Source organism: Xyrauchen texanus, chromosome 32, assembly GCF_025860055.1.
Source record: "Xyrauchen texanus isolate HMW12.3.18 chromosome 32, RBS_HiC_50CHRs, whole genome shotgun sequence".
In the NCBI taxonomy this organism is placed as follows: Eukaryota; Metazoa; Chordata; class Actinopteri; order Cypriniformes; family Catostomidae; genus Xyrauchen; species Xyrauchen texanus.
The window spans coordinates 6,509,817-6,633,433 of record NC_068307.1 but is presented as its reverse complement, the minus strand read 5'-3'; the positions used below and the strand labels follow the sequence as shown (position 1 = coordinate 6,633,433).

Here is a 123,617-nt window from a genome sequence, read left to right as displayed (position 1 = left end):
ACTGAAATACATTTTCTCTTATGTATTACCTCGTTATTTCATCTGACTCCATAAATGAAAAAGGTTTTAATGATATCTGAGCATCATTAAAAGTGAGCGAATGTTTGATTATTCCTTTTAACTCCTTTAATTGTATTTTTTATTTATTTATTTATTCAACAATTGGACAGTTTACAGGAACGTTCATCTCCATTATAAAAATAATACATTGTGCAGATTCCAACATTGCGGGTGTTTTAACATAAACAAAACATAAACAAAAGACTCACATCATCACAATTTTGCCAGGGGAAGTACGGATTTACAAAAAGATATCAAATTGTTTACACATTCACAGTTTTTGTTGCCTTTTGATTAAGAGAATACTTAAGCGTGTTGACATATTGCTTAACCTCATTGTTAAAAGCAATAAAAGATGTTTTGGAATGCGCAAACTTACATTTATGAATGTAAAATTTTGCCAAGAGAATAATGAGATTAATAATGAAAGTTTCATTAGGCCTAGTCTTAGTTCTGTTGAGGTCATAAAGACCAAAAAGAACATCCTTCCAAAACAACTTGAAATCTTTCTCAATTTTTTCTGCAATTAAATTACAAATATCAGACCTGAAACTTTGGACAAAAGGGCAGTTCCAAAACAAATGGGTAACTGTTTCAATACTCATAGAGCAGAAAGTGCACATTACATCAATGTCTTTTTTAAATTTTTTAACAATATGATCATTAGACGGGTAAAACTTATGAATTATTTTAAACGATATTTCTCTAATTTTGTTGGTCAGCAAATATCGGTTGGGTACCTTTAATTGTATTTTACCCGTTCAGATTTTCTCTACACCGCGGGTCTCACGATCACAAGCGGCCAGTATTGGATCATCAAACAGAGGTAATTGCTATATACCTGAGATCTTTAAGTTCACACAATCAAAGATACTTCAGTATAGCCCCCATGGAATTGCATACACTTGAATTTAACTTAACGTTTTCTTCAGTAGAGGTCACGGCCACTATTATAGATGTAAGTTGACCAACATAACTTCTCTTATAATAGCTTTGGATTGGCCATGCGTGGTTTCCCATGTACACTTATCTGGAGAAACATCAAATTAAAACAGAGGTAAGACACAGCAGAATTTAGATTGGTCAAGCAGCATTTGCTGTTCTAAACGGAAATTCCCTTTTTCAAGTACACTTGAATTGATGCCAAATATTAGTCGTCACTAATCGGACGCAGACTTGCAGTAACATATGAATCGTTTAATCTGTTTGGGGAAAACAATGTCAGAGTCAGTCAGAATAAAATCAAATGTTGACAATTTATTGATCAGGTAACATAATAAATTCATCAATTCCAATTAGACAGTGATAAGTCAAATTTAGACATTTTATCAAAACCAAAGAAATTCGAATTGCAATCACCTGATATAAATTACACACAGTAAACAGTGTTGGATCGTCTGACTGAAAACAATGTATCGCATCTCCTTAAATACCCAGATCATTCAATATGCTTACCAAATGGTGGTGTCTGTCATTATAATTAGATTTTGGTCCCCTATTGAGGGGGTTCCTGTAGATTTACATACAGGAGGTATGGAGGATCTGGGGGAGGGCACACCTTTAAGGGGCACACCACAGTTCTCATATTTTATTACTACTTTTTGCTTTTTATTATGGCTGGGAGGATGAGACCAGTTTACCAGGCGCACTGAGAGACTTTAAATGATACCAAACATGTTATAGTTACTTTTTTGTTCACACTTCATATTGCATAGGTTTTTAGTGAGCTTTAAGTGAGGAGGAGGAGTGAGATGAAGAGACTTTAGAAGGGAGGTGTTAGCTGCACAGTATGTTGCATCTCGGATGTTGCTGTTACATATGCAAGAGAGAGTTCAGATGTTAATTCTCATGAGAGCCTTTTGTTTTCTCGAGGAGTAGCCCAGACTCATTGGCACCCGCCTTACAACTCCAGTGGTTTAATTCATGTCTTTAGAAGTGATATGAAAGGTGTGGGTGAGAAACAGGTCAATCCTTTTTATTTAAATGTCTATTTTCACTTGCATGTTCTGCTTCTAAGGTCTGGCCACCATTCATTTGCATTGAAAGGACCTACATATCTGAAATATTCTTCTAAAAATCTTGATATCTGTTCTGCAGATGAAAGTCATACACATCTGTTATGGCATGAGGGTGAGTAAATGATGAGAGAATTTACCATTTTTGTTGAACTATCCCTTTAAGCCTTCTGACAAACATTACCCCATACCTACATACACAACAGAAACTATAATCATGATGCCTTTTGATGACTAATTTCTGAGATATGTTAAAAGTGGCATGGCATTTTACTTAACAAATATTTATTACTGTAAATGCTGATTAATTAGATCATTAGTTAATATAAACAAATCAAATAGTTAGAAATGTTTTAGAACACAGAATGCAGATTCATGTATTTTTATCTGTCTTTATATACATATTGTGGGGTCAAAGTCTAGGCCACATTATTTCATAATTATTTTGATTAATTTCACTCAGATTGTGTTCGGGTCACACTATGATTTAGAATTTAATGTTTGTGTTAAATTAGAAAGCATTATAGAAGCTCTTGATCCAAATATATATGATTTCTGTATTCTATTATTGGATAGATACACACACAATTATATAATATATGATCGAACATGGCTACAAAATGATCATAGAAAAGGGATTATTTTTTTGTGAATGTTCTGCCCCTTTAAATCATGCTATGACGTCACAAAGTGGTTTAGCACATTGTCTCGAGCTGTTTTGCTTACAGTGAGTCAGGAGCTGGAAAAGAAGCGAGGTCAACCGTGAATTCAACATATAACAACATATAAAGACCTCCAGTTCCTCTTTACTACATTAAACTCCAGAAATGCCGTCCGACAGACCCTTTAAACAGAGACGGAGCTTTGGTAAGACGAGTTTTATTCGAGCTGTGTCGGCACAAGTGTGTTTGTTTTTGTGGCTAGCAGCCAGATTACACAGTTCTCAAACTTTTCTGTAAAGCTTTGCTTGCTTATAAAATGACTTTCAGTTATACATAGTTGTGTTATAAGGGTTAAAAGCCGGGTTTTAACAAAACAGTCATTCTTTCTCTGCTAATCAGTCAGTTAGCCTGGCCCATAGGCCTCTTGATCTAATACAGCTGCTAATTATCACGGGTTTCTCAGGACGTGTTCACATAGGTGTTTTTGTTTACCACATTTGGACACAATAACAAACCAGACTTTTGGGGGATCAATTTTGAAGACAGTTGGCTAACCTCTATTTGTATGCTATATTAATGTAAATTTGAACTTTTTCAGGTCTTGATTACAGTATTTGAGTGGACGGACAGACAGTAAACGTGTTTGTGAAATGATGCTGTAATATGAGCTCTTTCTCATAGCCCAGACTGGGGACAGGGTAAGGGGAGGGAGGGGCATTCAATCATTGCGTAATCATATAAACATAAGCAAGAAAAGAAAAATAGATGTAATGTTTTAAATAGGTTTGTAAGTGTCCAGGTCAGTCTGTAGTTCTGGATATAGTCACAAATTTGTCTAACCTTTGGCATTATGTAATTGACATAGATGACCCTGACATGTTCTTTGTTAAAGATGACACATTGATATAGTGGTAATCTAGAAGTAGACTTGGAACTCTTTGCTCATACTATTTCGTTATCCTAATAAACTGGCCAGCTTGGATTATGTGTTTTAGCTTTTGGCACAGGCCTACAAGTTTTTATCCTCAATATTAGCTTTTAGAACATTAAAAAAAAAAACATCCATTTGAGTCTTTCAAATACAACCAAACACATCAAACTGTTTGGGAAGAATATCTTTCCAGATCTTTTGAAATGAAATTAAAGGGTTGGGTACATTATAAAGCCAGACAATAACACTAACTGTACACTAGCATACATTTATGGAGGATTATATCTAGACCATATAATGAATAATTTATGCATATATTGTTTGTGATAAACAGGTTTTAGGCCTACATATGATAGTGGGATGACTGCGCTCATCCTCAAAATACAGAGTTCATATTGTCAATTCTATGTGCTGTCAATTATGGAATGACAATTACGAAGTCTTTTTGGTCTGTAACTATATAATATATAAACTGTTGTTGTAAATTATATGTTGGACTGTTTTTACTTAACAAAGTGTAAATACCTTCAAATCAAAGTCCAAAAATACATAAATCTGCCATATGAGGTATCATTTGAAACCTCAGAATCAGAATTTATCACTTCTGCATTTGTTACTTAAAATAACAATAATAAGGTGTCAAATGTTTTTAAAATTACGTGTCATAAATTAGCTCCCCCTAGAGGTAATGGGGTAGAAATATTTATATAAAAATAAGTCTTTTACATAGCACCTCAATGGACAAGTCATATCCCTAATACCAATTCGAAAGATTTGCAAAATAATCACAAAGTGAAATGGTTTCTGTCATTAAAGACAAACGTCTCATTTATGCTCCGATAACTGCTACTGTAAGCCTCAAATAGCAGAACACTTTGTGTCTGTTTTTACCTTTCTTTTTTACCTTTACCATTTTTTACTTTCTTGTGAGCTTGATTGTGTGAATAGTCCAAAGTTATTTCTTGGATGTCCAGAACAAACTATTCCATCCAGCATGTTAAACAAATTATCAGAAAAATATTATGTGTTAATAAAATAAATATTTTTCAACTTGATCAAATATATATATATCTCAAGGAAAAGGGGAAGTTCTCAGCTTTCTAATGATACCTAGATTTAGATTCCAGTCCAATCAGTGGCCGAGATATTCACAAGGGTGGTGCATGAACTAAAAATTAGACTGAAGCACATCTGTGATGGCTAAATTCACCACTTACATTTCAGATCTGTATATTTTTATGGAATGTGATAAAGAAAAATATATATTTTTTAGTGCTTGCTACCATCTGTTGGATTAAAATAAGACCTTTTTAAAGTGAGGTAGAGTGAACAAAACCAGAATTACATGTTTGCAAAAAAAAATCTGATTATCACAAGAATATAAACACATAAAATATTAGTTGTGAATAATATGCCCACTGTCTAAATGAGCTTACAGCCTTCTCTTATATCGTTTTCAGCTGATCGGTGTAAGGAAGTCCAGCTGATACGAGAGCAACATCCCAATAAAATTCCGGTGAGAAACTCTTATTTGTTAATATGCTATAAATTAAAACTGAGTGAAGAAAAATCATATTACTTTTAAGAAATTACGTGCAAGTCTGATTGAGATATGTTTAGAGATGGTGAGACTTGAAATATTGCTCTTACACTAGGTCATGTAGGTGATGTAACATCACAGGTCTGTGTAGCCTAAATGAGTTTGTCTGTTTAATTTTTTGCTAACAGGTTATCATTGAGAGGTATAAGGGGGAAAAGCAGCTTCCTGTTTTGGACAAGACCAAGTTCCTTGTTCCTGACCATGTTAACATGAGTGAGCTGGTAAAAATAATCAGGTAAACCTAAAACTCCTTTAATCCAAACTTTGACTTCACCTCTTGACCAAGATTACATGTCAGTACTATTACATGTAATTATTTATATATATATATATATATAACTCAGCAAAAAATAAATGTTCCTTTTTCAGGACACTGTGTTTTAAGATAATTTTGTAAAAATCCAAATAACTTTAAAGATCTTTATTGTAATGGGTTTAAACAATGTTTTCCATGCTTGTTCAATGCACCATAAACAATTAATGAACATGCACCTGTGGAACGGTTGTTAAGACACTAACAGCTTACAGACGGTAGGCAATTATGGTCACAGTTATTAAAACTTAGGACACTAAAGAGACCTTTCTACTGAAAAACACCAAAAGAAAGGTGCCCAGTGTCCCTGCTCATCTGCGTGAACGTACCTTTGGCATGCTGCATGGAGGCATGAGGACTGCAGATATGGCCAAGGCAATAAATTGCAATGTCCACACTGTGAGACACCTAAGACATTGCTACAGGGAGATGGGAAGGACAGCTGATCATCCTCGCAGTGGCATACCACGTGTAACAACACCAGGATCAATACATCCGAATATCACACCTGGTCCATACCAGACATCACCGGCAACAATGTCGCCTATGGGCACAAACCCACCTTCGCTGGACCAGACAGGACTGGCAAAAAGTGCTCTTCACTGTGAAGTCGCTGTTTTGCCTCACCAGGGGTGATGGTCGGACTCGTGTTTATTGTCAAGGGAATGAGCATTAAACCGAGGCCTGTACTCTGGAGTGGGATCAATTTGGAGGGTTCGTCATGGTCTGGGGCAGTGTGTCACAGCATCATCGGACTGAGCTTGTTGTCATTGCAGGCAATCTCAACTCTGTGCATTACAGGGAACATCCTCCTCCCTCATGTGGTACCCTTCCTGCAGGCTCATGCTGACATGACCCTCCAGCATAACAATGCTACCAGCCATCATACTCGTTCTGTGTGTGATTTCCTGCAAGATGTGAATGTCAGAGTTCTGCCATGGCCAGCAAAGAGCCCGGATCTCAATCCCATTGAGGACGTCTGGGACCTGTTGGATCGGAGGGTAAAGGCTAGGGCCATTCCCCCCAGAAATGTCTGGGAACTTGCAAGTTTCTTGGTGGAAGAATGGGGTAACATCTCGCAGCAAGAATGGGCAAATCTGGTGCAGTCCGTGAGGAGGAGATGCACTGCAGTACTTAATGCAGCTGGTGGCCACAACAGATACTGTCTGTTACTTTTAATTTTGACCCCCCCTTTGTTCAGGGACACATTATTCCATCTATGTTAGTCACTGTGAAACTTGTTCAGATTACGTCTTAGTTGTTGAATCTTTTTATGTTCATACAAATATTTACATGTTAAATTAGCTGGAAAAAGCAGTTGGAAATGAGAGGAGTTTATTTATTTATTTATTTATTTATATATATATATATGTATGTAACGCTTTAATATAAGGTTCCATTTGATAACATTATTTAACTACATTAGTTAATTTGAACTATGTACAATACTTAAACAGCATTTATTAATGTTCATTTCAACATATACTAGCCTAATACATTTTCAAAATCAAAAGTTGTATTTTAACGTTAGTTCACCCAAAATGAATATTCTCTCAATATTTACTCACCCTCATGCCATCTAAGGTGTGTAAGACTTTCTTTCTTCATTGGAACACATTTGAAGAAACATATCTTAAAATGCACGTGGATGGTGATCAGACTTATGAAGCTCCAAAAAGAACAGACAATCAGCATAAATGTCATCCCTAGGACTCGGTTAAATGTATTTCTTCTAAAGCGAAACAACAGCTTTTGATGTGAAAAATATCAATATTGAAGTACTTTTTAACCGTAAACTAGGGCTGTCAATCAATACATTTTTAATCAAATTACATGGTTTCCCTATTAATTAATCACGATTAATCGCAAATACAAATATTTTATGAGAAAGCCCCTCGTATAACAATAACTCGATATATAATGATTGTTCATATTTATATCAATATATAATTATACATAGTTATCTTTAAATATTAAAAAATTATATATATATATATTTATTTTCAGATAATTAAAATGCTTTAAATTCCTGTAGCAGAAGAGTTAATCATTGATAAGACAATACAAAAAGCGGCTTTAGAATACAATGTATTGTTTACTACCATATTATTGAACATAAGTTAATCATTGGCATACAGTTCACAGCAATCCATTTCACAAGTGAATTTGTCAATCAGTTCGAGATTTATTATGAGGGCTTGTTTAAGGACCCGTCAATTTACATCTACGTCAGACATGCTTGTGTAGCGTCTCGGGTGCGTTGTGTCATAAACATAAAATGTTTAGGTCAATGTGTCAAGTTAAATATAGTTTAATACTCAATCTTTAAACACATCTTGAGATCCCTTAGATCGCATTTGCGCTCCAAGTGTTTTGAACGTAACGCATGTTTGTGTTGTGCTTACAATTAGTTTTTTCTTCACTGTATAAACTGCGCGTTGCTTATACAGCTGAAAGTTTACTTACTGCCCTCTGGAGTAAACAGGTGGTACTACAAGCTTGCATTTCTCAAGAATCTTCCTTATTATGGTCCGTGGGCATGCGATTAATTGCGCAATTTTTTTTAACGCTTTATTTTTTTGTAAAATTAATCTGACTCAATTAACGCATTAAATCGGCAGCCTACTATAAACCATCGCTTCCGGTTAGCAGCAATACACTCGTGTGACGATACACTTTCTGTACCCAGAAAAGCAGCGCTCTTTACTACTAAGTAGGTGGAATGCTGTACATAAGCTTAGTTTGTTTTGGTTTGGTTTAGATCTGTATTTGTATGTTTTTTTTACTCGCAATGGGCATTTGTGTGCGCTCATTCTGGATTTTTCAACCAAGAGAAAAATGTGAGATTACATCCATAACATGATGACGCGAATACGTCACACGATACTGCATAAACTCCGCCCTCTTGTTAATGCGCATACCAAATGCATATAGGTAATGATACTGAATACATTAACTAATGTTAATGAATGGAAATGTTACCATATTTGATTATTTAAAAAAATATATATTTTTATATTGTTTTGCCGAGCACAAAGACAAATAGACATTCATCATTGAATCATTTAAAGACATTAAATGAAAGAAGGCATTAAAAATATTACACCAAGATATCTTTTTAAAAATATTCATTTTTTAATTTTTCTCATGTATTGAAAAATCTAATTGATCATTTGGAAGTTATAAATAAGCAGTAGGCTTTGCATCTTCCATCACATTTTTATTTAATAATTATATTTAAAAGATTTAATTAAATAATGACCATTTAAAATGGTCTTCAATCTATGTAATAGTATACAAAATTAAGCAATTCTTATCTGCACTCACTGAGCACGGCACACTTTTTACAACAAAAAAAATTCTAAGGCACACCTTTTCAAGAACTTGTCCATGTTTTCTGTCTGTCTTAGTAGCGTGTTTACTTGTAATGTTTAAAATTCGGCTATGCAAACATTTCTCAAAACTTAGACATTCTCATCATTCGTCATATTGATGGACGGGGTCGTAAAACTTCCATCACAATCTATTACCCGTCATTTTAATTTTCATATTTGAATGATAATAAGACATTTAATAGCTTTTATTTTTGTTCATATTTTCACTTTTAACACAATATTACAAAAAATAGCGAATTACAAAAAATTCTTCAGCGCTGAAAGACTATGAAAGACTCTTAACGTGTATAAATATGTCACTTTTGCACATCAATCATTGCTCTTCACAATCACAAAAGTGACCGATCATGGTTTCAAAACGGCGAATTTCTCCGAAAGGTTAGGAGTTTGGATCCCTGTTTCATGCATTTATTTATTTTGTGGAATTTTATAATTTTCCACGGCACACCTGACAACGTTTCGTGGCACAGTGGTTGGGAAACACTGATCTAATTAGCCAGTCCTGTGGCAGCAGTGTGCATAAAATAATGCAGTTACAGGTCAAGAGTAGGGCTGCATCTAACGATTATTTTTGTTGTTGATTAATCTATCGATTATTTCTTCGATTAGTCGACTAATCTAACGATTAGTTTTCCGATTAATCTAATGCATATTTTTGGGATTAGCCGATTTATCCATTGGCAAACTTTCCAATAAATAATAAGTACAACTTCTACATTAGTATTTCAAACTTTTATTAATTCATTTTCTGAAATTTTTTTGTATCTGTCCCTATTCAAATAAACAATAAATAAATAAATACACTAGATTACAGCATAGGCTACTGTTAATATGTAAATATAACATTATTGTTTGTTTTTAAAGTCTACATTAGAGACATGCACGGACGGATTTCTCCCTTAATAATTCCTAAAAAGCGGACATCTCTGTTATTATCAATGAAACTGACTGCACAATGAATCTTTCATTATATCGATTTGCCAGTATGCAGAATTCAGCACTGAACAAAAAGTCCATTTTGAGCGGTGAGGAGATTCCATCTTAAATGCTTCTGATTGGCCATTACGTTCAAGAAATCAACACATATGTCTGTGATTGGCTACATTGTTAAACGCTGCAACATGTTATACATAGAAACGATTTACAGGCCAGGGTCTATCTATTTCGTTTTAGTTGTTCTTGTTGCTTTTGTGCAACAGATGAATGACAATTTATTTGTTTTGAGATGTTCAATTTATAGATTTCTATTTTGCGGGAGTCCCGCGAATCGTTTTATTCTCCCGCAACCAGCACACACACACACGAGTGCATTACCGCCCAGCGCCCGACTCGGCCATCAGATCCCGTGCCGCACTCTGTTGTGTTGGGTCCCGCGGAGTGCATGTCTCTAGTCTACATGTGCATACACAACTTTTAAAAACGGGCAATTTAAATGCACTGAAGGCTTCGTTGACAGATTTAAGTTGAAGTTATAAATGAAAGTCCATTTTATTGTCGCGAATGGGCCAATAAATTACATCTGCACTGTTAGCAATTAACACTATTAACTAGCACACAAGCTGTAATAGCTGAAAAAGAAGGTATGACCGCAACAACAACTCCAAAAACTCACTGTAATAAAGCCTACTACTTACCCAGCTGGCTCGTCGCTTTGAGTTCGCAGAGTCACAGGATGTTTCCTTTTAAGATGCTCGTTCATAGCAGTTGTGCTGCCATGGTATGACATTTCCGCTTTGCATAGTGAACAAAGCACCTTTCTGTTCGGCTGTAGTTTAAAGTATTCCCATACTTTGGATGATCGTGGTCTGGCTTTATGTGATAAAGCCAGATTGTCATTTTCACCATGAGCTGGAGCAGAAGCCGCCATTACTCGATATTTAAACGTAAATAATGAATGTGACGCGTCGACGCATTTCATTCGTGTCGACGTATTTTCATAGTCGACGTAATCGATGACGTCGACGCGTCGTTGCGGCCCTAGTCAAGAGCTTCAGTTAATGTTCACATCAACCATCAGAATGGGGAAAAAAATATGATCTCAGTGATTTGGACCGTGGCATGATTGTTGGTGCCAGACAGGCTGGTTTGAGTATTTCTGTAACTGCTGATCTCCTGGGATTTTTACTCAGAATGGTGCAAAAAACATCCAGTGAGTGGCAGTTCTGTGGGCGAAAACACCTTGCTGAAGAGAGGGGTCAATGGAGAATGGCCAGACTGTTTTGACCTGACAGAAAGGCTACAGTAACTCAGATAACCACTTTGTACAATTGCAGTGAGCAGAATAGCATCTCAGAATGCACAACAGGTCAAACATTGAGGTAGATGGGCTACAACAGCAGAAATCACTTTGGGCACTTTATTAGAGCCATAGTGTTCCTAATAAATTGCTCCGTGAGTGTATGTTCACATTCCAAACTTTGGTTTCTACCGTTACATTTTATTTCTCCATTTGGTATATTTCCAAAATTCTATCCCGTGTGGGCTCTGGTTCAAGTCGAGTTTTATTGATCTGTTTCAAAGCCCCTATTCTAATAACTCTATAGGTGTATTGTTCTATTATTTAAAAAAATATTTTAAGACTGGGAGCTTACCCCAAATAAGTTTTTTTTGGATGGACTTCTACTGTGCGATTTAAATATTAAATTAATATGTCTAATCACGTCATTCCAGTATAATTTTACAATAGTCAAATGACTTCTAGTACGTTGTTTCTAAATGTGGGCATATAAAAATCTGCTTTCAGGACTTTTAATTTAGGTGCACAGAGAGCTGTTTTGTCAATGCGAAAGTCATTTTGACTAGTGTGGTTCATGAGTTTCAGCCTCAACCAGTGTGTTCACTCATAGAGTTGGTATTTGAGGCTGTGTACCAATTTGGACTGTCATCCATATGGGACTTCTACAAGTCATCATTGCACAACACCACAGTGTTTTCTCACAGATGGGACATTTGTAGCTCAGTGTTGCCTTCCAGGTATTTTAACACAGACTGAGTCAGGTGATCTGACTAGAAGAGCAGAACACCAATGCAAAGATTGTTTTGATCAGTAAGTTTTGACTTACTGTAAAATCATAATTATTCTGTTAATGTATAAAGGTAGGGAATGTAATTGTGTGAAATATGCTCGCTGTCTAAATTAGCTCACCAAGTCCTTCTATTATTCTTATGTGGTATTCTGATTTGACTATACAAGCAGAACATTTTGTCTCGACCAATGCTGCCTACTTTCTAATCCTTTGCTTCATCGTGACTGTTTTATTATTTACAATCAAGTCTTTATTTACCTCTGCACTGCAATAAAGGTTTCTTGCAATGGTAGATGTCTTGGCTGTTTTTAAAAATATTTTGACTTCCTTGACATACAACTTAAAAACAATATATTTTAGTTAGAGATAGTTCTCCCAAAAATGAAGATTCTGCCATAATTTACTCAAAACCCTTATGACTGTAGCCTTATTTGGATGGGATTAGTTTCATATGGGGACGTGGGGTAATATAATAATTACCAAAGCTTCTCCGTGATTTTATATCTGTAATTTTTTTCAGCGTATTCTTGCAGGTAAAGATTTCAGCATCTTTTAGCTTCTATAAAAATACCCCCAGGTGGAAGGTTATACTAAAAAAGCAAGTAAAATTTTTTTAAAAACCAAGTAAATTTTATGCTGTCGAGTTTTTATTTACCCATAAAAAGAGAAAGAAATGAGCATGTTTTCTTTTTTGTTTGGAAAATGTGATTTGAGCAGAGTGATGCACAATGATGACTCCTAGACATTACAGTTTTATCTTCTGCTAATGTCTGATCTTCTGTAAACCTGCTTTGAAACGATGTGCGTTGTGAAAGGCACTATACAATTAAAAATGAGTTGGCTTGAATGTGGGAAATTGAGTGGAGGTTTCTATGTGTTGTTCAGACACTGCAGACCCACGTTTTGATTCGTAATTTCGGGAACATTAAATAAAAGTACAAAATGTGAAAGGATTGTCCATATTTTACTTCAAAAGTGTAAAATATCATTATGGATTTACTAATGTCACCAGATCGGTTGATTTTGCCAGATATTCCAATCAATTTCTTGGTAACGCTTTACAATAAGGTTCCATTTGTTAACATTAGTTAATGCAATTGATATCATGAACTAACAGTGAACAATATTTTTTTATAGCATTTATTAATCTTTGTTAATTTTAGTTAAAGGGGTCATATAATGCCATTTTTGTACAAGTTAATATGAATCTTTAGGGTCTAAATGAAAACTTTGTAATATACTTTTATTAAAAATTCTCATTAGTATTTTAAGAAAACACTAATTTTACATGCTCAAAAACAGCTCTGTTTTCAGCACGCCGTTTCAGTGCATATGGCTTTAAATGATAATGAGCTTTGGTCACCCCGCCCCCTTCTTAGCAAAACCAGCTTTATACTGACCCTCGTTTATAAAGCAGTCTGGTGAAAAATGATTCGCGCAAACATGAACGCATTGACGTTGCTCGTGGGGAATATTCCCATCGTAAACAAAACTCAGCCACTGCGTCTTCAGCGGTTCAGATTTAGGAACATCAAAATGACTGCTGTGTTCGTTATTACACCGAAGAACAGGACACCACAATCGCTTAGGCACCATTCTGCTCCAGTGTATCAACAATGATGACGGACTATGATTGACAGCTCGCTCACGGCGAGGGCGGTCTGTGTTGAAACACTGCTGTCAATCAACAATCCTGGGAGGCGTCCGACCGTGTGACGTCACACGGTCGAACGGCTCGATTTGAGGCAGTGGAAAATATATAAGGAGATTAAAACAAAAACACTGGATGGATTTTTATCATAATAGGATGGTTGTGTACAGGCACAGCCAACACACATTTCAGTACAATCAACTTGAAAAAGTGCATGTACCATTATATGACCCCTTTAATAAAAATACAATTGTACATTGTTAGTTTATAACGCATGTTAACATATACAACTTTTTGACTTTAAACATGTATTACTATATGTTGAAATTAACTTTAACCAAGATTAATAAATGCTGTAAAAGTATTGTTCATTGTTAGTTCGTGTTAAATAACGTTGAAGCCTTATTGTCAAGTTTTAGTCTTTTGAAGAAAAAGTTATTTAATGGGATAGTTCCCCCAAAAATGAAAATTCTCTCATAATTTACTCACCATCAAGCCATCCTAGATGTGTATGGCTTTCTTTCTTCTGCAGAAGATTTTTAGAAGAATATTTCAGCTCTGTAGATCCATAGAGTGCAAGTGAATGGTGTCCAGAACTTTGAAGGAACTTTTAAAGCATATAAAGGCAGCATCCATAAGTCTGCAGTTAAATCCATATCTTCAGAAGCTATATGATAGGTGTGGGTGGAAAAAAAGGTAAATATTTAAGTCCATTATTTTTTGTTTTTGGCAATTCACATTCTTTGTGCATATCGCCACCTACTGGGCAGGGAGGAGAATTTTGAGTAAAAAGGCTTAAATATTCATCTGTTTCTTTATCACACCTATAATATTGCTTCAGAATACATGGATTTAACCACTGGAGTCATATGGATTACCTTTATGCTGCCTTTATGTCCTTTTTGGAGCTTCAAAGTACTGGCCACCATTCACTTGCATTGTGTGGACCTACAGAGCTGAAATATTCTTCTAAACATCTTTGTTTGTGTTCAGCAGAAGAAAGAAAGTCATACACATCTGGGATGGCATGAGGATGAGTAAATTATTAATTTTAATTTTTAGGTGAACTATATCTTTAAAGTTAGTCAATAGTTTGTCATGTCATATTCATTAGTTTTAGTCAACAAAAGTAACATATTTTAGTAGATGCTAATGTGCATAAACATGTCAAACTGTAACAATCCAGACTTTAAATATTCAAACATTTAAAAAAAATTCATGAACATTTATTATTAAAACCTGTATTAAGCATATAAAAAAATACAACTTTCCTTGTTCTAAAAACCTTAGCTCTGGAAATAATGGCATATGATATATTAGCTACCTGTCTGTGAAACACATCATTCTATTTATTTTTTCATTCATTATAATTAATCTCTTCAAAATGACTCCCTTCTGTAGGCGCAGACTGCAGCTCAACCCCACCCAGGCCTTTTTCCTCCTCGTCAATCAGCACAGCATGGTCAGTGTGTCCACTCCCATTTCTGAGATCTACGAGCAAGAACAAGATGAAGATGGCTTCCTTTACATGGTGTACGCCTCCCAGGAGACCTTTGGTTGCTAAGCAGGCCGCTCGACCTTTTAGGGAGGACGGCAGATAGGGAGAGAGAAAGAGAAATGGCAAGATGAAGCAGGCTTAACCTAAATGTAACCACTCTCTTCTCTCTCCATTATCCCTGCGCCTCCCTTAGTGGTATGAAATTAAATAATACCGTTGATTTTTCTCCATGTGATAAAAGTGCAAACCACAGCACTACTGTAAACATTATTCTGACCCCTTGAACAGTTTTAAAATCATAGGCTCATTTGTTCTACTTCATAAGAGAAGCATAGGTGTTACATTGTGTCTCAGTTGTTTTACTTACATTTTATTACTTTAATTAGGGTTTTTATGTAAAATAATTAGTGACACATGTTGCTGTATATAGGTGAGTTTTTTTTCTGTGTTTTAGGAGATTCATTCGCTGTAACCTTTTTTTTTCTGTCAAAATCTGTTAACCGATTTTCAAATCTTCAGAATTGTGTACCAAGTAAGCTCACTTTCATGAGCTGTAGTTTTCATTTGTGGGCTTCTGTGCATTATTAACTCATTAACTCATCGTAGAATAAGAATAGATACAGTCTGATGGTAACTGTACTCAAAAGCCACATTGATCTGTACTTTACATACGTGAGCCAAAAGAACATTTGAGATCTTACAGGTGAGGAGTTAGATGGATCTTTTGGCATAAAGTATTCCGCCATAAGTGTCACGTTAATTGATCTTTGTTAGATGCGAATACAAATGCTTTTTTTTGCACAAAACATTTGAGGACAAACTCTATTTCAAGTGAAATGATTATAGCACATCATTCTATTCTCCTTTATTTTTTTTCTTCTCTGTGTCACCATACGAGAAGTATGCCTTCTGTCAAATCTTAGATGAAGGGATTGTGATGCACTACATTGCACGTTTTTTCCCCCTCAACTTTTTATATTGATTTATGCTATAGATTTGTTATTTCAGCTTTTATTTAAAGCAGAATAACTGAAAGACTTTTTAGATGTTTTGAAACCAAAAAGAAAAAAAATACAAAAAAAACTGAAATGTGTATGTTTGAAATGTTAAAAAAACAAAAGTGTGTGTGTATAAATCATTGTATGAAATTACTCAGATGCATTGTGTTTTAATGGGTGTATTTAGAAAAATACTGGATAATTTGAAAGTGTATTTCTTTCGGAATAACAGTAAAATAAGAAACATGTATGGCAAACTTAGAGGTTTTCATATTGTAGTGTAACAAAAATAACTTTTGCAACTCATTTGTCAGTAAGATTGGAGAGAGGCACAAATACTAATATACAGAGAAATAAGTTGTACTTATACAGTTTAGTTTTCATGTTTCATGCAAATCACGAGTATTATTTAAGAGCAACACGTATGCATAGAAGTGCTAAAAAAAAACTAAAAAGAGTTTTGATTAAAACAAAAGTTGCAACAAGTGTTCCAGTATTGTTAAACAAATGGTGCATAAATTCAGTTCTTCACAGCTAGGCAGACTGTATTTAAGATATTTACATAACTGAGATGAGAAAGCTTTATGTTGACAAGTTACTCAATATTGTAACAAAAGATAATGCACCCAAAATATTTTTTTCTCTCTTTTGAACGTGTCAAATTGTGTATTTAACAAGGTTTATCTAGTCTGTGACCTGATTGTTCGTAGGTCAGGCAAGAAATGAGTACACCACTGTTTATATGCACATATTCTAAAATAATAATGACACCCAATTTACGACATTTTACAAATATCTTACAAAGACAATTTTTAGGACAATCTAGCTTAGACTAGAAGACACAAAATGCTTCAAAATAAAAGAGCTTAATATGAACACATGACAACAAACGTAGCCTCTCGTGGCTAATTATGGTCCAATATTCCAAGAGCCATCAGAAGAGAGTCTATAGCTTCCTGTACCATCAAGTGGCACTACTGCCTAGCAGGAGATGAGCAGTGAGTTGGTGAGCGACTGCTGACTCTGTGCCCTCTCGACAGTCTCACCACTTGACAGGATCTCACACGCAGCCAGTTCATGACAAAGAGCATGGAGCACCTCCAAAATATGCGCTTTCCCTGCAAATCAAGCATAAGACGTATACATCTAATCCTTGTGCCACACTTTAATTGCATGCCAGGCCAGGTGAAAAGTGAGAGATTACAAGTCTCATGTAAACACGGTTTTCTTGCATTATCAGCCAGTTGAATGAGCCTATTTTTGGTAGTTATAAGCTTATTGGTGTGCATGTAAACATGTCCAGTGATTTCTGGGTTTTATAAGATCACTGCTGGCAAGTTGAAAGTGTCGTGGGTTTTGTTTTTACCATGTTGAGGATCACTGCAAGACTCCAATGTGCTCAGCAAAATCTTCCCCAAAGATCTTCTTGAGACATTCTAAAACAAATGGAAACTTTAAGGATTTAAATAAATGTGATAAAAAGACAAATACTTGATTCCATGTGACAATAATAATAATAATAATGAAAATTAATCAACCAGTTTAAAATCAAAAGCACTGAATATACCCCAAAGGTCCAATGCAATGGCATAAAACATACTTTGCAACAACAATGTAATGTCAAATGATCTTGTTGTTCAAATAAACTTTTACTGTATATTACGCAAAGCAGATCTACTCAAAAGTATATTGAGGGCTCAATACAGCATTTGTGGCATAATGTTGATTTCCACAAAAATTATTTCAACTCATCCCTCCTTTCTTTAAAAGAAAAAGCAAAAATCAAGGTTACAGTGAGGCACTTACAATGGAAGTGCATGGGGCAAATCTTTTGAGGGTTTAAAGACAGAAATGTGAAGCTTATTTTATAAAAGCTCTTACAGTACATTATAGTGTAGCACTAATAATAAACAAGTTTTAAAAGAAGAATTAACGTTTTTTTAAATAGGATTTTTGTAGGGTCATTTTAAGGTTTACAGCGTTACGTCATCATTGGATATAACTTTAAAACAGGAAGGGTTAGCAAGCAACTGTACTGCGTTAAAATCATGTTAACATGCATATTGTTTGTGTCTTGTTGCTATACTTTTGAAAAGGTGAGTATTGTAATGGCACCTCCAATGTAAGTGCCCCACTGTAACTTATATTTTTGGGGGGGCTTATTTTGCTTTTATTTACAGGACAGTGGAGAATGGCAGGTCAGGATTGGGGGTCAGGAAAGGACTGAGTCACCTCCGTGTAACATGTTAGAGCATTTGCACTAGCCACCAGGCCACATCGCCTACTTTTGAGATGGGCTTAATTGAGACATGATGAGTGTGACATCCCCACGGATTCACTGACCAGTTCTCGCAACTGCTGCAAAAGCTGTAGCACATCCATCAGTTTCTCCTCTACAAGAGAGAGACGCACCCGTTCTGTTTCCAGCATCTGCAGCTCCATGTGGAGCAGCTCCGTCTCCTCTGCCTTTTGTTGTAGCTCCTGGACCAGGGCATCCCTCATCTGCAGACACACAATGGTTACCATAGACCTTGTGCATATTTAAACACTAAACTCAAGAGTCTTTTTTCAACACACAATGAAGTTCAGGTTAGGAGAATTCTTCCCAGATGTCCCAATAGCCCATAATTCAGCTGAGACACATAATTCCTCAGACAGAAATAGTTCAGATATTCTTGTTTCTGGCCTGTCTGACCATATGTCAAAACTCCACATCTGCCGCCTGCAGTCGAGACTGAGACTGGTCCCGAACTGGATATGCCCAGATTTTTCAAGCCTTTTTCTTTTAAATACACTGTGCACTAACAGTCCCCTATAGCTGCACACATCTACATACACTGGTGGCCAAAAGTTTGGAATAATATACAGATTTTGCTCTTATGGAAAGAAATTGGTACTTTTATTCAAAGTGGCATTCAACTGATCTCAATAACGTAAAAAACTTCTTAAACTACTTCAAATAGTTCTCATCAAAAAAAAAATCCTCCACGTGCAGCAATGACAGCTTTGCAGATCCTTGACATTCTAGCTGTCAGTTTGTCCAGATACTCATGTGACATTTCACCCCACACTTCCTGTAGCACTTGCCATAGATGTGGCTGTCTTGTCGGGCACTTCTCAAACATCTTACAGTCTAGCTGATCCCACAAAAGCTCAATGGGTTTAAGATCCATAACACTCTTTTCCAATTATCTGTTGTCCAATATCTGTGTTTCTGTGCTCACTCTGACCTTTTCTTTTAGTTTTTCTGTTTCAAAAGTGGCTTTTTCTTTGCAGTTCTTCCCATAAGGTCTGCACCCCTGAGTCTTCTCTTTACTGTTGTACATGAAACTGGTGTTTAGCGGGTAGAATTCAATGAAGCTGTCAGCTGAGGACATGTGAGGCATCTATTTCTCAAACTACAGACTCTGATGCACTTATCCTCTTGTTTAGTGGTACATCTGGTCTTCCACATCTCTTTCTGTCCTTGTTAGAGCCAGTTTCCTTTGGCTTTGAAGACGGTACAGAAGTGTACACCTTTGTATGAAATCTTCAATTTCAATTTCAAGCATTGTATAGCCTTCATTCCTCAAAACAATGATTGACTGGTGAGCTTCTAGAGAAAGCTGTTTCTCTTCTGCCATTTTTTTTTACCTAGTATTGAGCTTAAGACATGCCAGTCTATTGCATACTGTGGCAACTCAAAAACAAACACAAAGACAATGTTAAGCTTCATTTAATGAACCAAATAGCTTTCATCAGTGTTTGATATAATGGCAAGTGTTTTTCTAGTGTCAAATGCTCAATTTAGCATGATTACTCAAGAATAAGGTGTTTGAGTGATGGCTGCTGGAAATGGGGCCTGTATAGATTTGATCAAAAATGACAAATAGTGATGGTGTTGTTTTTTACACCAGTAATGTCCTGACTATACTTTGTGATCAGTTGAATGCCACTTTGGTGAATTAAAGTACCAATTTCCTACAAAACAGCAAAATCTGTACATTATTCCAAACTTTTGGCCACAAGTGTAGTTAATGTCTGGTGCGTTGCAGCTGAGTTGTTTCTAACACAGGGGTTCTCAACCGTTTTTGGTGTGCAACCCATAATGAAACTGATAGTTCATCCAAAAACTAAAATCATGTCATCAATTACTCACCTTCATGTTGTTCCGAACCCATGAGTACTGATACTTTTCTTTTTGGTATTTGCCAATACCAAGTCTGATACTTGTTTTTTTTTTTTTTTTAACACTTTTTCAACAGTTTATTACAATTTTATCATCAAAATGGTGTTTATATAAATGAATTAATAAAAATGTTATCAAATGAAATTATAACAATTTATTTTCAACATGATATTGTATTATTTGTATTAAATGAAGTGCTGTTATACAGAAACTCGCACAATCTCAAATACACTGGAGATTTTTTTCAAATAAAGTGCTGCATAACAGCACAGATGTGAGATATTGCTTGAATATAATACAATAATTATTGATTTATGTTTATGTTTAGAAATAGTAGTAATAGTAGTATTACGGTGAATATTGCATAACTATACAGTACTGATATTTTCTGTAGTTATTTTTTGCCTTTAAATCAACCTTTTATTTTTGACGGTGCTTTTATTATGAAGTGTTTCTGTGTTGTTTTGACCATGGAGCTCTGACGTAATGACGGCAGCTTCCCATTCAGGAAAAGCGGTCACTACGTGACTCAAAGTGATTATTAAACATAAATTCAATTAATATATAGTCTGTATATGACTCATGCTAAAAAGTGAATTAGCGCTCTGCCTGCTGTCATCTGTTACAAATAGGGTGCACGATGCTCATGATGGTGCTTTTCATGTATGAGCCAACAAGCTCTAACAGGTATGAGCATTTTGTATCTATATGTCAACACAACACCGGCTCCACACATTCACAAGCACTCACATTAAATCACAGTTTGCCATTTAATAATCTCACTGTGACATGAAGTTATTTTAATATGTACGCTGAATGTTTAGATAATTATATTAGTTCGTCAGATGGTTTTGGGTTTTTGGTGTCGGAGCATTTTTACGAGTACAAGTACATGAGTGCGGTATCGGACCCGATTCTGATTCCAGTATCGGTATCGGGACATACCTAGACTTACTTTTTGCCATGGAACACAAAATTTAAGAACAATGACAGCCTCTAAAGACCCCAGTACACTTACTGAGAAGTTCTTATTCGTTCAGAAGTAAAACAAAGTTTGAAATAGCTGAGCAATGGTATACTGTTTGCGAACATTCAGAGACCCGCCACACGGCTGTGGGAAGCGTTTATAGGAGCATTTATGCTAAGCATATTAGCATACGCTAATGCTAAGATTACATGTAAAACATCATCTAATATGATATTAAATGTGTTCTCAATAACTTTATGCCTCATTCTATGAGTAGAATTCACATGAGATCAGAAAAAGTTGTTTTAACCACTCGATGGTGATTAAAATTAATAAGTATGCTAAGGTGAGCAGATTTCTGAAATGGAAAAACGGGGACATTTCTAGTTCAGTGGTAAATATGTCATTGAAATTTCACATGTTACTTATCTATGAATTAAAAAAGGGGGACAATTCGGATGTTATGTATTTTGACCATGGTGAATGTAGTGAACTATGGTATATCATTCTCTGTTGAATATGTCTCAATGAAATTCGGATACAGAGGTAAAGTTGATCGTTTTTTTTAATTGTCTTCTATTACAAATGAGTTCATTCTTTTCTACACTGTATATAGTAGATGGCATTGTTATATAAAAGTGAACTAAACAAACATATTTAAACAATGATTGAATATAGAAACTATTGCAGCTGACTCCACAGCACAGGGACATGAAACACACTCTTTGCATCCAAGGGCTGTTTGCCCTCTTGGATGCGTCATATTGTTCGGAATTTTTTCCACTTAGTAGTCATGACATAAAGATATTCAATTTTGTATAATAATTAGGGCTGTTGATTTAACGCGTTAATTCAGTGCGATTAATTTGATACATTTACGCAATTAATCGCAATGCCTCCGGACTGTAATAAGGAAGATTTCTGAGAAATTCAAGCTTGTAGTACCACCTGTTTACTCAAGAGGGCAGTAAGTGAAACTTCAGCTGTGTGGGCAACACACAGTTTATACAGTGAAGAAAACAACCCTTCAGCAGACACAACATAGACATGAGGTACGTTCTTGCATTCAAAACACTTGATGGAGAGCAAATTCAAACTAAGGGATCTCATTATATGTTCTAAGTATTAAACTATATTTAACTTGACACAGTGAAGTTAAATTTTAATTCCGCAACGCACCCGAGACACTACACAAGCATGTCTGACACAGGTGTACATTGACGTGTCCTTAAACAAGCCCTCATAATAAATCTCAAACTGATTGACAAATTCACTTGTGAAATGCCAATGATTGGCTTATGTTCATGTTAGTAAACAATACATTGTATTCTAAAGCCGCTTTTTGTATTGTCTTATCAATGATTAACTTCTGCCACAAGAATGTAATGCTTTTTAATTATCTGAATATTTTATATATATATATACACTCACCTAAAGGATTATTAGGAACAATATACTAATACTGTGTTTGACCCCCTTTCGCCTTCAGAACTGCCTTAATTCTACGTGGCATTGATTCAACAAGGTGCTGAAAGCATTCTTTAGAAATGTTGGCCCATATTGATAGGATAGCATCTTGCAGTTGATGGAGATTTGTGGGATGCACATCCAGGGCACGAAGCTCCCGTTCCACCACATCCCAAAGATGCTCTATTGGGTTGAGATCTGGTGACTGTGGGGGCCATTTTAGTACAGTGAACTCATTGTCATGTTCAAGAAACCAATTTATAATGATTCGAGCTTTGTGACATGGTGCATTGTCCTGGTGGAAGTAGCCATCAGAGGATGGGTACATGGTGGCCATAAAGGGATGGACATGGTCAGAAACAATGCTCAGGTAGGCCGTGGCATTTAAACGATGCCCAATTGGCACTAAGGGGCCTAAAGTGTGCCAAGAAAACATCCCCCACACCATTACACCACCACCACCAGCCTGCACAGTGGTAACAAGGCATGATGGATCCATGTTCTCATTCTGTTTACGCCAAATTCTGACTCTACCATCTGAATGTCTCAACAGAAATCGAGACTCATCAGACCAGGCAACATTTTTCCAGTCTTCAACTGTCCAATTTTGGTGAGCTCTTGCAAATTGTAGCCTCTTTTTCCTATTTGTATTGGAGATGAGTGGTACCCGGTGGGGTCTTCTGCTGTTGTAGCCCATCCGCCTCAAGGTTGTGCGTGTTGTGGCTTCACAAATGCTTTGCTGCATACCTCGGTTGTAACGAGTGGTTATTTCAGGCAAAGTTGCTCTTCTATCAGCTTGAATCAGTCGGCCCATTCTCCTCTGACCTCTAGCATCAACGAGGCATTTTCGCCCACAGGACTGCCGCATACTGGATGTTTTTGCCTTTTCACACCATTCTTTGTAAACCCTAGAAATGGTTGTGCGTGAAAATCCCAGTAACTGAGCAGATTGTGAAATACCCTGACAGGCCCGTCTGGCACCAACAACCATGCCACGCTCAAAATTGCTTAAATCACCTTTCTTTCCCATTCTGACATTCAGTTTGGAGTTCAGGAGATTGTCTTGACCAGGACCACACCCCTAAATGCATTGAAGCAACTGCCATGTGATTGGATGATTAGATAATTGCATTAATGAGAAATTGAACAGGTGTTCCTAATAATCCTTTAGGTGAGTGTATAATTTTTTTTTACATTAAAGATAAATATGTATAATTATTGTTATATGAGGGGCTTTCTCAGCAAATATTTGTATATGCGATTAATCACGATTAATTAATCGGGACACCATCTAATTAATTCAATTAAAACTTTTAATTGATTGACAATTATTATTATTTCTACACTATTTTACCTTACTGTTTCTATCAGTTATGGACCTGTTTTTCTTAATTATATATTTTATTATGATCAACATTTATGCATTATGATGCTTCTTTTCAGTCACTTATTTCCCAGCAAGGTGCAATGTAATCTATGATGTAATGTGATGACTTATATTTATTGTTGTTCTTTGCAGATACTTTATTATATATTTAATCTATTTTCCCATGTTATTAATGTCATATTTTTATTTTAAATGCATTCATTTGATATAATACATAACAATATAACTTCTTTATAACATTGCTAGTATGTGCCTCACCTCGAAGCTGATAATGATGTTTCTTTTCAATTGCACTTGCTCTATGGTCCAGTATAATGGCAAAACTAGTGCAAACAAGTAATCGGTAAAGGAAGACAAATTACTTAAAGCTACTATAGCGAGCAGCTCCCTCTGTTGGTCAAAATAAACAGTACACGAATAACCTTGTTGCCATGTATTTTCACTTTGCAAACTGTTTTAAACACGCATTAAAAACGAGGACATTTACGGGGACAGCTCCAGTCGGGGACAGACCATCAAAAACCAGGACTGTCCCGGAAAACGGGGACATCTGGTCAACCTAATATATGCACTAGAATTATTTTCTTTGTCTTGTTCACATTCTGAATTCATTGAGCTAATGCGCTAACATGATGTATGTGGCCATAATATGTGCCGATTACCTACAGTGTTATTGTAATTTATGTTGGCACTGATACTACTGCAAAGATGGGCGTATATAAGAGTGTTAATGGGAATAATACAGACAAAAGAATGATGCGAGGCATACCTTGATATGGGCAGATGTGTGAATGACTTTTGCTGTAGACAGCACAGAATGAAGCAGCATATAAAACCAAAAAATTAAATGGGTTCTTTCAATGAGTATTTGAGCAAATTCGATTCCTTTTGTAAACTAAAAAAAGACTGCATGAAATGTTCTTGGAAAATGTGTCTACACAAACAATTGCACAGAATGTAAATCTGCACCAGCTGGCTAATAGCTCTACACGCTGCTGTGTTCATGTGACTGATCTTAACTGACTGAACGGGAAACTCTAATGAAAACTTTGTATCAGCTGCTAAAAACCTTCTTACTGACATTGGTCTTACTGTCATTGGAAGGTGTGACCTGGAGCTCCAACTACTTTGAGTGTGACAGCTAATTCCAGTTCCAGTTCACTTTGATAGCATTTGTTTTTCTTTTGTTTCTTCTTTTTATCCCCTTTTCTCCCAATTTGGATTGCCCAATTCCCACTACTTAGTAGGTCCTCGTGGTGGCACGGTTACCTCAATCTGGGATGACAAGTCTCAGTTGCCTCCGCTTCTGAAACAGTCAATCTGCGCATCTTATCACGTGGCTCGTTGTAAATGACACTGCGTAGACTCACAGCATGTTTGCTCATGCTACTCTCCGCAATCCATGCACAACTTACCATGCACCCCACTGAGAGCGAGAACCACTAATCACGACCACATGGAGGTTACCCCATGTGAGCCTACCCTCCCTAGCAACCAGGACAATTTGGTTGCTTAGGAGACCTGGCTGAATTCACTCAGCACACCCTGTATTCAAACTCGTGACTCCGGGGGTGGTAGTCAGCGTCAATACTCTCTGAGCTACCCAGGCCCACCCAGGAGATGGGAGTTAACTCCAAATTTCTGTCTGGCAGTGGAACACGACGACAATTAATTTTCAGACCATACATGAAACAACGAGTTTTAAGTTTACGTTTCATGTGGCTGAGCAACTTTTTGAAAACAGCATTGGGGACAGACGTTTTCAAATGTATCTGGATTAATGTGGACGTAACCTTTAAAATCCATTCACTCTGATGTTTGATATGCTGCTTCACTCATATGCCATCTGCAGCTGAAAGCCATTCACACATCTGCCCAAAGTAAGATATGCCATGATATATCATAATTCTGTTGTCTGTATTCTGCCCATTAACACACTTTTATACACCAATCTTTGCAGCAGTGGAACTGGTACATGTGGCTTATGGCTCCATATAGCATGTTAGCATTTTAGCTTTTTCTGAAAGGTATTAAAGTGAAAGAAAATACACTGTTGGCATATGGCTCCACCGTACCAAACAGGGTTAAATAAGGTTCAGTTTATAAACATTTTCCACAAACCCATTTGAATCTCTGGCGACCCCAAAGTTGAGAGCCTCTGGTCTAACAGTTGCATTATCGATATAACACCTGGAGGTTTATTTCTGTGGTCATCGAAGGAAAACACAGCTGATTGGCTGTTCACATAGACACAGACACAAATACGCATGTGGGTGTGCCTACTGCTGTTAGTAGCTGATTGCTTGGGTGGGAGAGTGAGAGCTATTTAACTCGCTGTGGCTTCTCTTTGAAGCCCTTCGTTCTCATAACAGCCATTCAGTGGGCAAGTGACTTGTAATCTAATTTTACCCTCCTGCCCGAAAGCAACCATGAACGTAAAAGTGAAACAGAACAGAGAGTCCTGAAGTCCAATTGGTGTGCTGGTGAAGAAGGATGAAAGTGAAAGAAACAGGGCCCATGTACGTTGCATTCATTAGTTTTTTGTTTTTGAAATAGCTGAAATTTGTTCAAAAAACTTTATAAAATAAACAAATAAAATAAAACTAAAATCAGGTCATTGAAACTATTCAATCTGCAGAGCTGAATTATATAGAACTCTTATTCTGATGGAAATTATTGAGACATGTCAGATGACAGCGAATGTTGACCAATAACCATTCAGTTTCAGATCCAATGAAGTATTTTCAATTTATACACATGAGCATAAACATAAGAAATTGAGCTGATTTTATTTAAGCCCTTTTTACTATAAAGCTCCACTTTCACTTTCATTTCCACATTCTTCTTCTTTTGTTTTTGTTGATTTGCATTCTTCATGCATATCACCACCTACTGGGCAGGGAGGTGAATTTATAGTAAAACAGGACTTAAATATAAACTAGAATTTCTCACCCACACCTATCATATAGATTCTGAAGGTATAAATTTAACCACTGGAGTCGTATGAATTACCTTTATGCTGCCTTTGTGTGCTTTTTGGACCTTCAAAGTTCTGGCCACCATTCACTTGCATTTTGAGGACCTACAGAGCTAAAATATTCTTCTAAAAATCTTCATATGTGTTTAAGAGAAGAATGAAAGTCATACACATCTGGGATGGCTGAGGTGTCATACCTGGTCTGTGTTCATCTCTGCTCTTCTGGCATGACTCTCCTTCAGCTCTAACTGTTTGTTAAGTCGCGTGACCTTCTCGAGCAGCTCAAGCACAGCCGTTTGACTTTCTTCTGTGTGAGAGTCGCCGAAATGAGACAACAGCTTCTTCACTGCTTTCTCATCACACCTGAGAGCACAGAAACCACAAACATATGGCAAAGTGGGTCTTTGAATTATCTAAACAAGTAGAATGGATAATGCTGTCAGTCAGTCATCTTATAGTATCAGTAACAGCAAAGAGTCTAATAAAGCTTCTATTTGCATTGGATCTGCATCTGATAACCTTTTGGACAGTAGGCTTTCAATCAATGTATTTTTGTCCTGCCTGGACAGAACACATTTACTTCAGCTGTACTAATCAGATTTTTCGCCTATTTTGATGCAAAGACAGGTTTGAGCAGTATATGATGCTGTGAGTGACACAATGACCTGCACTGTTTTTCGTAAACATGAATAAAAATAAAAAAACAACTGCTAAATTTTCCCATTGCCGTTAGTACACAAACATATTTTTTTATGGCCGGTTAATTCTCTCAATTCACCTAGTGTGGTAAGAAGTTACATTTGGACTCTGACTCTAAATATGAACAGCATGAAATATGGAGTAATATGGACAGTATGCTGGTTGATTGTACCTGTCTCCACAGCAGGACAGTCTGGTGAGGGTTCTCTTCACCTCGTCTACTTGTCTCTGCTGTTCTCCGGTCCATCTCTCTTCCTCTTCATCAGATGCAGCTTGACCCTCCACTGAACGAAAAAGCTGGTCCTCCACTACAAGTGTGGTGTAATGCCATTATGTGTGATTCATAGTTTTAGACACAAATCAGCAATACTGAACTTTTTAATATTGCCTAATTATTATCAAGAAAAAGTGCGTCAAAGTTTTTTAAGGAAATGCAAATGTCAACTCTTTACATACTGCATGTAATTATCTCAAAAAAGGTTGAGTAATGTAAATATTTGACTTACTAGTGTCAGGAACAGTTTCTGCACGGCCTGTTGGTGAGCGACGATCTTGTTCTGTGTCTAGGCAACAGTGTGACCCAGTCCGGCTGGCAATATTATACTGCCTGTCCTGTTTGTTAACGAAGGAAACAGATTTTTTCGACACCTCAGATCTGCAAAGAAGAAAGTGAAATTAAAGGTCAAAGTAGATCAGATCTCAGTGAGTAGATTTGATTTCATCTTGTTCAGTACAACGTAGTAACTTAAAGGAATATTCCAGGTTCAATACAAGTTAAGCTACAGTGGCGAGATAATGTATGTGAGACCTTTGGAATTACCTTAATTTATATATAAATTTATCTTAAAATCTGATTGGATCTTCATCTAAGTTAATGTCAACAAAAGCTAATTATAGTCAAGAGTTGGCAAATCTGGCATCCAATTAATAAAATGAGATTGGAGGTGTGGGTTGGGGTTACTTTGAAATTTTGAGTTTGCTATTTACAAATTGACGTGGACCATCCCTTGCAAAAAAGAGATCTCAGAAGACCTACTATCAAGAATTGTTGCTTTGCATAAAGCTGGAAAGAGTTACAAAGTTATCTTGAAGAGCTTATATATTCATCTGTCCACAGTTAGACAAATTGTCTATAAATGGAGACGATTTAGTACTGTGGCTACTCTCCCTAGAAGTGGCTGTCCAGCCACGATGACTCAAAGGACACACCACAGAATGCTCAGTGAGGTAAAAAAAAAAGAAGCCTAGTCACAGCTAAAGACTTGGAGGAATCATTGGAACTAGTTAACCTCTCTGTTTATGAATCTACTATATGGAAAACATTAAACAATCATGGTGTCAATGGGTGGACACCATGAAGGAAGCCATGATTTACAAAAAAAAAAAAAATTGCTGCGTGCCTGAAGTTTGCCAAAGACCACCCATACAGTCCACAAAGCTACTGAGAAAATGTTTTGTAGACTGATGAAACTAAGGGTGGACTGTTTGGGAAAAAACATGCAGCACTATGTATGCCGTAAAAGGGGCACTGCATACCAACATGAAATCATCATCCTAATGCTGAATTACGGTGAAGGGAATATCAAGATTTGGGGGTGCTATGCTGCTTCAGGGCCTGGACCACTTGCCATCATCGAGGGAAAAATGAATTCCCAAGTTTATGAAGATATCCTACAGGATAATGTCAGGGTGTAATGCAGGGTGTAGCTGAAGCATTTCTGTAAGGGAGAATGGTCCAAAACTCCTTCTGAACCTCCAATCCACAGATACAGGAAACGCTTGTTTGAGGTTATTGTTGCCAAAGGATGATCGATAAGTTATTAAATCCAAGGGTTCACATACTTTTTCCATATAACTATGAATGTGTTCAGTAAAGACATGAAAGATTATAATTGTTTGCAGCATGAAGCATTTACATGTTTACATTGATCATGGTATAAATAATGTGTGTGTGTGGGGGGGGATGTACTTGTTTTGGGGTTGCATCCCCATCACCCCCCACCACCACCCAAGAAGTACACAAAACCCTCCAAAAATTGGTCACATTCACTTCCATTGTAAGTGCATTAATATAACCTCTATTTTTGCTTTTTCTTAAGAAAAGGAGGAATGAGTTTATTTTTTTCTTGTGGTCTAAATTTTGCCACAAATGCTGTTTTTTGCCACAAATGCTGTTTGAACTTGCATTGAACCCCGAATATTAACACCAAAGAAGTAATATGATCTTTATAAATCATCCTCAAGCATATGAATACTTTCATCGGTTATTGTGATGAAGTTGTGAGAGAAGTTGGTCGTGGGTAACTGCAGCCAGGCATGTCAGATATAGGCCAAAAATTAAGTACATCATTTTATTTTAAAATTAACACATTTTGAACATCTACAGTTTTTTCAGGCAGCTATAACTGCAATAGCAATCAATTGTGTTGCTGTCATTTCAATGCAACCATTTCTGAGCTTTGCGACAGAAAAAATGTGATAAGGGGCCTTCATGAATCAAAGTATAAATGTTTCCAGATGACAATGTCTTGCCTGCAGAAAAAAGTCAAAGGCTTCAGAAATCCATTTGCACCAGCATGAATCCTAGAGTGTTGAAAAAAGAATTTCGAGCCGGGTGCATTCATGCATATATCCTGCTGACATTAGGAACCCTTTAGTACAGAGCGGTCATAAATATAGACCACAAAATCATCCCTCGGTACACTATGCTTTCAGTTTTGAGCAGTATGAAGTGTGTAAGGTCAATATTTGGAATCCACATTGTGGGATGAAGGGGTGTAGGGTGTTTGAAGAGAGGTGTATGGGTTAAAGGTGGGTTTCGGAGGACTATGATGACATACAACTGCCAAGGGTGAGTAGCAAGGAGACCCTAAATAGGCCGGCCAGGGTAGCTATGGGAACACATTGACATTTTGATGACGTGATTCCAGATGTACAGTGTGACTAATTGGAGTTTCACTGAGAATGCCGATTTCCTTATGCCATTTAAGAGATTAAGAGAAAGCAGTTTAGCACACCAAGGGTTCTGTTGAGGCTGATCGGTGTATGTGCTCGTACATTGGGGAATCCCGGAGATTTATGTAAGAGGAAACCCCACTATTGAAGTGCATTTCCACTGCAGGTCGTGATAGAAAGTTAAGAAAATAAACACATCAAAAACTTGCGAAGCAACGGAGAATAAAATAGCGAAGTCTTCCTCGGATACCATGTTGGTTATTTACATAAGCGTATTACATTTAAATTACATTGCTGTGGAGAAAGCTGCTTACTGACTAGGATGCATTTATATGGCAGTAAAGAGTTTGCTGCTTATTCAGTGCATGCAAACGGGAATGCCACTTTCTCGCAATAAGCTACTTTCTGGTGTCCATATAAATGTAGTCATTGTTGCACTGAAATGATGTGTCCTGTACAAAAGAAAAAAGGCTTTGTGCCTCTCAAAAGGCAGGCCACTAAACTTGTTGCAACTTTTGATCACTGTCACGGTTCGTCTTGTAGATGTGATTCGCATTTTATATATGACAAATACGGCTGACAGGATCTGTTGCTGTCGCGAAATCTTTAGACTTTATGAATGAGATTAAATTTGTTTGATGAGCTGCTGAAAAGACCCGCTGTCTGTAGAACTGGGCGAGTGAGCAGACACAGAGTAGTTAACAAAGCTCTCGTGAAACCTGAACTTGGAAACTCCAGACATTTGGAAAGAGTCTCACTATAAGGTCCAGGCGACATGCACTTGGCTCCTTTAAATACTGACTGTGAAACAGGTCTGGCCAGAGTAGAATGGAAATGTTGCATAAGGGTTATGAAAATGCCATCAATCTAAGACATAAGCCTAAATGTCAGAATTGATCTGATTTTAGGTTTACTCTTAACTAGCGATGCACCAATGTATCGGCCAATCGTTGATATTGGCAGATAAAAGCAATGATCTGACCTATCAGACATCGGCCAAATGTTTAAAAACATTTGATAATCAGGGCCGATTATTTCCTGTCATAACATGGCACAAAACCTCATGTGACAATTAGCCTACAACTTGTGGTGTGTGTGACAGAAAATGTGTGGAATAACTTTGAATTGGGTGACAAAGGCAGCTGCTAAAATTTCACGAGGTGGAACTACAGTTAAAACTTTCAACACAACTAATCTGATTACTCACCTTTAACCTGTTAACCTTTGCCAGAGCGCCAGCGCACGGAAGAGTTTTTTTCCCCCACAAGTTTAATGTTTATGAATAGATTTAACGTGAAAGAACATCATTAATCTTGGCAAACTATATATCATTTTAAAGGTGTAAGCCTCAAGCATCGATGATAGAGCTCTGTTTTTCGATGAAAAGCTTATAACGAATGTATTTCTTGCATTTATGTAAGCAGTACAGATCAAAACACACGTAATCAAAAGCGGAGTACATACCAGTAGTGTCGTAATAACGAGCCACACACGCATCCACTGCTAAAAGTTCCAGATTGAATGGAAAGGTGAGGGTCCACTGAATAACATCCCATAGAGCATTTTTAGTCCAAAGAAACAATAACGTTGTAACATCGATGGTTATTCCTTTGTTTACATCGAGTTTCTTCAGGGTGAAGTATCATACTTGTCGGTTATGCAATAAAATTATGCATAGAAACAGACTCCCGGTAGCCGAACGTTATATGGGTGTGTTGCTTAGAGTGTAATGAACAAATTAAGACCGCACACACACACACAAATACAAAGATAGGCAATATATAGGTCAAAATATCCAAACACTGCGGTCAGTTTTTTGACGTCATGATATGCTGATCCTATTATTTTGTCTTTACAACGAAAGCCAATGAAAGAATTGAAATTATATGACTGATAGAAAATGTAGCCAAGCAGTGCACGATTCCAACGATACCGGAAGTCTAAATTCCTCGCGAACAAGATGTTTTTTATTTATTTGAATCAGCCACTCTCTATTGAGGAGCTAACCTGCGACGTAGGCTGTGACCACACCCCCGTCATTTGACAACAAACAAGCCATAGTAAAAAGACGGTTCCCCAGTCAACATCTGTTTTCGCGTCTTACTTACTGGACGGATTATCTCATCAAATGGATCGTCAAAAGAAGTTTTTTCTGCTGAAGATGTTTTATTTGCGATCACTTTCGAAGCAGCGATGACGAAATTGAGGAGAGTGAAGACAGCGTCGAGGGTGATATGCTTGAGGACGGAAAAGATGGTCCAATTTTACATCGGTGAGTTGCTATGTAACATGCACACATTATACGTGTCTAAGCGACTGCCCATCAGTTTGATTGTATGGACGACCTTTAGTATGAATGCTGTCTAAGCGACTGCCCATCAGTTTGATTGTTGATTTATGAATGCTGTCTAAACGACTGCCCATCAGTTTGATTGTTGATTGAATGGCCAGCCACATAAAAACTATACAGAATTATTTACTTGACATGCGGTGCTAATTATCTTTCCATTCTTTCCCATGCAACAGCTGTGTGGATTATTTTATAATTGAAAAAGCATGGAACAGTGTATATGATGACTAAAATAGCTTGCAGTACCCTTCATAACATTTGGTCATTAGGTTGCTTTTTGAGGTATCCAAGGAGGCTTCTTGATACCTGGACATAGTCTTGGAAAAAATATTGCAGAAATCTCATTTTTCATAATATCTTCCTCAAATGTGAAATATAAACTGATGAGACTTGTGGCTTTCAATCAATTACCTAACTGGATTCCTCCAGGTTTGTTTTCATTTATTTTTTCATAAAATAATGCAATGTTACTTGCAGTACAAATTATCTTCAAGACACTTTAAATTCTATAAATGTTTGTCTGTGTAAGTTTTTTCAACTTTTACATTTGGGTAATAAACTCCAAAGTGTCTTCTTTTTAAATATGTCTAAATTGTGCATGTAGAGCAAATTGTTCAGTAACTACAATTATTTTAGTTTGGGGATGTCATTTCTGGGGATGTGCCTCACGCAGGGGAAGGGAGAAAGGGAACTGACATAGTCTTGGAAAAAAGCTTGCAGGAACCCCATTTTTCATTATATCTTCCTCAAATTTGAAATATAAACTGATGAGACTTGTGGCTTTCAATCCTGTACCTAATTGGATTCCTCCAGGTCTATTTTTATATATTTGTACATGAAATAATAAAACATTTTTTGAAGTTCACATTATTTATGAGGCACTTCAACTTTTATAACTTTTTATTTGTTTGAGCATTATCAACTCTGATTTATTGTTAGTAGAGTGCCAAGTGTCTTCTTTCCAAAGAGACCTTAATTGTGCCTGTGGTACACTGTTCTCAGGAGCTATATTTATTTTAATTCAGGTATGTCATTTTCAGCTGTGAGCCCCTGAGTGGGGGTGCAGGTTAACAGGTTAAGCTCGACACAGCACAGAATATGACAAGTTTATTACAGATAATGTGGAGGCTGCTTCAGCCTAAAAAGGAACAAGCTTCATCATTCAGAATTCTGTTAATGTGAGAACATAAAAAAAAAGAAATCTTACCAATTTAATGTGAGACTAACGAGAGGCAGTTCAGAATTCAGTTAAAGGGACAGTTCACCCAAAAATGAAAATTCTCTCATCATTTACTCACCCTCATGTCATCCCAGATGTGTATGACTTTCTTCTGCTGAACACATGCGAAGATTTTTCTATGAATATCTAAGATCTGTAGGCCCATACCATGTCAGTGAATGTTGGCCAGAACTTGGAAGGTCCAAAAAGCACATAAAGGCAGCATAAAAATAATCCATACAACTCCAGTGGTTAAATCCATATCTTCAGGAGCTATATGATAGATGTGTGTGAGAGACAGATAAATATTTAAGTCCTTTGTTACTATAAATCACCACTTTCACTTCCGCATTCATGCTTTGTTTTTGCCGATTCATGTTTTTGGTGAATATTTCCACCTACTGGGCAGGGAGACGAATTTATAGTAAAAGAAGGACTTAAATATTGATCTGTAAATATTGACCCACACCTATCATATTAGTTCTAAAGATATGGATTTTTAAGTTGCCTTTATGTGCTTTTTGGACCTTCAAAGTTCTGGCCACCATTCACTTGCATTGTATTGACCTACAGAGCTGAAATATTCTTCAAAAAATCTACGTTTGTGTTCAGCAGAAGAAAGAAAGTCATACACATCTGGGATAGCATGAGGGTGCGTAAATGGTGAGAGAATAAAAATGTTTTGGATGAACTATCCCTTTGACTTAATAATTACATTTCTGTTTCATCGTTTTGTGTATAACAGAGACCAGTTACTCTGTAACATGGAAAACATGTAGAGACACAGACAATAAAGTTATTATTTACATTTCTTTCAATGTGTGTAATTCATTATCAGTGATTTGAATCAAGGTAGCATTAAACACCAAACTATCTATATCACCAGATGTTGTTGTAAATAATCAGATATTGGTATAGGCAAACACATTTTATATCTGTGCATCCCTACTCTTAACCTTAAGATAGAGAACTGTATCTTCTTCTTAAAAGAACCAGTGCAGTTGACATTTTTTTTTTTTATTTCTTTTGTGGTTATCATGTTTTTGGGCATGTACCATAGTAAAAACATGGTATTCTTTGAAATGTCGGTAAATACCATAATATATGAACATGGTAAACTTTCTATTCCATATCAAATTACCATGGTATTAATATAAAATACATAGTACCTCGTTGTGTACCATGGTACCGCCACAGTGCTTTTTTTTAAATGGATCCATGGATCATGGACAGGCCAGCTGGATTCAAACTCACCTAGCCCACATTAGTGGCACAGCTCAACTAGTATGTGCACTGACCTCTAGACGAATCTCTCATTAATATGCAATATCCCACATACAGTACACATGCTGAAATGCCAGCAATACTTTTAAAGATATGCAGGAAACATACTGAAATGGGCTGTTTTGGAAACATGCTGGTTTTATTTCATAGGCAGTCTATGGAGAAAGAGAGAACAGAGGATATGTCTGCATAACAACAAACACAAAACCCAAATTTGACAGAACAGACATCTGGCATACTTTAGCCCCCCATCACTGTTATTTCCGTTCTTTTTGATTCAATCTCCGTTGTCTTCCAAACAGCCACCTTAAAACAAGCAAGCTTATAATTTATTACAAACTGACAGAAGACACGGGAATGATGCGGTATTTGTGAGAGGATGAATTGATGAATGAAAATGATGTCTTTTTGTGATGCAGAATTACTTGAATTTCAACTTAAAAGCAAAAGGTTCTATGCTCAACATTTATTGGAAACTAAAGAGAGGCTTCGAAGATTTGGCCATGGAGCCTGACAGACATCCATTGTCTTCATTTTCTTTCAGTGGAAAAGTGGAGCCACTGAACTGTCTGTGCTGAAACACTGACATGAGCTGCCTGAATCACTCATAAGTGAACCTCATAGTGTCAGGTTCTGTAATTGCAGCTAAAAGCAAGCATGCTTAATTGGGAAACTTTTAAGCAAAGATAATCTGGGGGTGCTATGGACATGAATTAAACCTCAAATTAAGCGGCTTGTTTTTTTTTTTATTATCCCCTTTTCCCCCCCAATTTGGAATGCGCAATTCCCACTACTTACTAGGTCCTCGTGGTGGCACAGTTACTCACCTCAACCCGGGTGGTGGAGGACAAGTCTCAGTTGCCTCCGCTTCTGAGACAGTCAATCTTTGCATCTTATCACGTGGATCGTTGTACATGACACTGCAGAGACTCACAGCATGTGGAGACTCATGCTATTCTCCGCGATCCACTCACAACTTACCATGCACCCCACTGAGAGCGAGAACCACTAATCGCGACCACGAGGAGGTTACCCCATGTGACCCTGCCCTCCTTAGCAACCGGGCCAATTTGGTTGCTTAGGAGACCTGGCTGGAGTCACTCAGCACACCCTGGATTCAAACTCGTGACTCCAGGGGTGGTAGTCAGCGTCAATACCATCATGCAGCTTGTTGAGGTAAGGTGTTGTCTTTTCCAAGTAATCAGAATTAGGATTTGCACATTATGGATGATAAAACACAAGAAAAAAAATCTCATAGACTTATTTTGAAGTAGGGATCTAAGACATATCGAGGGACCAGAAAATCATAGAGCCTTAAAAATGGGCTCTTTGGACATGGGCCAATAAGCAACCAGCTAGCAAACCCCCAGGTCACCTTGGCAACCACCTTGGCAGCTCACTAAATACCACTCAGAACACCATAGAGCGGAACCGTTTGGCTCCAGAAATAAAAATACCATAAATGTTTTCCATAGGGGAATTCAATTTTTAAAGATAACTTAAAAACCTTTAAAGGCAGACCTACCATGAGCTCTGGGGTTGTTGCTTCTTTTGAGGACCTCAGTCTACGTTATTTCAACTTTGTTTTCAAATTCATGCTTAATAGTGGAATACCTGGTTAAGAACTACACTCAAAAAATAGCAAAATAGATTAAATTGTGGACAGTGGTTGCACGTGTTTAAAATTTGTTTTATTTACTTATAATTACTATTTAATCTCAGCAAAAACACTTTGTGTAGAAAGAACCTAGTTGAATTGGGTAGACCCAACAAAATTTGATATGTCAGTGTAACTCAAATAAATATATTTTACGTTTATTTTAGAGCTGTCAGAATGAACACGTTAAGCATGCGATTTAATTGAAAAAGTTTAACGTTAATTTTTCTTAACCGTGATTTACGCATTTACCATTAATACAACATAAACCATCATAAACACTTGATGAAAGGGCGGTACCTTCCGGAGTCATTACACTGACACACAAAACACACACCAGAGCCCTTATACAAAGAAAGGAGAGCCTACAAGCTTAGCATAAATTAGCATAACACGGTACTGTTGTAACACTCTAGTTGACCGTTAACCTCTCTGCTATGATAGAGCCTCAGAGGTTATCTAAGTAAATAAAAGAATCTCTTCACACAAACAAAACAGCACTTCCGTGATAAAACGATGGAGAAAGGACGTCTTAATGCTATGTACAAAACAGGCCCAGATGGAACTTGTGATAGAAATCAAGTCATTTTTCCGCCTCTGTAAGGGACATTTTAATTACCACAGACGCACAGCAAGTCTTAACTATCACCAAAATGCAGAATGCACTTACAACATCTGTGATTAATCATGATTAACTACAAAAAATTATGCGATTAAACATGAATAATAAAAACAAAATATCAACTGACAGCACTAGTTCATATATGTACAAACTAGTGAATGTAAGTTTAGTAACTATGTTATGGCTAGCACAGCATTTGCTAAAAAAAAAAGAACAATTAATTTAATGTACAACATCTACCTGTCCACATCGTCAGCTCAAGCTCCTCTCTTCACCATAATGGTGACCCCCAAATCTCCAACTTAACAGAATCTCTTCTAAATCTCAACATAACAAAACATGAAACTATAACAAGTATCCCTATTTATATTCATCATGCACAAAAGCACATACAATAACACGTAATATTAACAATTACTCTCCCTATCGAGTCCCAAGCAATGCATGCTGGGCAAAGGAAATCCCATGCCGAGTTTCAGCAAAGCTACATTAACACCACAAAAAATATTAATGTAGTCCCAACTCAAATGGATTAAGTAAACTTTCATTTGTAAATTTAAATGGATAGAACGCAATGAAATAAAGTTGTGACAAAATGTCTTTTTAATTAAGTAAATTGAACAAATAATGATGCACTATACACTACTTATACTTTATACAGTATTTGAATATATCTGAGTTAGTATTTTGGATAGGCAAGCACCATTTACATCTTCTTCAGAATAATCAGTTATTTGAGACACATAAGTAAATTATTCTACCTGTATTTGTGATTAAAGTGGAAAAAGTAAAGCAATGAGCTACAGCAAGCTTTCTTCCTCTTTTAGTAGATAAACAGATGCAAGACTTTGGCAAAGCTCATTTCGGCTGCCCATCTTGCCTTGCACAGCTCTCAGGACTCCAGTCGTACTCTATTTTGGTGGTCAAGCTGCTAACAATAGGTTTCTGTATCTTGTGACTCTATTTATACTGGACCGGAGTGATGTACTAACATGGGGCGAGCCCAGCTGTTTGTGGTTAAGACTTGCACTTCCTGTGTTTATAACTGCAGGACCTGAACTTTCAGACCCCTCTCGCACCCAGTATACTGCAGAAGGAATGACTCAATGTAAAACAACCACTATATGATAAACACATAAATATCTTGAACTAAATAAGATTAGGTCTGCCAAGACGCTTCAAGGTCCTTATAAATGCTGATATAGAAATCGTTTTATCTCAAATCTACAAAACAGATGTCCACAATTAAGAGTAGGCACATGGTAACATGATACCTGGTAAAGTAAAACTAGAGAGGCTGACATGGAACACGTGTGCACGGGTGGATGCACAGACTTCATTGATTCTTCCAAATTACCTAAACCGCTGGGGGTGCCGCTGGGTGTCTGGAACCTTGAGATTCCAAATCAAACCAGACGGTAATTAATCAGAGTCCGGAATCTTTGTTATTACGAGGGGAGCCTCAGTAAACAGAGCTTTGAAGGAGGCATGTGAAGTGTTTACACATCTTTACAAGTCATAAACATGAAATGGATTAACGCTGGAGAAGAATCCAAATGGGTTTATGCAGATTTAACCTCTGACTTTCTCGCACAATTCCATTTCTTAAAAGTCAAAGTGCTTACAAGGAGTTGTCCTTCTTAGAGAAAGAAGTCGTACAAAAAAGCATGAGGTTTCGAAGAATATTTCCTATTCCACAAGTTAGCAAGGTGTGCAGTTTATTAGTGCTGAGGTCTGCAGAGCTGGAGCATCAGCTGGCCAAGAATGGGAGGAGAATGGGAAGTGTTCCAAACTGAAAATGGACCGTCGGGAAGCAGTGTTTGAAGCCTTTACAAGACTAACAGAGAGCTGGAAAAGCATTCAAGGTCTTGGGAGTTTTCAGAAAGTTCTCAGAGCAAAGTGACAACAATTCTTTAAAGGAATAGTTCACCAGAAATACTAATTCTGTCATCATTTGCTCACCCTTATGTTGTTCTAAACCCAAATGACTTTTTTCTGTGGACATGCTCATAATTGTGGTCCATTTGACCATCTCTGCTATATTCATATGGTGAAATAAACACCAGAGATGCTGCAAAAACGGTGACCTTTATTCACTTTTTCAGTTTTAAATCACGAGTAAAACTTCAGATTATCAGTTCATAAACACTTACTTTTCGCCCTGTTCCTCACACAATGCTTAATCTTATGGCATGAAAAACTGTAACTGTAACTATAATTATAGCGCATGACTTCTAAGGTCACACTATTGCATTTGCATTACATAACTACATTTACAAGCCTGTTCAAGCACAATCAAGTTGCACGGTAGCTCAACTTCGGTTAGGGTCAGTGTTGGGTGTAATGCATTACTAAGTAACTAATTACAGTAATTAAATAACCTTTTCATTGAAAAAAAGTAAAGTAAGGGATTACTCTTAATTTTTCAGTAATTTAATTACAGTTACTTCTGATGTAATTGCAGTAAATGTAAGTGCAGCGTAGTTCTAGCGGGCAGAGTAGCAGCTCTACATCATCGCACCATTAACTAGGTAACCCCTAGCCAATCACATGTAAGACATCGCTTTATAAGTCTAATCACAATCTATCACATAGCGGTTTCAGTGTGCTAACACAGCAACCTCCACCACCCCACCACCACTAGTTGAGTCCTGTCCTGCACGGGGGTAGGCTCCTCGCCCCTGCCTCCAATCTCCGGCAGGATATGACAGTTCAGAGTACAACTTCTTCGGACCGCCAGACAGGGCTTACGCCAAAGAGAGACATTACTTTTCTGTTTTATATTCATCAAATAAATGTCATCTTAAATTTTACTCAAGTCTGTGAGTCTTCCTGACTGAAATAATGTAGAGACTCTAGAACAATTCTATATAAAACAATAGTGAATTTAAAATATAAATTTAACATCTAATGTTAAAATGTATGTTTTCTAATTTAATGCAGCCCCCTTAAATTCTTTGGCCAGTTCATGAATTCATGAATTTATTTGATTTGATATGATTTATTTGAAAGGATTAAAAGAACATTTTCATGTCTATCATATCTTGTATTTTTCATCTGGTTGAGGTTGGTCAGGGTTTTAGAAAGTAATTAGTAATAAGTAATGCAATTACTTTTCCGACAGAGCAATTATTACAGCAATCTCATAATACTGTAGACGATGTAATTAAATCAGGGTGGCTATATATCCAAGTCTTCTGAAGCCATGGGATAGCTTTCAAGGTGTTATCCTTTAATACTTTTTTTAGTCCCCATTCATTGGGACTTCAGAGTATCTCCTTTTGTGTCTGACAGCAAAAAAAAAAAAAAGGTTTGAAATGGCATGAGGGTGAGTAAATGATGAAACAACTTTCATTGCTATCATTTCTTACATAGAAAACACTGGTGCCCACAAATACTGCCCTATAAAGACAACGTCTTACTGAGGTCTCGCCTAGTTGTCATTTGTTTACCTTCTTCAGACATAATACAGGGGTTTTTAAAAGGACTGTTCATTACAGCTATCCAACACTGTTATTGTGTGTTGAGGTACTACAGGTTACCCGGACACTTTTCACGTAGGTCGGCCACACTGCAGCTGAAATAATAGTTCTTTGAATAATAACTGATTATTTTTAAGTGGTTAGACAACCTAACATTTAACATGTCAGTCTCTGTGATGCCAGCAGTGTTGAAAAATAAAAATATAGCACAGAACTGATGATAAATGCAATGTTTTTCATCTGGTGTGAAAAGACGGACATAAAGTATGTCTTTGCTGTGTGATAAATAGAGTAAGATGGTGGAAATTCATCTCTCCGCTGAACAAACATCTGAGTGTTTGCTTGTTCCTCCAGATGGCGGCCCCTCCCCCTTTGTTCCTCTCCCACCGTCTGTCTCTTTTGTCCTAAGGGCTGCGTAGCATGGTCCTCTTGGGGTCTACTAGGAGGGCTTCGGTCCATCTTGGATTGTGAGGGAGAGAAAAACGCCTATAGGCATGATACACACGGATGGTGTATTTTTCATGGAAATGAACTGAACAGATCAGGTCTGTTACCACCACCTCCCCCAGGAGACCTGGCCCCCATCTAAACCTCCCTCAGCTTCCTTTTTTTTATTAGGGGCCAAGAGACCTTTAGGAAACCTCAGATCAAAACTCTCTCGTTCTGGGTGTCTGCAAAGTGTCAGATACACTCTAGAACTCGTCCCTACTTTTCTTTAATAAATCCTGGTTACAGTGAGGCTCCTATACTGGAAGTGAATGTGGCCAATTTTTGGAGGGTATAAAAGCAAAATGTGAAGCTTGTAATTTTATAAAAGCACTTACATTAGGCCTTCTGTTAAAACTTTTGAATTAAATGAGCTGTAAAGACTTTAAAAAAAACTTTAAATCGTCATTTTCTTTGGTGGTTTCAGGGTTTACGGCGTTACATTGTCATGGAAACTTTACACAGAATAGGTACGCGATTTTAACACACTAAAATCATGTTAACACGCATATTGTTTACATCTTGTGGCTATACTCTTGAAACAGTGAGTTTTTTAACATTAACGGATTGGCCACATTTACTTCTATTGTAGGTGGCTCAATGTGACCCAGAGTTTTGCTTTTTTTAAAGAAAAGGAGGGGACAAGTCGAAATACATTTCTGTGGTAATCAACATTATACCAAAAAGGCTGTGGACTGAGCATTTCTTCTATTAAACCTGGAATATTCCTTTAATAGCATGAAGAGTCTAATATTATTGATCATTTTCAGACCAGATGGGAAGGTTAAAGCGGCAGGTGGGGAGCTGAAGTGAGCAATTAAAATGTGCAAAAAGAACTGTATTAAGATCTGAACAAAGAGGCGATGAGAAATTGCCAGCGGACACACCTCTCTCTTCAGATAAAAGGCATCGCTCAGAGTGAATGGGTCACTTTATGACCTATGGAGCATGACCGGTATCCTCTTCACCCAGTGGCAGCTGAATCAAAGGCCATCCTACACCATTTTTGTTTTCAGACAGCTGTGTGCCCATTGGATGCACTCTAGGGACTTTTCAACACTTGCCCTTGGGCATTCTGGTCTCAAAGAAAAACCTCTGCTCTGATTTGCCACAAACCAGCCAGAGTGCACTGCAAGTGGCTACCACAACATGTGCATTTATATGTCCATGCAAAAAAAAAGAGCTGCTAAAACACAAGCCTGACTACTGGCACAATGACTTTCATGGGGTCAGTTTATTCAAAACTTAAGTTCAATAGTAATATTCAAGGTGCAATCTGTGAAGCTTTGTCTATAGCACGATCCAGATTGTCTTTTGTCATGCTAAGCACATTTTGGCAACTATCTTTAAAACATTTAGATAAAACACACGTTTCGTTTGTAATATTCTTGTGATATTTGGTTATTTGACCTTAAAAGTACTATTTTAAGAGCGTTCGTGTTAAGCGCAACACTATGCCATAAGTCATTTGCTTAAAGTCAGTGGGCATGGCCACAAAGGTTTGGTATTTTCCGGCAAGCATGCACTAATCTAGGCACAAGTGCCTTTGGCAAAATTGCAAGTGCAAAATGCTAATGGACTGGGTTAAGTGCAATTTAATTCTGAGGTTCTTCTTCAACACATCTGCATCCTATTATATAGTCCATTCCCTGTCAATCACCAGCGATATAAACAAAGACAGAACAGCACGTTCATAAGACGTTATAGTGTAAATGGACAATGCAATGAATTAGAAGAATAGAAATATGGACTTACGTTCTTTTGTGCCTTAACCGCATCCTTGAATGTCAGGCATATTTATATGACAGTGACACAATCCTATTATACACATGGAAAAATGTGGTTCCTGTCAGGATTTGGATTACGCTTTAAATTATAGAGAATGTAAGTATTATTCATCATTTTTATCAACTGACACACTGATCATGGTTAGTATTAACAGCGATTGTATCGGAGCGCACTTCACTTCTACCAGACGACTTTGAAAAATGTTATTCAGTTATTGAAACATGAAAAAATGCATCCAATATATCTAAATTCAAATTACACTTCAAACAAAATGAAAATGTTATCAAAATAACAAAGTGGTCAAAGCAATCATACTAAATCTAAAAATTGTACTCTCTCCAACTTCTTCCACCGGCCCCTTTTGGGACATATTAAAAATCATTCAATGACAACAGGTGGAAAAATGCCAATACAAATTAGATCATAAATACAATTGGAAATATAAACATAATAATAATATTAATTTTAAAATAAATACTGACCTAAAGATATTTTAACAAATCTCACATATTTGTTTTATAAAATGGTGATCGTCATGGATATAATTTTATGTTTCACTGTATCAAACTGCAAATGCAGGAACTGAGTATAAACATTGCGCTGAGATAAAATGTCCTTTTGAAACGTCTTAGCACAATTACCTATTTCCAGCAAAGTGCTTTGCGGCACTTTGTTGACATACAATACACCCACAGTTTGTGTGTATACACCCACAGATAGCCCAAACACCCCTACCAACGCCCACCTGCACTTTGCGCTGGCTTAATTTTAAGCAGTTTTAGTCCTGTGGTGCGATATGCAATTATTTTTAAAAACAAAATTGTATTTCTATCAATCTTTTTTTTTTTTTTACCATATTATCATTGAATAAAATATTTCAAATATTTGTGGTTTTAAAAAATCATGTCACATTGTAGGACCACTTATAATGAAACTAGTAAGGGCAAAATAGTGATTAAAATGACCAGTTACAGAACATAAGATAAACACTTTTCCTTATCTATACACTAAAGTAAAATCTTACTATAATAAATTCGATTTTTAGAAGAATATCTCAACTCTGTAGGTCCATACAATGCAAGTGCAAAAATCACAAAGGCAGCATGAAAGTAATCCATACAACTCCAGTGGTTAAATCCATGTCTTTAGAAGTGATATGATAGGTGTGAGTGAGTAACAGATCAATATTTTAATCCTTTTTTTTTAAGAAATTTCAGAAATCTTCACATTCAAAATGTGAAAGAATGTGAAAGTGGAGATTTATAGTTAAAAAAAAAAGTACTTAAATATTGATCTGTTTCTCACCCACACCTATCATATCGCTTCTGGAGTCATATGGATTACTTTTATGCTGTTTTTATGTGCTTTTTGGAGCTTGAAAAGTCAGGTCACCATTTACTTGCATTGTATAGACCTACAGAGCTGAAATAATCTTCAAAGAAATCTTTGTGTTCTGCAGAAAAAGAAAGTCAATACACATCTGGGATGGCATGAAAGTGAATAAATGATGAGAGAAATTTCATTTTTAGGTGAACTATCCATTTGATGCTCTCTCAAGTGAAACTAACAAAAAAAGTAAATGTTACATGGAAAATGCAACTGATGAATCGATCACATTATTTTGTCGCGCTTCTATTACACCTTCAGTTCACGTTTTGACTTTTGCTCAGTGTGACATACCCCGGACTTTGCATTGCAAGTGCAATTTATAATTGTTAAAATGATTCGCCTTACAAGTCTTGCACTATAATAAGTGTTTAGATGTAATAAGATAGCATTGTGTGAGGGACAGGGAGAAAATTAAGCACTTATGAACTGATAATCTGCCGCTATTCTTGTAATTTGTGTGAATACAAATCATTGTTGCAGCTCCTCAAGTGTTTAACTCACCAGGAAACTGCAGCAATAAGTGCAATGTGCCACATAAAAATCCTTTTGCAAAAATGTGAGTAACGTTATGTGATTCTATGAGACCAGGTTGGAAATGTTTGAAAGTCTGGTGCAGCATTTATTGTAAAACTGTATGTAGAATTAAAACTGCTTAGTATATTTGTTTTAAGACTCTAACCTTTTGTTTTTGACTTCTTTTGCGGGGGCTGAAGCCTTAAATAAAAGGGGGTCACCGCCCAACCAACTCCCCCATAATTTGCACTTTGAGCCTGATCCCAGTTCATAAATGTTTAATAAGGCTGATCTGCAATCACCCCAAAATCCCAATATTAAGAGTATAATTCTATTATCAGAGAGCTGCAGATGGGGAAAAACAATCATATTAGCCTCCCCTAATTTGATTAAGCCAGACAACATAATTTTCCAAATCCAGTCAGAAGGTACCAAATATGGGAAGAAATGTTGAATGTAACATCGTTTGTAGAGAAATCTGCTTGATTCTGGTCAATGTTATACCAAATTCTATGTAGTGTAAGGGCAGAGTGAGTCTGATGTCTACTTCTGAGGTCCGTTACTGGTTATGTTAAAATATTAAAACAGAGCTACAGCATAGGGAGTTTATTTATATTCAAACTAATAAGGTCTACAAGCAAAGTAGTCCTTCTCAATACAACACTCTTCTGAAACATTGCAAAGATTTGATATGGTAGTTTAACTTAAAAACAAACAGGAACTGATTGTGAAACTTTCTTATGTGGCATTCAGGGAAACTCTAAACTTGGTGAGGTTGGTAGGAGTTGTTGCTAGGTTACAGACAGGGAGTGTTCATCCATTATTCTGTAGAGCGGGGAAACTGTTTGAAGATATAAGGGAACTTTCAATCGGCTTAGGTCAGGCCTTCCCGGTCTGAATGGAACTGTCTCCAAATGTGTCAGCTCTATTGTGATCTGGAATGAATTATTTGGCATAAGAGCATCAATGGAGACGCCATGGAAAGGCTTCCTGGTAAAGTCCAACACAGACTTCACATAGATTAGTGCAGCCTGGAGCTATAAAAGTAAATGTTTTTAAAAAGTGTCAACATGCTTCTGTCAGTAAGAGCCCTCCTCTTATCATGGAATGAATGCTGGGACACTGCTATGTGCATTAATATAATATTTGCCTTCAAGTTTTGTCTGTATGACTTAAAATGTAAATGAAACCAGTCTCAAATTCCCTTCCACCCTTTAACCAACAACATGCTTTGTCTTTCCTAAAAAAAACTGTTGCAAACACTTCAGCTTTGTAATGAATGTAATAAAAGTTATAGCTCTTACGCTAATGAGGAAAACATGTTCTTCAAACTTGTGTGTTAGACTTAATACCAAATTTACAATTCAATATAAATTACACAAAGAGTTGATCTGCATTATTAATTTTAGTGATGGGCATTCATCAATAATTTGGTATTCGAATATTTAAGCTCATAAAAAAACGAATATTCGAATATTCTATTATTTAAATGAAGGTAATTAATGAGAAAGAGATGTTGTAAAATTATCATTTTTAGTCATAATGGTTGTGTCACCATTAAAAAAAACAAGCTTCTAATTATATTCAAAACAAGCTTCTATAATGTCCTGTTTTTAAAAAATATATATATTTAAACAAGCAATGCGTGAAAACAACAAAAGAACAAAATGAAAGCATTTAAGCTCACGCAAAGCGAAGAAAAAGAAACCGCTAATGAAGTAGACTGATGCAGTTAACATACAGGACGAGTATAAACACTCGGCATATAATAGTTATCATGTTTATATTGTATCTCATGTCATGTTTTTGTTGAGAAAAACAAGCAGATCCACGTGTTCAGTAAACTATACTCATTTATACACACCAGTTTAAATGATGGAATGTCCCTTACCTCAGCTAGCAAAGTCTTTCTCGGATGCCATGTTTGTTGTTTACAGAAGCGTCAGGGGTATAACGTTGCTACAGGGATGCTGCTTTCTGACGAGCTGCACATATATGAGATTAAAGTGTACACCGCTTATCCAGTACATTTAAAGTCCCTGTAAAGGCAATTCTAAAAAAAAATTCTAAACACATTATAAATGTTAGAAATGTATTGCTAAAACATATTACAAAGACTGTGAACTGTGAAGGACTGAATTGTGGAGTTAGACCGTTAAACAGTTTTTCAACATTGCTATTTTCCGGATTTTTTGGGCGGGGCTAAAACGGGGGCTCGATGACGCACTGGAGCCCCTGAGCTCCTGGACACATCCCTACTTGATGACGCACTGGAGCCCCTGAGGCTGGCCTCTCCCTAACAATATAAATAGAGCACATTCGCATCAGTTTGGCGCTCAATCGCGAGTTACTGTCAGTACTATTATTAGTTACTACAGCCTACAGTTTGCTAGTTAGCTATGCCTTCGGCACAGAAATGCGTACTACCTGGATGCGATCATGTACTGAAACAGATCGGTGTCCTTATTTAAATTTCCTAAAAACGATCACATACAAGGGAGAGCAAAATCTTACCATTCTGTTGCAGAACGAGGGGGACGATGTTGACTTTCTTGGTCAATGTCCTCTGAATCAGATTCAGGCTCTGGAGGCTCAAACATATATGGCTTGGTAAAACCTAATAAACTGCTAGGAGCATCCATTCCGGCTGTAGCGGTGACAGTTGAGTGTGTGTGGCGACGGCAGCTTTCCCGCGAGTGGGCGTGGTTTCAGCGCAGCCAGCGGACACGCCCCCAGCGTTTGAGAGCAGAGACCATTGCTCATTTTTTCAAGATTTTGATAGCTTATTTTATGTACTTGCCGACTTTTTTTATCATTCAAATTTGGCTGGGTGGCTAATAACACATTTTTCTGTGATATGACAAACTCAGAACACATACTTAATTTTGACTTTACAGGGACTTTAAACAGGAACCCAGCTTTCTCAAAGTAAGCCACATTCTCGCAGTGACCTGCTTTTCTTGTGTCCATCTGAACATACTGACAGAATCATTTGCTCAACAAATGTGATCAACTTGTGTCCACACTCAACAGCACCACACAGTGCATTCTGTTATAACTGCCAGTTTTAGTTTGTGTGTGTTCAGGATTTAACAAGTATCATTGTATATATATATATATATATATATATATATATGGTCAGCAAAGCAAAACTTTGCAAAATTCGAATAGTCATTTTACTGTTCAAATAATTATTGCAGAACGAATGTGTCGGAGCATTTGTTTTGTGGGCTGTTATTCCACTAATCGTGCACATCCCTTTCTTTTTAAGGAAAATTTTTTTTGAACGCAACACCTATCAGGATTTCCAGGAATGCTGCCTCAAAATTACAATTCAAGAAATATGTAAACACTGATGACGTTAAGTTAAACAGCTTCTAAATGTAAATTAAACGGCGGTGTGCTAGGAAAGTTCAATGACAGCTTAGGTATAAAACCCAAACTACCCCAAAATGAGCAGCTTCCAGTAGTAGCTGTGCATAATTTCAGCTAAGCAAAGTGGGAGCCCATTTGCCACACACGTTGACAACTAAATGAACCCAAACAAAACAAGGTCTGCCCTCAAAAAGCAGAACCACATCAAGCCAACCTAAATAGCACGTATGTTGGCACACTTATGGGGCAGAATATGGGCCAGCGAGTTCTGTGGAAGCCAATTCAACCCAGAGGAATTTCAATTCACTATGAGTCATATTATTTAAAGCTACATTATGTAATGAGAGACACTGTTTACTGTCTGCATTCAGTCTGGCTTAGATGAAAATAATGCTCTAGCTTCAGCAATAACTTTCACCAAGATACTGTATATGTTGCAGAGATTGTGCAATTATCTCATTAGGGCTACTGTATAGAATTCAAAATCCTGTAAACCATAACAATATACAAACTGTCATCCATACATAACAGATGGAAATACACTTTTGATCCCAGGAGTGAAATCACAATTGATCCCAGGAGTGAAATCTATTGTAAAAACAGCAGCAGCATTAACTGTATATAGCAGGGCCATGACCAGCATATACACTGAGGGGGTCATGTCATATTAGTGTCATGTAAGATGTCAGTATATAACTAAACATGCAATATTTGCCCACTATTTTATGATTGAAATGTTGTACAGACCAACGGTAATTTCCAATGGTGCAAACTATTCACCATTTGGTGATATCTGCCATTTTTAATAAAAAATATGTCACAAACAATGCGTAATTCATATGTCATTTATCATTTTAAATGTGAAAACATTAACAGAGCCATTTTCAGCATGTCAGGCTGAAATTATGGTTATGAAAAATGGTTATCTGGTAAGTTTCTGAAGTAGCATTTTAGAAAATTCAATTGATATTGTCTTAGATAATGATCTATAACACAAAGTAGAGCGTTTTCACCCTCAGATCAGGGCTGGACTGGTAAGAGAAATCGGCATGGGATTTTACATAGAAACTGGCCCAAATGTTGAACGGGTGTTCGCTGTCCTTTTCTGCATATCTCAGTGCCGTTTTGTGGTCCGTTCTGCATAACGCGGCTGCTCATTTTAACTTATCGCTGCCCATTCGGCCCGTTTCGCGGCTGACCCACCGGCCCGCACGGTTCTCCCGATGGCCAGTCTGCCCCTGATCGGCCCCAATGTGCATCGGCCTACCAGGAAAATGCCGGTATGCCAGATTACCAGTCCAGCCCTGCCTTAGATTAAAACTAGAACATGGTAAGACCTGTGACTTGTGGCTTCAATTGAGTTTTTAGGTTGTGGCAAGGACAGTGTCATATCTTTTTAATGCAAATATTATTAGGTAATAATTATTAGCGAGCTGAGTGACTCCAGCCAGGTCACCTAAGCAACCACATTGGCCCGGTTGCTAGGGAGGGTAGAGATACATGGGAAAACCTACTCCAGGTCGACATAATGTGTGGTTCTCGCTCTCGGTGGGGCGCGTGGTGAGTCGTGCGTGGATGCCGCGTATGTCTCCACGGTAACGCGCTCATCAAGCCACGTGATAAGATGTGTGGATTGACGTCTTCGATGCGGAGGCAGCTGAGATCCGTCCACCACCACCCGGATTGGCGAGTCACTACGCCACCACGAGGACTTAAAGTGCATTTGGAACTGGGCATGCCAAATTGGGGGGAGAATTTTTTTAAAAAGATTTTCTAAATAATTTCTTTATGTCTTTAATTAATTCTGAATTTTGTACAGCATCTCCTAACAGTCTTGTTTTAAAAGAGACCATTTTTTTTATGAGGACGAGCCACCAGTTTAAGTAGTTCACCTAAAAATTTTAAATGTACTTTTACTCACTCATTTACTCACCCTTATGTTGTTCAAAACCCACACGCTGTTACTTTTTCTTGGAACATAAAATAGATATTTGAAGCAGCTCTATTCCATAAAATAACAGTTTATAGTGAGCAGGAGCGGTCGAGCTTAAAAAGGACAAATACTATAAAGCGTTATTAAAGGTTTAGCATAAAGACATCATAACAGTAGTCCATATGACTCATGCATTATATTCCAAGATTTCTGGGACCATTCTGTTGTATGGACTACTTTTATGATATATTCATAATTTCTTTTTTGACATTAGTTCTCAATATGAACTGTTTTTGCATGGAAAAGAGCAGCGTTTGCATTCTTAAAGAAAATATTGTGTTAAGATTCAACTGGGGAAAAAAACACAATGAGGGACAATTTATTGGCAGTAAATAATTTTGTGTATTTCCTTTTTGCTAGCCAGCTGACAGTCATGTCATTTTACCGATATAATATCGATCTTTTAAAACCAAAAAAGTATACAATTTTGGCCCTTTATCGCATTTAAAGCCTTTATTCAGAAAATTGTTGAATTCAGAGCATTTACTATTTTAAAGGAGCAAAGAGGGTCATTATATTTGTGACCTCATCACCTGCGACCCCTCCCATATTGAAGACATAGTTACAGCCTTGATATATTGTACTCCTAAATGCCTCTGGATAAGTTTTGCAATTTCTGTTATACCTTTTCAGCTGCTGAACAGCTAAAGTAAACATACTCACTTGCTACGATAGTTACTGAATCTTTATGTTGAGACTGAACTTGTGTATTTACATCAGCGAATCCCACAGGAACAGAAGCCAAAGTCTTTTTTATGCATCATGATTGCTGAAGTAAGCTTATCCCAACATGAAAACAGATTATCTCACCATGACAAACGTCTGCGGGTATACAGAATCCCTAGGTAGGCACACTCCACAAGTACCTTGCTAAAACAGCATGAAACAGCAATTCAATGAAATAACGTGCAAGTATGTTGCACAGAGGGATGTTTTTGTTCTTTGCAGTATTTTAAATCCCAATGAAATAATTCTGTAATTATTATTATTTTGGCTTTTTGTGGCTTTAAAGGAATAGTTCACCTGAATCTCCTTTTTTCTGCGGAACGCAAAAGAAGACATAGAAGACAAAAGAAGACAAGATAATACTGTTGCAGAGCCTGAAATTTGGCACTTGGAAATTTTGACATTTGACAATTTGATTGCAGGAAATTCCCACACACTGTTATTCACTTTACAGTGCAGCTGTGAATTAGTAAACCAATAGATACAATTATAAAAATCAAATCAACAAACTTGTTTTTGTATCAAACTGTAATTCCAGAAGCTGCGCCAGTAAATCGGCTCTGTCACTTTCTCTCATCTGCAGCTGTCAGCAGTGTCAGAAGTGTGAGCGCGCGCAGTGAGGAAGCGCTTTGTCGCATAGTTACTGTGCTTAAGACGTTACAGAGGTGTAAACTTTCTAAACCTGTTAATTCGACATGCAAATGCTTTATACCATGTCTCCGTATGCGAGCGAAGCAAAAAAATAATAATATATTGTTCTTGTTTATAATCAACAAAGATATTCACATTGCAAGTGCATGCATCATTCATATCTTGGTGCTCCCTCATTACTCATAATGCAGTACATTTGCAAGAAAGGCAGAAAAAGCAAAAATCAATTGCCTCCGCATCTGAGGCCATCAATCCACGCATCTTATCATGTGGCTTGTTGGAGGCTTCACGCTATTCTCCACGGCATCTGCACACAACTCACCACACGCTCCACCGAGAGCGAGAACCACATTATATTGACCTGGAGAAGGTTAACACTTCCCACCCTAGCAATAGGGCCAATTTAGATGCTTAGGAGACCTGGCTGGAGTCACTCAGCATGCTCTGGATTCAAACTTGCAACTCCAGGTGTGGTAGTCAGCGTCTTTATTGCTGAGCTACCCAAGCCCCAGTTAATACTAATATTAACAAAAATTATATCTGGATGTGTTAAATAGCCTTGGTGTTAAATAAATCATTATTAAAGTTACAATAATAATTTTACAGAACATTAACCATTTTTGGTGTATGATGACTTCATTGTTTTATTAAATTGGCTTGGAGTTGCTAAGTTTTTTTATAAGCTCCTCAATCTGGGGAAATGCTGTCATCTACTCGGAGCATTTGTTTTGTGGGCTGTTAATTTAATAGCCAAAATATTTGGGGATCATGCAATTTTGTCATTATTGAAACATGCCATTTTAAAATTGAATAATTGTTTAAATTTTGTTCTCTTTTGGCCCACGGCACTCAATCGTGTTTTGATATTTGTCTTTCTTTTCTGGGAAAACTGACCAAAAATATTGGACTGATCTAACTGTGAATTCGGCAAAAGTTCTTCAGCTGAAATCGCTCTGTGCTTACCAAAATTCAAACACTGCCCCCAGTGGCCAAAGCTATTTGTAAAGCAAGCTATTTTTAGTTGTAAATTATGTAATACAGTCAACAGGAAGGCATATTTTTTAAACCATAGACCCTAACACAAACCCCAACCCAGTGTTATCTTAGAGGAAAATGTAACCTCCGAATCACCAACTAGCAAGCCGCAAATAACGGTTCATGGCTTTAAAATAACTAAAGCCTATTGGCCATTAAAATAAATGAATTAGCCTTTCAATATCACCCATCAAACCCAAGTTTCATTACACTCCAGTGTCTGACTCACCTGTAGAACAGAAGCTCCATCTCCAGCTGTTGAACATTTCTCTGCAGGACAGGCACATGACTGGCTTTGGTCTCCAGTTCTTTCACTTTCTTGAGGCCACTGAGCACAGCCTGCCTGGCCTCCTCCACCCTCTTCCTCATTTCCACCTGTTCCTTCTTTAGAGTTCTGTTACATTCCTCCAGCATCAGCACAGCCTCGCGTGCAACTCGCAGCTCTTGTTCCAGCTTCTGGTTGAAGAGCATGGCCTCCTCAATCTGCCCATCCCTGGAATTCCGAATGAACTCCATCTCTTTCAGGAAACTCTGGATGTCCTTCAGGGTACCAGAAGTGATAGGCTTCTGTGCAGTTTGCCTTTGGTGGGCAATGAAACAGCCACCTTCTGGTTTGTGTTTGGAGTGGCTTTTCCATAGCCCAACCTGAAATACACAGAAATTATGTATGAGAGGTACAATATTGTCTCTGTCGTTGCCAACATAAGTCAAAATTGCCATGTAAATGCATTTGAAATGATACCCAACCTAACAATCAAATATAATTTATATAGACAATAAAGTTGCTCAATAGTATTACAACAAATCACTTACACCGGGGTCCAAAAGTCAGAGACCACTAACCAAAAATGCTTTAATTTGGCATTTTTCTAAATTAATACTTCTTTTTACCATTACAAATTAGATCATCAGATTAGCATTGTGAGTGAAATGGTGAATTGAAAAATTAACAAGAATTTCAGAATATCTAAGTACTATTATGTGATATGACCTCTTTTTACTGTAATTAATGACAGGAATATTTTCATGGAATATTAACTGTAATTATAATAGAATTAATAATTAACATTTTTGGGGACTGGGTAGCTCAGCGAGTATTGACGCTGACTACCACCCTGGAGTCGCAAGTTCGAATCCAGGGCGTGCTGAGTGAATCCAGCCAGGTCTCCTAAGCAACCAAATTGGCCCGGTTGCTAGGGAGGGTAGAGTTACATACGATAACCTACTTGTGGTCGCAATTAAGTGGTTCTCGCTCTCAATGGAGTGTGTGGTAAGATGTGCGTGGATCGAGTCGAGTAGCCATGAGCCTCCACATGCTATGAGTCTCATGCACAACAAGTCACGTGATAAGATGCGCGGATTGACAGTCTCAGAAGCGGAGGCAACAGGAATTTGTCCTCCACCACCCAGATTGAGGTGAATAACCGCGACACCATGAGGACCTAGTAAGTAGTGGGAATTGGGCATTCCAAAATTGGGGAGAAAAAGGGATACTTTTTTTCAATTTTTTTTAAAGGCTGTATAACAGTAATATGTGCAATTTCCATGTTTTACGGTAACATATGAAATGTCTCAACAATCCTACCCACACAAATATAGACTAGGATATATATATATATATATATAGATAGATAGATAGATAGATAGATAGATAGATAGATAGATATTATTATTATTATTATTTTTTTTTTTTGCAAAGCTATACATTTGTAAAATGACACACTTATGACTATATTAATATATGTAGCTATATTTGTTGTTTTGAGTGTTAAGGTGTTTTGAATAAAGAAGTGGCAGGTTGAAACATATTAAGAAGGTCCAGGAGCTATTAACATTTTTGCTGTGAACTAGGCATCTCAGATTTCTACATAGGGACTTTCCCTAATAGATATAATGTCAAGCACTTTGTATTAAAGCATGGTTCATATAAGACCCATATGCATTCTAGTGATAGTGATGCAAAATCTTTTATAATAAAAAATGATTCAACTAAATTGAAAAAAGGTCAGTAGACACCTAGTCATAGACACCTTCATTGAGAAATACCTAGAGTGGCAGAGCAACAACAACAACAACAACCAACAAAACTTTAAACAATATTGTCATAAAGTAGACGGCCATGCAATCTTTGACCCGCATATGCATTCTAGGTTTAAATCCTAAAAACATTCCTGTATGCTTTGTTAAAGGTTTGAATTAGATTTTAAATCCCAAATTTCCTTTTGGGCCTCACTGCACCCGAACATCACAACGAATGTACCTGTAAAGCCAATGATCGAGCATCACTGCTCTGAAGAGCCGCGCGCATGTCCTCCACCAACTCTCTGAGACTCGCATTTTCCTCCTCAAGTTTGGCTATTCTATCCTCAGCCTCCTCAATGGCCACTATTTCCTCGTAACACTCCCTGGTGCACGATCCCAGCTGCTTACATCCTGACGCGTGTCTATCCACAGTGGGAGATGAAGACGACTCTCCGCTTTCTCGTTTATGACTGGTACCCAAATCGAGCAGTTTCTCTCGCCGCCTCAAAGGGCTCCGGAGTCTGATCTGCGTCTCTATATGCTGACTTTCCCTCCCAACCAACAACCTCCCATTCTCATAGTGGCACCCGGCTTTGGTACTGAAATAACCGCAGAGTTTGGCATGAAACTGCCTAAAGCTGAACTCATTGGGTAGATTATCCAAAATCCCCGCGCACTCCTCCAAATCACACTCTTTATCCAGCCCCAAAATCTCGCAAAGAATGTAAAAATCCTCGGCGGGTATTTTTCCATCTCCCTGACAGTCTATGTGATGAAAAATCTCCTGAAGGTATTGATCCAACCCAGTTGCAAGGACTATAATTTCGTTTTCCACTCCACGGTCTAGTCCGTAATGATACGCGAGAGTGCTCACTATCCATTGTGTCCTGCGCGCGGGTCGGCTGTATGGATCGCATGCGTCCGACTTTTCCATTCTTTTTCGCTTACAAGAATTCCATTTATAGAGGCTAAATGGATAAATGGATTCAACAGATTCTTTGTGCATACAAACAGTTTACCAAGCTCATGTCATCTGAACACCAGACCGCCCCACTCTTGTAGCAGAAACTGAGTGCTCGCTGTGCGCGTGGGGGCGTTGCTGTGGAGTGGACACGCCCCACAAAACCTTAATTGCAGAGGGGGAAAAAACTTTTGAAAAAAATTAACCATTTGCCTGGGAATCAGAAGGCGACTAAACAGTCTCTGCAAAGGGCTGTGGAATTTCAATATTCAGGAAGATATTTTGGCATGATAAATAATAATAACATAGAAACAACAACTTAATAACACTGTCAGATTAATTAATCAATATACTGTGGACCCCCCAAAAGTGTTTGGACATTTAAGTTACACAATGTAGCTAACAGAATATCAAACCAAGTGCAAGCAAATTATAGCTACTATAGCTGAACTAACGTGATACAATAGTAACATACATACAAAGGCTACTTTTTGGGGCAACTATATAGGAAAAGTTCACTCATTCGAAGATGCACCCTTAGGACATAGTTTTACTTTCTCAGAAACGTTTTAGGGCAGAAAGGAAAAGTTTTGCTTTGTATTATATAAACCTTTCAACCCTAACCAAGTAAAAGCGGGAGCACTTTATAAGCTACATTTGTTAACGTTATTACATGCATTAGGCTTCATGAACTAACAATAAACAATGATCTTTTTTCACAGTATTTATTCATCTTTGTTAAAGGGATAGCTCATCCCAAAATGAAAATTCATCACTCACCCTCATGCCATCCCAGATGTGTATGACTTTCTTTCTTCTGCATAGCACAAATTAAGATTTTTAGAAGAATATCTCAGTTATCTAGGTCCTTTTAATGCAAGTGAATAGTGAGCAGATATTTCAAGCTCCAGAAATCACATAAAGGCAACATAAAAGTTATCCATACAACTCCAGTGATTAAATCTATGCCTTCTGAAGCAATGCAATCATTTTGGGTGAGAAACAGATCAATATTTCAGTCCTTTTTACAATAAATCTCCACTTTCTCTTTCACTTTTAAAATGTGAAAGAATAGAAAAGTGAAAGTGGTGCTTCATATAAAAAAAAAATACTTATCATGTTACTTCTTAAGATATGTATAACTTTTATACTTCCTTTTATGTGATATTTGGAGCTTGAAAGGTATGGTCACCATCACTTGCATTGTATGGGCCAACAGAGCTGAAAAAGTCTTCTAAAAATCTTTTTTGGTTTTCTGCAGAAGAAGGAAAGTTACACAAATCTGGAATGGCATGAGGGTGAGTAAATGATGAGAGCATTTTCATTTTAGGGTGAACTATACAATTAATGGAAATTTATAAAAACACAATTAGCCATTGTTAGTTTATGTTAGTTCATAGTGCTTTAACTTATGTCAACATATACATCTTTTGATTTTAAAAATGTGTTGGAAGCGTATATGTTTACATTAACACAAACCAAGATTAATAAATGCTGTAACGCTTTATAATAAGGTTCCATTTGTTTACATTAGTTAGCAACATTAGTTAACATGAACTAACAATGAACAACACTTTTACAGCAATTATTCAACTTAATTTCAACATATACTAATACATATTTAAAATGAAAAGTTGTAACTTAAGATTAATGCACTATGAACTAACATTGACCAATTGTATTATACTAGTAATTATATCAATGTTTTATTTGCACTGTTTTCTGTACTGTTGCACTACGTGTGTTAATTGTCTGTAAAGTACATGTTGATAGTATATGTAAAGTATAGAAGTTAGATAGGTCTATGTGTAATGTTTATATATGTAGCATTGTGGTCCTGTGAGGCACGACATTTCATTCCCTTGTATGTCTCTACATATAGAGGAATGACAATAAAGCTCACTTGACTTGACTTCCATTGCATTAGTTGTCACTCTTTTTAGTCCAGTGAGTTTTTCTCAGGGTTGGTTTATTCTGAAAGTCAATTTCTGCAAAGTCTTAGACTTAAAAAAAAAGTCATTGAAAGTTTTTTTTACCATTATTGCCCAGGAATAGAGATACAGTTAATTGAACACACATTGACATTTAATGACATCTTGCCCCCATAGAGAGGCATGATGTCACAATGTATGGGGTAAATTGGAACCTACAATGGAACAATGATATTAATCCAGTGATTTCAAAGTACTATGGTGAAACCATCACTCTTATGGTTTTAATATATTCTAATCCAGGACCAGCATATGTGGATCTCAGTGGACTCCACAGCATCACCTGACATGGAGAGTGTCAACTGCTGTCTCAGTGATCGGTCTTTAAACTCAGCATTACTCACAGGCAGTGGACATGATACTTACAGTGAAGATCCTTATATGGAGATGTCAGATTCCAGCCCTCTGGCTTAACAACCAAAATAAAATGTACAACTGACTCTAGCTTCTCTTGTACAGTCAACATTGCAATAGCTTTCCTACGGTAGCATTATTGTCAAGAAATTTGCATTGCCATGTTTTAAATGGTCTTATGAAAGGAAAGAGTTAAAGTGTGGATTCTGCGCCAAAAAAATACAAAAAAAATACAAAAAATTAAACCAAGAAGAGGATGAGGAATCTTTTACTTCATCTGAGAAAGAGAAAAAGGGGCCAAAGAAAGAAACATACAGTGAGGTTGAGGAGGCCCCCAGAGCGAGGGCTTTTATTGCATTGAGTGCAGTATGCTACCTGATGACCCTGAGCCTAGTCTTAGCAGCTAAAGTCTACATACAGAATGAGTCTAAGGTAAATGACTGGAATTACTTATCGTGCGTTCAAGACAAGTCATACCAGAATAACTGTAATTACGAAATTGTAATTGTGAATCTAATCAGATATATTTATGTCCTCAGAAAGTATTTATTATTTCTATGCCAAAACTGAAACATGTGGGGCTTTTTGTTGATTACAACATATTTAATCACTTCATTAATTCACCTCTATATGTTCTTGCAAAATGTTTAAAGATACAGTTCACACAAAAATGAAAATTCTATTGTCATTTACTCACGAGCATGCCATCCCAGATATGCTTGACTTTCTTTCTTCTCCAGAAAGCAAACAAAGATTTTCAGAAGAATATTTCAGCTCTGTTGTTCCATACAATGCAAGTGAAATGTGGCCAGAACTTTGAAGCTCCAAAAAGCACATATAGGCAGCATAAAACTAATTAATATGACTCCAGGGGCTCTGTTTTCATGAGCGCACAAAGCACATCGCTACGTCCGTGAGCTACACATTATCCAAAGGTCGTGAGAGCCCTAATAATGTTACTTTATTTTTTTCATGTTTTTAAATATTAATTACACTTTTCAAAATCGACCAGTAGAAGTGAAGTGCGTTCTGATACAATCACTGTTAATACAAGCCATGATTAATAATACTTATGTTCTATAGAGTTAAATGGAGCGTAAATCCAAATCATGACTAGAACCACATTTTCCATGCATATTAAAGGAGCGTGTCACTGTCACATTAATATGCATAAGAATTCAACAAGGATGCTTTCATTGAGTTCCGAGTTACTAGTACTAGTACTTAAGAGTTGCATGAAGACATGAAAATGTTTTACAAGTTGTAATATTATAATATCGGTAATTTCGATATGACGTGAATGGACCATTATATTAGGAGTGCGAGAAACTTGAAGTACTCTCTTCTCACTTGTTTATACATAGGATCACAGTAATTACAATAGCACCTTAGTTTTAACTTGATAGCTAAACAGTTGTTGTCAACTCATCCAATCTACGGTAATTAATTATGTGAGATTTTGCATTACTGCCCCAATGAATGCTGGTTAAGAGTATCACAGTTAGTGGCACCTCAGTATGCAGTATGTCTTTGGACTTACACTGACTCCTAGTGGCTTGGATGCAGCATCATTTAAAATCAATAGTTCTCTGTTTCAGATGCCATTGTAGAAATTTAGTATACACAGTCAGCAATGATTACTTTAATCAACGAGTGAAAGTGTCAAGTAGCAGGACGGTTACTGAGATTAAGTGAGTAGTATTCAGCTGGTCATGTGATTCTAAAATGGCGGCCCCCATGTGCGGACCCTCTCCATGTAGAATAAAACAGCTTTTATAAGGTTACTGATATGACTGGAGTCTTCATTTTAAAGTGAGTGGTCATGACTTTCTACATGTATTGCAGAACTACAAGTCTTTATGAGTTCAACTTTTTTTAATATGAAAAAAATGACTGAGTGCACCTTTAAGGTTTAGGGTAGGGAGGTACGCTTATTGATTTAAAACCCCAAAAAACTGAATCTGTTTGGTAAAACAATTAAATTGCTTTTAGCTACACACAGTGGATATTTCACCTTGGCACTGCCAAAATACGTGTATGGAACCAACTAATGTCTTCATAGTCATGAGATCAAGTGCACAATGTCATTGATGACTTTATAAAGTGCAATTAGAATAGAAAGAAAAACACAACATTTGGCCAATGACTCGAGTAGGGGGCTAGTCATAGTTTATGTTTTAACTGCAGACTTAGAGTAATTTGCAAACAGGGAGCAGGAAGTGTGTGTGTGTGTTTGTGAAATTTGCTCAATGGCAGGTTCTATCACTGAATGTGAGACAGCAAGATCTGGTAGTTACATCTGTTATACAGTGCAGTGACAGGGAAGAAAATTGTACTGAAATCACAGCACAAAACACAAGTAGCATTTCTTGTAATTTAAAAAAAAAATCTTAATGCAAAATCTTACTTTAGAGTTTGAAGTTGGTTATTCAAAGATGCTATAATTCTCACAAAATGTTTACAAAGGTGGCATTATAAAGATGGTTTTGAAGCTGAGAGCTATCTTTGAGAGGGACAATCTGAGAACAAAGACATCAAAGAAAAACCAGAGAGATCCAGAATCAACCGATTATAGGAAGTGCTCTGAGCTTAGCTGTGCCACAGAAGGAATGTTTATACGTTCCGAAAATAATGATCAGCTTCATTACAAAGTGTTTATATCATGAGCTCTATGATGGTCACCTTGCATGTTTGTCTTAACTCAGTCCCTATTAAAGGTGGCTTAGGAAAAGAATAGAAGACACTCTTTCAGAAACCCATCCAGGACAATGCAGAACTCCTGGAGGTCAAACCGAAAAAGGAGCTTCATTGGAATTTCATTTTGCTTCTCTCCTTGTAGGTAATCTTTGCCTAGCACCCTTTTAAAAGTCAATAATCTTTACAATCTCATGTTTATGACATAAAGGGGTAGTTCGCACAAAATTAAGTTTCTGTCATCAGTATTCGTGTTCTCATGAAAATGTGATTGTTACTCCGCTGACGGTTAGGTTGGAGTTAGGGTTTATGTTTAATAAAATATGCATTCCTGTTGACACATAATTTACAACTAAAAATACAACTCCCATTTGGCGACACTTAAATTGTAAACATTTCACCAGGAAACGAGCTCACACGTGCCCATATGTATATCAACAATTCCATCTTCGGCCACTGGGGGCAATGGTACAAAATTCGTTAAGCACAGACCAATTTCAGTGGCAGAACTTTTGACCTACTGTCACTGAATTCACAGTGAAATCAGTCTGAACCGATTCGTAGTCAAACATTTAAGTCTTTGTATTCATTCACAGGTTTCCTGTAGGTGTGTTATGTTTACAGTATATTATACAGTGTAAACATGACTTCAGCAACTATTTAGGGGCTGTTTCCCCTAATGCCTCAGCACTGTGGGGTGGAACTGTGTAAGGGGCTTCCCTGCAGGGTCTTTCCTACTTAGCCTCTAATTGGCTGTGGAATGGCACCAGCTAAAGCCGGTCGACTGCTTTTTTAGCTTTTGATGTGTCTTGCCCAGACCCCTAGCTGGAGCTCCTGATGATAACCTTCACTTGGGAAATGTTTTCCCTCATTCCCATAAAGCTGAGCCAGACAATACACATACATTTATTGCCACTTTCATTGCAGAATCTGAGTTTACAGGGTGGATGCTAATATCCAGTCATGTTATTATTAACTATTATTCATAAATTGAAGAATCTTCCTATGCACTGTATGAGTATAATGGCTGTGTGGAATGTTATGGCAGTGATGTTTCTGATTTTATATGTACTGTATTGGCTAGGTGCACAAGATGGCACCGGTGAGCTTTCACCACATGTGTGCGCATGTTTATGTCCAGTTGCATGAGTACACATTGAGATCACACCGTGATCACGGTGTAAGTGGAGCTTTATTGTTGCTTTGTGAAGAGACTTCCAAAGCAGACTTGTTAAAAACTTGGTTGAAACCAGCTTGAGCGTGTTTACAAGTAAAAACGAGAGGGGAATGGTTTATAGGTTTGTGCCGATAGACGATGATCTCAGGGATCGACGATGATCAGAGTGATCGCTAATAGCTGATGCCTTTGATGATATCAAGAGGATATTTGGGTAATTTTCCCATTAATGTATTAAATTATTATTATTATTATTATTATTATTATCTAATTAATAGTACAAATAATTTGCCCCATGGCACAGACACACGGTTGAAGAAACACATTATTATATTATTAAGAACAGATGACAGAAAAGCTGTCTCTGCGCATGTATGACATGCTGTTTTTACGGAGGCGTGCAGTCTGGTGGAGTTCACTTTATTTCCATTGAGCAGTTCATTGTTCAATTTTTTTGATCACTTCGTTATTTTAATTGCTTTTTCCTGAAGGAGAACAGAAACAGAACAAATGTATTCACACACATGATGTATTTTCCCAGATAACGAAATACCCGACTTGTAGAGAAATCGCAGATGAAGTAGGTTCTTTGCCAGAGAGATGTTGACAACTATTAAAGCCATCTTTCAAAAAGTTGAACAACACACATTTGAATTGCATGCCATTTTTTCCCCCAGTTCAATTAGAATATTTTGTTAAAATAAATTTTAAAAAATGATAAGTTTGAAATCAAGGTGTTGTGCTTTATTGTGTAGGCTTAAACCTAACCCTGCTTAACGAAAATGAACCCATAGTACATTATTTCAAGTTCCATGTACCATGTTACCTTGTGTTTGGGCTCATTTTTAACAGTATAATCTGATGTAAGTAAGATCACACACAGATCACGTTTTCACTTGTTGTAAATATACTTATTTACAACTTAGTTTCCATGACAACATAATGCTAAAACCCTAAAACAACCGAAAAAATCCCAAACAATTTAAACAAATCAAGAACTCAAATAATACACAAGTTATAACAGAATAATTAATGTAAGTGCTTTTATAAAATTATAACCTTCACATTTCTGCCTTCAAACCCTTCAAGCTGCGTGAGTTTCTCACAGGTCCACCTCTGGAGATCGAAGTACATGATCTGGATAGAAAAACAGAGAAACCCTAAAAAATTCCAGCCATATTTGGCACTGAAGCCAATGATGACAAACTAGGAGTTGTGGATCTAGGCATCACTAAAGGGACTACAATACTCCATGTCCTATTTGGCACTAGAAATCTGGATCTGTTAGATCCCCTTCAAAGACATATATATATTTGAAGCTGAGATTGCCAAGTGTTCTACTCAGCAAAATGAACTGGAGAGAATTTTAATTCAGACAAACTCTTCAGAGGTTCCTTCAACGCCAATGAGCTGTTATCTTGAAGCTGATTCCCAGCTAAAAGTTCAGGTAGAGATAGCGTATCCCCTACATGCTTGGGATGGAAACAGTGAAGGAGATTGCCCATTTGGTTGCATCATTTATGTCTTCAAGTATAATAATACTCCTGTCTTAGCCAAACTTACATCGGAAATTCTACAAATCAATGCAGAAGCTATCCAACTGGATTGTTATCCAGATTAAATAATTCAAAGACCACCTTTCTGGTCATTAAACAAGTCCCATAGAAAGGGAGAACAAAACCCTAAATGTTTTCACTGGATTTCATCAGATGGATAATGCTTTACACCATGTTCTGGAAGGACTGAAGAATCAAGCTGTAAAAAAAACTGAAACGTGATGCAGACGAAGGAAGTAAGTCATCATTAAAATGCTTCCACACATGCTCAAAATGTTCCAATATATAGCAAAGCAACTGATTTGATATTTTCCATGTTGAATGGAGATGAGGAAGAACAGGTGACCGTTTTATATAACTCAAGCTTGATTTTCTCAAAGCGACTATATGACACACTTAAATTGGGTCTGATGCAGATTTGCCTTCTGAAGCCACTAGAGACCATCATGAGGGAGCCTCTGGTGTTTATCAGAAATGTAGTCCATCCTATCTGCCTTGAAGCCATGAAACGGTAAAATTGCAATTTCACCCAAGACACAGCTCCTCTTTGCCTTAAAGGATAATCTTAAACCAGCCTTCACTCTCAGAAAAAAGGTTCAGTTTAAAGTACAAAGCCATCACTGGGGTGGTATTTAGCCTTAAGTAGACAAAAAGGTACGTTATTTAGTTCCCAATGAAACAAAAAAAATAAAAAAATAAATGTACCCTTAAAAGTACACGATATGTTCTTATAGTACAAATAAGTACCCAAAATTAGTACAAAGGTACCCTTGAGAGACCTGTAATGGCCCTTGTACCTTCAATTGTTTTAAGTTGGTTTGCTGAGGGATAGCCCATCTAATAATGACAATTCTCTTATCATTAACTCACCTACTTACAGATGTGTATGACTTTCTTTCTTCTAGTAGAGACTTACAAAAATCAAAGCCTAATATGTTCATGGGCAGTGTTGCTGATGGACAGGCTACTAATACCTACAGCATTCAAACAATGGAGGGTGGAGAACTACTTTACAGAGAACTGGCAGAGGTTGGCATCACTGTCCAAGACACACAGAATTTCACAAGTGAAGAAAAAAATCCTTGTGATGTGCTTAGTTAGTTTAAGACATTTTTTTGGTATCAACTATGCATAAAATGTGTCCATTTGTTCTCTTTTGTTGGACTCCACGTGCATTCGCCTTACTTACCCCAGTTTTGAACCTAACCAGCACCCAAAGCGACCAGACGATGTTCGAATAGAGGAGCTGAGAAAGGTGCTGTTGCAGTCATGCTATACCGTCATTACCCCCATCCGTGTCATGTTCCTCTTTCAGTGCAATGTCAGCTTTATGGGCATTCCTTAGTGCTTAAGCAAGAAGATAGAGTTTTACTGGTGTTTACCAGCCTTGCCCACCTCTTTACAGATCCCATGAGCTTAGGATGGTATTTAGCTGCAAGTACAGTGACGGGGCTAACGCTGATTGACTCATGGGTTGCCATGTGCTATCTCAAAGTATGTGGTTGGCTAAAATTGATTTATCTGCTTTTCAAAATCTGTAATTTATTGTTCCCTGCTGAACATGAGCACACCACCCAAAAATGTGAACCTCACACAGATGACAGAAGATTGATGTTATCATTAGTGGTTTCTACTAGTTGAGCAACTCAAATTATATTTTCAACAGCATTATTTTTTGTTTCTCTTATTTTTGTCCTCTTTGACTACAGCCTTGGGGAGAAAATCTTATTCATGGGAACAAACTTAGGCCAACCCTGTCCAGATGGAGACATCCGGAAGCAGAGAAATCAGGATTTTCACCTATAATCCAAGCCACCATTACTGACTGTTTGGACCAGATATGCCCCAGAGCATCTATTTGGCTGGTAAGGTTTTCTTAACATGAGCCATTAATGTCCCATTTGATGTTACTAATAGGGATGCGCCGATACTAAATTTGTTTGCCAGTATCGATATTCGATAATTTATATCTGCCAGAGAGTTTGGTGGTTCTGCTTTATTATGGTACTTTGGTTTAATCTATTGATAATAATTTTCATGTAAATAATAACTTAATTCTCTATGTCACTACATGTTTTCCATGTTTCAGAGAAACTGTTCTCAGTTATAAACAAAACTCTTAATCAAAAAGCACATTATTACATCACATTAACATTCGTAACTCACATTAACCGAATTCTGAATAGCCTCTTGTTAGGCTTACTTAAATTGGTAAGATTTCTTAATTGTTTGGATGTTCTTAACTCACACACTCAATTCTAAATGATGAAGTGTCTATTTTTTTAGCTGTAACAAACTCATCAAACTTGCTGTGTTGCGCTTTAAAGTAATTAAATTAGTTGTGTTAAAAGCAGTGCTGGGCATATCCAATTAGAAGGTAATTAGTTACTTTAATTGAATTACTTTTTATTAGAGTACTTTTATTAAGTAGTGTAACAAATTACAATTTAAATTCTTGTAGTCAGATTACAGTTATTACTTTTCAGTACATTACTTGCACTTAAGTAATATGCATAATAAATGTAAAATATAAATTCACATGTACATCTGTTAGTGTTTCTATCACAGCTAAAGGGTGTGCACGACAAGAAATGAGGAAATAAAGACATTTTGAATTTAAGCTGAAAACGTTTTCTAGTAAAGCGATTTTGTTATAAACAAAACACACAAAAAGCACATTAAAAGCATCATACACTTAAAAGTATTGTAATTAGTAATTTGATTACTTTTAGATTAAGTAATCAGTAATGTAATTGGATTAAATTGTAAGCGAAGTAATAAGTAATTTGTAGTAGATTACTTATTTTGAGTAATTTACCCAACACTGGTTAAAATTTTAAACAGTAGTTCCACCATGTATAATTGTAGCAGTGCAAAGCTAATAAATTACAACTCTGTAGTCACTGTCACCCAATTCAATTCAAATATGAGACATTTTCATCCGCACACAGCACGAGTTGTAGGCTAATTGTTTGGCATGTATTTTCATGCCCTTTTGACAGGAAAATATTCGGCACTGATCATCAGCGTTTTTTAAATATAATTACTTTTAGCGGCCGATACCGATGTCTGGCTGATACATAGGTGCATGTATAATAACTATAATTACATTTCAATTACAGCAACCAAAGTATTGCTGTGTTGATTCAGGTATTATTACAGACTCTGTCGCTTTCCCTTTTTGCTTGTAGACTCTGATCTGTTCGGGGTTTCTTTGTTTTTATAACAGGCGATTCCCTGGAGTGGTTTGCTGTATTGAATGATCCATGGTAAGTTTTTCTCGTTCGTTGTGACAACAAACATTCAACTTCATGCTACTCCCACACCATACACGCACTACAGTTGCCGGAGCTTATTTTCTTTGTGTAAGGAATATGACGTGAACACGCCAGTGCGAATGACGTATGTATGCAATTTCCCAGGAAATCCGTCCCGAAAGCTCTATAATATAAATCATTATTATAAGTTTATCAAAGTGTATTTGGGTAAATTGAAGACATGGTTTGGAAGATGGATTTTATTTCTAGGGGATTTTTTTGCACCCTCTCATTATTACCATTTTGTTAAAAAAAATAAAAATTACATAGTGTAGCTTTAATTATGCTGCCTCCAATAAAAATCTAATTTCAACCAAATTCTAAGGTAGTATCATATGTATCCTTTCCTTCCCTGGGCAAGCAATCCCAGAATGCACTATTGAGCTTGGTGGAAAAAGAAATCCAAGATGGCGGAAGAAGAGATATACATTTTGATTATAAAAAGTACAAGCAATTTAATACTGAAAAATATTGATAAGACATTTTTTTAAATAGTAGGAAACTATTTAAACTACAGTCAAGCTACTCTTTTAGTATTAGCAGGCTTCTAACAATGAGCTAAGATGACTTACAAAATGTACATGAGACAAAGGACTTGTAGGATAGCAGGTTTAATCATTTTCTCATCACTGTGCCCACGATATAATGTGACACAATAAAAACAGCAATGGAAAAAATAGCTTCTTACTGGAAATTCTACACTGTTATGAAACCAGATGAGCTACTTTCACACTACAAAAAAAAAATGTAGTTAGTTAGTAGTGTCACTAATTTTACCAAATCAGATGCAACATCCTGAATTGTTGGAAGGATGGTGACAGTTTCATGTGCACTCATTTTCTCTATGTTTTTCTTTAAGAGAGAAAGTGGAGGAGTTCCTGAGTTGAAGAGAGTGGGCCTGGATAAACTACAAGACATACTGAAGGACAAGCCCATGAAATATTCTCTAAAGAGATCAGGGATGACTTTAAAGGTAACAAAACATATATATTATTTTTTTATTTAAAAAAAAAAGAAAAAAAACAGCACCCAGGCACAAAAGGAAACATCCCTGATACACTCATAAATCCTACTTCAGCATGCCTAAAGAGAGGCTCAGCTTGCTACAACAGAGAACTTATCCTTGTGTTTTTCCTCTAACCCATTCCTGCTATTTCTGTGGTTGAGCAAACCAAGTTGACCGGCTCAGTGGAGAGAGGGGCCAATATTCCATTTGCCCCTGCACCCTTTCAGAACCACAGATTAAGCTGGGACAAATCGCTGTCCCAAGACACTCATCCCAATACAAGTTCAACTTCAGGTAAGAGATTATCTTCACACTTGTGTTTCTACAGTTTCAATAATTTATTACAGACCAAATGTTTTTACCGCAACTCAAAGTGGAGGTGAATCATCCAGACTACTTATATAAACTCCTAGAACATTATCCTCCAGTTAGCTGTGCTAGGGAGGTTTAAAATAGGCTTGTTGGGTATAGGAACAAGGTTAAAACACAACAAAACAGCTCTGAAATAAATTTCTGGATTATTTAACAGAGATGACTGGAGGCCACATTCATTCCAGAACAAGCAAGGTGCTTTTCCGCCTACAGATGAAGAGAAAATAATACATTCCTTCTGGAAGCGTGCTGATACTCCACAGATGTCTACAATAACTGCAACCATCAAAGACATAACCTCAGATATGCATAGAAATCTATGCATCAGAAATCACCCTAAAACTGTCATTTAATGTCGTTTAACCAAAATTAAGAAGCACTTAGTGGCATCTTATGAAGACATGTCACAAAAAGTGATCATATTATTGCAAATAAACATTGGCAAAAAAAATCTACACACAAATGTGGGACAATGAGGCTCAAATCAATATTGCATATTGTGAGAAACATATACTATACATGACTCAATACTTTGAAGAATTTTAATAGTTAAAGCAAAAATGTAATATACACAATAAACGTATATATCTAACATATTACATGACCTAAGATGGTTGGACAGTGACAACCGAGGACAATGCCTAGTCACTCAATCAGAATGCAGGAGACAGCCTGGACACTTTAGTAAGTTCTGTCCAAAGGATGCGAGCAGATATACGCTCTTTTTGCCAAGACCTCCTGGGCGATCTTCTTTATGTTGGCATCATTATTCTCTGGGGAATCTGGAAAGAACAAACACCCCAATCCATTCATAAAATGAACTAAATTACATTTGAATGCACTCTCTTATCTACTGCAGTGCACTGACTAGAGTTATTAGGTGGAGGGTAATTGGAACAGTATGAAGAGAGCATGCAAGTGTTAGCAACTGACTTATGGTTTGTAAGGTTGTGGAGGAAATTTATCAACATGTGCAAGCGCTTTGTCTTGCTATTCAATAAAATGAGGAGGGCTGGTATCAATTATAGTTGTGCATTTTACTTACTTTTTTGAAGCTGAGTCAACATGAAGTTGTTCTTGAAATAAGCATCTTTGCAGAAAGTGTTGGTGAGCAGCACCTGAAAGTCAGTATGCTTTCAAATGAGATTTAACAAGGCTGTTTACATTCACAATTAAGCATAGCATGCAAACAAAAAGAATGTGCAAGCACATTTCCCTGATAATGAAGTTCCTGCCAAATTATTTACACTGATTTCAGAGGAACAATTTTGATTTGGAGAGAAATAGCATGAAATAATGAAATGTGCATTTAAAAGCACGTATAATCTAATTTAGAGTTAAATAAAGTCAATATGCAAGCAAGCAGTACAGTCACAAAACGTCATTATACTGTATCCGTCAATAGTTTCTCTCATACAAAATCTAATTAAGCACTAAGCCCTGCTGATATTAATTATTATAAAAGTTATTGAAATGCCCCCTGGGAACATTCAAATTCAGTTCTGAGAAGAAACGCACAATTTTTCATATTGAAACGTCCTCAAAAAGAGGAAAATGTAGTTGCCCTCTTTTATTTAAAGGGATAGTTCACCCCAAAATGATAGACCTCTCATCCTTTACTCACCCTCATGCTGTTTTTAGTATGACTTACTTTCTTCTGCAAACACAAACAAATATATTTTGAAGGATTTTATGATGTGTTTTTGTCCATACAATGCAAGTCAATGGGGTCCAAAACTTGCAAGTTCCAAAAAGGACATAAAGGCAGCATTAAAGTAATAAATACGGCTCAGGTGATTATATTCATGTCTTCTGAAGCAATACGATCACTTTTGGGAGAGTCCTTGTTCACTATAAATCTTGCCATCTGCAATCTTCATTACACGTTCATGAGAGAAGCTCCATCACACAATTACCATTAAATGACTTGTGTCTAATGATACCAGGATTGAGTGCCGTATGTTAACATTTTTAGTGAATAAGGACTTAAATTTAGTCGGTTTCTCACCAGTACTGGACATGACATGTTGTTGAGTGGGGGGGGGCGGGGAAATCGCTGTCTTTTTCTGCATATCGCACCGCCGTTTTGTGGTCCGTTCTACAAAACGCGCCGGCTCATTTTAGCTTATCGCGGCCCATTCACAAAGTTTCGTGGCCGACCCACAGGCCCGCTCAGTTCTCCAAATGGCCAGTCCGTCACCGATCGACCCCAAAGTGCGTCGGCCCACCGGGAAAATGCCCGGTATGCCAGATTAAAAGTCCAGCCCTGTTTCTCACCTCTTTTTAAAGTGATTGTATCGCTTTAGAAGACATGGATTAAAGTTGCATGGATTAACTTTATGCTGCCTTAATGTCCTTTTTGGACCCCATTGACTTGCATTGTATGGATATATACACCTCGTATAACCTTTAAAATATCTTAATTTGTGTTCCTCAGAAGAAAAAAAGTCATACAGGAAGGATGAATAAATGATTCGAGATTTGTCATTTCTGGGTAACTTTCCTTTTAAGTAAATGCCTTTTTCATTCTTTTTTACTGTCAGTTTTACATCCTTCATTAGACCTTTACTTCTTTTACTGACAGAACCAGTGACTGAAGTCTTAAGGAAGGTTTTGTAAATAAGAACCCATTGAGAGATCCTTGTTACAAGCTCTTTCACTGTGGTTTGTTTTGAAAATGACCTTGTGACATCAGTGAGAAAGGTTTATGAGGGGGTCATTTGAGTTACTAGAGGCTTGTTACCTCATGGTCATGATTGCGCAGACCAATGCTTATAGAGCGACTGGTGCGGGACAGGACAGCTGTCATGGCGTAGAGGTTAATCAGAACATCTGCAACTTTTTTGAGAACCAGCTGCTCTTCCACGATTGCCTGAAACAGAGATCAAAATAATGACATGATTTTAAACAATGATATTTGAGTTTCTTGCACAGTGGATTTCAAAAGTCTGAAATCACATAAAAAATCTGGGATGTTTTCATTTAAACCTGGAAATAAACAGAATAAAAATATTGCTGGATGAAGTAGAATTAAGAAATATTTGAGAATTTGCACTATTTTTAAATCACTAAACTAATGTTATCAAATGTGTGACCAGGTTAACTCCTTTGTACAAAACATCAGATTTCCTTGCATCCACACAAGATGCTCTTTGGAACATTCTTAACACTTCTGTTGTGTTCCGGTCATTTGGACCTGGACGATTTAGTGTTTATTTCTTGTTTACACATTTTCTTTTTACTTAATCCAATTGAAATAAAATTCCTTGACTTTGTTCATATATGGTATCTGAAAACAAAGAAACTTTGGCCATTTTCTTTTCATTTTATTGGTTTAAATTATTTTTATTTTTTTTGTATGACAGATAAATTCTAAAATGTATGCATTTTTTTAACTTTACTATGTAAAATGTAATTTGCAATAAAAACAAATTTTGGTATTAAATTAGATTATTATTATTATTATTTTTTAAACTGAGGAAATTTCCCTCAGTTTCTGAGTGTTCTCAGACTTTGGAACCCGATGCACATGTTAAAATATAAACTATAAATGGTGTCTGTATGTACAATTTAAACACTCTGTGTGCATTTCATATGTCAAAGATGTTTCAGCTGATCTAGGTAATTTTAAGTAGGACAAAACAAGGCCATCCAAACGGTAATACCCCTAAATAGACAAACGCATCCTGTGACTGCTTTTCTACAGTTCATATTTCACACAGTATGTAGGCAAAAATGCTGCGGCGGGAAACCTATTCCTTTAAACGTTTCCTGCAAAGGAGAATGAAGATAAAATGTGGTGCGCTCCACAAAAAAAACAAGCAAGAAAAAAAAAAAAAAAAACTCTCTTGTGAATGTAGTCTGCTTACAATAGCCACACAGATTTTCATTCAGAAAAGAGAGCGCAAGGCCAGCTGTGTCATTACCTCAGTCTAACAGGAAAGAAGGGACCAGAGAGGTAACAGCAGTGCAAAATTAATTACCTTTCATGTTACTATGGCAACCCCCCCCCCCTCCCCAGCATGTTAAACCTATGGTAATTTTTCATTTTCTGGCAGGATCCCAGTAATGCACACCAACTCATCAGACTAAAAAGTAGTGGTGGGGCAAAATATTTATGAGATTGATGAGTTTACTTAACCCTCATGTACTCAGTCATTTTTGACCAAAATCAATTTAGTTTCTTCAATAAAACTGGTTTCCTTTATCTGACGGTTACGAGACTTGGTGACTTTTCATCTATTTCATATCTGAACACACACAAAGAAATTGGAGTTGATTCAATCAGTCTAAGTGGTAGAAAAAAAGTTACACTTGTACTGTTCCCGGTCAAAATTGACCGCTATAGGAAATTAATTGTTTTTATGAACAATAAAAATAAAAAAAAATAAAAAAAATAAAAAAAAATCACAGATTTTTTTTTTTCATTTATTATATAGAGAACAATTTGTTTTTAAATTTGTCAAAATAAATAAAGAAATCAGCCACAATATCTACAAATCTTCTTCTATTCAACCAGGGATGAATAAGTTGCTCTCTGCAGGCATCTAGTGTTTATACTTGTAATTTCATTATTTTTATTTTTTTAAACCACATTTTGATTCTTGACACTTTAAGCTTTGAAACGGTATATAATTTATGAGGATTGGTTCAGTATTTGAGAAAATATTCATAAGAAAATTCAAAAAAGTACATTTTCAAGGTTATATAGGTAAATAAATGAGCCAATAAAATAAAAAAGGTCTAAACAATCTCCCCCGCGCACTTTTACATTATTTAATTTAGAGAATTTCTTTCATAACAATTAAAAGAATTACACGTTTATTTTTCCAGTCACTTTTCACCAGGAACAACTGGAACGTGATTTAATAATGAACAATGTATAAGGGTAAAAGAATTTCACCTCAGAATAGTAATTCACCCTCATGTCATTCTAAATGACTTTCTTACTTGCATGGAACACAAAAGAAGATTAAGTGACTAACATTTTTAGTCACCATCCACTTCCATTGTATGGGAGAGGGAAACATCAACATTCCACAGAAGAAAGTCAAATGGGTTTAGAATGGCATGAGGGTGAAATACAATTTTTGGGTGAACAATCCCTTTAAGAAATATCAAATTTTAAGCATAAAGAGATAAAAATGCAGAGGAAGAATTGCCATTTGCTTTGGCAGGACATTTTCTACTGGCAGGGTCTGCGAGACGGATCGAAATGGTCATACATTCAGTATATTTTAAATAGTGTCATTCATAAAAACTTTCATGCGAGACTATACCTTTCCATATCGATACAGTAAGCTTTCCACAGTAGAGCCAAAGAGTGCAGCATTCTGCTCGAACATTTTGGCGCTCTCCTGTGGGAGAAAGATGACATCATTACTTCACTGAATATGAGCTGGGCTCAATACGAGCTGGGCTCAATTACCCAAGCACTCTGGTTTAAAGGAGAGATCAGAAGGAAGGATTCCACTTGATGAAATATAATTGGCAGGAGAACTCAATGAGATCAGATGAGAGGGTGACACAACTTTTAAGGGACTTTGTCGGTCATGCTCAATGTCATGTAGTGCTGTTATTACCATGACGTACATTCATTTTATGACCACTGATTTCACTTTACTATTTATTACCATTTGATTCAATTACAATCAAACAGAGTAAAAAAGCATGTTCTGTACCGCCAGACTGGGGTGCACTACACCATCTTTGCCGGTCAGTCCAAAGTCCACTGTCTTCCCCATTGAGTCCTTCAATTTCTTCCCCAAAATCTCAAACACCACACCCACATTTCCCTTCTTCATCTCCCTGTGAGAGGACAATAAATGTTGCATAGTAACACACAAGTTAAGCTTAAAGATGTGCAAATGACCAAGTAAGTGCATATAACAAATTTGTATACATACTTTATTTTTCCTGTTAGTATTTTGCCAGCATTCTGCATTCCTGTAAGTGCGATGTACATCCTCAAAATCTCATTAGTTCCCTATAAACAGGAAACCACATTGGAAAGTTATGTATTATAGCTTGTTTAAATAGTTTTGCACATTCATGTTGGAGCTACATGTATAACTCTGTGACACAACATGCCCCCTGGTGGTCGGGAATTGTGAAAAGATTGTGTGTACATGTTTTCTCATTTAAATTTAATTAAATGATTTTGGTGACACCTTACAAGAAGGTTCCATTTGTTAACATTAGTAAATGCATTAAGTATTATAAACTAACAATAACTATATATATATATTTTTTTTTTCTGTTAATTTTAGTTAAAAATATATAATTGCTCCATGTTAGTTCGTGGTGCATTAACTAATGTAAACATATACAATTTTAGATTTAAAAAATGTATTATTACATGATGAAATTAAAATTAACCAATATTAATGAATGCTGTAAAGTATTGTCTATTGTTAGTTCTTGTTAACAATTGTATTTAACTTATGTTAACAAATGGAACCTTATTGTAGAGTTACCATATTTTTATGATTAATACGATAACAACGGTTAAAGGGACAGTTCATCCCAAAATGAAAATTCTCTCATCATTCACTCACCCTCATGCCATCCCAGATGTGTGTGACTTTCTTTCTTTTGCAGAACACAAATTAAGATTTTAGAAGAAATCTTTAGCTCTGTAAATCCATACAATGTAAGTGAATGGTGGCCAGAACTTTGAATCTCCAAAAAGCACATAAAGGCAGCATAAAATTAATACACACGTCTCCAGTGGTTCAATCAATGTCTTCAGAAGTGATATGATAGGTATGGGTGAGAAACAGTTAATTATTTATGTCCTTTTGGTTTTTGTTTTAATATAAATCTCCATTTATAGTAAAAAATGTCTGTCACCATCAGTGGGCAGCCATTTTCAGGTCTCTCCAGAGATGTTTGATTGGGTTCAAGACTGGGCTCTGGCTGGGCCACTCAAGGACATTTCACAGAGTTGTCCCTAAGTCACTATTACATCGTCTTGGCCGTGTGCTTTGGATCATTGTACTGTTGAAAAGTTGAACCTTTAGCCCAGTCTGAGGTCTCTGGAACAGGTTTTCCTTAAGGATATCTCTGTATTTTGCTGCGTTCAGCTTTCCTTCAACCCTGACCAGTTCCCCAGTCCCTGCCGCTGAAAAACACCACCACATCATGATGCTACCACCACCATGCTTCACCACTGGGATGGTATTGAGCAGATGATGAGCGGTGCCTGGTTTCCTTCTGACATGACATGTGGAATTGAGGTCAAACAGTTCAATATTCTTTTTATCAGAACAGAGAATATAGTTTCTCACAGTCTGAGAGTCCTTTATGTGCTTTTGTATGTGTCTTGCACTGAGGAGAGGCTTCCATCTGGTTACTCTGCAATAAAGCCAAGATCGGTGGAGTGTTGCAGTGATGGTTGTCCTTCTGCAAGTTTCTCCCACCTCCACACATGAACTCTGGAGCTCAACCAGAGTGTCCATCGGGTTCTTGGTCACCTGTCTTACCAAGGCCCTTTCCCCCGATTGCTCAATTTGCTCAAGGAAGAGTCCTGGTTGTTCCAAACTTCTTCCATTTAAGAATTATGGAGGCCACTGTGCTCTTGGAAACCTTCAATGCAGCCGAATGTTTTTTGTAGCCTTCCCGAGATCTGTGTCTCAACACAATCCTGTCTCTGAGCTCTGCAGGCGGTTCCTTTGACCTCATGGCTTAGACAGGTGTGTGCCTTTCCAATTTGCCACAAGTGGACTCCAATCAAAGTGTAGAAACATCTCAAAGATGTTTTTAAGAAATTTGCAAAGTTATAAAAAAATTGGTTTTTGCTTTGTCATTATGGGGTATGGAGTGTAGACAGCATTTTAGCAAATGGTTGCAACATAACAAAATGTTAAAAAAAATGAAGGGGCAGTGTATGCACTGTACTTGCATTGTATTGGCCAACAGAGATTATATTCTAATACAAATATTTGTTTGTGTTCTGCAGAAGAAAGAAAGTCATAAACGTCTGGGATGGCATGAGGATGAGTTTTTTTTTTTGGATGAACTATCCCTTTAAAAATGTACAGTATGAATGTAATTGCATTAGATAACAAAATATCAAAGCAAGTCATTTTGACCAGCAGGTTTCAAAGTGATTTTTAGTGAATGTATGAAGTCAGTTCCCCTTAAATTATCATTGAACAGTAACCACAGAGTAAATAATGAGATAATTTTAATTTTTGGGTGAACTAACCCTTTAAGGAGTATTATGTTTAATACTCAAAATGTATAATAGGGTGATTTTCACACAACCTGTCAAGAAAATGTCCTGGTCCTGTTCTATTCCCAATATCAAAAGAAAATAAAAAATTTGGGGGCCTGGGTAGCTCAGCAAGTAAAAAAGCTGACTACCACCCTCAGTGTCGCGAGTTTGAATCCAGGGTGTGCTGAGTGACTCCAGCCAGGTCTCCTAAGCAAACAAATTGGCCTGGTTGCTAGGGAAGGTAGAGTCACATGGGGTAACCACCTCACGGTCGCTATAATGTGTGGTTCTCGCTCTCGCGTGGATGCTGCGGAGAATAGCATGAAGCCTCTACATGCACTATATCTCCGCGGTAACATGCTCAACAAGCCACGTGATTAGATGCATGGATTGACGGTCTCAGATGTGGAGGCAACTGAGATTCGTACTCTGCCACCCGGATTGAGGCGAGTCACTACGCCACCACGAGGACATAGAGAGCATTGGAAATTGGGCATTCCAAATTGGGGAGAAAATACTAATAAAAACAGAAAATAATAAATTTTGTATAAAGAAAATTAAGCCTATTTTAAGGCCATTAAGATTATTTTTATGACATTTTTCACCCCCAGTTCTCATTACCACAATACAAAAAATGCATAAATAAATAAATAAATAAATGATTATTTAAATTGTAAAGTACTTATAAATCATAGTAGTACTCCCTTATTAATAATTAAAATAATAATATTAATAAAAATTGAATGCTGATGAATTGCCTTGTAGTCTTGCTCCTCTGTACCTCAAAGATCTGCAGGATGCGGCAGTCCCTGAGGTAGCGCTCGTAGGGGAAGTTCTTAGTGAAGCCCAGCCCTCCTAAAACCTGCAGGGCTTCACTCACACAGATCCAACTGCCCTCGGAGCTGAAGACCTGCCAAAAACACCAATGAGGTTCATCTGCTGATGTTGTGGACTACACATGGTAATAAAGTGAAGATGATTCCAGAGGATTGCAAAAGTTTCTGATTCTTTTACCTTAACCATAGCGGCTTCTAGCGAACAGTCTGGGAGTCCTGGTCGGTCCATCATTCCAGATGTGAGGTAAGCCATGCTCTCCATCACAAAGGCATTCAGGGCCATGGTAGCAAACTTATCCTGTGTCAAAGCAAAACAACTGTATACAGATTACTTTTCCTAAAGTCAACATGAAATCAAAATTGTGCATGATTTAATGCACAATAAATGTATAAATAATCTACGTAATCTTTCATCAAAATGTAATAACTTGCTCTGCCACTGAAACAACTTTCCTTTTCGACTGACGTTACAAATGCCTTTTCAAACCCTCCCCAACAGTAACCCCCTGTTAGCGTTTTCTATTATGACATATAACATGCACCTGAATCATTCCAAACTCGGACAGGCTCTTGTTGAATTGTTTTCTAGTCCCAGCATACTCTGATGTCATCTCTGGAATGAAATGGCATGGAAATTCATTTCAATAGCAAAATATGTTCAGTTATAATAGAGTGAATGACGTCACCTATTTATATGTTCTCACCAATCAGCTTCTTGATCATTCCTGCACCTGCGCTGCCCATGCTGAACCGCCCGTTATTCAGAATGTTCATGGCGACCTAAATAGAGCATGCACATGTTGCATGTCAATGCAGCAATATTATGTCATTACACGGATACAACTGTTAATGTTATTCTTGACGATGTGTGTGAATCACCTTAAAGCCACCACCAACTTCACCAATCACGTTCTCGATTGGCACCTTGGTGTTCTCAAATGTCACCTCACAGGCTGAGAAAAGAAAACACACATATTCAATAAATATGCAGGTAAAAAAAGTATTATACCATTGCATTATCTTTAAGACAGTTAGACCTGAAAAAGCATTTTAACTCGTACGCCAAACATGTATGAATTTAATTATAAATAATTTAATTTCTCTAATTCTACTGTAATTATTTCAATCAATTTATCTGAGCTTGTTTTAATCCACTGCCAATGACATAAACAAGTTTTTATATTGTATGAAAGTGCTTTTTTGAGTTGACAACTTAAAACCTTAAAGTCAACTTAACATGTTAAGAAGTAATTGTGTCAATTAGTATACTTCAGTTGAATACACAAGCGTATTTGCCACCTAAACTCAAAACAAATATGTTGAATCAACTACATTCGGTGTAGTTTATATTTAATCGCAAGATCTACAATACTAAGAAATGTAAATTACTTTGAATCTAAACACACATTTGACGAACAATATAACCCTAAATGTTATCCCAACTACCTGAACAAACCTGTCTAAACAAACAATTTAATATTGAACAATGTTACTGATTTGCCAGCTCCCAGCATGCATTGCGGCACGAATACTTTTTATGGTTAGTGTTACAGGCTTATTTTTTGCTGTTTGCTGACTTTATCATTGCTGTTGTTGTTTTCATCATTACTGTTAGTTAATGGTTGTGTGGTGATGTTCAGGCTAATCTTTTTACTTAATGATGTTGTTGATTGTCACCATTATTGAGAAGTGTAGAGGTCTGTGTGCCTCCCTGACTATGTATAACATGCTGTGTTTGCATTGAAAGATGCATACAACAGTACTAAAACAAGTTTAATTAACTATATTTAGTTATTTGAAATAAACAGGTCAAGTCCACATTACTTAAATCAAACTTTGTCAATTGTTTGATATGTTGTCTCAAAAAGATTTCTTAAGTCAGAATTGTATACATACCAAATAAAATAAAATAAATCACATTCTCGAATATTTTGTTGGACCGCCTTTAGCTTTGATTATGTTGCGCATCCATTGTGGCATAGTTTCGACAACCTTATGCAATGCCACAAAATTTATTTCCATCCAGATTTGCGTTAATTTCTGGCTGAGAGCTTGTATTGATGACGGGAGAGTCGAACCACTCTGTAAAGTCTTCTCCAGCACATTCCAAAGACTTTCAATGGGGTTAAGGTCAGGACTCTGTGGCGGCCAATTCATGTGTGAAAATGATTCCTCATGCTCCCTGAACCACTCTTTCAAAATTTGAGCCAAATTAATCTTGGCATTGTCATCCTGGAATATGCCCGTGCCATCAGGGGAAAAAAAATCCATTGATGGGATAACCTGGTCATTCAGTACATTCAGGTATTCAGCTGAATTCATTTTATTGACACATAATGTTGCTGACCCTAGACTTGACCAATTGAACAACCCCAGATCATAACACTGCCTCCAGAGGCTTGTACAATGGGCACTATGCATGACAGGTGCATCGCTCCTGCGCTTCCCTTCTTACCCTGACGTGCCCATCACATCGGAATAGAGTAAATCTGTCATCAGGCCACGTGACCTTTTTCCATTGCTCCAGTCCAATCTTTTTGGTCCCTAGCAAACTGAAGTAGATTTTTTTCAAATTTGCCTCACTAATAAGTGGCTTTCTTGTGGCCACACAGCGGTTTAGTCCTAATCCTGTAAATTCTCATCACATTGTGAGTGTGGAAATGCTCGTGATTTCACTAATAAACATAGCCGTGAGTTCTACTGGCAATTTTTTACGATGTGACTTCAGGTGTTTTAGTGATCTCAGATCATGATCATTCAAGATTTTTTCCAGACAACATTCCTTTCGTGAAACTGACGGTTCACCACTATCCTTCTAGGTTTTTAATAATGCTTTGGACAGTTCTTAACCCAATTCTGCATTTCTACAGCTAAAAGGTGAAACAATATTCCATTACAAATCTACACATCAACATTACTTTCAAAAATACTGTAGGAGCATGGGTAAACTCACTGTTTGAGCCTCTGATGCCCAGTTTATCCTCGGGTTTGCCACTGCTGATGCCACCAAATGCTCTTTCCACAATGAAAGCTGTGATCTTTTCTTTCTTTTGACCATCTTTATCAACAACCTCCGTTCTGGCAAACACGGTCATGATATCTGCCCATCCACCATTGGAAATCCAGAACTTGATATAAAGAATGAATGTTGTCAAATTGCAGCCAGATATTTTATTGAGCCAAATAAAATGACATCTTTAAGTGGTTACCTTTGAGCCATTTAGCAGAAAGTGTTTTCCATCTTCTGTCAATGTGGCACGTGTTTGAATAGATGCGGCATCACTGCCACTAACATATGAGGGTACGTGAAATAAAAAAATAAATAGTAGTCACAATGATTTAAGATATGATCAGTATGTAATCTCTGGCTTAAGAGGCATACCTTCCAGGTTCAGTGAGGCAGAATGCTGCAATATGCTCTCCTGTTGCTAGTTTGGGCAGGTACTTTGCCTTCTGCTCCTCATTTCCAGCTATCAGGATACCCTGAAATGCACAGACAACGTTATAGGGTATCTGCAAGATTAAGAGAATAATTTTTCATTCATTAACATAATATTTTAATTTTTAAAGAGTTTAAGACATAATGGATATGATAAAAAAGAGATTAAGAACAATTTAGCAAACATTTTCCTTGTTACAGTGTACTTACACCAGTAAGTACTGAGTAATATTACTTAACAACATTAACTTGCAGAATTTACTGTTATTACTATAGTCATTACATGTAATATGTGTAACAAGGACACTGTAAAATAAAGTGTTACCATATTTCCAATAAATTTCTAATAATTTAATAAATTTTTTTTAGCCATCTTATGATATTTCATATTCTGGTATGGCTTAAATGGGTAATGTAATTAATGCAATAACCAAAATACAGTAAAACTCGATGTAAAATAATCTTCTCCAGCACATCCCAAAAACTTTCAGTGGGGTTAAGGTCAGGACTCTGTGGCGGCCAATTCATGTGTGGAAATGATTCCTCATGCTCCCTGAATCACTCTTTCACAATTTGAGCCAGATTAATCTTTGTATTGTCGTCCTATAATATGCCCGTGCCGTCAGGGAAGAAAAAAAATCCATTGATGGGATAACCTGGTCATTCAGTACATTCAGGTAGTCAGCTGACTTCATTTTATTGTCGCATAATGTTGCTGAGCCTAGACTTGACCAATTGAACAACCCCAGATATAACACTGCCTCCAGAGGCTTGTACAGTGGGCACTATGCATGATGGGTTCATCGCTTCAGGTGCTTCCTTTCGCACCCATCGAGTTGGAATAGTGTAAATTTGGACACATGAGACCACATCGATTTTTCCATTGCTCCACAGTCCAATCTTTATGCTCACTAGCAAACTGAAGTTTTTTCAGATAAGCCTCACTAACAAGTGGCTTTCCCGTAGAAACCCTGCATTATTACAATAGACCTTAAAATGTTAATCAACATAGCACTTCATACAGTGAGACTGTGGGAACGCAACCTGAGGTCTCAGCATGCTTAAAAAATACCACCATCATCCCTGTCCCAAAAAAGTCATCAGTATCCTGCCTCAATGACTACCGCCCCATTGCACATCATGAAGGGCATTGAGCGGCGGGTCATGACTCGCATCAAGGCTGTCATCCCACCCACTCCTGACCCCTTACATACGGAACCGCTCCACTGCAGATGAAATATCATATGTCACCCACCTGGCACTCTAACATCTGCAGAACAAAGACACCTGCATCAGAATGCTATTCATAGACTTTAGTTCAGCATTCAACACCATCATCCCACAGACACTCACCAGCAAACTCTCCACACTTGGACTCAACACCACACTTTGCAACTGGATCCTGGACTTTCTTACAAACAGATCTCAGGCAGTTAGAATCCATGATCACACATCACACTCTCTTATTTTGAACACTGGAGCCCCTAAAGGCTTTATTCTCAGTCCACTACTGTTCACACTGCTAACCCATGACTGTGTTGCCAGGCACCAGATATCATCAAGTTTGCTGATGACACAACAGTGGTGGGGCTCATTACTCATAACAACAAGACTGTGTATAGAGAGGAGGTGAGAGAACTTGAGCTGTGGTGCAGAGACAGCAATCTATCCCTTAATGTCAGCAAGACAAAAGAAAATGATGGTTGACTTCAGAAATTCTCCCATGGTCAATTTTCCTCTATATGTCAAAATCATGGAGGTGGAAATGGTCCAAAACTTTAAATTCCTTGGGGTCCACATCACTGAGGACATCACCTGGAGCCAGAACACCACCTCCTTAGTGAAGAAAACCCAACAACGGCTCTGCTTCCTTAGGAGACTCAAGAAGGCCGGTATGTGCAACACCATCCTGACGCACTTCAACAGGGGTGTGGTGGAGAGCATTCTGACCAGTAACTTCACTGTGTGGTTTGGAAGCTGCTTTGCTGCTGGCAGAAAGGCCCAACAGAGGCTGGTGAAGACTTATCAGAACATCATTGTGTCCAGTCTTTCCTCCATGATGGACATCCACACAATGCGGTGCTTAAGGAGAGCAACAAACATTGTGAAGGACAGCTCTCATCCCTCCACTGGACTGTTCTGCCCATTACCAACTGGAAGAAGTCTCAGGAGCATCCGAGCATGGACCACAAGACTGAGAAACAGTTTCTTCCCCCAGGTGATCAGGCTACTGAACTGCACTACTTGAAGCCCCCCAAACCCCACCATCCTCACACACACGCACAAACAACATCGTCTACCTGTGATAGTCACGTTACATGTTAAATGTTATGCACTGTGGTCTAAGGAGACACTTTGTTTTGTTTCTTCCCTGTACGCAGAAGGAAATGACAGTAAAAACACTTGACTTGACTACAGAACAAACTCACAATGGAACAACAAAAGTTATTTGCTTACCTTCAGGCCAATGGCTTGATGTGCTGCCAGTGTGACCGCAATTGCCCCATCCAAAGACGTGATCTCACCTAACCTGGCGTACATGGTGTTAGAGAGGCCCAAACCACCTTGAAGAGAGAAGCAAACAAGCAGATGAAACTCTCAGATTTTCTTTTAGAAACCATCCCTCATATAAAGCCAGAAGTCAGTCTCACCATATTCTTCTGGTATTTGGATCCCAAACAGCCCAAGTTCCTTCAGTCCATTCAAAGTCTCAGGAGGAATTACAGCATCATGGTCAATCTTCTTAGAATCAACTAGAGGTGATATTTGTGCAAGATATTAAATATAATAAAATTACAAATTATAATAATATTTTTATAATATATATATACACACACACACACACACACACAATGGCAGCTAAAAGTTTGGAATAATGTACAGATTTTGCTCTTATGGAAAGAAATTGGTACTTTTATTCACCAAAGTGGCATTCAACTGACCACAATGTATAATCAGGACATTAATAACGTGAAAAATTACTATTACAATTTGGAAAAAAATTCAGAACTTCTTAAACTTCTTTAAAGAGTTCTCATCAAAAAATCCTCCACGTGCAGCAATGACAGATTTGCAGATCCTTGACATTCTAGCTGTCAGTTTGTCCAGATACTCGGGTGACATTTCACCCCACACTTCCTGTAGCACTTGACATAGATGTGGCTGTCTTGTCGGGCAGTTCTCACACATCTTACAGTCTAACTGATCCCACAAAACTCAATGGGGTTAAGATCCATAACACTCTTTTCCAATTATCTGTTGTCCAATGTCTGTGTTTCTTTACCCACTCTGACCTTTTCTTTTAGTTTTTCTGTTTCAAAAGTGACTTTTTTTTTGCAATTCTTCCCATAAGGGCTGCACCCGTGGGTCTTCTCTTTACTGTTGAACATGAAACTGGTGTTGAGCGGGTAGAATTCAATGAAGCTGTCAGCTGAGGACATGTGAGGCGTCTATTTCTCAAACTACAGACTCTGATGTACTTATCCTCTTGTTTAGTTCCTTTCACATCTCTTTCTGTCCTTGTTAGAGCCAGTTGTCCTTTGTCTTTGAAGATTGTAGTTACACATTTGTTTTTTCATTGGGCAATTTCAAGCACTGTATAGCCTTCATTCCTCAAGACAATGATTGACTGATGTGTTTCTAGAGAAAGCAGTTTCTTTTTTTGACATTTTTGACCTAATATTGAGCTTAAGACATGCCAGTCTATTGCATACTGTGACATCTCAAAAACAAACACAAGGACAATGTTAAGCTTCATTTAATGAACCAAATAGCTTTCATCAGTGTTTGATATAATGGCAAGTGATTTTCTAGCACCAAATGATCAATTTAGCTTGATTACTTAAGAATAAGATGTTGGGAGTGATGGCTGCTGTCTAGATTTGATCAAAAATGCCTTTTTTTAAATAGTAATGGTCAGTAATGTCCGGACTATACTTTGTGATCAGATGAATGCCACTTTGGTGAAATAAAATACCAATTTCCTTACAAAACAGCTAAATCTGTACATTAGTCCAAACTTTTGGCCGTCAAAAAAAAAAAAAAAAAAAAATATATATATATATATATATATGTATATGTATATGTATATATATATATATTATATATATATATAAAAAATCTTTGTATTTAAGAACCAAAGGTGAAAGTGATAAATTTAAGTTCCATTTCATTTTCTTTAGACAGCATTAATGAAACGTAATACAAACACAAATTTGAGAAGAACACAGTGGAAATGATTAGGCAGAATTACTTTGGGAATACGAAGACATTATTTAGGTTTACACCTAACAGGAAAACTGGTGTTTTTTCATTAATTTATCACAGACTAAGTGAAGTAACTGTTGTAGCCGTTTTATGAAAGTACAAATTATGTTAGGTAAAGGTTTATTTATATTTCAATCGTTATATTTTATCATTACTATTGTTTAAATTCATAACTGTCTTTAGATCTTAACTTGTATTAGTAATTTTCCACCTGTTGTCATAGACAGATACTTGAATGAAGGCAAATGGAGCTGGTGGAGGAAGTTAGAGATGGTAAATGTTTGGATTTGGTGAGGTGGTTATTTTTTTTTACCACTTTGTTATTTTAATTGCTTTTTAGTTTAATTTGAAGCACAATTTGAATTTAGAAATATCTTTGTTTTTTCTGTGTTTCAATAAATTAATTTTTGCTTTATTGACTTTGCTTTAAAAATAAAAATCGTCACTGATCCATTGGCAGTGGGTTTGATGATGTAATTGGATATTGCTATATTTGTTTTGTTTTTTTAAATCTCATGAAAATGTTTTGCAAAATCGCTCAGCCCTGAAACATTTGCCACTATCCCCTAATTTAATGTAGCACTGCAAAAATGTGTGTTTGTTTTCTATAGTTGCCGTCTGAAGGTCAGAGCAATTAACGGCTTTGTTAAACATGCAACACCCTCAAATATATCAAACATTTAAATAAATATTATTTGTACTTCTATCTTGCTAGAAAATAGAATTAAATACAATTCATGATCAACTGAAAATTAAAGTCAATAACTTTGAGTTTCTAAAATAATCATATAATATTATAATAACATATCATAATAATCTAATCAAATATAATGCATATAAACTGTAAGCAAACAGTAATTAAAGGGATAGTAACCAAAAATGAAAATTCTCTCATCATTTACTCAAACTTGTGCCATCTTAGATGATTTAATTTATTCTGCTGAACACAAAGATTTTCTCATCAAAAGAATATCTCAGCTCTGTAGGTCCAATGGTCTTATTGATTACTTTTATGCTACCTTTATGTCCTTTTTGTGCCTTCAAATTTCTGGCCACCATTCACTTCTTCGATTGTGTTCAGAAGACTATAGAAAGTCATACACATCTGGGATGGCATGAGGGTGAGTAAATGATGGGTGAATTTTTATTTTTGGTTAACTATCCCTTTAACCAAAATTCATAGTTTTTTCTGATTGCTTCTCACCTTCTTCACTGAAAAACTTCTCCACTGGCTGAACAAGTTGATTGATCTCCTCTAATTCCTCGTTGCTTATTTCTGGGTAGGGAAAGACTTCCGCCTAAAGACCATGGAATTGATTAATAATTAACTTGGATTCACCATTACGCTGTAAAATGCAGTTCACAATGATATTCTGAGAGTACCAACATGGAAAACATCCACAGTTTTAAAGTAGTGTCACGTCTAATAAGCAGGTTGGTTGAGAACCTATACATTTCAAAAACACTATAATCGACTATAGCTCTTTATTTTTTATTTGAGATGGTTTACTGTTGAGATGACCTTGTTTACTTTGCCCAGGAACAGATCTTTGGCATATGCCAAACTCCTCGCACTGGATCTAATGGAGCGCTGTGACTGAAAGTGATGCAGACAGTCTCCACCAACTTGCCCCACTCGTGCAGAGATCAAACTGCTTCCCAGCCTGACCGATTTTGATAAAACGAAAAGTTTGTTTAGGTTCATCTTCAGCGTACTCTCCGATCACCCTCTAATTTCGTGAAACACCTTTCACCCGTTTTCGTCGCACAATGATGAGGTCACAAGTCTAGTTGGTTGCAGTTCATTTGTTCTCCAGCAGGTGTCAGTGTTTAACTGCACTAACGTGACATTTCGATGAATATCTGTGTTGAGTAAAAAAAAAAAATAATCGCGAATGTCCACCAGTTACTAAACTGTTCAAATGCCGTTCATAGATTTATGTATAATTTCTCTGTGCAAATATTAGCCACTAAAATAACATTAATTAGCATTTCAGACAGTATCTTTCCTAGCAGTCCTTCTATGGGCAATGATGCAGCCGTTAGTGTTGACAATGAGGATTTAAACCCTCAAAGCTGTTCTATTTATAGCCCACAGCAGACTAGATAGACACAAACAAAAGGCCACAAATTTCCTTTCTCACCACCTGTATGTGGGTTACATGTATAAAGACAAGTTTAACTGGGCCCATTACAATGGCCATGTGCAGTGTATTTTCTTCATAGAATAAAGAAACTGCTGGCATCATACTTACATCATATAATACTCTGTGAAGTCTTGGCTCTGTCTATCTGGCTTCAGTCTTACTGACAGGCAAAGAATGGTCTATTTCAGAGTTTGAAGACTTGAAAAGTCTTAAGGTGATCAAGGTCCCTCATTTTATATTAGGTATCAAACTACTATGAACTAAGATTAAACAGGCACCCAATTCAATGTATGTACTGTATTGTGCAATTACAGTTGAAGTCAGAAGTTTACATACACCTTAGCCAAATAAACTCAGCAAAAAAAAATAAAAGTCCTCTCACTTTCAACTGCTTTTATTTTCAGTCAAATTTAAAAGTAACAGTCAGTATCTGGTGTGGCCACCAGCTGAATTAAGTACAGCAGTGCATCTCTTCCTCATGGACTGCACCAGATTTGCCAGTTCTTGCTGTGAGAAGTTACCCCATTCTTCCACCAAGGCACTTGCAAGTTCCCGGACTGGGGGAATGACCCTAGCCCTCAAACTCCCATCCAACAGGTCCCAGACGAGCTCAATGGGATTGAGATCCAGGCTCTTCGCTGGCCATGGCAGAACTCTGACATTCACGTCTTGCAGGAAATCAAGCACAGAACGAGCAGAATGGCTGGTAGCATTTTTATGCTGGAGGGTCATGTCAGGATGAGCCTGCAGGAAGGGTACCACATGAGTTAGGAGGATGTCTTCCCTGTAATGCACAGTGTTGAGATTGCCTGCAATGACAACAAGCTCAGTCCGATAATGCTGTGACACTCCGCCCCAGACCATGACGGTCCCTCCAAATCGATCCAGCTCCAGAGTACAGGCCTCGGTTTAATGCTCATTCCCTTGACAATAAACACGAGTCCGACCATCACCCCTGGTGAGGCAAAACAGCGACTTCACACTGAAGAGCACTTTTTGCCAGTCCTGTCTGGTCCAGCTAAGGTGGGTTTGTGCCCATAAGCAACGTTGTTGCCGGTGATGACTGGTACGGACCTGCCTTACAACAGGCCAACAAGCCCTCAGTCCAGCCTCTCTCAACCGATTGCGGACAGTCCGAGCACTGATGGAGGGATTGTGTGTTCCTGGTATAACTTGGGCAGTTGTTGTTGCCATCCTGAATCTGTCCCACAAATGTGATAGTCGGATGTACCGATCCTGTGCAGGAGTTGTTACACGTTGTCTGCCACTACGAGGATGATCAGCTGCCTTCCTGTCTCCCTGTAGCACTGTCTTAGGTGTCTCACAGTACAGATGTCGCAAATTATTGCACTGGCCACATCTGCGGTCCTCATGCCTTCATGCAATATGCCTAATGCATGTTCACGCAGATGAGCAGAGACCCTGGGCACCTTTCTTTTGGTGTTTTTCAGAGTCAGTAGAAAGGTCTCTTTAGTGTTCTATGTTTTTATAAATGTGACCTTAATTGCCTACCGTCTGTAAGCTGTTAGTGTCTTAACAACCGTTCCACAGGTGCATATTCATTAATTGTTTATGGTTCATTGAATTTGAATTGTTTATGGTTCATTTAAACCCTTTACCATAAAGATCTGTAAAGTTATTTGGATTTTTACAAAATTATCTTTAAAATACAGTGTCCTGAAAAAGGGACATTACATTTTACTTTTCACAATTCCTGACATTTAATCATAGAAAACATTCCCTGTCTTAGGTCAGTTAGGATCACTACTTTATTTTAAGAATGTGAAATGTCAGAATAATAGTGGAGAATGATTTATTTCAGCTTTTATTTCTTTCATCACATTCCCAGTGGGTCAGTAGTTTACATATAATTTGTTAGTATTTGGTAGCATTGCCTTTAAATTGTTTATCTTGGACCAAACCTGTTGGGTAGCCATCCACAAGCTGCTCACAATAAGTTGCTTAAATTTTGGCCCATTCCTCCAGACAGAACTGGTGTAACTGAGTCAGGTTTGTAGGCCTCCTTGCTTGCACACGCTTTTTTAGTTCTGCCCACAAATTTTCTATTGGATTGAGGTCAGAGCTTTATGATGGCCACTCCAATACCTTGACTTTGTTGTCCTTAAACCATTTTGACTTTGGAGGTATGCTTGGGGTCATTTTCCATTTGGAAGACCCATTTGCAACCAAGCTTTAACTTCCTGATGTCTTTAGATTTTGCTTCAATATATCCACAAAATGTACCTTCCTCACCGCCATTTATTTTGTGAAGTGCACCAGTTCCTCCTGCAGCAATGCACCCCCACAACATGATGTTGCCAACCCCCATGCTTCATGTTTGGGATGGTGTTCTTCGGCTTGCAACCCTCACCCCCTTTCCTCCAAACATAACATTGGTCATTATGGCCAAACAGCTAAATTTTTTATTCATCAGACCAGAGGACATTTAGGATCTTTGTCCCCATGTGTACTTGCAGACTACCATGTGTAGTCTGGCTTTTAATGGTGGTGTTGGAGCAGTGGCTTCTTCCTTGCTAAGCAGCCTTTCAGGTTATGTCGATATAGGACTCGTTTTTCTGTGGATATAGATGCTTGTCTACCAGTTTCCTCCAGCATCTTCACAAGGTACTTTGCTGTTGTTCTGGGATTTATTTGCACTCACACCAAATCACGTTCATCTCTAGGAGACAGAATGCGTCTCCTCCCTGAGCGGTATGATGGCTGCGTGGTCCCACGGTGTTTATACTTGCATACTATTGTTTGTACAGATGAACATGGTACCTTCAGGCATTTGGAAATTGCTCCCAAGGATGAACCAGACTTGTGGAGGTCCACAAGTTTTTTCAGGTCTTGGCTGATTTCTTTTGATTTTCCCATTATGTCAAGCAAAGAGGCACTGAGTTTGAAGGTATGCCTTAAAACACATCCACAGGTACACCTCCAATTAAGTACACCTCCTATCAGAAGCTAATTGGCTAATTGTCTATAGCTTGAAATAATTTTCTGGAATTTTCCAAGCTGCTTAGATCATAGTTAACTTAGTGTATGTAAACTTCTGAACAGTGAAATCTGTCTGTAAACAATTGTTGGAAAAATCACTCGTGTCATGCACAAAGTAGATGTCCTAAGCGACGTGCCAAAACTATAGTTTGCTAATATAAAATCTGTGGGGTGCTAAAAAAAAAAAAAAAAAGAGTTTAAACTGACTTCTGACTTAAACTGTACATTTGGTACATTACTGAGGTTGATTAATGGGTAGGGTTAGGGTTAACAGTGTAACATGTAATTAAATGCAGGTACTTTAAATGTAAGTACAGTGCAACAGCACGTATGTACATGATAAATACATTTAATCAAATGCTTAAAGGAATATCCCGGGTTCAACAGCATTTGTGGCTTAATGTTAATTACCACAAAATTAAATTTTGACTCCTTTCTCCTTTTGTTAAAAAAAAGAAAAAGAAGCAGAAATCAATGTTACAATGAGGTATTTGCAATGTAAGTCAATGAGGCCACTTTTTGGAGAGTTTAAACACTGAAATGAGAAGGTTATGATTTTTAAAAGCACATATTAATTATTTTATTAAAACTCATGTGATATTTGAGCTGTACATGTTTTAAATTGTCTTTTTTTCAGTCTTGTTAGTGTTTACAGCATTGTGTCGTCCTGGCAACAAAGTTGTAAAAATGGATATAACCATTTATTTGTAAGTGCCTCACTGGAACCTTGATTTTTTTTTTTTTTTAAGAAAATGAGGTACGAGTCGACTTAATTTTTTGTGGTAATCAACACTGTGCCACAAATGCTGTCGATTGAGCTTAACTTGTATTGAACCTGGACACAGGCGCCCATTTATGTTTCTGCCGGTGGGTGCCATAAAGACCAACCCCAAATATGGCAGTCTGGCAAAAACGGGCCAGTTGTAAACCTTAGCAGCAATAAACAAAGTTTTCATATTTGGGCGCCCTCATGAAAAACATCAATAAATTCTCACACATGGTGAACATTCTCAAGTTTGCATTGTTAAAACTAATGTGGACGTCCTAATAAACCCGACTTCAGTCAGAACAGAAAAAAAAAAATAAATCTGTCCACATATAACCTGCAGTTTGAACAGTCAGTATATAAAAAAAACATATTTGAAAATAAATAAATACACACATATTCTTTTTTTTTTTTTACATTACATATGTTAATTTAGATAATTTTGGTGTGTAATTGAGCCAGTTACATGAAGTGAATCCGAATCAGCCGTTTACATCCAACATCTCTTCGTGATCGCTTACTACACTTCTAAAGCTAGAACATAGCTTTAAACGAACAACTTCAGCATTACAGCTCATCACAGCTGAAAGACACTTTATTAGACGTATTAATTACACAATGGGTGCTGTATAAAATGGCAGAGGACATTGCGGATACTATAGTGATTGACTTTTGCGCACCGGCTACCATGAAGTAGGGAGAAATACCACTCTTGGATGCTATTTTTCCACTGAGAAAGCTGATCTCCAGAAAGCTGACAGCATCTCTGCTTGGGTGTGGCAACAGGTGATCACACACACACTCCATCTCTCTCTCTCTCACACACACACACATCCATCCATCCTTGTTCATCCAATAACTTGTTAGAAACAGCACCATGATACTATTTCTGAAGTGAAATTTTTGAATTACTAACAGAGGATTGGACACATCATTTGTTTTGAACCAGCAACGGCAGATTCTGGTCCGTCACGTAAGAAAGTAGTTCCATGCACAAATGCATTTTTTACGACTGTACTCAGTTTTACCTAATTTTTCAAACGTACTTGTTGTTGAATTGTTGTATATAAGCATTATTACACTTGCAATTGTGCTATATGACCCTAAATCCGCACTGCTGTAATTACCTACGAAGCCTGTGGCCTTGTGACTGCAGCCGAATCACAGCAGTGCTGATGTAGGGCTATATCGCACTCTTGCTTCTGTGATATTGCTTAAATCCCACTGGAATCTACGCCCCCATTTGTAATAGAAATACAGAAGGTCAGTGGAGATTCAGAAAGACAATTGCAGGCACTCTAACTTCAGTTTCTGAGAACCACCAAAGCTTTCCAAAACCACACAGTAGTTATGCAGTATGCGTATTGACGTAAATGCACTTGTATATTAAATTTAGCATGGTTTTGGAGAGCGTGAAGCCTATTTCTCATGCCTCATATTTATTAAAGTGAAAGTTAACCCCAAATTTTTTAATTCCCTCATAATTTACTCACCTACATGCCATTCCAGATGTGAGACTTTCTTCTGCAGAACACAAATGAAGATTTTACAAAGAATATTTCAGCTCTGTAGGTCCATACAATGCAAGTAAATGACCTTTCAAGCTCCAAAAATCAGATAAATGCATAATAAAAGTAATCCATAAGAATCCAGTGGAGTCTTAACCATCCATGTCTTCTGAAAAGATATGATAGGTGTTTAGTGAGAAACAGATCAATATTTGAATCCTTTTTTTTTTTTTTACTGTAAATCTCCACTTTTACTTTCACTTTAAGAATGTGAAAGTAAACGTGGAGATTTATAGTAAAAAAGGATTTAAATATTGATCTGTTTCTCACTATCACCCATCACTATTCCTTTAAGGATATATTGGCATATTTATATAGCCTTTTGGAAAACACCTTACATGCTAAGGAGATGAAATATGGGAAATATTCATCAAGACATACACTTAATGTATGTGTTAATGCAGAACAATACAAGTTAAGAATATTACTGTATATTGTTTTATTTAATGTTCTGAACATGGTCACGGTTATAGTTAAACATCAATAGGGTCTCTTCATCTACTTAGAAAAAGAATGCATATTAAAACCATAGTTCTCCTCTCCTTGTTTGGTCATTTAAAAAAATGAGATGTTTGAGTGGACGCACATGAAAGGCGGTCATGTAACAGTCGGATTATTAAAGAAGATTCTAATGACAAATTCAAGAAGCACATTTGGTAGCAGAAGCATTGTCATGTTAAAATGGAGAAGGACTACAGCGTCAGTGTAATGGCTGACCGAAAAACAAAAAAGTATTATACAGACTATGTACAAGTCAACCCAGCCCCCACCCTTACACTTTCCCTTTATCATCCATATTAGATTTCTATAGATATGCTTTATTTGTCTAATTTCTCACTATGGTTTGTGATATATACAGCAACAAGTGATATACATGCCGAGACGCAGTGGCGCAGCATAAAATGCAACAAGCAAACATCACGTAAAATAAACACAAACAATAAAACCAACCAATTAAGCAAACAAAAGATGGCAAAGAACCGAAAATAAAAAGAAAGCACATTTTTTTCATTTTATGTTTATAAGCTCACATTTCAACCAGTGGTGCTAGGCATCAGCTGCATGCAAAGTTTTGGGAAGTTTCGCCTGATTAGTCCAGTAATATACAAAAGATGAAGCACCACAATACATGTACAATACACCGCACTGAATTGAAATCTGAATACATTCAACACAAAGGTGAAAAATCAATCAAAAAACTAAAATAAATTAAAAAAGTTGATCTTGATGTTTCTTATCCCAGAATGAATTTATTTAGTGTGAAATGGCTTTGACCGATCACATTCGTTCACAGAAATAAACTATTCTAGTCCTGTACAATTTTGCTGGCTGCAATGCATCCTAGGAACAAGTCAGGTGTAAGGAAGTCTACTCTGATAATAACCATGACAGATTTAAGTTCTATTCTCTGTAAGCATCTATTATATGAATGTGCTCCACTGACACTTATGATTAGGTTACTGCTAATATTCTCTTTTATAAAATATTTGACAATTTTAATCCCAGTGGTCAGGTAAACAAATGTCATCTATTTGAAACTAGTTCGGTGCAAAATAGGTTAAAGACTTTTCCATGGAACAGAGTTGAATGAAAAGTCTACAGATTTTAATATGTTTATCATCACTCATTTAACAACGGTCAACTGTAACACTGAAAATATCTCTGGAAATATGCAATATCGAGAGATTTTTTTTTTTTACAATATAACTTTACATGCAAGAGTACTTGAGTTGACATTCCTGACTGCAGGTTGCAGGTAAAGAGAGACAAGGGAGAATAAGTTGTCGGTGGGAGTGAGAAACAATATGGGGTTTGACATATGATATAAGAGATATGATGTAACAAAAAAAAAACAAAAAAAACTGGGACAATAACTTTGAATTTACAACCTTGCAAACTTTAAATTTACAAAACCATACATATTGCACATGAAGAAGAAAAAAAAAAGACCAGAAAAAGAAAAAATGCCCAGCAAATGTCGTAATTGCTGACAATGGTCTCATAGAGCAATCTTTCTGTACATGAAGTGATTATTTACAAAGAGAAGTGCTGTTTAGAAGCTCTGTGCTTGAGTTGAAAGAGCATTCACACACAAAACTAAATCAAATCACAGCCCCTTTGCCATTTATATATTATACAGTATAAAACAAGTCAAAAATTGAACCAAGAAAGGGGATATGTGTGAAAAACTGTCCATTTTGAGGGCTGAAACACTGCTACATATTATATGCAGTTTACATGACATTAGATAACATTACATTAGCTGTGTTTCTGAGCAAGTGAAAGGCATTCATACAGGGGGACAGAAGAATATGAGTGTGTGTTAACACTCCATAAGTGAAGAAGAGGGCACTCAGCCCGCTGAGAAAATCAACATCTTAGCACAAACTTGAAACAAACCCTTGAAATACGGGGGAGAGAATTGGGTCAACTTTGAAGTGCAGCCCGCTTTCCTCCAATACATCTGACTATTCTAAACGAAACGCTACCCCAATGCTAAACGTGTTTCCAAAATAGCCTTCTCTGTTTTAACCAGCTATACCATAAACATCTTCAAATGTACATTTATTTCATTTTGTTTTATTAATCTCTAAAAAAATAGTTAAAAAAATAAAACCATGTTGCAGCATGTTGAGTGTAGGATCCATTGGTGAGCTCGGCTTAGTTCCTGTCCCACCCTTCCCCTTCCCACGATCCCTGTGATTGGTTTGCGCTACATAGATCCCTAAGGAGGTGAAGCAAACACAGCCATCCCGGATTGGGAGATTCCGACCTGAATCTTCCAAAGGCAACCGATAAATTCCACGTTGTTCAAATGGCCACCTAATCAAGCGGGTCACACTGTGTTCAGTATTATTGGAAACTTGTAACTCCTATTTCGAGAGTAGAGGCTTTGGATCGTTATGTTCTCTAACAATAATAATAACAATAATAGCTGATAACATTATTATTATTATTTTACAAAATACTATATGCACAACATACACAATGCAAATCTTTTTCTCAGTCACTGCTTTTTAGTAATTGGCACATTATAGTCCCCTAACTATATCACAGAAATGTGTGGTCTACAGCTACATTAAATACTGGAATACCACGTGTTGCGACTGACTTCATCCATGGCCGTGTCCGTAGACCATTTCTGGGCCAAAACATAGTTTCTGGAAACTAATAAGCAGGCTACATGATAATGCATTTTAGGTATTGTAGGTACAAGAAAACAGTTGCCACGGTCTTTACGCATGCTTCTTGAAGGTTGAAAGTCTCTACTTTGTCTGGGAGTCTACAGCTTGGGCGTTGACTGGTAACAATGGTGATGATAGGAGTTCTAGCAGCCCCAGAGGAGAAGGCCAATGCTACAGAGGTGACGGGCTCTGGATGAAGTAAAACAGTGAAGGTGCACTTTGTTCTTGTTCCCCAATTGCGTCCTGGTAGGCAGCAACAATCGGTTGCACGTTACAATCTTCAGTACACAAGCTAAAAGACCCACGGTCTGCTGCCAGGCGACCTGCCAAAATCAGTCCCAGAGGAAAGCGTTCGGAGACGGGCTCAGACCACGGTGCTGATGCCGCTGTGTTTGGGTTTGGTGCTACTGGGTGCTGTAGGAGGGGCGGGTGGCTGGGTGTGGTGGTGAGGCGCATGCTGGGTGTGCGTGGGGTGTGATGGGTGTGGCCCAAGGCCATGAGGACCGTGCGAGTGGCTGGGCGTGGGGTGGAACTGGTGAGGGGGGTGTTGAACGTGCGTTGGTGGGTGGTAGTGATGGTGGTGGTGGTAGGGTGGGGGGTTTTGCTGTATGTGGCAGAACTGAGGGTGGTGGGGGTGCATCTGGGCCTGGGTCTCGGAGACGCCCTCGCGGGCCGTGTGGTGCAGGTTGGATGGGTGTGGGGTGTGAGAGATGAGTGTCGGGTGAGAGGGGTGGGAGGGTTGCGAAGGCAGAGGTGACTTGCCCCTCTTGGTGCCGAAAATGGAGCCCAGAAGAGAGGAGGAGTTTGGGATGGACTGCTGGTGTGAGGGGCAGTCGTGGCTGGACGTGGCTCGCCGTCGTATGTGGGGGCTGCTAATGATGGACCCCTGCAGGAAGGCGAGTGAGAGAGAGAGAGAGAGAGAGAGAGAGAGCAGTGAAGTTAAACATGAGATGGGTACAGAATTCTCAAGGAGAATTCATAGTGGATGTATGAAGTCAGTTCCCCTCTAATTGTCCTAGCAGAGTAACTACAGGTGTAGTTTAGCACATTAACTATGTACCACGAATGTTTGACAAACAGTTATACTTTTTGGAACAATATATCTAATTGTTTTACATTTGAAACCTTACAACCTTCTTTGCTTGAAAAGTGTTCCTGTGGTACCTTTCTTTAAAATAAATTATATAATATATAATAATATGTTATATAATGAACTACAAAATAATTTACTTACCTTTACACCATTTCAAACTTATATGACTTTCTTTTTTCTGAAGAACACAATGAAGATATTTTGATGGAGATATGATTTTTTTCTCTCCATACAATTGGTCAAGCGCAAGGAAGTGTAATAAAGCTTCAAATCATAATCACGCCTAAGAAACCGCAGATGTCAAGATTTATGGTAAAAAATGGTCTGTTTTTCACCCAAAAGCTATTGTATCACTTCAGAAGACATGGATTAAACCACTCGAGTCTTATGAATTACCTTTATACTGGCTTGATGTCCTTTTTGGATCTTGAAAAAGTTGGACTTGCATTGTATGGACAAAATCCCCTAATGTTTCTATCAAAATATCTTTGGTTTCCGCAGAAGAAAGAAAGTCATACAAGTTTGAGATGGCATAAAGGTAAGTAAAGAAATTATATTTTAATGGATCTATTCCTTTGTGTTCACATACATTTTGGGGCCACTGTAAAATAAAATTTTCTTATTGTATAATTGTAAGTTGTAGTAGGCATAATATTCAACAAATTTCAGAAAAAAAAATCTAATACCTTATAGCCTAAAACATTCTTTTATACAAAAGTAGTCTAAAAATGACTCCTTTCATTTCAGTATTACAAAACAAGGACATGACACTCAGACAATACACCAGACGATTCATCAGCAGTTAATGTTTTAATAAAAGATGCAGAAGCAGATCCCTGAAAGCCATGCATTACATGCAGAAGCTGGAATAGGCAAGCTTGAGTTAGTCAGTTTAGTATTTCTCAAGTATGTATTAAGGATATCGTGTATTCCAGTTTAAAATAGGCACCTCAGAGTGAGCTGCCAGTCAAACTGGTGCACATTATAACCTGTAAAGTAACTCAACTGGATGACAATCCTATTTTTCCTTTGCTATCCTCCCTCTAGTTCATTATGTTTATTGGTAGACAGATGGGAAATAATTCCAAGGCATTCTGAGAGGTAAAAGGAGCTCTGGGTTGGAGAGGAACAGGTAGAGTGGTTGGAAGTTGGTGAGGAAATGGAGGCTTGCACATTTTGAAGTGCTGTAATGCGGCACACCATTGTTCACTTGCGTCGGCCAAGTAAAACATGCCACTAGGAAGGCGAAAAACAATTTACAAAATAAAAAGACACAGCCCACTGTATATGACATAGGATGTTTGCATTGGTTGCATCATGCTGGCTATCTTGAACCATGGAGATGTTATGATATGTGATTCAAGCCATGGGGGCGGTATTACCCGTCATTCCACATAAGCGCCACTGGAACGGGCAGCCCATACATGCAGGGTGGCCTACTTAGTCCAAAAACAACACCACACACAAACAGACAGCTGAAACTACAAAGCAAAGACGCAACCAAAAAAGATGGTAGCAAGACCAGAAAAAGAAAAAATAGGTACATAAAGTGGCCCCACAAAGTATTTGGACACTTTTGGGCAATTGAGTCGCACATAAAATCAAGGGCGTAGATTTGGCTTGAACATTGGGCTTTGAACATATTTCCATTGATCTTGGTATAAATAATGGGAGAGTTGTACTTGCTTGTTTTGATAATTCGGGGTAACCCCCTCCTTGGAATCTACGCCCCTGCATAAAATATCTAAATGGCTTTCACTTAGATACAAAACATCAATCCAAATGGCATCTGCAAACAAAAGCTGTCTTTCTGAGCCATACTTTTACGCTCTTTAAAAACTTTTTGGGGCCACTTTTTGAGGCTATCTTAAAAACAAAAGCACAAAGTTGTAGTTTCAAAGTGCAACACTTTCAAAGTCAAACAGAAGAGCGTCCTTTTGTAGGTTTTTGTGTGTTGTAGGTTCTTGCATCCTATATCACAATACTTACTTCCATATTGCTGTCTAGAGATCCTGCACTGCTGCGGCGCCCCCGCTTGCCTGAGCGAGACATGCAATATGATAGATTAGAGCACGCTCGGACAGATATATAGAGGCGTATATATCCTGCCTACCTACAGGGGGTGCTATCGAGACACACAATGCAAGCAGCTTATAGTCTCCAAAGAGGGTGAAACACCTTGGGGGGAAGAAAGAGCAAGGTTGGTAGGGAGCTTTTGATGGGCCAAAGGATGGGGATATACTGCAGCAAAAAGAAGCGACGATTTCTAGCATCCCATCTGGACACTTTTGGATTGAACAGTGACTAAACAAACTGGTTTTTGATGACTGCAAGCAAATGGAAGGTTCCTACACTTAAAACCAACAGTAAAGCATTACAATCAGACAAAAACAAGCAAACAAAGTCAGAAACATAATTCAGTTTCATTTATCATGATTTAAGACACCATATTTGATGTCAAAGTAAATGCAAATGTTGTAGTCTGGCAGAATGAAACCATGTTAACAGTGCTATAAACTGCTGTATAACAAAATTAATGTGGCTTATTTGGCAGATAATGCCATGCGTGATCTTCGAGTGGCAAGGCCATTAAATCATTTCAGTCCTGGAGCAGTTAAAGACATAGTTAATTCAAAAACTAAAATTCTGTCATAATGTACTCACCCTCATGTCATTCCAAACCTATATGACTTTCTTAAGCCCAACGTATACTTCGGTTTTGCCACGAACACTTAGCATCTGCGAACAGTCGAATGTGAGCAAGTCAAATTATCCTTCATTGTACTGTGCGTGCATACGCTGGCGGATGGTGCATGCATGCTATGACTGACATGAGATACTGGACTATTTTTCTTCAGGAGTTTACACCCATAAAGGAGACTTTATATTCCTTCAGACCAAGGTTATTATAGTTTTGGGTTTTTCATTTATCGATATATTTTAGTTTTTAGTTTATTTCAGTTAACACAGATGAATAAATTACTTGGAATGGCACAACTTAAGGTAATGATCTTTAAATTAAACTATTCCTTATCCAGTCCAGATTACATATAGGTCTACAAAGTGTATAGCCAGGCTGACATACAACATGGTAAAAACAACCAAGAAGGACTTACAAATGTCGAGATACACTCACAACCACTTTATTAGTAACATGTCTACACCTACGTATTCATGCTATTATCTAATCAGCCAATCATGTGGCTGCAGTGCATAAAATCATGCAGATACGGATCAGGAGATTCAGTTAATGTTCACATCAACCACTAGAATGGGAAAAAATGTGATCTCAGTGATTTCAACCATGGCATGATTTCTGGTGCCAGATGGGCTGGTTTGAGTATTTCTGTAACTGCTGATCTCCTGGGATTTCAGCAGCTACAGTTCTGCAGAATGCACAACACGTCGAACTTTGAGGCGGATGGGCTACAACAGCAGAAGACCACGTCGGCTTCCACTTCTGTCAGCAAGAACAGAAGGCTTCTTTCTTGTAGCCCATCCACCTCAAAGTTCGACGTGTTGTGCATTCTGAGATGCTATTCAGCTCACTACAATTGTACAGAGTGGTTATCTGAGTTACTGTAGCCTTTCTGTCAGCTCGAACCAGTCTGGCCATTCTCCATTGACCTCTCTCATCATTAAGGCATTTCCATCCGCAGAACTGCCGCTCACTGGATGTTTTTTGTTTTTGGCACCATTCTGATAGAGATTGTTGTGCATGAAAATCCCAGGAGATCAGCAGTTACAGAAATACTCAAACCAGCCCATCTGGCACCAACAATCATGCCACTGAAAACACTGAGATCAAATTTTTTCCTCCATTCTGATGGTTGATGTGAACATTAACTGAAGCTCCTGACCCGTATCTCCATGATTTTATGCACTGCACTTCAGGCACACGATTGGCTGATTACATAATTGCATGAATAAGTAGGTGTAGACGTGTTCCTAATAAAGTGGTAAATGAGTGTATGTATCCTTTTAGGTTACATGTAACAGCAATAGATGATGTGATTAAACAAACGAATCCATTTACCTTGAAGTATTGAGCACATAAATGAATGTAGGCACATGCACATGAAACTCATGGTCAGTAGATGGCATGTTTGCGATGCAACAGATGGAGACGTTTAAAGAAACAAAAACGATTTTGTAACATGAACAAGTCAAAGTATTAAAATATTTTATGATAATTTCTATTTTGTTTAGTTTTGAAGCAATGCACTGTGTCCCATGGTGCTATAAAAATTCCTGTTTGTTTTGAGAGACCCGCCCCGACAATATTACTCAACCAATGGCGTGAGTTGGGGGCGGGATTATCTGACTGTTTGAACAACAGCAGACAATGGTGTATTTAGAAATCTGTTTGGAAAACATTGTCTGCTTTTTCAGTTCCTTTCAGTGGCGCTAGTGTCGAAAAATTATATACTTCAGCTTTAAAATATCTATTTTTTTATATTTCTACATAAGGAAGAGAGACATACAGGTTTGGAATGAGTAAATTATGACAGATTTTTCATTTTAAGTGAACTATCCCTTTAACTTCTCTGAACGGTGCTGACATCCATTGATTTTTTGAACAACTATGGTATGTAAATAAAGCTTATGAAAATCGGCTAGTTCCAATGACCCAAAACTAGACAGCTATTAAAAAGTCTCAAAACCAAATTCACATTTAGACTGGCATTTACTGTACTATATATTCATTGCACTCTGTACTGATTTCCTAAAGCCACTCTACAGGATTGCTGGAGTGTATTCATAGCTTCGCAAGACATCTCACAGGTTCACAAGCACAGTGTCAAGCTCAGCGGCAAGCTCGGCTGAGTTCAGTTCACACTTACACAGCGATTACACTGTCAACTGATTGTTCTAACAGAGAAAGCATGTGAGGTCACACTTCACACTATCCATTTTTGCTGTGTAGAGACGTCCATGTTTATAGCTCAAAACTATAAGCTAGATAGGGAAAGAAGATATCACAGCTCGTAAATTGGGTGAAGGTTCAATTAAAGAGTGGGAAGAACAGCCTAATGTGAAGAATAATATTTGCCAGGATGCAACTACATTCTTAAGCCAGGGCGAAGGACATTGGTACATAATTGAGGTTTATGGTTGTGGTCTAAAACACTGATTTAGAAGCAAGCATTCAGCACGCTACTTTGGCAAGAGGCAAAGTATTTTTTGGACAAGACTACACAAAATAAGGTTGAAGTTGATTCTTTTTAAAGGGATAGCCCAATAAAAATATGAAAATTCTGTCATCTTTTACTCAACCTAAAATGCTGTTCCAAACCCATAAGGAAGAATGTTAGCCTCAGTCAATATTCACTTTCAATACATGGAAAAGAATGCAATGAATGTGAATGGTGACTGAGACTAACATACAACCAAACATCTAATTTTGTGTTCCACAAAAGAAAAAAGTAATACGAGTTTGGAACGACATGAGAGTGAATAAAAGATGACAGATACATTTTTTTTTGGGTGAACTGTCCTTTTAAATGGTCCGTAACCTCACCTGCATCTGAAAGGTCACGTAGGGAGCTGCTTAGGGCACTTCTCTTGAGGCCTTCACCCACGGCGTAGCTGTCGTCCAGACTTGCGCGACTTAGATTGCCATTTCCTGTCTCTTTCTTAAGCCCTGAGCTCTGGGAAATGCTGGGACGGACCACTCCTTTCTGCTTTTCCAGTTCAGCTGCAAAGAACTCAAAAACTTCACTGATCATGTCATTTCAAACACTTAGATTGCCATTTCCTGCTTGGAAATGGCAATCTAAGTGTTTTGGGCCCATCACATGCTTGATGGGCCCAAAATGTTTTGAGACATTTGACATGGCTATTTATAAAAATGATTTGAAGATACAAGTGAGAGATTATTTTTCCCCTTTTACTCCCCAATTTTGAATGCACAATTCCCAATGCGCTCCAAGTCCTCGTGGTTGCGTAGTGACTCGCCTCAATCCGGGTGGCGGAGGACGAGTCAGCGTCTTTACTCGCTGAGCTACCCAGGCCCCTCCAAGTGAGAGCTTTGATTTCATTTGAGGTGCTCAAACTTGTAACCCAATTGATGGATCATTGCGAAGGCCAGCAAATGTTTTTTGGATGCTGGTGTGCTGGTCATGTTGGTCAACATGGTGGTCCATCATTTAGACCAGTTCAAGACCAGCATAAACTGGTCTTTTCAGCAATGAAAACAGCTCTGAGACATTTTATTATCACATTAGGAATTTGTTAAAACTACTGAAACTTTATAAAATCACTACTAAGAACATAAAATCACGGACGACACAAGGAAGTTCGTTTTCATCAGCAGTTACCGTATGACTTCCTCTCTTACGCTGAACACAACACGAGATGTTTTAATGAATATCACATTCCGTCTTTTAAAACAATGGCAGTGGATTCATTTTAAAGCTTAGAAAAGGACCCTGAAGTATCATAAGTAGTCAATTCGGCTTGTGCGTCATATTCCAAGTCTTCTGAAGGCATATGATATGAAAGTCCTTTTTTAAGCTTTAAAGTGAGTCTCTATGTACTGCCACTGTATTGAGAAGACGGTTCGCGATATTCATGAAAACATCTTTTGTGTTCTGCATAAGAAAGAAAGTCATACAGGTTTGGAACGACATGAGCTGGGTTATGGAGTCTTACACTCAATTCTGTACTTTTCCATCTCTTGCACCTCTGCGATGGACTCCCGCAGGTCATCCGTGAACTTCTTGCGGTCTTGCGGATTGGGGGCATTAAAGTTAATGAGAACCTTGATGTCTGCACCTGGAAGAGCTGAAGTGAGACGCACTCCATTGGGGTAATCTGAAAAACAGCAGCAGGAGAGGAATATTTACAGAGCGGCAGATCATGACGTGCCCTTTTTAGAGGGATGCGGAGATCGATATTCTCACATTTCACAATCAGATATTTAATTTTCTTCATGAGAAAATAATACACAATTATTTGAAAATGAATTTGTTTCAATCAAAAGTACTTGTATGACCTTTATCTGTTTCATGGTGCGTTCTTTACCTGTGCTGTTGTGTAACAGTAACAGCTGTTGTGTGTTGAGTCTCTGCTTAAAAGGGTAAGTTCAAACAACAATGAAAATTCTGCCATTATTTACTCATCCTCATGTTGTTCCAAACCCATATGACTTTCTTTCTTCCGAGGAGCTCAAAAATGATATTTCTGAAGAATATCCGGATCACTTTTTAGCATATAATGAAGGCGAATGAGGACTGGGAATTTCAAGATCCAAAATGACAAAAATTACTTATTCAGATCTCAAGTTCAACTGAAAGATACGTTCGCAATGGTTATAAGCTCACTAGAGGGGAATATTATCAGTGAATAAATACTATTATTCTTACATTTCTATCTTCAGAAAATTGGAATATAGAGCACAAGTTGTATGGATCACTTTTATGGTGCTTTTTTGTCATTTTGGCACTTGACAACCCCCAGTCCACATTCACTTTCATTATATGGAGAAGAGCGGACAGAATATTCTTCAAAATTCTCCTATTGTGTTCCACTGAAGAAAAAAAGTCATATAGGTTGAGAATGACATGAGATTGATTAAATGATGCCAGAATTGTTTATTTTTTTGGGATTTCATAAAAAAAAAAAAACATGGGTCAGAAAAGGGCATTTTGGGGTGAAAGTGACTTTGACCCTTTCTGAAGGTACTTACACTGGTTTTCAAACAGAAGCACCTGCATCCCGTACAGAGAGAAGGACTGCCTGAAGCTGTACGTCACAGAGTTCTTCTTTTTCTGGAAAATCTTAGTGACCTGAATTAAAAGCATGACACATTAGGACCCCATCTGTTCCTGATTATCCTCAGCTTTTCTCTCTTAAGCCTTTGGAAAAGCTGAGTAACACTTTCTGTTGGTTTTGTGCACATATGATGTACAGTTGGTGACCCAGAACTGGACTAAATATGTAATATGTGTTGAGTCTGACTATTATTCAAACATAACAAGAACATAACAACATAACAATAAATGGTCAGCGTATGATGCAGGCATAATATATGTTGGCAATTATGACAGGGCACATGGATGAGATGCTTTCTTACCACCAGAAGATCATTAAAGAGGAAGATCTCTCTCTGATGGAGACCCAGCTTCTGAGGTTTGTTAGGGTCGGGCACTTCAAACAGTCTGCAGTAACATACCAGTCTGCGATGTGGTAGAGATAGTACCTGCATGCAGGTCATAAATATGAATTACTTTTTGTTAATGCTTTGTATGGGCATAAAGTTGAATCCTGAACCTGGTCTGCAAATGAGACTTTGTGACCCGACTCATCCTGTCAAATTTTAAGGCCCATCCGACCGAGCCTGAAATCACTTGCCAAGCTATAAAATTTGTGCGCAATTACAAAATGTATTAATGATATAATTTTTATAATTATGATTATTAGACTAACCCCAAGCCTTACCATAACCTCCTAACCCTAACTGTACCCAAGTCAAATTGTTTTATGAAATTGAAAGCAATTACAAAAATAACATGACACTTACACATCCAAGGCCATGATGCAGAGACCCAATCTGAAAGGTGAAAAAAAACAGAGACGGATGAGAAATGAGTGATCACACAGAGAGGACTGGAGAGAGGCTTGAAGGTCAGAGAGTGTCACTCTCTCCCTTGTCATGAAGACGCCCCACCATCTACCTGTCAGATGTGAGCTGTACAGAGTAAATGAGGTGAGAAGGGAGGTTAATGAGGAGCCAAACTGCCATTGCATGAAACTGTGAGAGGAAGTCTTGGACCATTTTGAAAAAAACCTAATTACAGCACCCAGGTTACAGTGCCAGCAGGCTGGAGGCTCAGACACAGCAACTCTCCATTATGTTTTCTTCAAAGGTGTGCCGAAGATACACCAGGGAGCAGGGTTGGCCTTGAGAGACTAGCACCTCCGGTGGGAGGAGGATGTATACTGCGTTGATCATTATTATCTGAACAACTTCCTAAAACCCCTTTTCATTAAAGTGACAGACCTTAGTCAAGGTATATGCTAGTCTTTAACCGACATGGATTTTCTAAAAGCTGATGCAGATTTCTAGAGAGCAGGGTATATATTTATATATACAGTATTGTGCAAAAGTCTTAGACACGTAAGATGCTTCACAAAAACATTTGTCTTAGGATGGTTATTCATATTTTCAGCTTTAGTGTGTCAATAGGAAATATACATGTTAGACTCAAAACATTACTTTTGCAAACAGAATAGAAGAACAGGGAGCCCTGCAACAGATGTCATTGCCCCCACAGAGACCCCCACTGAAAATTCTCCAAGAAGCTTGGAACATCCTATCTAGTGCCCTGGTGTACCTAGGAGAATTGGTGCTGTTTTGAAGGTAAAGTTGGTCACACAAAATATTGATTTAGCTTTTTTTATGTTTACTGCACTTTGTATGACGTTAATTGATAAATGAAAACTATTTATGGCATTATTTTTGAAGACATCCTCACTATGCAACATTTTCAGTATTCAATTTGTTTTTAAGCAAGCAGCATATTCACAACACAATTAACATTACTCTTTGAGAACAATTACAAGTAACGGTACTTACTTTCTGGTACTCGGCGATACAGAGTCCAATACCTGATTTTTTTTTCTTTTCTGAAATTCATATCATTTTATTTTAATTTTGTCATCAAAATTGTGTTTAAATAAAATATTTAATCAAATCTTTAATCAAAAGAAAGTATAACAATTAATTTTCAACATATTATATTATTTGTATCAAATGATGTGATTTAATACAGAACCTCACAGCACAATCCAAAATAAAACATTTGAGTTATTTATATCAAATAAAGTGCTGAATATTGCTTAAATATAATAAAATTGCTATTGATTTATTAGTAATATTTTTAGTAGTATTACAGTGAACATTACATAACTATACAGTAGTGATCTATTTCTTTACTTTTGTCATACTTTTTCCCTTAAATTTAAATTGAGCTTTTATTTTGATATTTTTATATATTTTGAATTTCTGTGTTGTTTGACCATGGAATTCTGACATTATGACAGTAGCTTCCCACTCCGGAAAAGCCAGTCGCTACTAGACTCAAAGTGATTTTTAATCTGTGAAAGGCTGCTATTTAATAAAGTAAGCATGTAGTCTGTATGTGCCTTGCGCTAAAATGTAAATTAGCGCTCTGCCTGCTGAGCGTGCGATGCTCATGATGGTGTTTTTCATGTATGAGCCAACAAGCTCTAAATGGTATGAACATTTTGGCTACGTTCACACTGCAAGCCTTACTGATAAATTCAGATTTTTTTTTTGTTTGGGTGTTCACATTATTTTTTAAATGTGGCCAATATCAGATTCCAGTGTGAACTCGTCATTGTCCTGAACTGACCCGCATGTGCAAAAGAAGAAAAAACAAAAATATCACGCACAGCACGCTGTCATACCAAAGTAAGCATGGCGGCCATAATGTATAATGTGATGTGCAGCGGAAGCCAGCGAATTCGTGAGCAGGTGATAAGGTGGATGAAGATGAGGAGAAAGAGAGCAAAATTTTCGCTATGCTCTCAAACACAGACTGGTTACGATAAGACCCTTCAAGTTTTGATGTATAGAGCTGTCACCCCAAATACTTATGAGTTCTAACACCTCACTGTCCCTCCACTGACTACCTTCGCAGCTGTCTTCCATATTCACAGAGTGACCAAAGAACTACTGGTATGTAAAATCTTCAGAGTGACTCCCCCCAGTGCAGCATTGTGACGAATGTCGAGAGTGACGTGAAAGTCGCATGAATTCCAATATGACTGTTCAGACTGAGGTGGCATTGCAAAAAAAAAAATCAGACCTGTTTCTAACTTAGGACCACATATGGAAGTGGCCCAAATCAGAATCTTGACTTGACTAAAATTTGTGCATTGAGAATATACGGAATGACATTCGTCTGTCAAATGGTATCAGTTTTTGGTATCGGAGCATTTTTACGAGCACGAGAACAAGTATATGCGTGTCCGATTCCAAAACCAGTATCGGGACATCCCTAGTTTTTCCTTCACCAATAACAGATACTTTCGAAAATCTCTCTAGTACAGAATATTTTGGAAAACGATGACGTTCGGAAAATATGGGCATGGCCTATAGCCAACGAAACACTTATATATATCTTTTCATACAAATTTGTAGTCAGCAAAAACAACTCTGAAAATCACTGATTTTCATTTTCATTTGCTTCAAATTAATTAAGGTGTCTTCCTTTACTAATGTCTATTTAGGTAACTATTTGTCCTGCTTGATATACAGTTGAGTTGCAGAGCAGGTGAATGTTCAGTTGAGTTAATCTTCAGCTAACTCTGATGGCTTCAGTGGAGAAGGTAATCCAATTTATCACTGCAGAGCATCACGTAATTCTCTATCACACGACCTATCATGCGGCCACACACATGCACGCAAGAAACCACAGTCAAGCACCGTGAAGGACTGGAGATTGTCATTATTAGATCCGTCATAAAGAGGGAAAACATCCTGTAGATAAAGAATCTTCTCGGATCCTCAATGTCATGTGCCTCTTGAGAGTATAAAGGGATAGTGTCTACATACAGTGGCTGACAGAGCGATAAGACCCTAAGATCTTCACTGCACAGAGTGGGAACAGCTTGCTCACTGAACATGCAGTAGGTGAATGAAAGGGCAATGGCCTCGATTTCATGCCACTGGACCGTGACTGAAATCGATAAAGTGTTCTTTCTAGAACTGTGGTCAATCTTTGTTCACGACATGACAAATAGCAAAGAGAAGGCTTTGATAGTAGAAATGGTGCTAAGAGTGGTGTAGCGTAGTGGATAATGATCTGCGCAGGTAAGTAAATGGTTGAAGGTTCATAGAAACCTAGAAGGCACAGTCCATTGTGCCCTTGAGCAAAGTACCTTAACCTGAAGTTGTTAAAGGAGAACTATCCTGTGCTAAGCAAAGTGTTGGGGGTAACTAACTTAAAGTCTCATTGATTTTAGGATAATATGTGAATGGAGTCGGAGGGCTTGTTTCTCCTCTCACATTTGTCTCACCTTGTTGTATTTTCTGACTTTTTGGCCATTGACACACAAGTGCCAGCTTTACAGATCACATACAAAGGTTGCTCAACAAATATCTAATGAACTGAGTTGTAAAATTTCCATCATGGTCTATTTTTATCCAGTGTATTTGTTTAAATTTCCCTGGTAAGTAGTGTATTTTGTTGTCTCGATATAGTCAACAGTTCCAGGTAAAAAACGACAATGGGTGGCAAGCGCAAGTCTGATGAAACAGATGTTGTATTTAATAAGACAGTCAATTTGCACTAAGTTTAAATAGCAACAAAATGCACCTTCTATGCACTTAGTGCAAATACTGTTAGATGCTATTTGCACCCTGGTGCAAATAGTGGTAGAAACTATATGCACTCCTAATCAAATACTAACATACAGTGTCACTGCAGTTTGTTTATTGTGTTTATGCAGTTTGTTTATTGGAGTCCCACAGACACCCTACACGATACCTACCCCTACCTTTACAAAAATGTACCATGCCATCGTTTTACTACAGTAAACATAGTATCACCACAGTATTTTGTAGTAAAATCATAGTAACAACAAAATGAAACATACATTAGCTACTAAATTAACACCATATTACTGTAGTAACACTATGGTTAATTGTATTAAAACTTTGAGTTTCGCCCAAAAAATGGTTACTACAATATAACTATAGTAAAACCACTGTGAAATTTACCTAGATCATACCTTTCTCTCAAATCCACAACTATCACCGCGACCAAATCTCTTTGTGGAAATCAACCTTTATATTAATATTTATTCATTATTATAAGTAGTTTTAAAGGAAATATTATGAGTGGTGACAGGAAACAGGATGGGAAATAGTGGGTCAAAATGCAGATTAGAACCCGGGTTGTCCGCATGAAAACCACATATTCACAACTTCTTAGCCTCCTGAGTGCGCGACAGCTGTGTGCATTTTCCATTTCCTTTTTTATTTGTAACCAGTAGCACCTAATAAACAAGCAAAACGTTTTCCAAAAAATGTATGTCCACATATGTGGACAGCGGGACTAAGTTGTGAAATTTTAAATTATAAGCTTTAGAAAGTCAGATTGTTTTCCTTAAAATGTTTACTTTGTTTCCAGGAGTGTTGGTTTTTCATGTTTTTGAGACTTTACAGACATTACATCTATAATTAGCATAATTCATACTGAATTAAAGTAATGGCCAGCAACATCCAATCACTGGCAACCATGATTAAATAAAATTATACATGATATATTCTGAAACTATGTACTGACAACCATTGTTCCATGTCTGCAAAACATGTTGAGTGCTCCAAACATCATCTGCAGCCTGAAACTGAACTTTAGGTTGGATTTTTGGAATAAATGCACTTAGCTGCTTAGAGAGCTATAGGATTCTCCCTTGCTCCCTATTTAGTGAATGACTTAACATGACTTGCTGTCTGTCTGTACTGGTCTTAGAACAGTTCAAAATGGACACTTTTTGGCTTTTGCTGGCTCTGGAAATCGACATAATGTTGTTGTGTCACGTGACTCGGTGCACCAGAAGTTTAACCCTTAAATGACAGTCTAGGGTCTTTCGAACAATATTCAGTCAGTTTAAATTAATTTAAATGATGCATTGCGAAGCCAAAATACCATGTCCACGCATGTGGATGAGGGGTCGCACGAGGTTAACATACTTCGCCATTGCAGCAACACTTGAGGATGCAGTTTGTCTTTAATTTGTGTCTATCTACCAGGCAATTTGAGTGCAAATAACCACGCTTGAGTTGGGGAACATACTTTTAAATGTGTGCTTACGTTATTGATGTTTCAGGCTGAGAGCGGCAGATCACTCTGGTGATAACTTTTGCACACACACATACAAGCGCACATGCAGAGACCCTCATTGATTCTGTTTCAGATAAATACTGTTCTGACTAAAAGTTAAATCCTGCCTATATAATTACAATGTAGTTTGCCAAAGTTCTAACTACTCATGATTTAAAGTAGCTCCCCAAACAACTGATGAGCAAACTGTAAGTCATTTGGATAAAAGGAAAATAAATTAGCAACAAAATTATTTACAGGAAGACAAAATCAAAGATGTCACTCACCGGTTTCTTGCCGACGATGAGTTTCTCCACCTTCTGCACCTGGGACACGTGGTCTTCATTAGTCTTCAGTTCTCGTTTCCGGATTCGCTCATAGATGCCGACCAACATCTCACGTGGGATGTCCTCGCCATCGTCCACCCCTTTGCACAGGAAATGCATAACGAAAACAATTAGAGGCACATGGACAAATAGGACAACCAAAGGATTTTTGGAAAGAATTTCAACACCTAAACAGTGACAAACAAATGCTGCACAACGTGACAATCTGAACATATTTGATGTTTAATATCCAGTTATTTGGGGCTAGATTTTGGACCAATGAGATTTCACAGTGGTTGGGTAACCACAGCAAAATGTCTTGCTACTTGTTGTAGTTGTGGCTGGTTACGACAAAAACGGTGATTAACATGGAAGTGATGGCTTTTATTGCTTTTAACTTTATATAATCACATTTTGTTGGGACGCAGTGTACATTTTAAGTAAAATATTAATATATTTGAATATCCAAGTTAAAGGTGAGCCTCTGTTGGTTTTGCCCAAATTGCTATGTAAGGCTGTGACAACCTGAAAAATGTAATTGCTATCCCAAAGAAGTCATTAATCAATTGGAACACATGCATTAAGTTCAGTTAATTATTTTTAGTATGACAAATACCTCTGAATCACTTTGAAGGTGAATTCACGGCTAATATAGATTCAGTTCATAATTAAATAGACCATTAATCTGACTCTCACCGCGAAGGTTCTTCACAAAGTCCTCCAGTTTCATCTTCCTCTCTGGCTTCACATTTGGGCTATACATGTCCGTATTGAGGAGGATGATGGCAAATGCCAGAATGAAGATGGTATCCGGGTTTCTAAACTGACGCACCACCCCCGGGTTGCAGATGCAGTATCGCTGACTGAACCGAAATAAAGAAATAGCAAATTATCAAAGCTGAAACAAATGAGCATATGAAGTGTCACTTCAGTAGAGAACAGAATCAATAGCTGCTCTAGTGAGTAATTGGTTCTAGCTACACTAACATGACAGCAAAGGGTAAAGTGGCTACTGTGCTAAAAAGCTATGTTCTTTCGGATAACACTTCAATAGGCTTTAAACAGTTCATTATTAAAGTATATATCTAGCTGAAAGGGTTTCACTTTAACAATAGTTTTTGAAGAGCTAAGGGCAACAGTTAACCATTAAAGCAATCTTGGTACACATTATGAGCTGGCATGATCGCTCAAATGACAGAAGAGTCCTTCACAGCCGATCGAACAACATTCTCTACATGCTGAGGGACTGCTTTATGCTTTTGTGTTGTTGAAATCTAATGAAGGCCAAGAAAATTAACTATCCTCGCTCTTGGTTCTCACCTGGAATAAACATCAAACTAAATTAAAGTGAACAAAAAAAACGTTAACATTGATACATTTTGATTGTGTTACCCCCAAGCTTATACCAACACTGCTTCTCTTTACTAAGAGACTGTAGAAAGTTAGTTCAAACTGGAGACCCATGATTCTTTTTTCACCTGTAGGCTTCAATGAGTCGTTCCACCTTCTGTGCTTCTCCTTGCACCCGGATGTGAGCCTGGAATTTTCTCAAGGCTTCGTCCAGCTCCATTGCTGAGAAGTCCATCTCATCTACAACACAGCTGGAAAATAAATGAGAACAGATACACCGTAGATTATCCAAATTATTTTGGGAACTGTGAGTTATTTTCCTAATCCACATTCTTTATAAATTCTGTTAATTCTATTGACATTCTATTCCATGTACTTTTAATGATCAGGGTACACATGATTGTCTTTGAATTTGAGAGGGTAACTGCTACTGGACAATGAAAAAAAAACTAAATTAGTCCTCCTAATGAAACAAGTTCTCAGTCTCAAATTCACAGTCATGGGGCATTCAAAGCTATCTGAGGTCTGTTCTGCTCCAGGGAAATGGGCGCATTTGATCTCACATGTCAAGATTTACTGATTTCAAGGAAGTGCCTTTTAAAAAGTGCTATCAGGGTTAGATGAACACAGTCTGAGTGGCCTTATCTGCCCCCATTATCTTAACTGTTAAGTGAGGATGAGTTAATTTAAGAGTGATTCACTCACAGACACAGTGTTGGAAAAGTAGTCCACGAACCCAGACACCTCAGTTTATACTTTTAAAATCAGTGTGAGAGTTTATATAAAGGCAAAAATATATCCTCTCACACTTTCATCTCAAAACAAGGCTGGCTGGTATAATTGTTTGTCACTAATTTCAAAACAGGGACAGTAAGTGGTTGCGGTGGTTGCGAAACCAGTTTTTAAAAAAATGGACTATGATGTTTCCACCTTTGATCCTAAATGCATTTTAAAAAGAAGAGACACTGCAATAGTAAAGAACCAGTTTGCAAAACAATAGTCTGCGATGATCCTAAATGCATTTAAAGCCACAAGAGCCTGAAAGACTTGGATATGGACATAGTGGTAAGTTTGTCTCAGGAGGGAACACAGATATTTACACCAGCCCCAGTTATACAGGCTAAATGGAATTCAACATATTCATTCTGCTGAGGAAAGAAAAATGAAGAAAAGCTAAAAGCATAATTACAGAGAAGCGTCCTAACATTAAAGATCATGATAAATATTGAATGGAATTCCAGTTGGGGAATTTTGTTATGTATGTTTTCTTTACAGAATATGATATGTACTGGAAATATGGTTTACTTAGAGTGTAGAACAGAGATAAAATCAGTAAATAATTTAGTTAAAACTGAAGTGTGTTTTTTTTGTCATGTCAGATTCAGGGACAAAAAAAAAGCAAACAAAAAAAAACATTTCTCTTATGTACACAAATAGTAATACATGCACTTTGGAAATAACTTTGCTTTGTTTGAATATTAAACACAATGTGGAAACTAATAAAGGATTTGTGCACATACTCAAGAACATCTCTGTTGAACTGTTTCTGCCTGTTGCCCAGGAACTCGCCAATCATCTGCCGGCTCAGCCCCTTCCTCTGTAACAGGAAGTGTGCAACACCCACAGGTGTGTCTGGGACAAATCCTCGCTCAATCAGGTATTGGATGCCTTTCTCTGGCTTCCTAGATTTTATAAAAGAAAAAGAAAGAGTTTGAACTGCGTGTGTATAAGTGAACTTGTCACAATGTGTGACTAAGCAGCTCTTAGATCAAGAATGCTCTTATGACCGGACCGTTACAACACAAGATTAAAAGGAAAATAATGGTGGTGCAAAGACAGGCAAATCCTCAATCATGTTAAATTAGAAGGCTCCCGCTTTAAACAAAGCTTTAAATAAAAAAAACACGTACCACAACACACAAAACATTATTGGAAAAAAATATGCACAGGTCCCACAAACCAGTTTCAAACAAAAAAACTTGATCCATTTAATAAGAACTAAAATCACATTGGAGGACCTCATGATCACAAAATAAAAATGCAAGCTTAAAGATAATCTCTCCACCACTGTAATATGCTTAAAAAAAGAATGAAACTTGGTTGTCTAAAGTACAGATAATTGCTTTGGTTTTGGGGTAGTGTGCATTCCTTGTCTTGAGCTAATAGGAATTTATCAATAACCCAACCACATGAATGTTGGTGTCATCACGGTTCTAATTGGTTGTTCGCAAAGCTAATTTAATGCTCTAAGTGGCAATCAAACAGACAACACCACATGCATGCACACGGGCATGGAATGAATAAATAAAAGCACCAAAATTATAATAAATGTCTGTAAGTGGAAAACACACACATTTATTTAATAGTGTGTGCTTGGGTTAAGATGATAATTGAAAAAACATTAGCTCCCAGTGTTGTTTGCGCACTGTGATTTTTCACAGCTATTAACACAGCTCAGATTGGTGCTAATGAAAATCATCACTCAAAACATGTCACTCCAAACTCAAAAAGCACACATTCAATGTGCTTCACCTACTTGTTGAAAAGGTTCAGGCCAATGCGGTAGTGCCTCTTGCGAATTATATCATTGCTAAATGCAGGCGAGTCCCAGCTGTTGCGCGTCTCCTTATGGTACGTCTGCTTGCTAAGAGTCTGCTCTCGAAGACTATCCCTAGACGAGGACTCTGAACTGCAGTTGATGGTGTCATTGGAATTGGAAGTGCTGTTGATGCTGTCGTTATCACCATCTGAGAAGTCAGACTCTGACTTGCTCTGTCGGTTGGCGGTGCCATTGATTGCCAGGTGGCTCTCCAGCTGGCGAGGTCGATGGCGAGGGGCATCATCATCTCTTGAAGGTCCTCGTAGGGGGAGGGTGTGAGGAGGGATGTGTTTAGGACTGCCCTTCTGGCTAGCGACACCCCGATCGTAGGCGTTCTGCCTCTTGAGTGAACTGCGGTCAGAGCGGTCACTCAACTCAACTGAGCTATCGCTGGGAGGTTCGATAGTAAGCAGGGGGAGGTGGTCTAATCTCAGTCTCTGCTCCTGACACTCCAGAGACGGGGTACTCCGGCAGCTAGTGTCCGTGTCCCCTTTTTCATCCTTATGAGCTAGTGACCAGTAGTCCTGTGAAGAGTTCAAAGAACGCAGACGGAGGTCTGATTCTGTGCTAGAAGGCCTGTCAACGGACTGTGATAGATGAAGAGGAGGGGAGAGCTCTTCCTCATCTATATATAAAGTCACATCGCTGTAGGACGCTGTCATCTCGTCTCGTTTTCGGTGGTCGCTGCCGTGGGAAGGTTTAACCTGGTAAGTAACCTCTTGTTCAAGGTCTGCACGACCTCTGGTGGGCTCAGGCTGACCCTCATCACCATGCAAGCTCCGACAGTTCAGAGCATCGTCTATCGACTCGGCCAACGACTTCACTTGCCGAGAGAAAACATCCTCCAGCTCTGTGATGGCGTCTGTGAAATCACTCTGGACAGCGGGTGTCTTCATCTTGGTAGGGACCATTTCACCACGCTCTGATTGCACCAAGGCTCCTAGTTTAGACCCATCTTCAGTAAGTGACACCTGCTTCCCCTCAAAGTAGGAACTGTGGACTTTTTCAGGTCCTTCAAAAGAAAACTGCATTCTCATATTGGACAAAACAATGCGTCTGGACATGCGGTTCTCTGACATAGAACTCCTGAGGCGCTCAAAGTTCTTGTTCATCTGATATTGGCGGAAGGCAGTCTGGATAGTGCGTGCAGCATGTCGGGTTATAAAACGCCCTCCATACTTGCGCTCCAGCATTTCAACCTGTGGAAAAAAAGTATATTTACAGACAGAAGCAAACCTTTGCCTAAACATCTAAATGTCCCCCTTTCCTTATTCTTGGAGGACTAGGTCACCCAAAAATTGACATTTGTGAACTATCCATCTAATACAGTATTCTAGACTTCACATTTTGTCAAATCTCCCACGAACAATATGACTCAGGAAAATAACTCTCCAACCATGCATTGAGCTATGAACCTCATCTCCCAAATCTTAAAAAGCTCTCAGGGATCTCAGCCTTTGGGGTTCTTTTACTGCATATGAAGAAAGGGGGCGTTCACACACTTTTGGCCATGCAGCATATGTCTAGCTAAAGGCAAAGACAAAGCCAATGAACCTCAATTACACCTCCATCTCCACCAAAAAAAAAAAGACCCATGCAACAGTGAATAAAAATCTTTGTATCTTTCCAGTTAAAGATCCAGCAGAACTCTACCTGTTTGTCTTGAAGGTCGGTGGAGAGCTCATAGCTCTCGGACAGTGATCGGGAGCGTTTGATGGCCTCCTCCTCAGCCTGTTTACGTAAAATGGACTGAGAGTGCTGGAGTTTGGGACGCCGCGGACGCTGCCGTACCTCGTGAGCATACAGCGGTGGCCCGTCAAAGTGCTCGCCACTGATAATGGCAGTGCGGGTCACTGGCCCTCGTATGTAACCACCACTGTTCTCCAGAGAGGGACCTGCCTCGCCGCCTGGAGCCTCACCTTCCACACTGTACAAAGAAAGAGAGACATTAAGTTCATCATGTCTTAACATACAGCAAACCAAACAAATTTTAGAGGATAAACAGTTCATATTGATGACTAACGGCACGATACACCCCCAAAGTCCGGCAAAAGACTATGAGGAGAATCAAACTTTTTAGACAACTCCAGCTGTTGGTGCAAGGCCAAAAATACTTTGAAAAGCAAAAGGACCGATTTGTTTAATATCAAATTCTACAGACAAACACTGACCACTCCACACATACAACATGTGCCTCCTCCTTGCCTACTTCAGACCTGCTGCACTGAAGCAAAAAACTAAACTATACACAAACCAAAGTTCACTGTAATTCTTATTATCCACACCCACAATCCTGCATCCGATTACGAGCTGAACTTTGACATCAGCGCGGAGGTATAAAAGCAACCAACAGCATTTATAGCAACACGTTGTGGTATGGTGCATCTTGATCAACAGAAACATACAGCAACTGAATACACTAAATACAGACATTTTGGGAATAAATGCAAAAACATACAATCAAAAGAACAACAGTTCTTTCAACTAAACTGGATACTGGACTGTAAATTACCTCTTTAATGGAGACATTCTCCAGAGATGATCTTTTAAACCAATTAGGTTGGTATTTATCTTAGTACCTTGATACAAACTTTGAGTTTCAGATATAAATTAAATAATTTTTATATTTTACAACATACAGCCATTATGATAGGATGTTTGATATTAAACTCCACTGCATACCAGGGGTGAAAGATTCAAGCAGTCTGGTGTGAACTGTCAGATACATCGTTCTTACACAGCAAACGACGCACACCGGGCCATAGTACAGAGAATCAACAGCATAACTCCTACTTGTCAAAATCTCAGTAGAGGCCTACCTGCTGCAGCAAATGACTTTTGTTGCTCGAGGTGACGGCTAAAAAGAGAAGTGTGTCACATTTGTAAACAGACAGCCATCATATACTTCCTCTACTCCTTTGTCTATTGTGATTGCTTTTAAAGGCCAAAGTACATTAAGAGGGTATATGTTGAATAGAATGCAATACCAGGTACATCTGTGAGAGTGATGGTAGGGGTAGGTGACCATGGTTTTGCATGCATCTTTTGTCATACATATCTGTCAAACAAACATTCCTAACACTATTTCTAACCCCAGTTGGTAACTACCCCTAAAATCACACTGCAGAAAAAAACAAACTTGAATTGGCCCAAGATGGTTTTCGAAGCTGGTCTACAAGCCTGGTCAGGCTGGTTTAGTTGGCTGGTTTAAGAGGAGTATTGGGCACTTGTCAGCTGGTAAGGCTAGGAGAATAGCTGGATAATCAGGCAAACCAGTAAACATCAGCTTAGATTGGGAAGGCAGCAAGACTGGCTTAGTCAGGCAGGAAAACCAACTAGATCAGCAAAAACCAGCAAATCAGCTTTGGGGTTTCTCTCTTACTCTTCTCTCTCTCTGTCTCTCTTTCTTTCTCTCTCTCTCTCTCTCTCTTTGAATGAAATTCAAAGATTTCATATTAGCAAACTATAGTTTTGGCAAGTCGTTTAGTACATCTACTTTGTGCATGATATTAGCAATTTTTACAACAATTGTTTACAGACAGATTGTTACATTTTTAATTGACTACATCACAATTCCAGTGGGTCAGAAGTTTACGTACACTAAGTTAACTGTACTTTCAGCAGCTTGGAAAATTCCAGAAAATGATGTCAAGCCTTTAGACAATTAGCTAATAAGCTCTTGATAGGAGGTGTACTAAATTGGAGGTGTACCTGTGGATGAATTTTAAGGCCTACCTTCAAACTCAGTGCCTCCTTGCTTGACATAATGGGAAAATAAAAGTAAATCAGCCAAGACCTCAGAAAACAAATCGAGGACCTCCACAAGTCTGGTTCATCCTTGGGAGCAATTTCCAAATGCCTGAATGTATCATCTGTACAAACAATAGTATGCAAGTATAAACACCATGGGACCACGTAGCCATCATACCGCTCAGGAAGGAGACACATTCTGTTTGCTAGAGATGAACATAATATGGTGCGAAAGGTGCAAATAAATCCCAGAACCATAGCAAAGAACCTTGTGAAGATGCTGGAGGAAACAGGTAGACAAGCATCTATATCCACAATAAAACGAGTCCTATATAAACATAACCAGAAAGGCTGCTCAGCAAGGAAGAAGCCACTGCTCCAAAACCACCATCAAAAAGACAGACAACTGTTTACAAGCGCACATGGGCACAAAGATCTTAATTTTGGATACATTTTTTAACTGTTTGGCCATAACAACCATCGTCATGTTTGGAGGAAAAAAGGTGAGGCTTGCAATCAAAGAACACCATCCCAACCGTGAAGCATGGGGGTGGCAGCTGTGCACTTCACAAAATCGATGGCGAGAAAGTAAAATTACGTGGATATATAGAAGCAACATCTAAAGACATCAGCCAGGAAGTTATAAATCGGTCGCAAATGGGTCTTTCAGTTGGACAATGACCCCAAGCATACCTCCAAAACTGTGGCAAAATGGCTTAAGGAAAACAAAGTCAAGGTATTGGAATGGCCATCACAAAGCCCTGACCTCAATTTGTGAAAATATGTGGGCAAAACTGAAAAAGTGTGTGCGAGCAAGAAGGCCTACAAACCTGACAAAATTCAAGCAACTTATTGTGAGAAGCTTGTGGAAGGCTATCCAAAATGTTTGACACAAGTTAAAAAATTTAAAGGCAATGCTACCAGATACTAACAATGTGTATGTAAACTTCTGTCCCACTGGGAATGTGATGAAAGAATCTTTGTTAAAAACCCAAAACCAAGCCCGGCCTTTGTCTTAATCCTATCCTTTAAATCTGGTTGAATGATGTAAATGTTGTTCCATAACTCAAAGTAATCAGTTACTACATGATGCTCTTTCCAAGGTACAGATTCTAGATCAGGACAAACCTACAGCCAACTCTGAATACTTTCAGTACACCCTGTTCACATCTTCAACACCTCTTACTCACAAACTCACACTTTCTTGGGTCAGCTAAATGCCAGCAGATTATCTTCCCAGATTAAACACTCTTCTTTTAATTAACTGAATTAGTGTGCAATAGAGCGAACTGTATTACAGAGATGAGAACATTGACATATACTGATTGCATTTGTTCAACCTGCATAGGGAAAGGCCATTGGAGGAGTGGATATATGGAGGTCTGGGCTCTTAACACTGTCTGAGGTGTATCAAATCCTAAGTAAAACAATGAGAGAGCTTGGTTTAGTAACTTCAGAGCAATGAGCAATATCATCAGGGGCATGCTCTATTTAGCCAATGAGACCCCAATCCACTGCCAGAGCCAATGTCAAGATTGTGAGACACCCCTTGACAGGTCTCTATTTACAGTCTGCTTCTGATAAAATGGGTTGAAATACAGATTCAAAGGGAAGGTCACCATGACAACCATGACAATCCTATAACTTGTTTCCTTGAAGTCAGAGGTCACGGGTGAACAATCAATTACTGTGCACAAGCCAGCAAGAAGATTATCAATGTCTCTCACATACACTATACAAGGTGTGCTGCTTCCGCCCCCAGTGGTGTAGTATTACTTAACATATATAGAAGCAGTCTGTGAGTGTTGCGAGTACATAAAGACCGAACCTGTCATTTATTTAAGGGCACGTGGATAGACAAGAGTGAAATAGACACGTCACCTCCCAGTACTGGCTGTTTTATAACGCAGCACACACGAGTAGTCTCTGTGAGAAGACACTACCTCAAGACATAACCCAGAGTCAGTAAACACAAATAAAGCCCATCTGCTGCTCTGAAAGACACAGCTAATAAGAGGGTAACATGGGGTAAATCGGGAGTTTACATATAAAGTTATTGCAGTGGACTAATTTATTGTGTTCCCACAAAACACACAAACACACATACTACCGCCCATCTTTGATGATAAAGGAAGACGAACTTGTCTTGTTGAATATGATTGTACATTATATGAAAACATGGCACAAGTCACACAGTATGGTATATCAGATGATGATTTGGCAGTTAATTTTCCTGCATCTCTTCACAGAGGACATTAGACTCGAATGAGTTTGAGCATCTGATGCCTTCTGAAAAAGCCCTCAGCAAGGCTCTTGAAATGTTGGCTGCAAAAACTATTTTCATTTTGTTTGGTTGTCTTCCCATCTCTCTGAGGAGAGTCGCTGTGTTTTCAAAGTCTGTCTACATAAACTACAATACACAGAGTCTGTATAACCTAGATATCACATAGTGACTGTGTCTGTTCCCCGAACTACCAAACACAAACCCCTCACTAAATCATTTAGAAATAATTTGATAAAGGTAAAACTTGAAAATAACATCAATAACAACAACAACAACAACAAAAATTCATATAAAAGGTAGGGTTACTAAACATTAGATCTCTTTCAACCAAAGCACTAATTGTGAAAATTAGTTTATGCAATCGTTTGTCACAGCACCACAGAAAAGAGTGTCTTATAATTTTCCTCACGAACAACTTCAATCCAAAGCCTTCAAAGGTTAAGAAAAGCTAACAAAACCTATCAAAACATCAAAAGCAGAACATGTTCTTAATATTATTAACTCCTCGTAATCCTTAGGACATGTCCCAAGAAACTTTAAAATTGCAGTAATCAAACCGCTTTAAAAAGCCACAGCTTGATCCTGGAGAATTGGCTTATTATAGACCGATTTCAAATCTCCTGTTTATGTCGAAAATACTAGAAAATTCCTCCCAAATATGTTCATTTCTACAGAGTAGTTGTATACATGAACAATTTCTGTCACAATTTAGGCACCATCACAGTACAGAGACTGTATTTATCAGAGTTACAAATTACTTGCACTTATCATCTGATCGCAGCTGTATTTCTCTTCTAGTGCTTTTAGATCTTAGCACCGACTTCAACACCATAGATCACAACGTTCTCTTGAATATGCATACGAATTATATTGGCATTTGTGGACATGTATTAGCATGGTTTAGGTCCTATTTAGCAGGCCGATACCACTTTGTCAGTGTAAACAATGAATTGTCCCAAAACAAACAAAATGTATGTATGGAGTGCCACAGGGATCAGTTTTAGGGCCTCTGCTTTTCTCCTTATATATGCTTCCCCTGGGATATATTATCAGGAATCATGAAATAAGTTTCCACTGTTATGCTGACGATTCCCAACTTTACATTACTTTGAAACCTGGTGAAATTTCACAATGCTCCAAATTAGCAGTGTATCAATGAAATCAAAGATTTGGATGTCCAGAAATGTCCTTCTACTCAATTCCGACAAAACAGGCACTCATTATTGGACCAAAAACCTCTAAGAATAAGCCACTAAAATTTTAATTTGTCTCTCACTGAATGTACTGTTACATCATCTTTTAAGGTGAAGAACTTAGGTGTTATATTTGATACCAATCTGTCCATTGAAAATCTAATTTCCAATGTTTGTAAAACAGCATTCTTCCACCTCAGTTAAGACACATGCTCTCTGTTGGTGAGGCCTAAAAACTAATTTATTCGTTCATGACCTCAAAACTAGATTATTGCAATGCATTACTGTGAGGATTTCCTGCAAGTTCAATTAATAAACTTCAATTGGTTCAATATGCAGCAGCCAGAGCCATAAATATGATCATATTAGCTCCATTTTATCATCGCTACATTGGCTACCTGTTAAATTTCATATTAATTTTAACATTTTGTTAACTGCATACAAAGCTTTGAATGGTCTAGCTCCGCAGTACTTAAGTGGTCTTGCACTGCACATAAATAACTAATATTGGCATTATATTCATGCTGGTTAGCCAGAGGGGAACTGGTCCCCACAGTGAGCAAGATATTTTTCAACATTAACCAACATCTTATGGAGTTTTGTTTTCCTTGCCACAGTCGCCTTCAGGCTTGCTCACTGGGGTTATAAATACAATTATTATTTTTATACACAATTTAAAATCATATTTGATGGCTCTAATACTTTATAGATATTACAGTTTTATTTTCTGTTAATGCATGATTTTCTGTAAAGCTTCTTTGAAACTATGTGTGTTGTGAAAAGTGCTATACAAATAAAAATGACTTGAATTGACTTTTCTCTGCCTAAATGGTGATAGATGACCCTGTGATTATTGTGATTATGCTATTTAAAATATTGCGAGGATTCCAAATGACACATCTGTGAATGAATTGAAAGGAAACATAACAAATAAAAATAAAAATAAAAAATT

General features: G+C 37.6%; 4 protein-coding genes and 1 long non-coding RNA gene across 13 annotated transcripts in view; 2 read left to right on the top strand and 3 right to left on the bottom strand.

Moving 5' to 3' along the window:
* The first annotated feature begins 2,779 nt into the window (after positions 1–2,779).
* Positions 2,780–16,302, top strand: LOC127626314 (microtubule-associated proteins 1A/1B light chain 3A-like). The gene is made up of 4 exons (XM_052102030.1): positions 2,780–2,942; positions 5,129–5,184; positions 5,397–5,503; positions 15,055–16,302. The coding sequence occupies exons 1-4, from the start codon at positions 2,903–2,905 to the stop codon at positions 15,215–15,217; spliced, it is 366 nt and encodes a 121-aa protein (XP_051957990.1). The 5' UTR covers positions 2,780–2,902; the 3' UTR covers positions 15,218–16,302.
* Positions 16,303–16,438: 136 nt separating this feature from the next.
* On the bottom strand, positions 16,439–56,401 carry efcc1 (EF-hand and coiled-coil domain containing 1). 2 transcript variants are annotated; one of them, XM_052102025.1, is made up of 8 exons: positions 55,600–56,401; positions 53,569–53,984; positions 28,321–28,469; positions 27,987–28,122; positions 27,313–27,478; positions 18,493–18,651; positions 17,516–17,585; positions 16,439–17,267 (listed from the first exon to the last, which is right to left on the bottom strand). In XM_052102025.1, exons 1-8 carry the CDS (start codon positions 56,365–56,367, stop codon positions 17,131–17,133), a joined length of 2,001 nt encoding a protein of 666 aa, XP_051957985.1. In that variant the 5' UTR covers positions 56,368–56,401; the 3' UTR covers positions 16,439–17,130. The 2 variants fall into 2 exon arrangements, with proteins under 2 accessions (XP_051957985.1, XP_051957986.1); XM_052102026.1 differs by having other exon boundaries at positions 18,562–18,651.
* A 9,409-nt stretch (positions 56,402–65,810) lies between these two features.
* Positions 65,811–68,342, top strand: LOC127626316 (uncharacterized). Its single transcript, XR_007968436.1, has 3 exons — positions 65,811–65,959; positions 67,324–67,363; positions 68,275–68,342. It is a non-coding gene; the product is annotated as an uncharacterized LOC127626316 (long non-coding RNA).
* acad9 (acyl-CoA dehydrogenase family, member 9) lies at positions 67,997–87,304 on the bottom strand. The gene is made up of 18 exons (XM_052102027.1): positions 87,071–87,304; positions 86,753–86,846; positions 83,934–84,035; positions 83,740–83,846; positions 81,226–81,326; positions 81,053–81,131; positions 80,797–80,971; positions 78,723–78,796; positions 78,548–78,623; positions 78,386–78,456; positions 78,022–78,141; positions 77,789–77,917; positions 74,696–74,775; positions 74,471–74,597; positions 74,069–74,146; positions 71,533–71,661; positions 69,835–69,907; positions 67,997–69,571 (listed from the first exon to the last, which is right to left on the bottom strand). The coding sequence occupies exons 1-18, from the start codon at positions 87,251–87,253 to the stop codon at positions 69,471–69,473; spliced, it is 1,899 nt and encodes a 632-aa protein (XP_051957987.1). The 5' UTR covers positions 87,254–87,304; the 3' UTR covers positions 67,997–69,470.
* A 6,147-nt stretch (positions 87,305–93,451) lies between these two features.
* Positions 93,452–123,617, bottom strand: part of LOC127626308 (IQ motif and SEC7 domain-containing protein 1-like) — a 268,015-nt gene continuing 237,849 nt past the window's right edge. For 7 of the 8 annotated variants that reach the window (XM_052102015.1, XM_052102016.1, XM_052102019.1 and 4 more), the window contains 13 exons: positions 117,092–117,365; positions 115,376–116,637; positions 114,360–114,521; positions 112,968–113,090; positions 112,186–112,352; positions 111,451–111,590; positions 105,832–105,861; positions 105,385–105,510; positions 104,998–105,097; positions 103,962–104,123; positions 102,829–103,005; positions 99,297–99,346; positions 93,452–97,100 (listed from right to left, as the gene is read on the bottom strand). In XM_052102015.1, coding sequence (XP_051957975.1) covers positions 96,579–97,100; positions 99,297–99,346; positions 102,829–103,005; positions 103,962–104,123; positions 104,998–105,097; positions 105,385–105,510; positions 105,832–105,861; positions 111,451–111,590; positions 112,186–112,352; positions 112,968–113,090; positions 114,360–114,521; positions 115,376–116,637; positions 117,092–117,365 — 3,295 coding nt within the window. In that variant the 3' untranslated portion in view covers positions 93,452–96,578. The remainder of the gene's footprint in view (positions 97,101–99,296; positions 99,347–102,828; positions 103,006–103,961; positions 104,124–104,997; positions 105,098–105,384; positions 105,511–105,831; positions 105,862–111,450; positions 111,591–112,185; positions 112,353–112,967; positions 113,091–114,359; positions 114,522–115,375; positions 116,638–117,091; positions 117,366–123,617) is intronic. The other variant, XM_052102021.1, reaches the window with a different exon arrangement.

What these genes read in the sequence shown, in the direction of transcription:
- LOC127626314 (XM_052102030.1), top strand. Translation starts at nt 2,903, where the DNA reads ATGCCGTCCGACAGACCCTTTAAACAGAGACGGAGCTTTG. An exon ending in TAAACAGAGACGGAGCTTTG is followed by an intron (nt 2,943 to 5,128) that starts GTAAGACGAGTT and finishes TATCGTTTTCAG; the next exon opens with CTGATCGGTGTAAGGAAGTC. An exon ending in GAGCTGGTAAAAATAATCAG is followed by an intron (nt 5,504 to 15,054) that starts GTAAACCTAAAA and finishes TCCCTTCTGTAG; the next exon opens with GCGCAGACTGCAGCTCAACC.
- efcc1 (XM_052102025.1), bottom strand. Translation starts at nt 56,367, where the DNA reads ATGCACAAAGAATCTGTTGAATCCATTTATCCATTTAGCCTCTATAAA. An exon ending in CAGAGATGAACACAGACCAG is followed by an intron (nt 18,652 to 27,312) that starts GTATGACACCTC and finishes GTGTGTCTGCAG; the next exon opens with ATGAGGGATGCCCTGGTCCA. An exon ending in TTGCAGTGATCCTCAACATG is followed by an intron (nt 17,268 to 17,515) that starts GTAAAAACAAAA and finishes CTTGATTTGCAG; the next exon opens with GGAAAGCGCATATTTTGGAG.
- acad9 (XM_052102027.1), bottom strand. Translation starts at nt 87,253, where the DNA reads ATGAACCTAAACAAACTTTTCGTTTTATCAAAATCGGTCAGGCTGGGA. An exon ending in TCCTGGGCAAAGTAAACAAG is followed by an intron (nt 86,847 to 87,070) that starts GTCATCTCAACA and finishes CATGGTCTTTAG; the next exon opens with GCGGAAGTCTTTCCCTACCC. An exon ending in TGCCTCACTGAACCTGGAAG is followed by an intron (nt 81,132 to 81,225) that starts GTATGCCTCTTA and finishes CTCATATGTTAG; the next exon opens with TGGCAGTGATGCCGCATCTA.